The 144,179-nt window shown below is 44.3% G+C and overlaps 1 protein-coding gene across 2 annotated transcripts; it reads right to left on the bottom strand.

Moving 5' to 3' along the window:
* Positions 1 to 66,595: 66,595 nt before the first annotated feature.
* FGF8 (fibroblast growth factor 8) lies at positions 66,596 to 115,533 on the bottom strand. Of its 2 annotated transcripts, none has more exons than XM_029608016.1 (5): positions 115,502 to 115,533; positions 115,344 to 115,380; positions 113,313 to 113,493; positions 108,115 to 108,221; positions 66,596 to 66,898 (listed from the first exon to the last, which is right to left on the bottom strand). In XM_029608016.1, exons 1-5 carry the CDS (start codon positions 115,531 to 115,533, stop codon positions 66,620 to 66,622), a joined length of 636 nt encoding a protein of 211 aa, XP_029463876.1. In that variant the 3' UTR covers positions 66,596 to 66,619. The 2 variants fall into 2 exon arrangements, with proteins under 2 accessions (XP_029463876.1, XP_029463877.1); XM_029608017.1 differs by having other exon boundaries at positions 113,313 to 113,460.
* Positions 115,534 to 144,179: the final 28,646 nt, after the last annotated feature.

Below are 144,179 nucleotides of genomic sequence, written 5' to 3'. Positions count from 1 at the left end.
AAGTGAGGCTAACCGGTCTGTAGTTACCAGCCTCTTCTCTGTTCCCACTCTTGTGAAGCGGGACCACCACCGCTCTCCTCCAATCATTCGGCACCACTCCCGTTTCTAGGGATCTATTGAATAGGTCACACAGCGGACCTGCCAGCACATCTCTGAGCTCCCTCAGTATTCTGGGATGAACTTCATCAGGCCCCATGGCTTTGTCCACTTTCAGTTTCACCAGCTCTTCCCATACATTTTCTACTGTGAATGGAGTTACATCTACTCCATTCCCCTCCAGTTTCTTGTTAACTAGTGTCGGTCCTTCTCCAGGGTCCTCTTTAGTGAACACAGAACTGAAGTATTCATTTAATATTTCTGCCATTTCTTCGTCTCTCTCCACACATTGATCCTTTCCACCTTTCAATTTCACTATACCACTTTGAACTTTTCTCTTTTCACTGATGTATCTGAAAAATGTTTTGTTACCACTCTTTACCTCTTTGGCAATCCTCTCTTCCGCTTGACTTTTTGCCATCTTGATTAATTTCTTCGTCTCCCTCAGTTCTACCAGATATTCTTCTTTGTGTTCCTCCTTTTGGGATCTTTTATATTTCTTGAACGCTGTTCTTTTAGCCTTTATTTTGTCAGCCACCTCCTTTGAGAACCAGATAGGTTTCATTTTTCTTTTGCTTTTCTTTACTTTTCTAACATATAGATTAGTTGCCTTGGTGATTGCTCCTTTTAGATTGGTCCACTGTTGATCCACATCTCTCTCGTTTTCCCAGCCTTTTAGTTCTTCCTCCAGGTACTTCCCCATTTCATCAAAGTCTGTGTTTTTGAACATCAAAACTTGGGTTTTTGTGCTTCTTTTCCGTGTCCTTTTTGTGATATTAAACCATACCGTTTGATGATCACTGGTGCTGAGGTGGGCACCCACCTGGACGTCTGAGACATTATCTCCATTAGTGAGCACTAAGTCGAGTATAGCTCCTTCTCTCGTGGGTTCCATTACCATTTGTTTGAACAAAGCTAATTGCAGGGCATCTACTATTTCTCTACTATTATTAGATTCTGCAGATGGGATTCTCCAGTCTACATCTGGCATATTAAAGTCTCCAACGATCACCACTTCTCCTTTCTTTGCTATCCTGTGGATGTCTTCAATCAGATCTCTGTCCAGCTCTTCCTTTTGGTTTGGAGGCCTGTAAACCACTCCAATAAAAATGGATGCCCCATCTTTTTTTAAGTCGGCCCATAGTGCTTCTTCTTTGCCCCATGTTCCTTGCAGCTCAGATGCTTGGATATTGTTTCTGACATATAGAGCCACTCCTCCCCCTTTCCTATCCTCTCTGTCCTTCCTTAACAAGTTATAGCCTGGTATTGCCGTATCCCAGTCATGATATTCTGTAAACCATGTTTCCGTGACAGCAACAACGTCCAAGTCTGCCTCCACCATTAGGGCTTGCAGCTCTGGGATTTTATTACCCAAACTACGAGCATTTGTGCTCATAGCTTTCCAGTTTTCTTTGCTCAGGTTACTGCTGTTCCTGGACTCCTTTTGTGACCTATTTAGTTGAGTTTTGTTATCCACTTTTCTCTTTGCATTTGTGCAAGGGAAGATATTAATGCCTCTGATGACAGAGTCATCCATCACTGTGAGCTTTTTCCTTTGGTTTCTGATTTGGAATTTCTGTATGCATTGGGTTTTTTCTCTCTTTTCCGATAACATTTCAATCTTTTTCTCAAGGACTTCTTCAGAATTTAATACAGAGAAGGCATTTTGAACTTGTTGCACTTGATACAGTGTGTGTCTACGGAACACAGGTCTTATTCTTCCAGAGCCCACTGTAATACTTTTTAAGTTCCTTAATGGCCTGTGTGAGTGGTGGGATAGAGTTGTGGGTTGCACAGCTTTCAATAATGGGTGTCTGTGGGTTACAGGTCTTATCCTACCTGAGCCCACGGTGAATCTCTTTTTTCTTGAGTTTTGGTTATTCAGTGGTAAGTGGAAATTATTTCCTGAATAATGTACCGTGGCTGAGACTCTCTTTATTGAAGCTAATTCAGCTTTAAAGTCATCCAGCTCCTTTTCCAAGGTAGAGAGTTTTGAACAAAAGGGGCAAGCCTTAAGTTTCCATATGATTACCCTCAATATAAAGGCTCCACAGCAGTTGCATTGAATAGTACTCATTTAGGTAAGTTATTTGATTGGTGCACCTAAGGAATAATCAATTTACTAATTTATCTGGTTGCCTATTATGAAGTTAGGATGACTACATTAGAAATACAAACCTAGGGGTGGGTGGGCAGAGGGGTAGGGTGGGAGGGAGTTAAACAGTTTATACCTAGGTCAAGCTGGGTAGGGCAAGACACTTTCTTGTCCTTTAGCTAGTAAAAGATCCCACAGCACTTATATCCCAATTTGGAACAGATTATATGACAGCTATACAATAAGAGGGATACTGGGAATTTTTTTTCTTTTTTTTGGCTTTTTTGAATCTTACAACAATCTAATATCAAGAAACCAAACAGATTAGTATACAATATAATCAAGAAACCAAACTGATTAGTATACAACACTGGAATAGAAAGGGATTTGAAATCACAGAGCAGTTTTCTATACAGAATCAAACCAATATCAAGGAACCACAGATTATAATACTAGAATAAAAAGGGATTATGAAACACAGAGCAGTATTTCCAAAAACTAGTATCTTATCTGCACTGGAACAGTTGGCTCCTCTCCTGGGCTTGTTCTGTTATTCCAGTAGGTGACTAGGGCCTGGTGTAGTATTTGCATTGCTGCTTTTCCATAAGGTTGCTGTTATTTGAATCCTGAGAGTCCGTGCTGTGACTGTATGATATGGCAAGGTTCTAGAAGTCTTTCTTTGTGGGAGTTTGTGTTACTTCACAAAATAGAAGTGGAGGGATAATTTTTGCTGAGGTGGCACCAGAATTTGAATTTTGTTTTTCATGTTAGTTGTAATGTGAATTGTCCTAGCTCTGCTCTGCCCCTGTTCTGAATGATTAATTATATTTTATTGTAGTTATGATGATTTCTGGCTTTCTGAAAAGAGGATTCATGAAAGAATACATTCATTTTTGTTTTATTACATGATTGGATCTGATTGTTTTCTTTGCTTTTTACACGATATACTTGCACATTTATAACCTGCAATAAATATAAAATACATTTAGATTAATAAGGAATTTTTAATGCTGGTAAGTGCTTGAAATAATTGAGGTAAACTATTTTAAAGTTTCATGCATGATGCATAATGGCTGTTGCAAACTACTTTAGAAAGCTACTGCAGGGTGCAGTATATAGCATTATTTATCAATAAGAATAAACTAGTAGGTCTCAGACCTGCATTTCTACAGTCCACCCATGTTAACCTTGTGCCCACCCAAAAAATCAATTCTGGTTATGCCACTGCTCCATTGTTGCACTGCATAATAGTCTGGCCGGTTGCAGTTAACAGTTCAGTTTTTGTCTGCACGTTTTTATGAATACTTTATGGTTATTTTATTCTTCTTTTTTGTGAGGATCTGTTTGTATTTTGCATGTGTGACTGAGTTGATGTAAACTGCTAGTGTGTGGGTTCTGTGTAGGAATCTATAACAGTTTGGCTTTTTCTGTTTTTCTTAATAGTAGGTGTATTGGTGTATTGCCTTTTCATAAGTAGGGTTGTTAGTGTTTGAAAGCTGGCAGTTATTGGAGTTTTGATACGGGAGATTTACTATATTGAAATTGTAATTCAGTTTACTTGTGGCTTTCTGAGAGCTAAGCCCATACCCAACACGTTACAAGAGAGCTAATACCAATTCCAAGGGTCTTTTTTACTTTTTTGCAAGGTTTTACAGCACCGCAGATCAATATAATAATTATGTTATCAGTAATATTTTTGCCTCAGAAGACTGTAATTAAATGTTCTTGTTCATGTAAAATCTATTTTTATAAACGCATAATTTTTTACTGTGTGTGGCGAGGTTATGTCTGGGGGGGAGGTGGCAGGCCATAGGTTTCGCCTATGGTGCCTAATATCCTTGCACCTTCCCTGGTGAGGAGCTAACTAAACTTAAGTAGATAAGGAAATGGGGCCAGAAGGGATACATCTGAGGAAACTAAGGTAACTTAGAGATGTCCTGCCAGCTCCGCTGGCTGACTTTTTCAATGCATCCTTAGAGTCAGAAGTAATTCTGGAGGATTGGAGACGGGTAGGTGTTGTTCATATTCATATAAGTAGAGGAAGCGGAGAACTATAGCTGGATACTCTGACCTCTGTGGTAAGCAAATTAATGGAATCAGTACTAAAACATAGGATAGTATAGTTTCTGAAATCTAATGGATTGCAAGATCTAAAGCAGCTTGGTTTTACCAGAGGTAGATCTTGTCAGATGAATCTGATGAATTTCTTTTATTGAGTGACCAGAGATTTGGATCAAGGGAGAGTGATAGGCATAGTGGACTTGGATTTCAGTAAGGCCTTCAAGATGGTTCCGCATAGGGTATTTGTAAATGAATTGAGCGCCCTTGGTTATGGGACCTCGAGTGACTGACTGGATTAGAAACTGGTTGAGTGGGAGGCGACAAAGGATTGTAGTAAATGGAGTTCTCTCAGAGGAGAGGGGGCACTACTGGTGGTGTGTCTCAGGGATCAGTCCTAAGCCTAGTTCTTTTCAATATTTTCATGAGCGACATTGTGGAAGGATTATTGGAAAAAGTTTGTCTTTTTGCCGATGAACCCAAAATCTGCCTCAGTGTAGACAGCCAGATAGGTGTGCAAAACATGAGGATGGATCTAGTGAAGCTTGAGGAATGGTCTAGGGTCTGAAAGTTAAGACAATGCTAGAAAAGATAAAAATTATGCATGTAGCCTCAAAAACCCAAGAGAAAGGTACAGTATTGGGGGTGACATTCTAAGCACGAAAGAAGAGCAGGATCTTTGAGTGATTGCATCTGAGGATTTTAAGATGGCCAAACAGGTGGATAAAGCAACAGCAAAAGCCAGAAAGATTATTGGCTACAGAGGAAGAGGAATGGTCAGCAGGAAAAAAGAGATGATATTGCCCCTGATGAAATCTCATTCAGAATGCTCTTGCTCTGTACAATTCTGGAGACCACACCTTCAAAAGGATATTAACTGGATGGAATCGGTCCAGAGGGAGGCTACTAAAATGGGCAGTGGGGACAGACTTAAAGATCTAAACATGTACACCCTAGAGGAAAGGCGAGCTAGGGGGGATATGAAAAAGGACTTTTCGCGTGCAATACCTAGATCGGGGTGGAGTCAGCACCGGAAGAGGAGAAGTCGGGGCGGTGTCGGGGCAGACGCCGCGGAAAATTCGCTGAAGGCGAAAAAGTAAGGTCCCTTATCGCCGCTAGTAGCGCGCCCAATAGCACCACCTTATACGATGGCACTATTGGGTATGAAGGCCGGCAGCGATCGCACCTAAGTGGTGCGATCGCTGCCGGCTTTCGCAGACCCGCCTCCCGCTTCGCCCCCCCCCCCCCGCCCCCCGTTAGCGCCGGGATTCAGGAAGCCGCTGTAGTTTAGAAAACCAGGCCCTAATTTTGGGGCTTAGCTGGACAAATGCCAAGGTTTAAAAATCCCACTGGTCTGACCATCCCTGACATAGCCAGATAACTTATTATCGGGTAAAAACTTATCTGGCTATGTCAGGACGATCCAGGGGTGTTTCAGGGCGGAGTGCCGTAATTCCATTAAGGGGGTCATTTACTAAGCATTTTTCCCATAGACACAAAATGGGAGAAAACATTTATTTATTTATTTATTTATTTATTTATACGTTTCCAAGTAAAGATCACAACGGTTTACAATAATGACATTCACAGGCGAATAATGACGGGATACATAGGAAGTAATCATAAACAGGCATTAACATCTATTAATTGAATTGTTCAAATACATATTAATTAAAGATCAAGGACATAAGACGTGAAGTACAAAAATAAAATAAAATAAAATAACAAACCACATATTATTCATGAATGACCCCCTAAATTAGCCGCATAACCCTGGTTTTCAGCATTATCTGGCTAAGAAAGTCGGATAACTTTAGAACAGCTGAAGAGCAGTCCTAAAGATAGTTGGATACACATATTTAGCTAAGTTTAAGATAGGTACATTCCAGTGGCATGCCTGAATATTCCAGCTAAGTCAGACAAATAAGATTATCCAGCTAACTTTCCTAGCCAGCCAGTGGCTGAATAAGGGCCTCTCAGTGTTTGGTAGAATGTACTTTAAAAACCATACTATTAACATTACTGGCAGTGTACTGCATTGATCTGTCAGCAATGCTAGTAGTAAGGTTTGATATTAACGTTGCTGTCAGGTACGACTCTTTGACAACAATGTTAGTAACATACATTACTAATGTCACTGACACTGCAATACGGGACTCTACTGGGAATGCAGTTAGACTCCGCCACCTTCCAGCTTGTCCTTGGGATTTTAGGGGGTTCTGGGTGGGCTTGGAGGGGGGATGGTAGGAATTGCCAGTGTGTAGGGAGGGTGGTGGGGTTTGACCAAGATGAGGCACAAAGCCAGGATTTTAAATGTTGCTATCTTGGGGGTGGGGGCTTTTTATAATTATTTTGTGTGTGGTGTGGGTTGCAGAATTGGATGCTATGCCCATATATTTTTACAGTTTGGGGTGGGAGGTGGGTTGATGGATCTGGACCTTGCTATCCTCCGAGTTGTAGTTTGTTTGTGTGGGGTTTTTTTTTTACAGCTAACCGGCTATCTGCTTAACATAGCTGAGTACGTGTAAAGTCATCCGGATACCCAAATCACTTTAGACCTGTTCTTCACCATGAGCAGACTAAGCTGAGCTGGGGAGTGCTGAGAGTCACTGCTACCTGATTAAGTTTAATTCTTGCCCCCACCTCATCTCTTTCTTTAAGAGTCTAAGTTTTAGCCTGCTAATGATTTATTTAGCTAAAACTTAGCCCGTCAGCGGGGGGAATAAATCCTTCTGAATATGGGTTTAGATTCTTCTCCAAGTTTTCAATTTGAAATTTGTTAGAGATAAATACCATTCGGTAGATTTTACTTTGTCACGTCGGATTTCCATCGGAGGAATTAAAGCAAGAGAGACTCAGACAGGAAAAAGGAGGAGAGCAAGTAGGAATGAATTGTTTGAGTTTGATCATAATGAATGGAGTTGTTTATATGAGAACTGTTGGATGAAAATGAGGGTACACAAGGACAAATGGCTGATAATAGAAATATAAACCCATTCAAAGTAAAACCCTGATTTTGGCCAGTCTAGGGTATAAACCATATAATGGAGAGATAATCAAGGAAGAAGGAGTATATATATGGTCTATATGAGAAAGTTGGGTAATTTATACTATGATTTAAATGAATTAAGATCATCTACGGATGTGGTAATTGGCAATGTGGTTATTTAGGATCACAAAGAAGACTCCAGGGAAATTAAAGGCCAATTGTCAGATGTGCTCTGCTTTTGTAGAATGAGACAAGACACTTTTAGGGCGATTCAGTAAAGTCGCGTGGAAGACGATCGCTTAGTGTTGAGTGCCCAGTTTCCTAACGCGCACCCAGCCACCTCTCCTGGGCACACGATACAATATTTAAATGAGGGGTCTTGCTAAAAGGAGGCGCTAGGGACAATTGCGCGCCCTTAGTGCCTCCTTGGCAGTCCAGGAGAGGTGGCTGTCAGCGGGTTAGGAAAACGGATGCTCAATTATACGAGCGTTCGTTTTCCTAACCTGTGCACAGCCACGAGTTAGGAAAATGGACGCTCGTTAATGGAGCGTCTCTTTCCCTAACCTGACCGCCGGCATACTTTTTTTTTTTTTTTTTTAAACAATTTGGTTCCCCCTACTTAATATCGCCACAATATTAAGTCAGAGGATGTACAGAAAAGCAGTATTTTCTGCTTTTCTGTACACTTTTTTGGGCCGCTCAGAAATTAATGCCTGTTCTGGGCTGGCGTTAATTTCTGAGCGTACAAATGTGTGGGTCGGGCAAACTTTTTTTTTTGTATTTGGTGCAAATAGCTAATAGCATCATCAACATGCATTTGCATGTAATGAGCACTATTAGTTTCGGGGGGGGGGGGGGTTGGACGAGCATTTTGGACACGCTAAATCCCTTATGGTATAAGAGGTTGTGGACGCGCTTCCAAAACGCGCGTCCATCCGCGTGTTAAACAGTGCACTCAGCTGAGCGCGCTTTACTTCATTAGCCTATATGTGTGAGCATGATAGGCCGAGGGTACTAACCTGCAGTATTTTCCATGGGTTAGAGGCCTATTTGGGCAAAATTTTGCTACAGAATTGCGTAAGACATGTCTCGTGCATTGTCTTGGTCAGGAACTTCAAGCGTTCCCGGCCATGGCAATAGGTAAAGCTGGCCCAGGATCTGTGCTGCAGCAAGCACAGTTAAAAAGCCTTGCGGCCTTGTGAAGTCCCCTCTGAGGTGCCTTTTTAAAAAGACGGCGTCGATCATCCCGGAGCCTAAAGTGTGCTCCAGGCACCACTAGACCCCAGGAATGCCCACTAGAGACTATCAGGAATATTGTGAGGTATTTGAGGTATTGTGAGTCAGGAGAGTTGGGGTAGGGAGGGGTGGAGGGTCACGAGACTACCAGGGTTTTTTTTCTAAGAAGGAGAAGGGCTGGAAGATGGGGAGACGGGCAGAGGTAAGATGGCTTCTATGGGTGGGGTAACCTGGGGGGGGGGGGTTGTATCCTGGGGGTGGTGAGTTGTATTTGAAAGGGGAAGGGTGTGTTTAGGAGGTGAGGCGTTGCTGCACAATTGATTTTTTAAAATTTTTAAATTTTAAAACTGCCTCTACAGACATTGAGGGTGGGTGGGGTCTATTCAGACCCCCAGGGGTATTTCACATGATTTGGGGGGGGGGGGGAGAGGGTTGGGCCACTGCCAGCCCTTTAAGAGGATGGTGGCTCAGGGCATAGCGGTCCGCCATTGCGTGCTCTTCATGCTTGCCCTCAATATTTTTCTCACATTTTTTCCTTGAGAAAAAATATCACAGAGAGGAATGCTCCTTCCTGGGATCAAATATCATGGCTTAGTAAATTACCTCCTAGTCTTGAACCTGAGAGAATGCAGGGTAAAGTGATTAACCCAAGTTCACAAGGAGCAGCAGCGGGATCTGATCCTTGGCTTCCCTTGTTTGTTAGCCCCTGCTCTACTCTTGTCGCCTCCTCCACTTGTGAAGATTTTCTGTCATTTGGAGAGATGAAAGGTAAAAGAGGAGTTGATTTGTACAGTGTACCCTCTACCTAGCTTGATTGCAGCTAGGTAGAGAGTGCATCAAGCTAGGTAGGTTTTAATATCACGTGTTGCGGAAATTACCAATGCAGGAGTAGGAAAATTAGCCTAACCATGCCCCCTTTTTTTTTTTATCACGGGTGCTATTTCCACTACATTTATAGCATTTTGATGAACCTAGGCTTTAGGAAGTCATTTTCAAAGAGTCAAGCAGGGGTGGTGTGTATAAAATTAGCCTGTATGCATATATCTCCTATTTTATAAACCTTGAAAATCCGTGTGTACTTGCAGCATTGTTCATAAATATGAAGGAGGAAAAAAAGGAGCGTTCCAGAGTGGGGATTGGAATTATCACGCATAAGTTACTATTTTGTAGGTGGTATACATACATACATACGTTACTGGACTTGTCCACACTCTTTTTCATTAGAGATCACATTTGCCTTTTCTCTGTAGTTTTGAGTGGGAGGTCTGGATGAACTGGTGAGGGTTCAGGGCGAAGTGTTGGAGTGTCCAGGAGAACTGGTGGAGGTATTGGAGAACGCATGCAAATATTTTTGGAAGTGGAGTACGAACATATTTTAAAATATACCTTACCTGTGTGTTTAATTATGGCTCATTATGCATGCATTGTTATAATTATTACATGCATCAAATACATATGGCAATTTTATAAAATGGGTAGAAAAAGTACGTGTGTTCTTGCATAGCCCTTTGGGGCTATTTTATAGAACATATGGCTCCTGTCACACAGTTCATAAAATAACAGTGCAAATCTCTACGGGCCCCACTTATGCAAGCAGTTTGGAAAGTTGGACTCCCTGATTGTGAGCCCTTTGGGGCAGGGAAATACCTTGAGCATTGGTTTGAAAAGGTGAGTAACTGAATCCAAATCTAGTCAAGACCCCTAGTTTCATGGATAGATTCAGTGACCAGGATTAGAAGATTCGGTGAAGATTCTTTGGCACTCTTGCAAACGTTTGCAAACCTCCGTGCGGGCGTTAATGAACATTTTTTTCGCTGATAAACGCAGGTGGTTTCTCTTTGACAGTCTGCGAGAAAGAGACAGGTTAATAGCTTGCAACTAAGGGCCTCATTTTCAAAGCACTTTACCGCGTGCGATAAATTCGCGAATCGCGTTAACAGCTGTTAACGCGATTGCAAATTAGTCATTTGGTATTCAGGGGGCGGAGCATATGTAAAGCGGGAACCTGTGTATCGTGTGCGCTACGGGCCAGAAAAGGATTATCGCCATCTGCAGGAGAGAGAGAGAGAGAGAGAGAGAGAGAGAGAGAGAGAGAGAGAGAGAGAGAGAGAGAGAGAGAGAGAGAGAGAGAGAGAGACTTACTATAGTGCCTATGCCCTACATAGGTATTTGAATCCCTATGGGAGGGCTACCTACTAACTCGGGGTGGGGATTAGGTATGAGCGTCGGGGGTTGGGGGCCACTTTTGCATTCCACATGAGACCTACGGACAGAACAGTGGTCTCTAGTGCAGATTTGCTGGCCGTCGGAGTGAGGACGCTCACACCAAGAAGTGGTTTGGGCAACGTTCTCTCCACCTAGCTTGATGGACACTCTACCTGGGCAACAACATGCTAGGTGGAGAAAATGTTGGCCAAATCTCCGCTTGGAGTGAGCGTCCTCACTCCGACGGCCAGCAAATCTGCACTAGAGACCACTGTTCTGTCCGTAGGTCTCATGTGGAATGCAAAAGTGGCCCCCAACCCCCGACGCTCATATCTAATCCCCACCCCGAGTTAGTAGGTAGCCCTCCCATAGGGATTCAAATACCTATGTAGGGCATAGGCACTATAGTAAGTCTCTCTCTCTCTCTCTCTCTCTCTCTCTCTCTCTCTCTCTCTCTCTCTCTCTCTCTCTCTCTCTCTCTCTCTCTCTCTCTCTCTCTCTCCAAATATCGTGCACTTTAAGCTAAATTGCTCCTCCAACCTGTAGGATGACACCAGCTGAAATATTGCTACAAAACATTTGTGAACTGCTATGAATCTGGAGGTGTACAATTCTTCACAGCCTGTAAGGACTTTATCCCATATGGGGTAATTAAAAAAGCGATTCCCAAATGGGCTTTTGTAAAATTGCCGGCCCTATATGCGTTTACGTTTCACAGGAATGCGAAGAGGAGTTCCCAAGGGCAGGAAAGGGTTTGCACCTACATGCAATCCCTTTTTATGTGTGGGTATTTCTCGGAAAACCTTACCTGCACAAATTAGCGGGGGTGAACGAATGGGGGGTAGTTTTTCTGGGATAATTTTCAAAGTGAAAGTACACACGTACTTTCCCCGTTGAAAACTAGTCTGACGTCCGTGGGTACCTGGCTTCGAATCCATGCAGGCACTTACAGACTTACCCCATTAATGTCTACCGTGGATAGACTGGTTTGTTCCATGGCTTTTACAAATGTCTCCTGCACAGCAAGGGCTTGAACTGGTTTGGCAATTTACTGCTTTGTGACTCAGTGGCCGCACTGCACACTTTCATCCAGAAAGTCCCTGGTCCGATCCGCGAGTCGGGTCTTCAGCTGCCCAGGTCATCCAAAGCTCGGGATGCTGCGAAGGCTATGTTCACAGCCCTGAGTGATGAGAAGCATGGGCATTGCTTAAGGGTGAGTCCTAGAGCCTGGATTCAGGGTTTCAGAAGACGTCCTGGTGCATGGCCTCTGGCTCAGGACCATCACTAAAATGACCAGAGCAGGTATATTTGGGGTTGGAGGTGGGGGTGGGAATATAAAATAGGGGAAAAATCCCAGGGTCATGGTACCGGATCCTAGCCCTGGTTCTGACTGAACTAGAAGCACAAAGGTGCAGGAGGAACCTGCCCAGTCCATTAACAAAAAAAAAAAGAAGATGCTTCCCAAAAATGCCAAATCGATTCTGGACTGCAATGAATTTGGAAGTGGATATTTTTAAATATTGAAAATGAACAAACTTTTGTTCCTGAAACCCACCTTTTGTGTTGAAAATTATGGAGGAAATAGTAGCTTCTCAGCTGACAGATTTCTCTGAGAAGGATAATGCACTTCAACCTGGACAATCAGGGTTGAGGAATAACCATAGTATTGAGACAAATGAAGTCAGGCTGAATTGAAGTAAAGGAAGAAAGTCTGTTATGATATCTATTGATATGAGTGCAGACTTTGATACTCTAGATCATGGTCTTTTGCTGCAAAGGTTACATTAATGTACCTTTAGTGGGAATTATAAAAGTTCTAGGTATTAAGCTTAATAATACTTCCTCACTGTCGAATAACTTAGCAAAGTCAGTGTTTTTCTTCCTTCGTTTGATTCATAGGCTGAAACTGTTCTTGGGAAAGTCAAATCTAATAACTACTACCTATGTTCTTATACTCTCTCGTCTTGATTACTGTAATTCCCTATATATTACAGCAGTTGCTTTGAGCGATTGCAATTACTTCCAAATACTGCTGCTAGAGTAATATTTGGGGTTTTGAAAAATGAGCATATTACTGTGCTTCTTAAAGAACATCCCTGGCTCCCAGGACGAGCCAGAGCAGTTTTTTAACTTCTCCATCTTACATATAGGGCAGTGTTAAGAGGAGTACCAGTTTACTTAAACAATTAACTAGTCCTCTATCAACTAAACATATCCCTATGATCATCTCAATTAGAGACAGCCCTCAACATGAGAAACTCGGTTAGAACATACAAGGATGACGGCCTTTCAATATCAGGCCCCTTTACTGTGGAATTCACTTCCATTAGATTTGCGTTTGGAAAAAAATGACTTTAAATTTAAGAAACTTATCAAGGCCTGGTGATCTGCTAAGACGTCTGAGGATTAATATGTCATTTTAGAGGTTTTGGTTCAATACTTTGGTTTTCCATTTTACAAGATTTTACTATACATTTTTAACTTTTATATATGAGCTTTGGGTTTTTTTAATTTTATCTTTATGCATTTTTCAAAAAAATACAAGATAACCACCTTGGAGGAAAAACAGAGAATAAATCCAATGCCATTGTCATTACATAGAATTTCAAAGAAATGACACATCTTTTTCTCTGAATAAAGTCCACAAGCCTGGGGGTGGGGGGGGGGGAATGAGAAAACACAACTTAAAGAAATATTTTAACACAAAGAAATCCACAGTAGTTACAGAGAACTAATTACTTTAATAGGAATTTAAGACACCCAAACTGGTTCCTGTGGATGACTCGGGAGTTTTTCCTATTAGAAATTGTGTCAGTTAGGGTGGGTCAAAGAAAATATACGTATTATTCACATATTTCACCATACATTTACATGGGAATTTGAGAAAAAAGGCCCCCCCAACCTGCAATACTTGTGGTCTCATAAGAAGGAAAGCTTTCCTTCTCTTTTGAGTTTCACGTGAGACGTCTGGGAAGACTCTCATTTTACAGCCTAGAAATACAGCATTTCTGTGTCTAAGACACAATCTAAGCAGCCACACTTTGTCTGGCTCAAGAGCACAAATCACTATTAACGTTGCAGGTACTGCTAATTCTGTGTCCGAGGTTTCCAATGTCGCTGAAATATTTCAAGATTGTTCACCAACAGGAATTAAAGATGCTATACTTTCACTTTGTTCTGCAGATCTTCTTGTTCTTGGAAGATAAAAGATTTTTGAAACACTTTCCTCAATTTGTAATATTTCCAGGAGATATTTTTTAAACATCTCTCTGGGAGAGTTTAGGGGAACTTGTGGAAAGTTTATAAATCTTAAATTTCTACTTTTTATCATGATTTCCATGTTCTCCATTTTCATTGCCATGTTCTTCCTTTCTTTTATCATTGTAGTTTGAACCTGTTGCAGTCCATTTATTCGCTCTCTATTTGATAATACTTCTTGTTCCAAATTGGCATTAGTATTTTAAAATTTGTTGCGATATAGATATTTTCATCTCAACAATTGTCTCCCAGATAGTTTCTAGTGAAAAGACTGTGGGTCTTACCACTGTCGTTAAGCTGACTTCAGGGAAAACTCCAATGGTGCTCGCCACCTCTTCCAGTACTGTGACTCTCTCAACGCCGGTCTGCCCTGTTAGTTCTCCTGGGCTCGCTGCTGCAGTTGCACCTCCATCGGACCCTGCCAGGGTCCGTCTCACAATTCCTTGGTCCGGTGACGTCCCTGCCAACTCGGGGGTGCCTCTCCCTACAGCCGGATTGATCGGCAGCGTTCCTTCTGCGGGGCTGAAAGGAGACAATGAGCCAGGCAGAGAGGGGAGCTCCACTTCCCCTCCTCGACTCTCCAACGGCTGCAGTCCCGCTGTGAGATCTCCGCGCACAATGTATGCATCCATGGGGCCGGTAAGAGGCGTCGTCAGGGGGGGGGGGGTAGCAGGGTATGGTTCCCCCCTTGGTTTTCGCTTTCTCCCCATCCGGAAATATTTCAGTAAGAAAAAGAATTTTTGAAATGCCCGACGGAGCTCTAACGCCGAGCTATACTACTGTGCGGCCTTCTTGGATCTGCCCCCGGAGATGACAGATTTTTGATGAGCTTTGGGTTTTAATATATATAATATAATGTTATTTTGTTTTTATTTGTATTTCTATTGTATTATAATAGTATTTCGTTAATGTATTATTTATCGATTTAATGTACACTGTTTTGATTTTATAGAAAATCGGTATTTTAAATACAGATACCATTACCATTTACTAAGCTGTAGTTTTGAATATTTCACAACTGGAATACCATTAAAGAAGGAGAAGAAAGCAAATCATAGAGCACTGCAAAAATATTTATTGTAACAGTGAATGAAAAAATGGAAACAGAAAATCTACTATAGACCCATAGTCACTGGTGTATGTGCAAGTATTGTACATGTCCTAGAGATGTACAGACTCAACATTTTCATTTCAATTTGTTTTCCGCTCTGGGGCTCTGTTTATTTAATGTTTTCTTCATTTTGGTTCATTTAGTGAACCAAAAAAAAAAAGTAAAACCCTTTGAAAAAAAATCAAAACAAACAAAAAAAAAAAGAACTAAAACAGGCTTCCACTGCCCTCTTTGACCCCCCCCCCCCCAAAAGAAGACAATGGGCCTGGGCCTTCCTGGCTCAGCTTAGCTGAGCCCAGCCCTGGCTACCCCCTTAGCACCCCGAAGTCCCTCCACCCACTCACTCACCATGTTGATCAAATGTCAGGGCAGGAACAAATCCCAATTACTCCTGTCCAGGCTGGGGTGGCTTTAAAAATAGCACCTGCCTCAGGTGTGGCTGGCACCATTATGTGGCGCATTTATGGACGTTTTCGCTGGTGTCGTAGAGACTGTAGGTTGCTTATTGAACTGTTGTATGGTTGTACAATATAACGGTGCCAACCACACCTGGGACAGGCACCAAAGTGACAAAATGGGCCGAGGAGATCACTGTTCGTTTTTTGGGGGGGCAGGAGGTGCTTCAGAGAAGGCCAAGGAGGCCATTATTTTTAACAAATATTAAATTACCCCAAAATACAAAAATACTTAAAAATGGCCTCATTTGTTGTTGTTTTTTTATTCATTTTTAACGAATGCACATCCCTGTGCTCTATATTTCCTTGCATGAATATATACAGCTGGACAGAATAAAGTGCTTTTATTTGCATGTACTAGTCATTACTGTATTGCAAGTCACTGAAGCAGAAATACATTTTTGGAGGTTCCCTGTAATAAAAGCATAATCCTTTATTTAATTGTCTTAATAGCCAGAATTAAAAGGAACTCTAGCACTTCTCGACAGCATTTCATATACTCCTGTTCTTTATGGCAGGGTCAGTACCTGACAGGAGGTTCCTGATAGAAGTAAAAGTAAATTTATTGGTATATACATTCAGTTTAACAACCTATAAAAGGTGTGCACCTATACACTTGGACAATGCTTTCACACTTAAATAAGCAACCTACAGCATCTACTACACCAGTAAAACCTCCATAAGTGCACTCAGTGGAAATGAACAAAAAATCAATATATGGGATGTGTATGTGCAGTCTCTAAGGTTTGTCACCAGATACTCTCTTTTCTAGATAACCACCCACTGCACTCATTCTCCAGGGTTGCCACCAGCCACTCTCTCTACCAGGCTCTCACTTTGCAGACCCTCTCTGGTCCTCTCATCAATCATTGTCATGCATTTTCAAGAGGCACATTCGCGCTCTCATTTGCTCTCTCAGGTATAGTGGGGTCAATATTCAAATTGTTTGTCCGGCTATGTATGGGACTTAGCTAGACATATGAATGGGCTTTTAAAATCCCTGTATTCTGACTGCCTCCAAGTCATCCAGCTAAGTAGTCATCCAAATAAAACTTATCCAGATAACTTGGAAGCAATCCGGGGGCTTTCTAAGTTATCCAGCTAACTCCAATGTTCAGAGTTGACCAGATAACTTATCTGGCTAAGTCTGGTCATGCCGGAGAGCAGTCCTAAAGTTAGCCAGATAAGTTTATCCATCTAACTAAACATAGAAACATAGAAATGACGGCAGAAGAAGACCAAACGGCCCATCCACTCTGCCCAGCAAGCTTTCACACTTTTTTTTCTCATACTTATCTGTTACTCTTGGCCCTTAGTAACCTTTTGGTTCTATTTCCCTTCCACCCCGGCCATTAATGTAAAAAGCAGTGTTGGAACTGCATCTAAGTGAAGTATCAGGCTTAATTGATTCGGGGTAGTAACCACAGTAACAAGCAAGCAACACCCATGCTTATTTGTTTACCCATACTAAGTAATTCAGTCCTTGTTGTGTTGTCTGAATATAAATAATCTTTTCTTCATTCCCCCCTGCCATTGAAGCAGAGAGCTATGCTGGATATGGATTGAAAGTGAAGTATCAGGCTTATTTGGTTTGGGGTAGTAACTGCCGTAACAAGCAAGCTACTCCCTGCTTTTTTGTGAATGCAAATCCTTTTTTCCACATTTCCTCTTGCCATTAAAGCATAGAGCAATGTTGGAGTCGCATTAACCGTGTGTATGTTTATTGAATAAGGGTATTATCTCCAGGTAGTAGCCATCATTTCCACAAGCCACCCTCTCTTCATTCACATCCTCTAAACTTTATGGATCCACAGTGTTTATCCCACGCCCCTTTGAAGTCCTTCACAGTTTTGGTCTTTACCACTTCCTCCAGAAGGGCGTTCCAGGCATCCACCACCCTCTCCATGAAGAAATACTTCCTGACATTGGTTCTGAGTCTTCCTCCCTGGAGCTTCAAATCGTGACCCCTGGTTCTGCTGATTTTTTTCCAACGGAAAAGGATTGTCGTTGTCTTTGAATCATTAAAACCTTTCAAGAATCTGAAAGTCTGTATCATATCACCTCTGCTCCTCCTTTCCTCCAGGGTGTACATATTTAGATTCTTCAATCTCTCCTCATAAGTCATTCAATGAAGACCATCTACCTTTTTGGTCGCCCTTCTCTGGACTGCCTCCATCCTGTCTCTGTCCCTTCGGAGCTGGAATTACCATGGCTACTGGAACCAGACTTGCCCTCCAATGGATCCTCGTTAAAGGATTTAACTAGGACTTTATCTGGCTGTATTCAGTACAGCTCCTAATAGTGCTCCATTGAATATCCCAGACAAGTTACTTGTCCATTCCCTGCATTGCTGAATATTAGGCTCACTATGTTCGTTCATTCATTCATTCATTCATTCATTCTTGTGTACTCTCAGCAGGCACTTGCACCAACTTAGTCTGTTCTTGCAGGCAAAATCTTACCATATGTTCCCTCTCCTTGCTCGCTCTCTTTCTCTCAAGTACATGGTCATCATGTATTCTCTCTCACCACACACCCTCTCCTCCTTCATTCTTGATCTCAGGCCACTCTCACTAATTATTCTCTCTTTCTCTCTCTATCATAAGGCATGCTTTCTCTAGACACCTTCTTACCAACTACCTTCACTGACAGTGGGATTTTCACAAGCACTGTTTTGCAGCCCAGTACTCAGGCATCAATGTGGCAATGGTGACCATGTTAGGGCCATTTTTTGGGGCTCAAAGTAGCAACAGCAGTGGCGAGAGGGACTTCCTGGAGTCAGTTTGGAACATGGCACCAAGGGATCAATTTAATATCAACAATTCAGCCATGAGTGGTTCCATGTGAGTGGTACACAATATAGGCTGTATGATTCAATGGATCTGCACGTAGACCTTAAAAAGAGTTCAGTGAGGTATACTATGGTTTATACAGGCTGTTGTACTGTTAAAGTCTGTTGTTATTATTGGTATATCTTCTTATGACACTTGCCATGTCATTATATCCCTGTTTATTATTGTCTATGTTCTTTGACATTGATTTGGCATGGACAGTGTTTCTTTGGTTGTATGCTTAACTGACCTAGTTTCAATAAAAATTAATGAAAAAAAAAAAAAAAAAAAAAAGAGTTCAGTAATGGTCATTTAAAAATACGGCAAGGTCAATTGTGCCACCTGACAATTGCATTATCACTATTACAAAATTAATTTAAGAAAACAGTTGTCTTTTTACTTGTTTTAAACTACTGCACTAGCTGCACAATTAGGTGGGCTTCTAATACTGCTAGTTAATGCTCACTGAGGGGGGTACTTTTGCAACAGCCTGCATGAGAAAGTTGGCAAATATGTGCATAAGTTACATCTATTTTCAAAGCAAATTTATGTTTGTATGTTTGCTTTGAAAATATTGTACCAAAATTATCTGCACACAATTACACCTGCTAATTTATATGCAGGAAATGTTTGGTAAAATTTACACTCATAGTGGTCGATTTTTGAAGGAACATCTGTGCCAAAACTGGGAGATATGAGCGTGACTCGGACTCGCGCATGCTGCGCAGATTTTAAAAGGCCACGGCCATGCGCGTTTCTCATGGTACATGCATAAAAAAGTTTTCTGCAAAAGGGGCGGGGAGAGACTGCATCATAAAGTCAGAACGTAAGTAGTTTCACACAGAAGCGCGCTTCGGGGTCCCCTACCTCGTGAGTTTACTTCTACTATGGACGGTGTGTAAGTCGAGCAACAAAAAAAAAAAAAACGAGGCTAGCCAGTGGGGTTTTAAAGCTCGGGGCTAATAGGTAGGGATGTGAATCGTTTTTTGACGATTTAAAATATCGTCCGATATATTTTAAATCGTCAAAAATCGTTAGGGCCACGATACAATACCAATTCCCCCGATTTATCGTCAAAAAATCGTAAATCGGGGGAAGGGGGAGGGCAGGAAAACTGGCACACTAAAACCCCCTAAAACCCACCCCCGACCCTTTAAATTAAATCCCCCACCCTCCCGAACCCCCCCCCCCAAATGCATTAAATTACCTGGGAGTCCTCCGTAGCGGCGGTCCGTGGCTAAATTGGGGGAAGGGGGAGAGCACGAAAACCGGCACACTAGATCGTGAGGTCTTCAGCCGGCGCCATTTTTCAAAATGGCCGCCGCAAAATGGCGGCGGCCATAGACGAAAACGATTCGACGCAAGAGGTCGTTCCGGACCCCCGCTGGACTTTTGGCAAGTCTTGTGGGGGTCAGGAGGCCCCCCCAAGCTGGCCAAAAGTTCCTGGGGGTCCAGCGGGGGTCAAGGAGCGATTTCCTGCCGCGAATCGTTTTCCGTACGGACAATGGCGCCGGCAGGAGATCGACTGCAGGAGGTCGTTCAGCGAGGTCCGGAAATCTCGCGAGGGTTCCGGACCTCGCTGAATGACCTCCTGCAGTCGATCTCCTGCCGGCGCCATTTTCCGTACGGACAATGGCGCCGGCCATACGCGTATGGCCGGCGCCATTGTCCGTACGGAAAATGATTCGCGGCAGGAAATCGCTCTTGACCCCCGCTGGACCCCCAGGAACTTTTGGCCAGCTTGGGGGGGCCTCCTGACCCCCACAAGACTTGCCAAAAGTCCAGCGGGGGTCCAGAACGACCTCTTGCATCGAATCGTTTTCGTCTATGGCCGCCGCCATTTTGTGGCGGCCATTTTGAAAAATGGCGCCGGCTGAAGACCTCACGATCTAGTGTGCCGGTTTTCGTGCTCTCCCCCTTCCCCCGATTTAGCCACGGACCGCTGCTACGGAGGACTCCCAGGTAATTTAATGCATTTGGGGGGGGGGTTCGGGAGGGTGGGGGATTTAATTTAAAGGGTCGGGGGTGGGTTTTAGGGGGTTTTAGTGTGCCGCTGGACCACCAGGTAATTTAAGGCATTTGGGGGGGGTTCGGGAGGGGGGGGGATTTAATTTAAAGGGTCGGGGGTGGGTTTTAGGGGGTTTTAGTGTGCCGGCTCACGATTTTAACGATTATGACGATACTTTACACACACAAACGGCAACAATACGATTCCCTCCCCCTCCCAGCCGAAATCGATCGTTAAAACGATCGAGGACACGATTCACATCTCTACTAATAGGGTAAAAGGGAGGCAAGTTAGCTGGGGGGTTTAGGAAGTCCTCTCCTTTACTGGGCAAACTGGGAGCGAAGTGGGACAAAGGCCTATTGCGTCGTCACGTGTACCACTAAAATTCCCCCCACTTACATGCTCGAGACGGCATTCGTGCACACGTGTGTGCCAATATAAAAACGTGCACATGTACGCACTGATAGCCACATTTATAACACTCGTCCATATACATGCGTGTATGTTATAAAACTGGCGTGTCCATGAGCACGGGCACGCACGCCGGTCTTAAACTTGACTTCATACTTGAAAATCCAAACTAGGGTTGCCACCTGGCTGCATGTCATACAGAAGTAGAGTGGTATAGCATGATAGGAGCTATGGGGGTCATTCATCAAATCATGATAACGCCCTAATGCATGTGATAATTATCGCATCGCGACCTAAACATATAAATTAGGGAAAGGGGAGAGGTTAGGGCGGGGTTCAAAAAATGTTGATTTCGGTAGTGCTGCGGGCGATACGTTTTTGACATTATCGCCGGCAGCAGCACTGGAAATAACGCCACCTTTTCTAGTGGTGCTATGGGGGGCAATAGTACGAAAACGCACCACCGCAATGCGGCCAGCTGGGCACTATCACGCCCCGGCCCCCTCTTTTTTTTTGCAACTCATCATTCCGCTATAATTATTATTAATTATACAATTATAGCGGAAGGTTGAATCCCAGGATATATGTGGTAGAGGACTCCAGCACTACAGGTTGACCGAACAAGCTGTCAGGGGAAGACCAGTGAGCTCCCCGTGATTGGATGGATGCACCCATGATATGAGCAGGATTGGTAATTGAGGATGACGCAGGATCTTCAGATAACGTTTGTGCTTTTGCTTGCAGGTTATGCTGCTGAACCAGCTTTGAGGACACACTATCATTTTCCTTTGTGGCAGACCAGAATTTGAAACATGATCTATGTCAGGATTTATAACGACAGGATAATGAGAAATTCTGTTTTAATTTGCACAGAGAAAATGTTAAACAAAAAAGATGACAATTGGGATCAATGATTTTACTTTCCCATATAGTTCTTTTATGAAAGACTTTGATATTTAGATTCATCACTATGCTGATGAGTTTTACAAGAAAAGTTTGTGATATTATTTGGGATGAATTATAAACTGAGAAATTTGTTGCAAAGTTCATCCGACTGACAACTGGTTAGTCTGGTAGTATCCATGTGTTAAGGAATAGGCTAATCCAGTCCCGGTTTTACCCTATTGCAAACTGGGACTTGTAGTTCTGATTTTCTTAGGTAAATAAATGGGACAATCAGAACAACAAGTCCTTGCATGCAATGGGGTAAAGCCAGGACTGGATTAGCCTGTTTCTTATGACATAGAGCCAGGTGGCAATCCTAGTCTAAACCCCAACCCACCTCTGCTCCCAGGAATCCCTCTACTCAGTCCAGGTAAGCATGCTTGCATACAGAACATGTGTGTGAACGTTTATTCACCTATCATGTGAGGAAATTTTATAACAAGTAATTTCTGCTAGGGATATGCAGCATTGTAAAATCTGATACGTTTGGTGAGTGTCTCCATTTGTTTCATTAGTTTTGGAATGAATACAAAAAATTAGAGCATTCATCCAATTCATTTTTTGTTTTTCATTGATGTCAATGAGGTAAGGCACCATTGACTTAAATGTAAAAGAAAAATCGCCACAGCCCAGACCCACTGCCAGGACCCGGCCTGAGCCCCAGACCAGTACAACAAAATGGCACTATCCATTCTGGAGAAGGAATCCGCAAAATTTCACTGAGGTGCGACCTACAGGCGGAAGATGTTGTTTTAAGTCAATGGATCAAACAAGAAGAGGAACCAAGGCTTACTCCTGGGCCCCCAGGCCTAGGCCTTGGACCTGGGCTGGGGTGACCATGACCCAGCCTTGGCTGAGCCTTAGTGTTGGGCCCTGGCCTAGGCATTAAGCACTGGGCCTAGGCAACCAGGCCTTGATGACCAGGACCCAGCCTTAGCCAAGCCTTGGTGTTGGGCCTAAGTCTAGGCCTAGGCTCTGGGCCAAGGCCTGAGCTTCGGTGATTGGGACTTGGCCTTGGCCAGGCCTCAGTATCAGGCCTGGGCCAAGGCAAACGGAACCCGGCCTGAGGCCAGACCCCGGTCTCAACATCAGTCCTAGGCCTAGGCTCAGACCCGGGCCTTGGCAACTGGAATCCAGCTTCACATATATTCGTTCAAAGTCTATTTTTAGTTTGTACCATTCATGTAAACTGAAAAGAGCCTCATTTATTAAGTTTTGCACTTTCATGCAAAACGAATGCATATCCCTAATTTTTGCAGATAAAGCACCATTTTACAAAATGCCTTTGAAAACTACTCTTCCAACTATAATACTGACTGGCCAGCACTAACTAACAATCGATTTTCCAATATCTTGTAGAAAGATAATTCCATCTTAACTGTAAAACTTTGCTCATAGTGGATAGGTTCTTACCTTGATTGCATTGTGTAGCATTTGATCGATGCTGCAATGTGGCTGGAACCCTGGGCTGTGTAGCCTGGTTTATATTCCAATAGACACAAGATGGGAGAAAGTCCTCTGCAATTGAGGTTACTTGTGTTTTATCTCTTGAATAGCTACTGTACTTGTTTCAGAGGGCCCTGGAAAACCTGATTTTACAGTCCATTCATATTCTGGTTTCTGCAGCCTAAAATCAGAGGAGTCAGTCAGCATCTTAGTTAACATTTTGTTAGTCAACAGCCTGACCAAAAGTAATTCATGACTAACGGGAATAAGGACTGGTTTTAAAGGATAATTGTTACAAAAAAAAACATTAGTCAAATTTGTTGCTGTTGTGCCCTACCAAAACAGAATATGAAAATGACTGATATGCAGAATCAGCCAATATTAATAGCTACATTTATTCATGAAGCAAACAAAACAGGCATGCTTCCTAATGGGTTTATTTTGGTGTAAATATTTGAAATAGTGCAGCCGGGGCCAGTTTGATATTCTGGCTGCATATACTCTGCTACGATAAGTGAAATCGCACTGCCTTTAGAATGGTAATGTAACCAGATTTAAAATAATGAAATCTTGAAAACGTAAAAAAAATCTCAAAAAAATTACCACTGAGAAACCGATGATTAAACATCTAGTGACGGTCCGAATACTTACCTGTGACTGCACAATTATATTAGTGGCAATTAGGGCTATTGGAGTAAAGCCCGCCATTTTTTATGAGGTTTCTCTGTTCCCGCATATTAGACTACATGGTATCAGCTATTGATATTTCTACTAAATATGATGCCGTTTTGTATTATGCGCTAAGGCACATTAGGATCCTGTTTTGATGAAAGGAGCTGTATAAATTCAAATTATTATTATTATTATAACTGGTGCAGCAGTTCTACAGCTGCTAAAATGTAGAATTAGCATACCATTTGATTAACAGGAGGGGTTTCAAATTTTGGTCTTGACTCACACACTTTAGGCTGGTAAATGATGAAAGTGTGCGGAGTAGGCACTCATGTCCAAGAGCAGATAATCTGCTGTACTGATGGTAGATCTAAAGTTGAAGATGGAATAGCAACCCAGAATGTGGGAGTGGGTGAAAATACTAATGTAATGTCATTCATGGATCATTGTCTTGGAGAGGGAGTAAACTAAATGCTCCCTTGACAAATAGCTTCCAGAGAGCAGCACATGGAACAGGAGGAGCTCATTGGACCTTAGGTTAACAATAAAACTTAAAAAGGAATGGCCGCTAAGTCAGCTTTTTATAAACTTTTCTGCTTAGGTACCTGAAGCATTTAATTCCTGCATCTGATTTTAGAGATGCTGTCTAGGCTTTCATTTAAAGTATATTAGATTATTGTAACTCACTGAATCTTGGTGCAGGTACAAGGTTGTTTTCAGGAACTAAGAAGTATGACAGAATTACTTCCATATTAAAGCAGTTGCATTGGCTATCAGTCCGGCAACAGGTCCTGCTCAAAATATATACTTAGATTCATACACTATACTTTTGAGATGCGACACATTGTTTTGCACATTTACTAACAACTTATGAACCTAGGTCACTGCATTCTGGCTGCGAGCAACCTTCTAGTTATCCCTGCTTTTCAGGGAAATTGGATTGCAAGAGACCTGTCTTAAAAGCATTTTCAGTGGCAGCACCAATTTATGGAAGACATTGCCACAAAATCTACATGATTAGTCTGATTACCTTGTTTTCAGAAAAAGATAAAAGATATGTTGTTTAATCAGTCCTTTGGATAATTAGGTTTGATATGTTAGCATAGCAGTCTTGCAGTTTGCTTGCTGTTTTTTTGTACTCTGGTTATTTTGTTTTAGATTGTTTTTTGTCAAGTTTTATTGTTGTTTTGTTTATTCATATTATGAATGTTTTATTGGCATCCGCAGTGATTTTACTAAAGGTAAGCACAGACTGTTGTGACATTTGGCAGTACTCTTATTGTTATATAACCACAGGTACCTCTTGATCAGCAGATAATAAAGATATAACAACACTTTACAGCATCAAATATATGTAATGAACTGGTATCATAAAGTGGTGTAAACTGCCTATCTATATAAAGGCAGTGTCACCAGAGGTTTAATCATATACCAGGCTATGTCTCACTTTCATGATATTTTTCTTTTGCCTTTTTTATGCAATTAAAATATAGAACAGTTCAAACCTTGTGAGAATCTTTTTTTTAAATGCACTTCAGCGCTATTAAGACAATAAATACCAATAAACTCTCTCAGCAAGCCATGCTATCCACCAATAAAACTGACAACTCTGCTGTATTATGCATTTCAAAAAAATTGAAAAAACATAATCAAAGAGAACTAAGCTTTCCAAACTCTTTAGTCTAAGGCGCTGAAATCACTTTCATTACAACGAAGTTGTCAATTTTATTGGTGGATAGCATGGCTTGCTAAGAGAGTTTATTGGCATTTATTGTCTTAATAGCACTGAGGTGCAATTTTAAAAAAAAATGTTTTTTTCAAACAAGATTTGAACTGTTCTGTATTTTAATTGCATAAAAAAGCAAAAGAAGAAAGAAAAATATCCTGAAAGTGAGACATAGCCTGGTATATAATTAAACCTCTGGTGACACTGTGTTTATCTAGATAGGCTGTTTACACCACTTTATGATACCAGATCATTACACATATTTTGGTCCTGTAAAGTGTTGTTATATCTGTAGTACTCTTCTTGTGACAATGAATTTGTGCATGCTGCAAGAGTGTGATATTTCATTCCTCTTTGAATTTCTCTCCGTGACACCTCAACGAGTTGATTCACCACCAAAGACAACCAAGAGGTGGATAACCCTGCATAGCATATGCAGAAAGTCTATGGAAGCAAAGTTATCTACTATATTGCATTCAATTTAATGGATATCAGCATGTTTTCTGGCGGAGGGGAGAGTCAAAAAAACTATTAAAGAATAAGAAAGAACATGTAATGGGATTGATTAGGGCCAGTAAATAGATGTTAGAAACAAGTAGACACCTTGAAACATTCTATGTGCATTTCACAGTCCCCTGAAATGAATTGCTCTCAAACAAATTAAAAAGTTTGTAATTAATGGCTAAGGAGGGGGGAGGGAAGGCTGGACATGCGATAGATGAAAGCATTTCCTGGACGTGTTCCTTCATTTGCATGGCATCAGAAGCTGTTCAAAAGGTGTGACTTTTCCCACAGTGAGCCCTGGGTTTCATGTGCCATAAACTCGGCACTTCTTAACTAGAATTAATTAAAGAAGGGTCGGGAGGAGGCTAAAAGGAAGATGTTTATAGCTGTCTAAATCACTAGCGAGACCCAAGCCTTCAGCAATATACAAATCCGACCCAGTCTGCCCAAGACTATCTCCCAGAAGCAACCCAAATGAGCACTATCCTGCATCACAGGAAAATCATCTAATAACTAACTTTACTAATAAAAAAAAAAAAAAGTGCTTTATGGGAATTTAATTTAGTTTAACAGCTTTCCCCTGATTTGAGTTTAAAACGTGATTACATGCACCTTCAAATAAAGAATATATCCAAGAATTTAAAGAAATGTTGATTATTTGGGTGGGGGGGGGGAACGTTTAATAACATAATAGAAAAATTAGAAATTAATTTTTTTTTAACTATTTTGTAAGGGGAGATGTTCCCAAAATAAACTTGTAACTTTGCCACTCAGTGATTATAGAATCACCTAGCCTCGAATAATCTGTAGACAAAAATGAGTGTTCCTTCTCTCTTTTTCTGTTTCTCTATGTACATGGGAGCGAAAGCTCACCCAAGTATTTATTTAAAGGTTTGAATTCTGAACTGGCTTCTTGGTGTAGGTGGTATCACTGTGATGTAGGTCAGGGGTGGACAAACTATGGTCCGGGGGACAAATCCAACCCTTCACCATCGTTCTCCCAGCCCCAGCATATCCCTTCATAACCGCCGAACTGTGCCACATCGGGCCTCGCCTGATGTCCTGCGCCTACTCAGGCAGGTCACAGCATCAGCGCTATTTAATGCCGCGCTGGTGGGGGTTGACCTCCCCTGCCAGCAAGAAGAGGCCCTGCGGCGCGGTACAGTGACGCGTGGTGAGGTTCCCAGCCCCGGCCACCAAGAAGAGGCTCTGTGCCTGATGGGCCCGAAGTTGACCTGCTGCTGGGCTTCGAACATCTCGCTGGCAGGTCAAAGACAACGATGATCTGGGCCAAAAGCTGACCTGCCAGTGGGTTTCCAATGATGATCTGGGGATGGAGAAATGAGTCATATGGTGGGTTGGGAAGGGAAGGAAATGAAAGGGAAGGGCGAAGATGGTGAGTGACTAAGAGGGAAGAGAAGAGAGTGAGTGAGGGGAAGGAGAGGGTAAGTGACTGAGAGAGGAAGGAAGGGAGTGAGGGGTAAGAGAGAGTGACTGAGAGGGAAGGGAAAAGAGTGAGGAGGGGGAAAGAGAGTAAGTAACTAAGGAAGGAAGGGAGTGAGTGGGGGGAGGGAGATTGAAAGAAGCGAGAGAGTGGGGAAAGGGAGAGTGACTGAGGAAAAGGAGTGAGTGGGAGGGAGGGAGAGTGACTGAGGGGAGAAAGGGAGGGGAAGTGACAGACAGAAAGGAGTGAGTAGGTGGGTGAGGGATTGGCTGAGATGGAAAGGAGTGAGTGATTGGGTTGGTGGGAGGGGGAGTGACAGACAGAAAGGAGTGAGTAGGAGGGAAGGGGAGTGACTGAGAAGGAAGGGAGGGAGTGGTGGGAGGGAAAGGAATGACAGACATAAAGGAGTGAGTGGGAGCTGAGGCATACCTGTAGTATTTGGCACCTGAGATAGATAGTGATACCTCTTTGACACCCCCTGCCAAATATATAATTTTACAATTTCCTAAACATCAATAAAATAATTCAAAACAGCAGACACATCAAATAACACCCAATAGATTAAAACTAATAAGTATTTTAAAAATCTCTCACTCTCCATATCTGCCTTCATAAGATTGTTGCATGCACACACACACACATGCACACACACACACACTTTCTCTGTCTCTCTCACACACACTTCCTCTGTGACTCTCTCACACAGACATGCTTCTTCCATCTCTCTCTTTCACACACACACCCACACAATTCCTCTGTGTCTCTGTCATATACTAACACACACATGCACACATACAGAAAAAAAACTGAACTGGAAACCACAAGCCAGATTCTCTATGCAGTGCACAATAGAAAAGCAGAAAATCACTATTCCTCAAACTAATACAATCAAGAAATATAAATCAATCAGATTAGTAAAACCCATGCTAAAAATATACATTTCAAACAGCTGATGAATAGAATAATATTCAATAATTAGAAGCTCCTGTACAAATTTTTAAACATTTCCTAAACATTGATAAAATATTTCACAACAAACATCAAATAACATCCAGTAATTAAAACTAATAAGGATTTTAAAAATCCCCCACTCTCCATACCTGTCACCCTGAGATTGTCGTGAACTGGGGGTACACATACACACAGAGACACAAACAAAATATGCTCCCTCTGTCTCTCACACACATACACGCTTGGTGAGAGACAGAGGGAGCTTGAGTGTGTCTGTGAAAGAGACAGATACACACGTGTCCTCTGTCTCTCTCTCTCTCCTCTGCATCTCTCACACATGATTCCTGTCTCACCCATGCGCACACACACACACACACACACACATGCTTCCTCTCTCTTACCCCCACCCTCGCACACAGGCACCCTCTCACACATAGACACCCACAGGCACCCTCTCATATATATACACAGGCACACACACACTCACTCTTCTATGCACTCACCGTCACATACTCTCATACATACACACAAACACACCCTCTCATACATATACATACCCAGACGCTCATACACACACACACACACACACATACACCACTACCCTCTCATACACTCACACTCACCCACCCTCTCATACACACACACACACCCACCCACACACACACACACACACTGGCTCTCTCTCTGTCAGGCATTCAGACATGCTGGCTCCCACTCACTCCTGCACACACATAGACACACACACTGGCTCCCTCTCTGTCAAGCACACATATACACATTTCCTCTCTCTCAGCACAGATACTTACACATACACATTCTTCCTCTCTCTCAGCACACATGCTTACACACACATATACTCTCTTTAGCAGGCATACAGGAGTGATCCCTGCCAACACGAGGCCTCCTTTATTTGGGCTGCTGAGCAGGACGCAATCCCCCGGAAGCCGTGGTGCATCCTGGCTGGGAACGTTTCTTCTTCTCTTCGGCCGGCAGGACTTGGGCATTCCACTCTTTGTCATCACCCGAGGCGGACCGCCCTCCTCACCCCCCTTAGCACGCCTCTGAGTGGGAGGGGAGGGGAGGTGACTGAGATGGAAAGGAGGGAGTAGGACTGACTGGTAGGGAAAGGAGTGTTGGGAGTGAGGGGAAGGAAAGGAGTGCGTGGGGGGAAGGAGGGTAAGGGAGTGACTGAGAGGGAAAGGAAATAAGAGTAATTGAGAGGGAAAGGAGTGAGTAGGAAGGAGGGGGTGAGTGACTGAGAGGGAAGGGGTAGTAATGAGAGAAGGGAAGGGAATTGAGTGGAAGGGGGAGTGACAGGGGGGAGGAAAGGGAATGAATGGGAGGGAGGAGTGAAAGATGGAAGGGAAGAGGATGAGTGGGAGTGAGAGGGAGAGGGAGAATGACAAATGGAAGTGAAGGGGATTGACTGGAAGAGTGAGTGATTGACAGAGTGGAGAGAAGGGGTGAGTGTAAGGGAGAGGGCGATTGACTGAAAGGTGAGTGAGAGGGAAGGGAAGGGGAGGGAGGAAGTGGAAGAGGAGAATGAGACGAGAGGGTAGAAGGGTTTGTGTGTGTATATGAAAGAGAGGAGAAAGTTTGTGTGTTCCTCCAATCTCCCCTCCACTAATCCACAACAATCTCAGGGTGACTGAAAATCAAAAGTTCATCGGTGTGGAGGTGGGAAATTTTTATTCTTATTCGTTTTAATTATTGGGTGTTTGATATATCTGTGTTTTGAAATATTTGATGTTTGGCAAATGTTTAATTTTTTTATCCTTATTCTTATTAATTATTGTATGTTCTATTCATCATGTTTTGAAATATTATTTTTATTAGTATGGTTTACTTTTACTATCATTGATTTTTTATTTCTTGATTTTTGTTTTATGAGGCATGGTGATATTTCTGTTTTTTCATTATTACACTGCATATAAATTTGACTTTTAGGGGTTTCCAGTTCAGTTTTTCATCTGCACTTTTCTATTCATTCTTGATGGTATTTTTTAGTCTCATTTGGTGAAGGTCTGTCTCTGTTCTGCATTTGTGACTGAGGTGAGTTATTCTGCTAGCTGGGAAAATTCTTTGTCGGTTTTGTTGATTTTGGTAGAGGCTGGGGATCCATGATTGAAGGGGCTCCTCGGGTGCTAACAATGATGGCGCTTAAGCCTGCTGGATACTGAAATGCCTGCAGCAAGTGATGGGGATTTGATCGCGGTGTCAGGGAACTTACAAGGAGTCCCGCCCCAGCCCTCCTCTGGCCCTCATTGCACTTGATAACTTGTAATGTGGCCCCAGCACAAAAATGTTTGCCCATCTCTAATGTAGATGGCTCATAGGCAAGTGCCCTCTCTGGTAGGGCTCTGACATGTGGCAGTGGTGAGGATTTGAGCCCTGGGTGGGAGGGGCAGCTGTTGCTGCTGCTATGAGTGTCAATCCCTGCTAGCAGAAGAGTGGCACTAAGCTGAAAATCATGACCATCAAGACAGGGAGAGGAGAAGGGGTGTTAAAAGTGAAGGAAACCTCGGGGGGAGGAAGAAAGTGTCACACCAGTGAGGGATTTTCGTGAAATTTTAAACCATGACATTGCTGATTGATTAGCTGTTTGCATGTATTTATATTTTTAGGAGGCCAGGATGAAAACCCACCCTTATTATATCCAAGTCAATGCAAATGGTAGAAAATAACGGAACTCTGAGGAGGAGGTTTGGCTGCATAGGAGGAGGAATGGTCAGCAGAAAAAGGGAGGTGATATTGCCCCTGTATAGGTGCCTGCTGAATACCGTATACATTTGGTATACCGTATACAATTCTGGAGACCGCACCTTCAAAAAGATATAAACAGAGGGTGGCCACTAAAATGGTCAGTGGTCTTCATTCTAAAGCATAGGGGAATAGGCTCAAAGATCTAACCATATATACCCTAGAGGAAAGGCAAGGCAGAGGAGATATGATAGAGACATCTAAATATCCAGGGCCGGAGGAACCACTAGGCGAGCTAGGCCTGTGCCTAGGGTGCTGAGACTTAGGGGGCGCCGCGGCAGGCAGCAGAATTTTGAAAGGGCAAAAAGTGCCCTTTCAAAATTCTTCCAGCCCCCAACTCCCCTGCCTCCCCCCCCCAAGTGCCACCCTCCCGACGCCCCCCCTGGTGGTCCAGCAGAGGGCCCGGGAGCGATCTGCCACTCCCAGGGCCTGGGCTGCCAGTAAGCAAAATGGCGCCGGTGACTTTTAGCCCCTACCATGTGACAGGGGCCAACCAATGGCACCGGTGGCCTTCAGCCCCTACCATGTGACAGGGGCTACCGGTGCCATTGGTTGGCCCCTGTCACATGGTAGGGGCTAAAGGTCACCGGTGCCATTTTGGTTAGTGGCAGCCGAGGCCCCGGGAGTGGCAGATCGCTCCCAGGCCCTCTGCTGGACCACTAGGGGGGCGTCGGGAGGGTGGCACTAGGGGGGGGGCAGGGCAAGTCGGGGACTGGCTGCCTTCCGCGGCGTTCCCTAAGTCTTGGCATCTGGTCTCTGGCTGCGCCGATCTTCCTTTCTTCGGCCATGTGATCAGCTAGACCGGCTGCGCCGATCTTCTTTCTGTGTGTGTGTGTGTGTGTGTGTGTGCTGTGTATGTGAGAAAGGAATGGAGCTTCTGTGTGTATGTGATGTATATGTGAGAAAGGAATGGTGCTTCTGTGTGTGTGTATGCGATATGTATATGAGAAAGGAATCTGCCAGTTTAAAAAAAAATGAAATGTGATAATACATATACCTCAACTTTTGTGCTGGTAGCGCAACTTTTGAAAAGTTGGAATGAAAAATGAAATTACTGAATTTTAAGCATCCCTCTTCTGGAAAATAACATTTAACAAAGTGGGTAAAGACAAATACTAAAGCAAAAAAAAAATTAAAGTATTTAAAATGTTCATCTCAGCAAAATCACAAATTTAAGATACTGATGCCAGGTGGGGTTTGTTTGTTTTTTATTTGAAGCATAATTTAGGCATGAAGACTAGAATAGTTCCAATCTGAAACGGTTTTGCTTTCTTTTTTTTTAAGCCTTTAGAAAATGTATATTTTTAAATGATTAACACTGGAATCTTCCCATTTAAAAGGGAAGTTGACTAAGGATGTCTTTCTGTTCCATATCTCCCACATGAATAATCATATGACTGATAGTTTGAAGAAAGACACTTGCTTTATTGCCTGAAAGCATAAAGAAAGAGAAGCTGTATGGTGTGGGTGGCTGTCCCTTGGGAGGACAGAACCTGAAGGAAGGGTGTCATTTCGCCTTCCCTTATTTAACGGTTGGGAGCATCACTTTCACTTTTAGTAAAAGTGAAAAATGTTGCAAGTCTGAAAGCAAGGTGTTTCTGTGAGAGTGTAATGTGTATGTGAGACAGGGAGGCTGCTTTGTGTATGTGAGACAGGGAGGGTGCTTCTGTATGTGTGTGATGTGTGTGTGAGACAGGGAGGGTGCTTCTGTATGTGTGTGGTGTATATGTGAGTCAGGGAGGGTGCTTGTGTGTGTCAATGTGTGTGTGCGAGAGAGATGGAGCATGTTTTTGGCTGGCCTCTGGCTGTGAGAGAGGGCATGTGTGTGATTGAGCCTGTTTGTAAGTGAGATAGAACATGTGTGTGATTGAGAGCTTGTGTGTACGTCAAATAGAGAGAGCATGTGTGTGATTGAAAGCCTGTGTGTAAGTAAGAGAGAGCGAGAGCATTGTGTGATTGAGAGAGACTCTCCAGAGAGGTGACATGTGTATGTGTGAGAGAGACTGATCAGGAAGATGACTGGTATGTGTGTGCTTGTGTGTGTGAGAGAGAGAGAGAGAGACTGGTTGGGGAGATGATTGGTGTGTGAGAGACAGAAACTGGTCCTGAGGGTGTGACTGGTGTGTGTGTGTGTGTGTGTGTGTCTGTGTGTCTGTGTGTCTGTGTGAGAGAGAGAGAAGAGACTGGTTGTGGTCCCTAAGGAAGAGGACTGTGAGGACAGCTTCAGCAGCTACTGCTGCTTCTGGTGTGGCCTGCAAGGGAAAGGAGTAGGAAAACTGCTGGAGAGGGTAAGTAAAGGTGGCTTTTTAAGTTCATTTTTCTTGATTGACTACCATTTTAATTATTGGGTAGTATGTGATGTGTCTGCTGTTTGAAATATTTTATTGGTGTTTGGTAAAGCTTTCAAAATTTGCATGAGTCTTTAATTATTGGATATTCTATTCATCAGCTGTTTTGAAATTATTTTATTTGTATGATTTTATAATTATGATTAATGATTTATATATCTTGATTTTATTGATTTGTTTCATGAGGAATGGTGAAATTTTTGTTTTTCCATTGTTACACTGTATAGAGTCTGGCGTGATGCATTTTACAGTTCAGTTTTTGTCTGCACATTTCTATTTATACTTTATGTGGCTTTATTCTATATTTGGTGAGGGTCTGTCTCTGCTCTGTGTGTGTGACTGTTGCGTTCGTGCCTGTTCTCGCCCTCGCACCACCCTATCTACCTTTGTGGCAACTCCCTTCGGGTCTGACGGACAGATGCTGCCACGGCTTCTCCTCGCCGTACTTCCTGGAATCCCCGGGCTGACCTGATGCTGCAGATCCGCCATGTTCCTGATGATGTAAGGGTGCACTCGTGCACTCCAGAGTTTGTACCGGCAAGGGCGCGAACCTCGGGGGCGTCCCCCCGTAGTGACATCATCTGCTTCCACCTTAAAAAGTCTTTGCTTGCTACTTCGAATCGAGTTAGCAAGGGGAATTCTTTCTCCGCTGCTCTGCCTCCACCACCTTACCCAGGGGTACCCGCTCCTCGGGGGCCCCGCTCTCTCTTCTTAATTTCAGATTGCTAAGTCGGGATCCAGTACTCGCTCCACGAGGGTCTACGTCCCTGAATGCTCAGAAGACTCCTTACTACCTGGAAGCGATCGCAGACGTGAACACAGTGAGTTCTATTACAGATAGGAACGGGTACTCGCTCCATGAGGGCCTATGTTGCTAATCTCCAAAAACTCCCTTCTGTCTAAGACATTATTGCAGGTACGGAGATCGTGAGTCATTATTATTAGATTGCAGATAGGAACCGGTACTCGCTCCACGAGGGCCTATGTTCCTAAAACCCTCCAAAGACTCTCTTCTATTCTACAAGCCATCTCATACACAGATATTGTGAGTTCTCATTTCAGACTGCATATAGGAACCAGCACTCGCCTACAGCTCCTGTTCCTGAATATACTGAAGACTCTGTTGCATAGAAGCCATTACAAATATCTACTACTGGTTATGTATCCAGCATACCCTGTCTACTCACTACTTATAGTCTCTCTCTATAGCTCAGCAACCCAGAGACCGCAATTCCAGTATCGAAGGGACTTCAGCCCTGCCGGGCACATCAGCTCACTATTGCCACCTCTGGTGGTTCTACTTCCTGTCTAATAAAGAACTATCTGTGTTTGTCTCCATACTCAGCCTAGCCGGAGGTCCCTCTCAGGATATCCTCCTGAGGGCGCTGTCATCTGCCATCAGCCCAGGGATTCACAATTCATCTCAGTGTCATCCCTTACACTTCAAGAGCGGTATTAATCAACTGCCACTCTGTGGGAAGCTAATCCACCACAGATCATTAACTCCGCCTACGGAGTATTACAATTGTTAGCTCTTCCTCTTGGCAGGGTGATCCTTAACAGATTGCTAACCCTCTGGCGGACTTATAGCAGATTGCCACTCTTAGTAGCAGGGATTGATAACAGATTGTTATCTCCTCCCTCTCCAGGAGGAGATCCATAACAGACTGCTACTCCTCCCCCTACTGGAAGAGCTCGATAACAGATTGCTAACTCCGAGCAGCAGAATTATAACAGATTGCCAACTCCTCCCCTCTGGAGGAGCAGATCTACATCAGATTGCTAACTCCTCCCCTCTGGGGAGCAGATCTTCAACAGTGACCATGATGAGAGATTCTGCTAGCATATAGTGTCTGTATAGGGATCTTTAGCAATTGGGTTTGTTTTGTTTCCTCAGTAGGTGGTGTATTGGTATTCTAGGACCCAGTTAATATTTACCCTTGCTTTTTCACAGGTAGGGTTATTGTTGTTTGAGTCCTTGGTGTTATTACTGTTATGTTACGATGGGATTGCAGTATAGATTTTGAGTGTCTTTTTTGCGGGGTTTTGTGTTAGTTCACAATGTGCCTGGCAGTGGAAGGTGTTTGTGCTGCTGTTACTGTGGAGTGACACCAGAATTTGAAAATATCTTTTAGAATGATGAGCTGTAAGGGAAACATCCAAGCTCCATTGTTTGGGGGAATTTCAGTTGATGCACAGAGTTACAGAACTGGAGGTGCAGGATTTGTATTGACATTCTGTCCTTTCCTATATATTCCAGACTTCACTCTCATAGCCATATAGAATTAGTTGAATGAGGCCATCAAATAATTTTTAGTGTGAAATTGGCCAGCTTTTTAAAATTACGCAGAAGACCCTTTGGACTTTTTTATTAACACTTTTTTTTAATAACCAATTTTAAAGCAGGATCCATGCTATAGAGGTGGGTGTGATGAAGAAATGTCATTTTGGCTCCCCCCTCCTCAACAATTCTTCTGTCTAGAGACGCCACTGATTTTCTGTGACCTTAAGCATTAGTACAAGAAGGATTAAGGGGGGGATGCTGGAGAGACACACAAATGCATTGACCCCCGGGCACCGGAGCCCCTTGGTGCACCACTGGGTGCGAGTCATATGGGGCCGCAAGCGATGGCAAAGAGGAGTGGAGATTTGGCGGGCCGCAAGCAGTGCCCAACCTGCTCATGACCCAGAAAACCACACAGTCAACGGGCGTGATTGAGAATGAGGTAGGAGTCGGGGCCGAGACCGGGGGGTGGCGGCGCGACCCGGGGGGGGGGGGGGGGCGCAAGGGAGAAGGCTCGCCTAGGGCGCCAAATCCCCTTGCACTGGCCCTGTAAATATCTCAATGGTTTCCATGCACAGGAGGTGAGCCTTTTTCAATGGGAAGGAGGCTCTAGAACAAGGGGTCATGAGATGAGGTTGAAAGGGGATAGACTCAGGAGTAACCTTAGGAAATATTTCTTTACAGAGAGAGTGGTGCATGTGTGGAATGGCGTCCCAGTGGAGCTGGTGGAGACAGAAATGGCATCTGAATTCAAGAGAGCAAGGGATAAATGCAGGGGATCTCTAGGGAAGTGATGCTAAATTAGTTGGATGGATGGATGGGCAGACTGGATGGGCCATACGGTCTTTTTCTGTCGTCATGTTTCTATGTAAGAGGGTAGGGGGAAAGAGAGATCGCAGCAGTAGCAGCAGAGGAGGGGGCGGTGCTTCTGTGCAGGCAGAAACCCCTTCCACTGCTCCCTAAAAACGGAAAGGACCAAGCATCAGCAAGAAGAGGACAGAATGGGGGGGGGGTGAGGAAAAAACAGGTAGATTCTTGTCCTAGACGAGCACCTCACTGGCACAAAAGAAAAAATAGGAGGTACAACCTGTATAGGGTTGATCAGGCACCAACACCGGGCTGGTCGCGAGTATTTATTTGTACTCTAGTGACCCAGGCCCCTGATAGTTAGGGGGAGGGTCTGGGCAGACAGCAGTGATCCAAAAATGAACGTTTACTCTGCCTATGCTAGTGTTGGTCTGGGGACCACCGTGAACATGTGAAGCAGAGGCAGGGAGTATGGGACAGCTATTTCTGCTTTCCCTCAGGGGCATCATTCATTCACAGAACGGGATACTGCTGGGCAATGGCCTCATTCGATGAGCGTTAGATAGTTAGAGAGTTCAAGTTTCATTCACCCCTCCAACCTCTCTTTTCTTCCATTGGGATAGTTACATAAGTGTGCTGTGCGTGCTTAGGGGGCAATTTTCAGAAGCCATTCACTCAGCTAAATCCTGATTGACCCGGGCGAACTGCCCATCTGTAAGTCACCCACTCTTAACCCGACTGAAAAGTATGTGTGGGGATCAACAATGGGTACGCTTTTAGCCTGATAAAAAAAATAGTGGGGCTGGCGGGGAGCATGGTTAAGTCAGGGGAGGGAAATAACACACGTAGATGACATCTTCAAAGTATATACGTGCGTAAAAGTAGTAGGATATAGGGTAGCAATTTTCAGAAGCCCATTTACCCGCTTAAAGTTCATAACGGTGGTTTAGAAGGGAATAGATGTATCTTTATTCCTTACCTGAGGAAGTTAGCGTAATCTATAGCAATCAGTGTAACAGGTCTACTCTTTGTCCCTCTTGTTAGGAGGCTCAGAGAAGCCCTGGTTTTAGTCTCTGTACTCAGCAGGTGATCCAGGCAACAAATGCTTCCATGCACAGGAAACAGCTCATATTCTCTCTGCTTCCTCTACGCCTAGTGCTGGTTGCTGTATAGGCCTAATTGGGCTCAGCTGAGGCCTAGGTGTGCTCCTGCTTTCAAGAATCTCGCCCCAGGATATCCTCTGCTTTCTCATGTATTTTCTTTCATTAATATGCCTGCATGCTTTTTCTTCGCCCCTGGGGATAAGTAGGTGCTCTTTTATAGAACCAACCAGCAATTCTACTCTGGTGACATAGACTCGGTCAGAGTATTCACCATACCATAACGTAATGCTGCCAAAATCAATAAGCATCTTTTAGAAACATAGAAGAAGTTGACAGAAAAGGACTACATGGTTCATGCAATCTGCCCATTAGTTCCTGTCTACTGTGATGTCCTAGGGTCTGCTTGCTCTGTAGTACACACTACACATCTTTGTGCAACCACTAAGATCCCACTGTGTCCGTCCCAAGGAGGCTTGAATTCTGTCACTATTTTTGGCTTCTCCACTAGAAACCCGTTCCAAGTGTTCACCACCCTCTCAGTGAAGAAGTATTTTTCCCAGTTCTTTCTACTTCATGTGAGGAAATCTTGCCCTTGAGTTTTTCATTCAAAAGACAATGCTGTTTTCTAGTATGTTGTGGGACTCCCCCAGTTGGCTTGCTGACTGAAATTGGGGAGCTATAGAGCCAAGGTCCATTCAGTAGGAGGAGTAAGCTTAACCTCCTGAGCCCTTGGTGTGGCCATGGATGCAGTTGTCCTAATTAAGACTCACTCCGCTGATTCCCATCACTGCTGGGCAGGGGAGTCCTCCAGAGGGAATTAAAAAAACAAAAACCCATGCTCTCCACTGAACATCCTAGTATCCAATGGGAAAAATCACAGAGGCAAGTAATGGTGATCAAGACAAAATTTTACTTGAGGTTTGAAAATCAAAAAAATCTAAGTCAGAAAAACCATTGTCTTTATCCATGACACTCCTGGATGTTCTTCTTACCCTCACACCAGCACCCACTTCCATGATCCTTTCCTCTTGGAGGGGTAGGGCAGTCTCTTTGTAATTCCAGCATGAGCAAGGGCTGGAAGAAGGTGACAAAAACCCTTTGTTTCAAAAAATCTAGTGTAGAGATTCCTTGGGTCTCCACTAGATGGCCCTAGATCTCTGCCCGTGATTTGTCAGCTAGGAGGAAGATACCATCCCACCTCCACCCTGAGGATGGCTGAGGTGGCAGAATCCCTATCCAGAAGGTGGTGGTGGGGGGGGGGGGGGGGTGTTAGCCTCAGGTAGTGTGTGGCAGTGGAGGTTTGATTTTGGATGAGAAAGGAGTGGTTTTGTGGTCTCACAGTTTTAGGCCCCCCAGCCTAGAGCAGGAAGGGGAGAAACTCTGCATTGTCAGCTCCTGGTAGGGGACTGATGAAGGAAAGATTTTGCTGTTCTCCTTGGGTTTTTGATCATTTTGACCTGGCCTTTCTGGAAAGTTGTTTCCCCTGCTCAGGAGGGAGCTGCATCCCATTGTGCCCCAAGCAAGAAGAGGTTGCAGTGACCATCTATTTTCCTGTTATTTTTCCATCTGAAAGCAAAGGAAGATTTTTTTTTTCTGCCACCCATTCTTTTCCCAAAGCTGGAAGCTTTAAGAATTGTTTCTAGCTAAAGGCCTTCCCTCCTGGAAGGTCTGCCTGCAGCTTAGAAGAGAAAGCCAAGGGAGAGGAGAGGAGAGAAAAAGATCTAGAGACGACCCCCCCCCCCCCCAAAATGAGTTTCTACCTAGGGGACACAGCCAGGTTGGAGAGCAGGAGTATGCGTGGACCTCAGGTACTGAGGGGAACAGGGATTGTTACACCTAGGACACCCCAGCCACTGTGGGACACTTATCAATCCACCCCCTGGAGGATAAGAAAGCCTCAAGGCCCTGCAGTGAGGGACAGCCCCAAAGAGGAAAAGAAACCAAAAAGCTGTTCTCTCAGGCATCAGCAAAGCTTCAATATAACTGGACACTTTATCAGTTAGTCACCGTAATTCTTTTCCAACGAATCGTGGGAAACTTTTATTTGAATACCCTATCCAGTGAGTCAAGCCTGGTTTACTGATGCCCCTACCTAGAAAAGTCATAGAAGCACACACACGAATGATTGCACCCCTGCCCTGGGCCTTGAAGGCTATCCTTCACCACAACAAAAAGAACCCACTCCTTGGGATAAGAAAAGGGGAAGAGTGACAGTGAATGTAGCCCCAAAACATAAATATTTTTATGGCCCTTTGGGATCCAGCGAACAGATAGATCCCAAAGGGCCTTAAAAATATATATCCTTTTCCCTCCTTTCTTGTAGAGAGCACCTCTTAGCTCCTTAGGCCGCTCCTTGTAAATTCAATTGGTTTCTGATTTATTTTTCACCCCTTCTCACCATGTTTTATCATGTTTATTTTGTTATATGATTGTTGTTGTGACACATCTTGAACAGTTTTAGCAATAAGAATAGATTATTATTTTGCTTCGTTAGTAATGAGGGATTTTTTTTTTGTTTCCACTATTTTTTATCTTTACATTATTGGTTGCCCTTAGTGGCTTTCCTAGTCCACAAATCCTTCTGTAATCTTTGTCCACAGAACCTTTTTATTTCCATACAAAGGAACTTTTGATTTACAGTCACCCTGGGATTAACATTGATTAGCAGGGGGTGGGAGAAGCCAGGTTGGGTAATATGCGCACAAGCTTTCTCTTCTTTCATATGCTCTAACACACTCGCATGTTCACTCTACACTCTCTCACACACACATACATGTTCATTTTCACAAACATGCTCATTCACATTCCTCTCATTCTCCCCCCCACACACACACACATGCCCCCTCCCTCCCTACATACACACACACACACACACACACACAAGCCCCCACACATAGCAGAGTTGCTTACCTGTAACAGGTGTTCTCCAAGGACAGCAGGATATTAGTCCTCTCACATGGGTGGACATCATTGGATGGAGCACGGCACAGAACTATGATCTCAAAGAATATAGAACTTTCAAACATACCCTACTGAGCATGTGCAGCTGTAGTCGTCACCCTGCCCCCTAGGCAGAGTCCCTCAGTCCATAATATAGCTAATACATGGAGAAACCAACTCCCAAAGGAGGCAGGTGCGTTTCGTAAGGACTAACATCCTGCAGTCCTCGGAGAACACCTGTTACAGATAAGCAACTCTGATTTCTCTGAGGACAAGCAGGATGGTAGTCCTCACACATAGGTGAATCCCAAACCATAGGCTGTCTGAGCAGGACAAAGCAAGGAACCGCACTGTGCTGAAAGCACCACCTCTCTCCCTTTTGCCTGTGAGACAGCCGACACACAAAGGGGTCTAGGCTGGAAAAGAGTTGGGTTCTGTAAAGACAAAATCATAGAAAAGACTGAGGGATTCTGCCTAGGGGGCAGGGTGATATCGACAGTTGCACATGCTCAGTAGGGCATGTTTGAGAGTTCTAGAATCTTTGAGATCAAAGTTCTGTGCTGGACTTCATAAAACGTGTCACCCATGTGTGAGGACTACCATCCTGCTTGTCCTCCGAGAAACACTCCTTCCTTCCCTATGCACACATACTCACTTACATATATACCACACACACACACGCACATCCACAACCCCCCCCCACACACACACACATGTACCCCCTCTCATATATTTTCCTTGCTCCACATTCACTATCTCTCCCCACCCTGAACCCACAAGTGACAGCAACTTCCTCCTTAGGGCCCCCATAGCTGATGGGACTTCTCCTTCTTACAGTCATGCCATCTTCATCTTCTGTAGGCTGAAGGGCCGAAGGGACTCCCAACTTCTTCCTGCCCCCCACGGACCAATCAGCGGCCTCTTCCTTCTTTCTGCCAGGAGGGGCCAATCCTCCTTCCTACTGCCGGCAAGTAGGAGAAAGGAAAAAGGCCTCTGACTGGCCTGTGGGAGGTAGCAGAAAGAGGAGGCCTCCGAGTGGCCCATGGGAGCAAAAGAAAGGGAGGAGGCCTCCGAGTGGCCCATGCAGGCTACAGAGACTTCTTCACTAGGAGCAGCAGCAACCCAGCACCCGGGGATTTTAGATTATGGTTTGTGAAATTCCATTAGAATGCTCAAGTTTCTGGGTCAAAATCAGAGAATTCCCAGGTATATTTATTTCTATAACCCAGTACTCTAATGTTTTCAAATGTCTGCCCATGTGAATTTATCCTGTCAAGAGAGAAGGGAATATTTATTATAGTAGTGAATAAAAGTAATGGAAACAGAATACCTATTGTACACATTTAATCACAAGTGTGTGTGTGTGTGTTGGTATTGCACATACTCTGTACTTACTAATATGTATATTGAATATGTTGTTTTTTGTTACTTGCTTTGAATGTTATTTTGTTTTATTGCTTTCTTGCCTTTATAATTTTATTTTTAACTTTGTTTATTGAATTTCAATTTTACTGTTGAGAGTATTGCACTGCGCCTTAGATATTTATCTGGGAAGACACATTATAAACAAAATTGCTATTTCTATATAGAATACGCCAGAATACAGTGGAATATTTTTCATGTCTGCATGACAGATCACTGAAGCAGAAATATATATTTTTGGAGGGTTCCCTATAATAAAAACACAAACCTGTATTCAACCACCTTAACAGCCAGAGTAACAAAGGAACTCTAGTACTCCCCAATAGTGTTTTGCACATGTTGTGGGCATGGACCCTTAGGGTGAGGTGGAATAGGCGCAACCTGCAGGGAGAAGCCCTGCAGGTCCTCACTATTGACCGGCAGAGCAGGCTGGAGCAAAGGCCCAATTGGAGCTTCACCAACACTGTCCCTCGGTCCCCATAGGTTGAGCCCTCGGGTGCCAGGGCTGGCTGGACTTAAGTCAGACCTCTGTGGAGGTGGAGATCCATCAAGTAGAAGATCTTGCAGGCCAGCACCACAGCGAGGAGCGAAGTCAGGGCAGTCAGGGCAGTGAGCAAGGTCAGGTTTGGGCTGTGATCAGAGGCAGGCGGAGTTTACTCAGTGTCTTGGTTTGGATAGTGGTTGGAGGCAGGCGGAGTTCAGTCAGTAGCAGTAAACAAGTAGTGGTCAGAAGCAGGAGGAGGTCAAGCAGTGTCAAGGTCTAAGATGAGGTCAAAACCAGAAGTCCAATTCAAAGGGACAAGGAACGAAGTGGAAGATGGAGGGGGAACCACACAAGCAGGAAGAAGACATTGAATATAGATGAAAAGGAAGACTGACCACAAAGAAGACAGGAACTCAACACAGACCAGACTGCCACAAGGAACCAGGCACGGGACACAGAACTGAGGAACACAAAGCAAGAATCAGGAACAACGCGGAGGCAAAGCTCTACTCCGAAGAGTTGACTTATTGCTGGGGCGTTGGCTGCAGGAGAGAGGCGTCCTTAAGTAATGAGAGAAGGCTGATGTTTGAAGGTGCACCATGGGGGATTCCCCGCCGTGGGCCCTTCAAATTTTGGCAAACTGGGTGGGCGCGTGCCTAGGGAATCCCCCTGCTGACGTTGGCGATGGTGGGGTGGCGACTTTACACAGCTGTGGTAGACGGGTGCGTCTTCTCTGGGGAGGCCGGCTGCGACGTCGGAAGCCAGACAGAAAGGGCCTGAGCTGGAGCTAGGAGCGGCGATCCATGGTGCCGAGTGCATGCAACAGCACAGTCCTTTATAAAGGGGGTCAGTGCCTTGCAGGAGGGTCCTGACAAACATAAGATTTGATTTAAATGTATATACATTCAATTTAACAGCATATTTAAAGGTGTGTGCCTATATAATTGTTTAATACATTCATACTTGCAAAGTGATACAAAAACATTGATTAAAATATAAAAGTAAATCTTTCATTCATTTACCACATGCATGCTGCAGTGATAAAAAGAGCTGGGCATGCTGGCACTGTGGTTTTTAAGAACCGCATTAGGAGAGCTGAATATCAGAAGAGAAAGGAGGCTTGAGGAAGATATTTTTGCTTTAAAAATTTGAATTATGAAATATGAATGCATATGAAAGCTGCGTAAATGAACAGTATGCTGCACTGGAGGTGGACCCTTGGCCTGGTGCAGGATTGGTACGGCCTTCCGGTCGGTCCCGTAGAGCGCCTGCCACCAGGAGGCGGAGCACAGAGGAGACAGAGGTTAGCTGGAGCTTCGCCAATAGCAACCCGGGATTCCCTCAGGTTGAGCCCTTGGTTACCCGGGCTGCCTGGTCTTAGGTGGGCCTCGCAGGGTCTCCTAGAGAGGAAGCGCAGGGGAGTGCCCACCACAAACAAGGGTGTGCAGTCGAAGTCAAAGTAAGAATGTCCAGAGGTCGCAGGAGGCCAGAAGAGAGTGTCCGAGTGGATAGTGAAGATCAAGGCCAGGGTAACAGTTCAGAATGGTCAGCTGAAGCTGGGGTCCATACTTGTAGTCAATCCGGAAGTAGTCAGGTCAGGCAGAGGTCAGGTTCCAGGCAGCGATCACGAGTAGTCGGTGAACAGGCAGAGGTAAGGTCCGGGCAGCAATCAGTAGTCGCCAGTGAACAGGCAAAGGTCAGTACTGTGAGATCAGTCCGAATGGTACTACCAGGGATGGAGAGACGAAGGAACAGAAGAAGCTGGAACAGGAGACACAGGAGATGCTGGAACAGGAGACGCTGGCACAGGAAACACTGGAACAGGAGACACTGGAACGAGAGGCTCAGGAACAGGCAAACTAGAGACACCGGAGTGTATGACCCGTTTGCCAAGGCACCGTTCAGGGGAATGGGCCTTGCCTTATATACCTGGGGTGCATGATGTCATCAGGGAGTGCCGGGTTCGGGTTTCCCGCGCTTTCCCTTTAAATAGGGCGATGTCGGCCATGCATGCACCTAGGGGCGGGGCCGAGGAGCAGGAAGACGCGGAGCCCCTACAGGAGCTCTGCTGTGAGGCTGGCATCGGAGACGGTGAGCAGGGGACGCCGCGAGCTAACTGTGGTTGCGGCAGAGGAAAGCCCGGAGCTAGTAGACAGCCGGGAAGCGCAACACAGTAGCTAGGATGGAAACCTTGGCGATTGCTGCCACTACTCATAAATTTCAGACATGCTAATTCGGCTCCTTTGTGAGTATGGTTTCATGTGTCCAATCAATGCACATGTGTTTTCTAGGATGTTACTGAATAAATTAGGAGAGAGTAACAACTTCTTAAATACTTATGCTAAATACAGAATATTTAGGCATTACCAACTATTAATGATATAATAAGAAAACAGAAAAAAACGCAGTAAATGATAGTTCATTAAGCTGTTGCTAATTTTTTTTTTATATATTCCACTTTCCTTAATATGGGAAGTGCTTGTTTTAAACAGGTGTTCTCAATTCCATTCCCAAAAGACCGATGAACAGGGCTAGTTTTCGGGATGCCCACAATGAATATTCATCAGATCTATTTGCATATACTTGGCTTAAAAACCAAATCAATTTGCATAGGCTGTGTACTCTGAAAACCAGATCTATTTCTGGTCCTTAGGGTCCAGAGCTAAAAACCTTTTGTTCCAGAAGTGTTTGCTTATGGTCTTATTCTTATTAATTATTAATATCAGAATATTACTTATTCTGTTTTCATTCTGTTTTTTATATTACGGTATATTGTGTTTGATTTGAATTTTATATTATGTATGTGGCTGTATGTGAACCGTTTTGACCAATTTTATTTTGTAAAAGTAGTATACAAACATTTTAAAATAAATAAATAAAATAAACAGCTATTCTAGTCTATTTCTGGCCCTTAGGGACCAGAGCTAAGAACCTTTTGTTCCAGAAGTGTTTGCTTATGGTCTTGGGAGAGAAACAGCTGTACCTCTTTAGGACTCCTATTTCCTTCCACACGTAGGTTCCTGTTTCAGATAGGCATCTGGGCACTCAGATACTTCACTAAGCTGTCTCTCCCACATTTCACATCTATGTTAACCGACAATATTTTTGCCTTGTGTCCTTTTGTTCATTGAAACTGGATATTAATTTTAATTAATTACTTTTTTTTTTTAGTTATATTTTATGTTTGCTTTATTTTTGTTACTTATTCTGTTTTCATTCTGTTTTTTATATTACGGTATATTGTGTTTGATTTGAATTTTATATTATGTATGTGGCTGTATGTGAACCGTTTTGACCAATTTTATTTTGTAAAAGCAGTATACAAACATTTTAAAATAAAATAAATAAATAAAATAAACAGCTATTCTAGTCCACAGAGTAGGAAAGCTGGGTATCCAAAACAGATATTCCAAGATTTCAGGACCCATCTTGGTATCTAGAACAATACTCAAATAATGCTCATCTTCTCCAAAATGCCCATTCTAGGTCCCCAGTCTCCAGTTCTAGGTACTGGAATGGAGATCAAGATACCTAGAACAGGTGTTCCTGTTCCAGATCATATTCATATATGCTTGGTTTTCATCCAGCTGTCCCTATCTTTAAATGTATATGTGCCTGTTTTGTTTATTTTGTGATGCTGTTGTTTTGTTGTGTTCACTGCCTTGAGTTAAATTCAGGTAATGTTTCAGAATCTCACCCCACTCTGCGAGATTTTGAAAATTGATCACAAAATTGAGAGAAAAACAAAAGTTAGCCACAAAAAGGATTGAAAACATACTCATTTATTTTCTAGCATTTCAGGATCAGCTACACAGTTATAAATTACTGTAATGCAAAACTATACATGTTGAAAGTGACAACTGTCACTGAAGTAATGTAACACGTATGGATAGGTGGATTAAAACAGGTTCCTTAGAGAGGAAAACCAGTGAAAATGAACCAAATGACAGTGAAATGTCAAGTGCAACAGAAACAAGGCAAACGAAAAATGTGAAAGTACAGTGACACATACTTAGAATTGGAATTTACTTGGCTAAGTAGCGAAGCAGAGCCAGGACCACTAAGTGTCTTGTGTTACAAGGTTCTGTCAAATGAAAGCTTGAAGCCGGCTACCTTTGTTGTCACAGTGGGCCTAAGTGGCTGCTACTGAATATCCGACTATCGGCTCGATACAGTAAGGCCGCGGTAAAAACAGTGCGGCAGTGTCAGGCGCACCCTTCCTCCCCGCACGCACAGTTCTCCTGACCTAACGCCTGATTCTCTCTTCTAATCGCATGCAAATGCATGCCGCGGCTGTGAAGCATTAGGGAAGGGTTATGCCCGCGCTGTAACAGCGCCTATACAGTAACCTGGGTGCGCTGGTACCTGTCATTTCAAATGACATTTGAAATGACAGGCACCAGGAAGTGTAAAAAAGTGTAAAAAAGTGTAAAAAGTGTAAAAAGTGTAAAAAACAAAAAACCTGTGTGTTATATAAAAAAATAAAAAATGTTAAATACCTGTCGGAGGGCCGTGGGTCCAGGCGGCCGGTGGGCGGTGGGCAGCCATCAGCGGCATCCGGTAGTCCCTTCTCCCGATTTCGCACGGGCATTCATCCAGGCAGAGGGAGCCGACGGCGAACGACCTCCGGCTCCCCCTGCCTGGATGAGCGCCAAAATCGCACGGGCGGGTCGGCAGTGGGGGGGTGGCAGCAGGATCCGGGAGCGGCGGGTAGGCAGCAGCGGGGTCCGGAGGGCAGCGGCAGCAGGATCCAGGGGCGGCAGTGGCAGCGAGATCCGGGGGGCGAGTAGCGGCAGCGTGTTCGATCGGGCAGGTAGGTGGGAAAAAAAGATGGCCGCCTGCACAGGGGAAAGCTGCAATTGGCCGCTGAAGACGTGACGTCACACCCCGTGACGCCAAACGTCGTGACGTCACGTCTTCAGCGGCCAATTGCACGCTTTTCCCGTGCAGGCGGCCATCTTTTTTTGCCACCTACCTGCCTGCCCGATCGAACACGCTGCCGCTACTCGCCCCCCGGATCTCGCTGCCACTGCCGCCCCTGGATCCTGCTGCCGCTGCCCCCCGGACCCCGCTGCTGCCTACCCGCCGCTCCCGGCTCCTGCTGCCGCCCCCCCGCTGCCGACCCGCCCGTGCGATTTTGGCGCTCATCCAGGCAGGGGGAGCCGGAGGTCGTTCGCCGTCGGCTCCCTCTGCCTGGATAAATGCCCGTGCGAAATCGGGAGGAAGGGAGAAGGGACTACCGGATGCCGCTGATGGCTGCCCGCCGCCCACCGGCCGCCTGGACCCACGGCCCTCCGACAGGTATTTAAAATTGTTTTATTTTTTATATAACACACAGGTTTTTTGTTTTTTACACTTTTTACACTTTTTACACTTACCGTAGCAGGCCCGAGCCTTGCTACTTTTTCGTTTGTTTTTTTTTTGCTTCGGGAGGAGGGGACCGGACGGGGCTGCAGGAGACCGGACGGGACCAGGGCGGGTAAGCAATGTTTTTACACTACACTACACTAACTCCTACTAGGGGGAGGCGGTAAACTAGCAGGTTAAGGCCGCGGCAGAACAGCGGGTTACGGAGGAGATAATATCAGCGCCCGTTACAGTATCGCAGGGGAATAGCTAATTCCTTCATTATACAGCTTTTTCGTTCATTTACATGCTGGGTGCGGAAAGGGTTTAGGAAAGGGTTTAGGAAGCGCTAAGGACGCGTGAAACTGGAGACTGTATCGCTGGATGGCCTTACTCGTCTGTATTGTGCGCTCCCAGCACGTTACAGACGGGGAATCTTTAACTCAACGTTACTGTATCGACGTGTATACCATTTATGGATCGATACTGTAAAACCGCGGGAGAGCGGACGAACGCCCGCTCTCCTGGCGCATGCACCGGCCCTTTGCCGGTGCGAGCGATCCAGTATTCAAATGAGGTGACGCGGTGCAAATGAGGGAAAGGAGGCGCTAGGGACACTAGCGCGTCCCTAGCGCCTCCTTTTGGCCTGGAGCGGCGGCTGTCAGCGGGTTTGACAGCCGACGCTCAATTTTGCCGGCGTCGGTTCTCGAGCCCGCTGACAGCCACGGGCTCGGAAACCGGACGCTGGCAAAATTGAGCGTCCGGTTTTCGGCCCGACAGCCACGGGCCGAATTCAAATTTATTTATTTATTTTTTTTACTTTTTTTTACTTTTGGGGACCTCCGACTTAATATCGCTATGATATTAAGTCGGAGGGTGCACAGAAAAGCAGTTTTTACTGCTTTTCTGTGCACTTTCCTGGCGCCGGAAGAAATTAGCGCCGACCTTTGGGTCGGTGCTAATTTCTTAGAGTAAAATGTGCGGCTTGGCTGCACATTTTACTTACTGGATCCCGCGCGCATACCTAACAGGGCCATCAACATGCATTTGCATGTTGATGGCCCTGTTAGGTGCCGCGGGTGGGCTGCGTGTTTTCCTCCCCTTACTGAATAAGGGGTAAGGGAAAACACGCGTCCAGAGCAGGCTGACAGTGCGCTCCGACGGAGCACACTTTACTGTATCGACCTGTTAGCTAGATAAGTGACTTATCCAGCTAAATAGTTAGCAGTATAGTCAGTGGGCGGGCAGTGAGTGTAACTGGGCGGTGCTACCTATCTGGTTAACTTAGCTGGATAAGTAGCAATATCAGGCCTTATCTGGTTAACCAGATAAGTTAGACATGGCCCACAGAAGGTCAAAAGTTAACCAGATAAGCTTATCTGGCTAACTTTAATACTTATCCAGATTATTCAATGGCATTACCATAAGTCTTAATTTTATATTGGCCCCAGTGAGTTTGAGGACAAGTCAATTCAGTTTTTCAAAAACAATGAAAGCAAGAAAATAATGTTGTGTACAGCCACAGGCACTGACAGTGACAGCGCAAAAGCTGGGGAAGCATCTTATCGGGTGTGTTTACTGATTGCAAAGAAAGGGAAACCTCACACGGTTGGCAAAGAGTTAATATTACCAGATTGAAAGGAATTGTTAGGAGAGAAGCCTGCAAGCTAATAAATGTGATATCACTATCAGATGACACAGTTCAACACAGAATATGGGGCGGCTTAAGGCAATCTGCTGCCTGAGGCGAAGGGTGAAAAGGCGTCTGCACTAGGGGGCACCGGAGAAATGTTTAATGGGGCAGGGCGGCCTTTGGCTGCCCCACCTCCTGGGTCTAGAAATAGGACTCCTGCCTCCCACCCTTCTCCAGGATCTGCCCCCTGGGGGTGTGAGAGGTTGGTGAATGGTGTGTGACACACTCTCTCTTAGGGCTGATACAAGGATATTAGATGCCCTAGACATATCTTACAGCCTTTCATTCCCCCTTCCCTCCCCTCCCCACATAATTAATACTTATGCATTCTTTTCCTTTTTAAAATTTATTAACTTCCCCAACCTAAAAAGGCAGATTGCATAAGGAAAATAGACATTCAAAGTACAATCTTCTGAAGTAAAAATATCACTTACAGCAACATATACATATTACATAGGCATACACTGCAAAAAAACACACTTTCAATATTAATAGTTTAATAGACAGATTTTTTAAAATGCGCGAGCGCGGTTCCCAGCGCGCACACGTGGAGGCGGCTATTTTATAACATGTGTGCGTCGGCGTGCGCATGTTATAAAATACCGGTCTCGCACGTACATGTGCGCCAGATTTTCATCTCTGCGCATGCATGTGCGGGCGGCACATCTGCTCCGTGCGCAGGGGCGGAATTTTAGAAAAATACGTGCAATTGAGCAATGCAATTGAGCCTCCCAAAGTTCCTTAATTGGAGCGGCCTGGGAGAGAACTTTCTTATCCCTAACCCTACCCTTCCTACCTAGTCCCTCTCCTCCCCGACCCCTGAACTTACCCTAACTAATCTATTTTTTTTATTTTTGACTTATCTGCTTCTTTGTGCAGTAGTAAGTTCCAGGCTGGTGCGCGGTTCCCCAGGAAAGCGCCTAATGATGCTGTCCCAGCCCACCCCTTATACAGGGCCCGGCACTTCTGTGCATAATGGGGGTTACGCGCGTGGCCGGGCCCATTCTAAGATGAGTGCGGCGTGCGCAAGGCCAGGCCATGTGCATAACCCTTTAAAAATTGGGCCATTAATAAACTACCTTTTTCATAGTAATCAAGGCGGTTTATTGGATCCCATATGGTATTAGGCTGAGTGTGGACTTGACCCTCATAAAGCCAGGAATAAACTGAACTACAATGCCAATATAGTATACCTTCCGTATCATAATTGCCAGCACTCAAGCTATGAAAAAGCCATACTGCAAATATTACATCAGGCCCTAAACACCAATACACCTCCTAGAAGGAAAACAGATTAAAGCCAGGTTGTTGTAAATCCCTACACAGAAACTACATGCTAGCAGAATAACTAAAGCCCCAGTCACACAAGCAGAACACAGATAGACTCTCAAATAATACAGAATAAAGAGATCATAAAATATAAATTGAAACGTGCAGGCAAAAACTGAACTGGAAATCACAAGAAGCCAAACTCTGTAAGCAATGCAAACACAATCAAGAAATATAAAACATTAAACAAACCAATAAAAAGAATGTCAAATCTGCTGATAAATCCAGCCAATTAAAAAACATGCATAAAAATGTTTAAAATATTACCAAACCCTAATAAAATATTTCAAAACACCAGATACATCACATCCAATAATTAAAACTAACAAGGATAAAAAAAAACAATCTCCCACTCTCCATACCTGGGAACTTTAGATTTCCAGTCCGCCTGAGATTGTCGTAAATTGGAGGAGGGTGCACAAACTTTAACCTCTCTCACACACTTATATACAGGTACTCTCACACACATGTGTGCAGGCCCTCTCCCTTATAGATACACTCATACACACCTAAAAACCCTCTCATATATACACACACACATGCACACACCACCCACTCATACACAAACACCTACCCACCCTCACCCACCCATACATACACACAACCTTACCCACCCACCCTCTCATATACACACACACATACATACACACACCCACCCCTTTCATTCATACATAAACCCACTCATACACCCACACACCCTCTCATATAGACACTCCTACCCTCCCTCTCATACATACACACGCCCTCTCATAGACACTCCCACCCTTCTTCTCATATAGACACAAACCCTCTCATAAATACATCCATCCACACCCACCCTCCCTCTCATACACACACCCAATCTTTCATATATACACACACATACACACCCCCACCTTCTCATATGCATACACACACTCTCTTATACACACTCACAAAGTCTCTCTCACACACAGGAACTCACTCTCACAGGGCAAGTCTCTTTCACACACTTTTTGGACCTTTTTTCTGGCTGCATAGCGAAGCCTCTTCCGCCACCAACTACATGGAAAATGCTGATGGTACCTCAGATCCTTTCCTGCTGCAGGCTGGGGGGGAAACACTGGCGGCACCGCAGTGACTCTTCTTTGGCCATTGGATCATCCTTTTGCTGCCAGCACATCGCAGTTCCACACCGCTGGGACCTTCCTTTTGCTGGCAAGGAGTGGGAACCCTGCCAGCACGTCACAATTCTGTGCCTCTAGGACCTTCATTTCACTGTCAGGGAGTGGGAACCCTGCCAGCATGTTACAGTTCCGCGCTGTCGTGGCACCTTTCTTTTCCTAGAAGGCATTAGAAACCCCGCCAGCATGTCACTGCTCCATGCCACCAGCACTGCAGGTTTTCCTGCCGGCAGAGTTGTTTGCCTGAATGAAGAGTGAGGCAACTGTGGCAGGAAGGTTTCAGTGGGCAATTTTGCCGCCTCAAAATCTTGCTGCCTGAAGCGGCCGCCTCACCCTGCCTCATTATAGAACCGCCCCTGACAGGATAGGAAAAATGGCTGACCAGGTGAAGAAGCACTTGATGTCAAGAATATGCAAAAGTCATTACTATGCCCTGAAAATGGAAGACTTCATCAACATTGCAAATTTTTCAGATCTTATCACATCTAGGGGTGTGCAGGGATAAAAAATGTGTTTTTGTTTTTAGTTCGTTTTTGGGAGATTTTTTGCCCTAAGAATTTTGGTTCGTGGAATGTTTAATCTATTTCATTCATGTAAAAAACCTGAATCAAACATTTAAAAAATCCCAAAAACAAAAACGACCCAGAAAAAGAAAACGGGGCCTTCCAGGGCCTCCCTTCCCATCTCCACCACCCATCCCTCCCACCTGGAAAAATGCCAGGGTCAGGATCCTTTCAGCCCCTACTTACCTGGTCCGGTGGGGATCCACTGGCGAGGCCTAGGCCCAGGCCAAAGCCTCGGCCTTGCATAAGCTGAGGCAGGTTCCTGCAATCTCAGCCTCGGCCTAGGCTGGAGACCGGGCCCAGCCCTGATGCTGCGGCCTAGCCCGGAGGCAGGGTCCCAATGCTGAAGCTGGGGTCAGGACCCAGACCCAACACCAGGGCCTGGAGGCCAGGTCTTGACACCTGGGCCGCAGCCCAGGGTCAGGATGAGGCCTGGAACCCAGGCCTCTAGCTCCACTGATGCCATCCTCTTCTTTCTTCTTTAAACTGACACCATGTGCTGGGATCACGCTGGAGTTAATTAACTCCGGTACATTCACCCCGGCGGACAGCGACATTTTGATGTACAGCAATGCTGTACAATGCCATAGATCTGCTGGTGTGAATGCACCAGAGTTAACTAAATCTAGTGTGAACCCAGCACATGATATCAGTTTAAAGAAGAAAGAAGAGGACGGCATCAATGGAGCTGTAAGGCCTGGCCTCCGGGGTCAGGCTTGGGTCCGAGCTTAGGGTCCGGTGTCAGGACCTGGTCTCTGGTCCAGGTCCCGTCCTAGGCCGAGGCTCCAGTATCGAGGGTCCAGGCCGAGACTGCAGCATCGAGACGCAACCTTTGGGCTGGGCACAGCATTAGGCCTGGGCCTGGGCCAAGACCCAGGCATCAGGACCCGAACTGGCCCTTAAATACCTAATGGATCAGGTAAGTGACTAATCAGAGGGCTCGGGTTTCTTCCGAGGCCCTAAGCTGAGGCACCGGTGTCGCACTTGGCCATAGGCCTAGGCCCGATGCATTAATTTAAAATGAATGAAATTAATAAGGTTCGTTTCTTTCAGGGGGGCCCTCAATTTGTTTCAGTCGCATTTTTGAAATTTGTTTAAAATGAATCCACATCCCTATCAATTCATCAGGTATGAATTCAGTGGAGAGATGCATAAGGACTTTCTGTTTTGCAAGTCAGTGTCTACGCGTGCAACAACAGAGGTTATTTTTGAGTTCTGAATAATTTCATACAGGAGAATGACATTGATTGGTCAAAATGTGTTGAAATTAGCACAGAAGGGGTTCATGCTGTGACAGAAGAACACAATGGAGTTGTTGCTGTTTGACTCCTTCAGCCAAATCAACACACTGTAGCATCAACAGGGAGGTACTAGCTACAAAAAAAGTGCTGCTGACCAGTAGACTGTTTTGGAGGAACCTGCGAAACCAGTTAATTGCATCAAGGTGTGGGACTGAGTGGTGATCCCCTAGCACAAATCTGAACTGACTCTAGCCTTTCTTAAAACACTTTATCTTTATTTGCCATTGTAACACATACACATTAGTAGACTGCCTTTACCTTCAGAATAGTGTACTCCAATTACTCACTATTCAGTACCCCTTCCCTTAGTACTCATATAGCTTTGTTACAACTCAGTGATTGGACAGCAATATCCTACAGGAACTGCCTTCCTCCTGGAGACCTAAGCCTGGTCTGACATAACCCCACTGGGTACCAGCTTTTATTCTTCCTTGCTGGGCCCCGCCCACAGAGTTCTCTTTCACAAGGGGAATTAAAGGAGACTAGGCACATGACTGGTGCCATACTAGTTTAAGAGGGAAAATTGGGGCACTGCTTCACATACTCCCGCCCCCCCCCCCCCCTCCCACAGCTTGGATCCGTCAGTCCGAGCATCTTTACTCCTCCTGGATCTCATCCAGGGGATCGCCTCACTTCCCCAGCCCGTCTTCTGGCCACCCACCAGTTAGGCTTGGGATCAGAGCTCTAGGGTTGTGCACACCTCCATATCCCAGGATAACCCTAGATCGCCCTACCATCACCCAATGCACCACCTGCACCCCCAGTCCTTTAACCAAGTCTCTTGCTGGTTCTGAATTCAAATTCCACCCCAGCAGAACTTCTTGAACTGGCTTTGGTGCCACCATTGGTGATTCCTCTGATATCCCCTCATTGCTGTCTGGCCACTTGCCCACGCCGGTAGCTGGCTCTTCCACAGCCTCACTCGCTGGGATCCCAGCAACATCCCCTTCTGGGCTCTCAGCAGTTCCTTCCTCTGGGTTCTCCTATGCAGCCTCCTTTACTGGAGTCTCCACAGCACCACCCTCTGGGCTCTTTGCGCTTCCTTCCTCTGGATTCTCCTCCACAGCCTCACTCGCTGGGGTCTCTGCAGCACCACTTTCTGGGCTCACCATGCCGTCTTTTGCTTGTCTTTCCATGTCCTCTGTCTCCTGACCCCTGGTAGTGTTTGGTCACCATACAGGGTCTTCCTCGGGACTTCTTGTAGCGCCAACTTCCAACTTCCCAATACTGTCTCATTCTGGGCAGTATATAACGCTCTCCTCAGGGCTCTCTGTGACCCCTTTCTCAGGGTTCTTCACAGCCCCCTTCTCTGGGCTTCTTATAAGAGCAGTCTCTGGACTCCCGGTAGTGTTTGGGCACTCTACAGGGTCTTCCTCAGGACCACCTGTAGCGCCAGTCTCAAACTGTTGCCACAACTCAGTCACCTCTCTGGATAGCTCTGCCAGCCACTCATCCAGTTCCTCCATGAGCTGTTGGTACTCCTTGTCCAGCCAGTCAAAGGCATTCACTCTCTTGTCTGGCCTGGACTCTTGGCATGTTTTAAAATCTGCTTACCTGTGTGTGTTAAAGCTCAAGTAACCACTTATAATTAGGAGCACCCATATGCGCAATTGCCCACATAATTTAAAATTCTTGTGCATGAGCGCGTGCTTGTTTTAAAGTTACCATCCCTTGAGTGAATTTTAAAAGAATTGCTCATGATAAAAGACCCATGTGCACGAGTATCTGGACCACTCATTAGCAATGCATATTTTAAAAGCTGGACATTATGCATATATATGTGCATTTACAAGTTAAAATAAAAAAGGCAGAATTGGGGCATGTCAGAAGTGTTCCAGGTTGGGACCAAAATGTACGCCTGTAAATCTGAATTTTAAATCCGGTGGCCGCAGTGTGCGGTGGGCTGTTAGCTGCTCATGTTTACTTCTGATCTTGATGAGATGTAAGTCTGCATAAATACCTGTTCAGACCTACAGTGACTGGGTGAGGGGTCTGGGTCAACTGAGGAGTGCAGGTTAAAGAACCAGAGGGGTCGAGAGAGACTGGGCAAACTGGTGGAGTAACTGATAAAACTGGGAATGTCCTTCACACGAGCATGTTTTAAAATCTGCCTACCTGCTTGCGTTAAAGACGACAAAGTCCTAAGGAAGATAAGTGAATTACATTTGCTCGAGTTAACTGCTTAAAATTTGGAGCACACATGTGCGTGGTAGGCGAATCTTAAATCATACGCGCACAATTGCACGTACGATTTATAATTACTGCGTTAAGTGCGCTCGTGCACCCATGTACACATGTTCATCCAACAGGTGGAAGACCAAACCCAACACGGGAAATCCCAGTAACAAGAAGGATGGTCAATCCTTTATAAAGTCCACTTGTTTTTAATTGTGAAACAAGTAGGATTTATTGAAGACTTTTGTTACTGGGATTTCCCGCATTTTAAAGTCCTCTCAGCCTCACTTTTTATGAGGGAAAAGCAGTGCTTTATGCCATCTTCTAAAACTGTCTGCCCAATACGTGGGCGAGAGATACAGGCGCACACCTCGTACACATTTTTTCTCTGCATGTCTGTATCTATAGCCTGCTGTACTAATTTGTAATATGCTTTGAACTCTCCTGTTGGAAAGTTGACTTGAGGACCCACAGTTGTACATTTCAGCTAGGACAGCTTTTCCAGTGGTTCTCAACCCAGTCCTCAGGACACTCCCAGCCAGTCAGGTTTTCAGGATAGCCACAATGAATATGTCTGAGATATATTTGCTCAGAATGGAGGAATTGTCTGCAAATCTATCTCATGTATAACCATTGTGGTGATCCTGAAAACCTGTCAGACTGGGTGTTGAGAACCACGATTTATACTGAAATGCTGCTTATAAGACTCTTGTCCAGAGATGCTTTCACATTTATGGGAGGGCACTGTGCCAGCCTTTGGGTCACTGGGGAACTTCTGCAGGGGAAGCTTAAGGGGATGAACTCAAAATCATGATTTTATAGTATATTTTATGCCCCAGACTTACCTAGGACCGGTGAACCCTAGGCAAAACTTCATCCTTAGGTGCTGCCTCCCTCCCCTCCTTCCCACATCAATCAATTTTAACAAAAAAAGAGAAAGCCATAAAATCTAATAAATAAAACACAAAAACAAAGCCATGCTAAAAAGCAGTATATATTGTGACTGTGTACTTGTGAACACGAAAAATGTGAAGTCAGGGAGGTTAACGTTCAAATAAATGCGCGCTGTGGCATATACGTGTGTACATGGCTGTGAGAAGTAAGTATTTTCTAACCCGTGCGAATGATATACCTGTATTTTAGAAGGCCGCATATCTCTACCCCTCAACATACACACATATATAGGTTTAAGCACAAATACATGCAATGCATATATCAATGCAATGAACACGCATGCTTTTCCTACCTATTTTAAAAAATATACGTGTCTTTTTTACATGCAGAAATAAAGTAGGACTTACATGCGTTATGTTGGTGCATTTTAAAACGTGAGCACATCAACAAAATTGCCAGTTTTATCAATTAGCCCACCAGTTTTCCCAGTCCTTCTTCTGGTCACCGAGACCCTTCTGGTTCTTCAGCCTGAACGTCCCGTCCCCCCCGCCCACGATAGCCACGTTTAATGTCACTTACGCCAGATAATTAGCAGGTGTAAAATTTGGCAAGTACGCTGGCAAATCTACCTGCGTGTTTTTTAAGATAGCAACTTAAGGTGAATAAAGGTTAGCCACGCCCTGTAAGCCTCGAGACCGCCCCTTTTCTATGTGCATATATGTGTGCTCGAAAGTGAAAATACTTATGGATTTTTCTTTAGAAAATACGGAATACACAAGTAGAAGCTTACACGTTTATTGTTAATTTTTATGCGTGTAACGTTTTGATAACTCACGCCGTAATGATTAAAAGCACTGACGGCTCTGTGAGTTTGTGTAGCTGGAAGAACCTATTGTTTTGCTGTGCTGGTCTTTACCGCTCCCCAGAAGCTGGCGCCCTAGCCAATTGCCCAGTCTACCAAATGGTTAAGTCAGCCCTGGAGCTATCTGAGTGGAGCAAATTGAAAATAAAAATGCATGGAAAAGCTTACTGCTTGAGTAAGATTTCTACCTGGATTGAACAATAAGAAGTTCCATCATATAGATGAAAGAGTGAGCTTGTCATTCAACAGGGCTAAAATCTTTATTTTTTCCTCACCAGAAATAAATGAAATTATATTTTTGTACTATGGCTAGCATATTCCACAAGCCCATGTCAATATTTTTCAAAGGATTGCATAACAACACATTAGCACACTGCATGCTGTTCTTGCTAACAGTTGCCAGTTCATCCCAAGTCAACCAAACAGGATCATCTACGTTTAGCAGAAGGCATGGAAATTAACCAATAAGCCTTGATGCTTTTAATGCAACCACAACATTGCTCCTCGTTTCGATGGCGGGAGGAGGGGGAGGGAAAGGGGAAGTGGATTTAGACGACAACCAAGACAGCCCCGACTTCCACAGTCTGGGGTACTGTAAAAGCACAGGACTGCTTCTACAGCCATGTCCATAAGCAAAGCATGTCAAGCCTAACTGTTAGCTCATCACCCTGTAAAAAATGTTGCTAGCTGCAATTTTTATGGGTTATCATAAGGCTTGGGGATAACTGCACAGAGTGGCAGTTACTGCCCTTAGGAGAAACATGGGAGTGGCCTGCACAGAGTGGCAATTACTGCCCTTAAGAGAAACAATGGAGTGGCCGGCACAGAGTGGCAGGAGAAACATGGGAGTGGCCTGCACGGAGTGGCAGTTACTGCCCTTAAGAAGCTTGCTGGGCAGACTCCTTTTCTGCCATCATTACTATGTTATTATGTTAATTTGGTCCCACTCTATACAGGGAATATTTTAGGGAAACTGATGCGGAAAAACAGAACTACAAGCCATGCATGCAATGAGGTTAAACCAGGACTGTCAGCCTGTTCGGTTGACCTGAGATGTGTTGATAAAAACCCTACAACAGCACAAATTTCCATTAATGAAGAGAAAACATAGCAATCTTAATGAACCATCATATTAAGCATTACTGGTACTATGTTTTCTCTTCATTAATGGACGTTTGCACTCTGGTGCTGTTACATATATACAATCTATTTTGACTCCATTGTGTTGATAATAACCCTGTCACAGCTATTTACTTGACAATTCTCTGTAGCCTTTGAATTCTGAAGAGCTGCTTTTTTTGAGACGTGGATCTGTTGTCCCTATTAGAGGTCACTGAAGAAATTAAAAATAAAGACCAACCGACTCTAACTACGGTTGCTGCCTCACCAGGTCAATCTAAAGAAACTGGATCCCATCATGTCATTTGTCCCATTATATGAATAGAGTTGTAGTTCTTATTTCCTTAAGAAATAAAGGCTACATCTCTAGGCATGCAATAGGACAAGGGTGGCCTTGAGAGCCACAGACAGGTCAGGTTCTGAGGATATCAGCAAGGAGTTTCAAATCGTGCGTATAGGGAAAAATAACCCATGCTATAGTTACACAATGTTGGATTCCATATTAGGAGCTACCACCCAAGAAAGATATCTGGGCATCGTAGTGGATAACACATTGAAATCATCGGTTCAGTGTGCTGCGGCAGTCAAGAAAGCAAACAGAATGTTGGGAATTATTAGAAAGGGAATAGTGAATAAAATGGAAAATGTCATAATGCCTCTGTATCGCTCCATGGTGAGACCGCACCTCAAATACTGTGTACAATTCTGATCGCTGCATCTCAAAAAAGATATAGTTGCGATGGGGAAGGTACAGAGAAGGGCGACCAAAATGATAAAGGGAATGGAACAGCTCCCCTATGAGGAAAGTTAAAGAGGTTAGGACTTTTCAGCTTGGAGAAGAGACTACTGAGGGGAGATATGATAGAGATGTTTAAAATCATGAGAGGTCTAGAACGGGTAAATGTGAAACAGTTATTTACTCTTTCGGATAATAGAAAGACTAGGGAGCACTCCATGAAGTTAGCATGTGGCACATTTAAAACTAATCGGAGAAAGTTCTTTTTCATTCAACGAACAATTAAAACTCTGGAATTTGTTGCCAGAGGATGTGGTTAGTGCAGTTGGTGTAGCTGTGTTTAAAAAAGGATTGGATAAGTTCTTGGAGAAGTCTATTATCTGCTATTAATTAAGTTGACTTAGAAAATAGCCACTGCTATTACTAGCAACAGTAGCTTGGAATAGACTTAGTGTTTGGGTACTTGCCAGGTTCTTATGGCCTGGATTGGCCACTGTTGGAAACAGGATGCTGGGCTTGATGGACCCTTAGTCTGACCCAGTATAGCATGTTCTTATGTTCTTATGAAGACTTAGAACCAATGTCAGGAAATATTTCTTCACTGAGAGGGTGGTGGATGCCTGGAATGCCCTTCCGGAGGAAGTGGTGAAGACCAAAACTGTGAAGGATTTCAAAGGGGCATGGGATAAACACTGTGGATCCCTAAAAGGCTAGAGGATGGGAATAAATAAAAAAGCTTAACCGGCACAGAGCGGCAGTTAGTACCCTTAAGGGAAACATGGGGGTAACGTGCACGGAGCAGCAGTTACTATCCTTAAGAGAAACATGGGTGTAACCGGCACGGAGCAACAGTTACTACCCTTAAGAAAAACATAGGGGTAACCTGCACAGAGCAGCAGTTACTATCTTGGGAAGCTTGCTGGGCAGACTAGATGGACCATTTTGGTCTTTTTCTGCCGTCATTACGAGGTTACTATGAAATCAGACACATTAAACTCACTGACACCTGAGTGGAATCAAATAGGCCACAGCTTTATTACAATGTACAACCAAGAGCCCAAGCCAGCAGCACACCAAAGATAACTAACCCACAGTGATCATCTGCCACCAACCAATCAGCCTTTCAATATCGCCACACCAACGACCCCCACCTCAGCCTAGCAAGGAGCCGTGCAAGGAGACCCCTGCCTTGATCCAGCAAGGAACCACACATGGGACAACTGCACCCAGTTGTTCCATCCCAGAAATCCAGACATGACCACCATCAAGTCAGCAAAACATTCAGCATACCACTGAACCCCAAACCGGCTTGGTCAACCCACCACAGGCACAGGTAGAAAACTAACCTGGGACCCCCAAAAATGTGGCTATAATTCCTAACTCAGCAGATCCTCCAAGGCCTCCTGAAATGATTTCAGGAACAAATTTAAACTAATAAAGGGCAAATGGACCCCGTCAGCTCGGAATAGCCCACAGTCCAGATCCCATGACCACTCATGCTTGATGTGATGCCACCCCCCCCCCCCCCCCCAACAAACCCAGCCAAGAACCTTTCTGCTGATTGGCCTTAGCCTGACTACGGCGCCAAATCATCTAATCCATCTCAGAAGGCCTTGCAATAATATATGACCAGCAAATCACAGCAGCAGGCAACAGCACGGAAATTGACATTAAATCCTTCCTGACCATGCTGATGAATTTGCGCCCAGACATCTTACCCCAGTCATTACCATACAAATGAATCAACACCCTCAGCTGACCAAACCGCTCCAATTCATGCCGCCAACACGGAATCAAATCATCCCACAACATCCCCCTTCGCCCCAACCAGAGAACAGTCACATCATGCTGATAAGGCCGCTCACATGCATGTCTATAGGCCCACACAATGTACAAATGTCCAATAATCCATGCAAATCACCCACAGCATGCAGAATCTGCAAAGAAAAAACAATTAGCAACTAGGAACAACTAGCAAACTAGGAACACATCTTCTGGATCACGCCACTAGGCAAACCTGACTGAGCCGCTGATGTTGCCGCTCCAGTCCAGAAGAAATGAGTTCCAAACTGACTCATGTCCAAGCCAAGGGCAGGCAAACTCAACCGCAAAACCATTTCAAACTTTTTTCTGACACACTCAACACCACCTTTCTTCTTTTTATCCTTCATCCGCCCTCTATGTCCCTCCAACAATTGAAATATATCGATTATATTTACGACACCGAATCTTCTTCCTCAATGACCTAGGTACATCCTCCCACAATGCCGAGAAAGTCACCAATGCCAGAGCCCCCTTATCGGCCCCTTTTTCCCCAGATAGTATGCCTGCCAGGGACGAAGCACACGAGGAGTCAGTTGAGAAAAAAGAGGAGGTAGAAGACGATGAATCAGAAGAACTGGATCTATCATGCTTTTTCCTACGCTTAGACTTGTCTCGCCTCTTGATCCCAAGAGAATCACCAGAGGCATCTTCTTTTGAATTCACTGCGGCAGGAACAACAGCAGGCTGAACTACTACTTCCCCCATCCCACAAGAACTAATAGCCACCAACTGACCATGCTTTACCGAAACCAGTTCACCTTTCTAGCAGGTTGGGTTGAAGGACATGAGGTATTAGCCACTGCAAACACTGGGTCATTCCACCATCCTTTCTGGCGTTAGGGACATGGGCCATCCACTGACTCCTGCTAAACAGGTGCTTGTGGAGGAACAAGAGCAGCCAAAACAGCAGAACCGTCAAGCCCTGCCATCCCAAATCCCCCATCCATCCCAGCCCCTTGGCTGGAGGCGTCGAGCAATCCTCGACGCCTCCAGCCAAGGCCCCCAACCCAAAACATACCTGGTTACCAGCCACCAAGACTCTTGGCCTAAGTTACCTGATGGAAACCCCCCCCCCTCCCTACAAGTCCATACCTGCCGACCAGCAATAAGGAAAATTACCTCAACTACCCCCAACCGGAATGGGAACCTCTCCTAGAAGCATGCCCCTAGCCAAGGAGCTGAGGAACCCTTACCCCCTGCAGGGAAATAATAACCAAAGTTCTCCCAAGAAGCCCAGAAATTTGCAAGCTGACCTCCAACCCCCATCCCCCAATCCGCAGGAAATCCAGCATAAGGCAGAAAGGAGTCCCTGCCATTGCCAGCCACACTCATTGAACTGGATCGTGGAACCCACGCAGGGTAAGCCCAGTCCAGACGCAAGTTGCCAGGCCCCGCTAAACCCATATCAAATGCGTGCTCGAACAAATACCTAGAAGCTCGCCCCTCCAGCGCACCTGGAAACAACCTGCTTGAGCCGTCAGCAACGGCCTGCTTTATCACACTAGAAGCAGAAGCAGGAATGGCGGGCAGATGCACTGCAGCCACAGTGCCAATCAACCCAGCTTCAAGCAGCCCCGAAAAACGTCATGGAGCCACAATAGGCCCAATCCCCCACCCAACGGGAGGGAAGCAGGAGCACTGTGTCCTTGCGCATGCGGATGTGCGCCTCGGACTCCCGGTACGCCCATGGAACCTGCGCTCTCAACTGGAAGGCAAGAAGGAGCAGCTTCCCCTTTGCCACCGGCAGCAGATACAAGCCTGCCACCACCATCAACACTCTCCAGGGAAGCTCCTGACCAAATGGCTGGTCTCAATAAACTGCTTGAACTGGCACTAGTCACCACCACGGCAGAAGACTGATCCACTCCGCTCTCCTCTGCTCAGATGTCCTCACCCGCCAAAGCCATCTCCTCTGATTCCATGGCAACGAAAAAACACTGCCGACCGAAAAAACAACCAGGCTCCGATGCGTACAACGCTCACTATGCAAAACCCGATGAGCACCGGCAAAAACGGCAGGCAAGTGAACGAGCTCTGCCTACGTGCCCCTAATTCCCTGAACTCCACCCCAATTCCCTATAAACCTAGCGCCCCAGGAGCCAATCAGTTCCCAGCCCAGCCACAGTTTGAATACAAACCATTCAAATTACCCTCACACTGACTGGAAATAGCAGCCGTTAGCCAACCTTCCCCACCCCTGCTCCAGCTACCGAAGTGAGCTTGGCACCCCTATTATCCCGGGCGGCCAGGTACGAGACCCGTCTGCCCTTTCAAAATGTTGCTTAAGGAAGCTGTTCCATTATAAACCCGCTTCTAGCTCAGCGTCATTCAGTTTATCAAAGGAAAAGTGTCAGTAGCGTTATCATCTAATTTAAGGTCACCACATTGACCTGAATGACGCTGAGCAAGCAGCGCTCAGGCTGTTAACAATGAAGCAACACAGCATGCCTGTACAGTGTTTATGACAGCACACACCCCCCCTCCCCCCCCGAGGAAGCCAGCATTGGCGAAACATCTGAAGGCCTGTTAGTCGGGGTACGTTCAGTGGTGAACTTCCAGTGCACGTGTGAACACTCTGTATTCTCTTTAATACGACAACCTACGCAGTGAACAGTTGGTTTCACACAGATTTATAATGGAACGGCTTCCTTAAGCAACATTTGTGCTGCGTGTATTTTCAAACATCAGTTTCTCCTACAATTTGGAGCAGATCCCCTGCCCCCACAGGATTTATAAAAACTTTGCATCACCAACAAAGGCACTTTTACCCTTTTCAATATCTGGTGCTAGCCAGTCGTTCTGTGTATTGTATTATATTATTTTATATAATTGTGAAAAATTAATAAATAGATGTTTTGCTCTTTTTGTGCCAGTCCCTAAGGTGTTCCTATTCTTCTATATTTACTGTATGTACATACATCAGGAACCCTAGTAAATATATTCGCTGCCCTATTTTTCTGTACTACATATACATACATTTGTTTTGTGCTCTGAAATTACTAGTTATTCAGGGCCTCATTTTCCATAGGGATCGCACGCGATAAGGGATGTTTCGCACGCAAAAAGTTCCTTATTGCATGCGATACCAAAATGGGGGCGGAGTCGGCCCCGGAAGAGGAGGAGTTGGGGCGTCACTGGGGCCGACTCCGCGCAGACGCCGCGGACTACGAAAAGATAAGGCCCTTTTCGCGTCCGAGTTTGCGTCCAATAGCTACACCTTCTATGGTGGCGCTATTGGGTGCGAAACAGGCAGCGATCGCACCGCGACGGTGCGATCGCTGCTGGCTAGCGCAGGCCCTCCCCCTGTTTCAGCCCCCCGCCCCTCATTCCCTACAGTATCGCAGGCCTGCGATACTTTAGAAAATGAGGCCCTCAGTTTGATAATTAAAAGATTTCCTTTTCCTACTCAGACCTGCATGAAATGTAGTTTAAGAAAACATGACTTTTCCCGTTCTGTTACAGCATATCCAGTGATATCTGTAGAAGAGAAGCAGGGGGCTCAGAGCTTCCAGTCTGAATTCTGCTTCCTTGCTAAACCTAATGGCCTGATTCATAATTTACAGCAACCTCTTAAGAAGGGCACATTTTGACCTTTCTTGGCCAATGTAAACCCTCATCGCTTTTCTCTTATCACGCTCTCTCTCTCGCCGTTTTCGATTTTTTTTCAACCATCTTCCTCTTCCTTTCTAGTAAGAGTATGGGGATTTTCCGTAAATATATTCCAAGATAGCATAAAACCGGGGTTCATTTCCAGAATTGTTCTGAGGAAGGAACCATAGTGGCCCCAGGAGCTTCCATTGTAAAATGTCTTTCCCTAAAAAGAAAAAAAGGTAACATCGCTCTGCTCAGCTATGTTGTTTTTCCTTCAATTTTACTTATAGCAGGTTAACAGGGACACTCCAGGGAAGGATTCTCCATTGTTGAAATGAAGCTTCTTCTTTCAGATAACAACAACTTCTGTAAGACTGAAAATAACACACTGATCGTGGGGTTTTTGAAAAGTTTGAATTCACTGTAGTTTTGGAAGCACTGCGAAACTGAAAGTTACATCTGAATTCTCTGGTTCTTTATTTTATTTTATTTTTCCTAGCAGCGGGTAATAGCCACTGAATCTCTGATGACACATTTTAGCTTTCAATGGCAAACTCCCCTCCCCCCAACAAGGTCCCTAGAATTAAAAGAAACAGAAAGTTTCATAATACTAATACAAATTTTAATACAAGTTAAATAAATATTCCAATCATTAATATTAATTTGTACGCGTCTCCTGCAAAAAAAATGTTTGAGTAAGAAATCTCGCCAGATTCCTGACGTTTGTACAGTGTTTAATATTATTATTATTACTTTTCAAACTATCCATTACAGAGAGCACTAACTGTCGATGTGTTTTGTATCTTCTGTCCTCAAGAGCAGCTTCTGAAGTTCCTTTTCGTTGATAGGTTTCCAAGGTCAGAAGAGCCACATTCTTAAGTCGCCCATGAAAAGCCTGTAAACCAGGAAACCCCAATGTTTCCAGTTAGTGAGGGAAACGATAGCTTTTGGAATGGATCAAAAGCATGACTTAAAAAACAAACAAACAATAAAAAAAAAAAAACAAACCCTCCAATCTGCCAATGGATTTATATACAAAAACAAAAGAAAGGAACTGTGATGGAGTTCTTTACCTGCTTTTCAGCACCTTGTCTTTTTGCTTTTCTTCTTCTTCTTCTTCTTTTTTTTTTGGTTAAGTGTTCTATTTTTTTTTTTTATTATTTTTAAGTAGCACTTTTGGTCCCAAGTTTTGTTTTTCATTCTTTTGTCTCCTACAAAGGAAATCTCTAATTTCTAAATGAAGAGTGTTCTTCGAGTCTATATACATTTCGTTTAAAAAAAAAAAAAAAAAAAGTCTCACTGGAATACAAAAATAGAGCATCTTTTTGTAAAAAAAAAATTATAAACACCAAGTTCATGATTTTTTTTCTTCTTCTAATTTTTTTAATAATATTTTATAGAAAAATCTCTGCTAGAAGTCCACAGGAAGGAAAACCAGGTAACAGGATCCAGTTCCTACCGCTGGCTTGAGTATCGAGTTCTTTTACTTCTCCTATTAAAGGGGTAGTTAATAAACTCAAAGCGTCTGTGAGGCTCAGTGGTCTGGTGACCCTTAGGCAATCTCTTCATGAAATGGACTTCCCTCTGGTGTTGCCTGGTCTTGGAGCCTTTTCTGGGACGACCTTTCCTGGTGAAGGCCATGTACCACCCTTCGTACTTGGCATTCTGCAATGCGGTATAGTTGTTCTCCAGAACTATCTCTGTAAAGACACAGTCTTTGCCTCTTCCGTTGCTCTGTCAAAAGGAACAGAAGGAACAAATGTTGCTATAAATTGTGATTATAATCATAGAAACCAATACACTATAAATACGGTGTGGGTGGGGGGGACAATTTTCAAACAGTAGTTGCAGGTACATTACACAGACTTTCAGAAGGAAACTACTTGCATCATTTCTTTTTCAAACAGCATAAGTATGCATGCTAATATTAATCACGCAGTTTGCACTTGCTTTTTTATGTGGGTGGCAGACAGGGGTAATAAAGTAGTACCATGTACTAGCAAAAATGTCATGTACAGTGCTATTCCCCCCCTGGCATTGCCACCACTGGCTGGCTAAACATAGGTATGCTATGGGAGACCACATTACTTTTAGCTGGCCTAAGGAGAGCCGTGTTTCCATTTTCTCCAGGTAAATTGCTATTTACTCGGGTAAATGACTTTGAAAATCGGTCTGAAAAATTGGCCTGGCCAAACCTTACTGTTTCAGACAGGGGTGGCCTGGGCCTTCTCATATATTTCTTCCTGCTTGTGTCCAAACGTTCTTAGTGTGGGTTGAGAATCGCCCTTCTTCAGAGCAGACCTTCAAAATTAATCCAAGGCTAGTGTTTCATCCTGATCTACACAAAAGCTCTTTGAAAGGAGAACAAGGCACAAGGTGCCAGATAAGGCTCCCCACAAAGACAGTGCAACAGATGGGAAGTGGAGATTCGGGGGAGACCGATTCCATACAGTCTTATCATTCATATTACTTTTCTCTAGGGATGTGCCTTGGTTTGAAGTGAAATGGGTAATTTTGTTTTGTTTTTATTTCATTTTCAAACTATGGCAGTCTCTTCCTCTCACCCCTTCCACTTCCCCATCTGCAGGTCTAAGGGGTAGCAGGAATCCCAGTTGCTCCTGCCCTGCTGGGACTCAGTTTCAAAATGGTGCCAGCTAGTCCTAAGGCCGGCACCATTTTGTTGTATGGAAATAGGGAGATACAACAAAATGGCACTGGCCTTAGGGCTGGCTGGCGCCATTTTGAGACAGACACCCGGTGGGACAGGAGCGACTTGGGATGGCTCCCGCCCCTTAGACCTGCAGACGGGGGGTAATTGATTGAGGATGATCCAGGCGCTGTTTGCGGCATCAGCGGAGAATCAGGGGACAGAACCAGGCCTGACATTTTTTCTTTTTGTTTTTCAGGCTGGAGTTGTTTTTATTTGTTTGTTATAGACAAAACAAAAAGAAATAAGCAACAAGCAAAATGAAAAAACAACAAAATGAATAATAAGATGAACTGAAAAAAAAAAATTGTTCAGTGCACACCCCTAGTCTGCTCCTCCTTTCACGCCTCGATCCCCCCAAACATATATTTGGATTAGAGAGATACTAAACAGAGAGAGTTATTTATTTTCATTTTTTTAAAATAATTGACCAGTTTTGTTGTTGCTTCCTTTTCCTCACCAAAAAAAGTTATAATTTGATAACTAATATAGTTGAGTTCAGCAGATTTAGTTTAGGACTATAAATGATAGAACCCTTGTTGTCTTGTTGATGTTGCATAGAGTACGGGGACACATTTTGTGCTTTCCAACATACAGAACATTGGAAGGAATTATATAAAAGGCATCGGTGTCCATCTATCTGTTGTTTGACAGACAGCCATGAACAAGCTTTTTTTGTCTCTTTGCTTTTTTCAAGCTCAGATTTTGTCTCTCTGTCTCTCCATAGGCACAATAACACTTGAGAAAGAGGATGGAGATTCTCAAATTTGGCCTGCAGAAAGAAAATGTGACTTTCTCGGACAGGTTGAAAATCCAGAAACAACAGGCCGATATTGTCGGAAAACCTAGCCTCCAAAAAGAAGCCACATTGCTTTTATGGGAAATGGTCAGAGCCAGTGCAAGGATATTTGGCATCCTAGGCGAACCTTACAGCTTTTTGCCCCTCCCAGTCCCCACAATTAAAAATTATGTATTTTCGGCAACAGCGTATGTTCTTGCTATATGTGGCATATCAAATTCATTAAATAATAATTCTAAAATGTTTTACATTTTCCAAACACCAATTAAATATTTAAAAGCAGCAAACACAATTAAAACTACTAAAGATTAAAAAATATCCCCTGCTCTCCGTACTTGGAAACTTTTAATTTCCAGCTGCCCCGGGAGTGTGGATTAGCAAGCGGTGGGGATGACTGTTGTGCGCACAGACCTTTTCCTCTCTCTCACTCACACACACTCTCAGTCACACACACACACGCTCCCTCTTTCTCACAAACATGCTCGCATATACACACTTACTCTCACACACTCACACAAGCTCTCATGTTCACAAACACATGCGCTTACATACTCACACACGCACGTTCACTTTGACAAACGCGCTATCCCACGCAATCTCTCCCTCACACACACACACACACACACATAAACATGCTCTCACTCACTTTCTCTTTATCTGAAAGCATAAGCTGCAGCAGCAGCAGTCTTTTCCTCTTTCTTTGAGTTTGGGCTACTCCTGTTGTACTCTTCAAGCCTGCCACTGCTTGGTGTCCTGCTCCTCCTTCTTTCTTGGCCCCATGGGCCCCTGCTGTGGAAGTTCATGCTGTGCCTCCTTTCATCCACCCCCGTGAACCCGCCACTGCTAGAGCTCCTGCTCCTTCACTTTTCTTTGCTCCCATGGGCCTGCCCTCCTACTCCTCATTTCTTAGGCCCTGCAGGCCGGAAGCTGCTCCTACAGCAACGAAGGCATCTCTTTCCCACTGGCAGAAGCCCCTATTACTCCACTTCTGGCCGAGCCGGCAAGAAGGACATGCCATCACTCTGCCACCCTGGGACGGTGGTGCTCTAGGCAGCTGCCCAGTCCACCTAGTGCTTCCTCTGGCCCTGAAAATGGTTGGAAACTGCAAAATAAGAACATAAGTAGTGCCAGGCTGGGTCATACCGAGGGTCCATCAAGCCCATCATCCTGTCTCCGACAGTGGCCAAGCCAGGTCACAAGTACCCGGCAGATGCCATAAAGTAGATCTAATTCCTGTTACTCACTCCCAGGGACAGCAATAGCTTTCTTTAGTCTACCTGACTAATAATGTATTATGGACTTTTCCTCCAGGAACTTGTCCAAACCTCTTTTAAACCTCATTCTGCCGGTCGCTTTGACCACGTCCTCTGGCAACAGATTCCACAGCTCGATTGTGCTCTGAGTGGAAAAGTGCTTTCTACGATTTATATTGAATCTGTTAGTTCCTTGAGTGTCCCCTTGTTTTAGTATTATTTTAAAAGGTAGCTAACCATCCTTTATTTACCCCTTCCACCCCACTCGTGATTTTATAAACTTCTATCCTTTTCCCTTTTCCAAGCAGAAGAGCCCTCGCCTGCTCAGCCTCTCATCATAGGGGAGCCACCCCATCCCCTTTATCATTTCTATCGCCCTCTTCTTCGGTCTTGAGAAGGGCACCCAGAACAGCATCCAATACTCAAGGTGCAGTTGCATCATCACTCGAAACAGAGGCAATATGATATTTTCTGTTTTATTCTCCATTTCTTTTTGGATCATTTCTAATATTCTATTTGGTTTTTTTTCACTACTGCTGCACACTGAGACAAGGATTTCAGCAAATTTTAGACAAGGACACTAAGGTCCTTTTCCTAGGTAGTAACTCCTAATACAGAACTTGGCATCGTGTATCTATAGCTGGGATTATTTTCCCCTATGTGCATCACTTTGCTCTTTTCCATATTAAATGTCATCTGCCATTCAATTGACCAGTCTCCTAGCCTCACAAGGTCCTTCTGCAGTTCCTTGCAATCCGTTGCTGCTTTAACACATTTGAATAATTTTGTGTCATCTGCAAATCTGATCACCTCACTCATCATTCCCTTTTCCATATCATTTATGAGTATCTTAAAACAGCACAGATCCCAGTATCGATCACTGTGCTCCCTTCCAAAAGGCCCCCCGCCCTTTCAGCATTTTGGCACAGAGCAACACAGGCAGACAGAGACAGAAACAGGAAAAAATAGCTGAAGCAGCTGGCAAAGAATGGCACCAATAGGATCATTTAAAGTCACCTTCCCATTACTACAAAGTACACGCAAACACACCACATCTCTGCCCCGCACACCCTCTGCCCACACACCACACTGACATACAGCTTCATCCCCCACACACATCAAACACACAATCACCTTCCCCTTAGCAAATTCACATACATCCAAGCTATTTAGAGATAAAGACAGGGAAATTAACTGATAGAGCTGATGAAGGATGGTACTGAAAGGTGCCTTCCAAGCCACTTACCCACACTTTTCAGTTCACCCATACTCACAGAGCTATCAGAACTAATCCTTACAACCTTACCACAGTAGGAATAGCCTAGTAACTTTGTGACTTAGGGCAAGTATTTCATTTTCTTCTGCCTCAGATAAAAACTTAAGCCTAAATTCATCAAATTGCTATAAATATAGCAGAAATTAGGGTTGTGAATTTCTTTTTAAACGAAATAGACAATGGCAACAAAATTGTCTATCTCGTCGTGTTTCAGGAGCACCCCAAAACAAAAAAAAAATGATGACATTTCATGGAATTTCGTATTTTGCGTTAGTGCGCAGTAACCTCATGTTAGTGCGGATTAAGTATCGTTAGTGCGCACTACCTAGTTTTCTAATTTCAGAGATAGTGTGCCCTAATAGGACTTAGGGAGCACTAACTGGTTGTTAGTGCGCAATAATTAACCAGTTTTCTCATTTCGGAGTTAGTGCGCACTACCTAGTTTTCTAATTTTGGAGTTAATGCGACCTAATAGGACTTAGGGCGCACTAACTGGTTGTTAGCATGCACTAACTAAAGTTAGTGCGCACTAACAAAAAATGTTACCAGTAAGTTAAAAAGTGTCAATTAGGGAGTAGTTCATTAGCTAGAGGTATGGTTCTGCATTCCCATTAACTGTCTCCTTACTGTCTCTTTAGAAGTAGACAGCCAATGGGAATGCAGAATGCCCTCTTAGTATGCAGTAACTCCGAAATGAGGGGAACACGAAATAATTACCTCCCGAACAATTATAAAAATGAAATTTGACAGTAAACGACACGAAAAAAATATCAGTGCGCATTCCTAGCAGAAATAGCACCCGTGATTAAAAAAACCAAAAAGGATATGGTTAAGGTAATTTGCTTTTGAGCTGCTGGCAAGAGAGAGAGGGGGAGAGCCTCTGTAGAGGCTCACAAAAAAGTTAACTATTTATATCACTGTAAGAGGGGCATTATGAACTCGGGGTGAGGTTTGTGGGGTGGGGTGAAGTTTTGGGGGTAGTTTTACATGCGCATGCAACATTAATAAGCCCTCATTTTCAGTTACCCCTCCCACTTGAATAACATGTTTTAATTTGCATACGCATTTCGCAATGCAGTGTTTATCGCGTGCGTTACGGCGTTATCGCAGGCATTAGGGCATCCCCTGTTGTGGGGGGATGTTTATTCATGTGGTGTTTCCCGCCCCCCGCCCACATTCCACACTTGCAACCTGTAGAATTGGCTTAAAAGTAAAAAAAAATATAAAATATCAATGTTTACAATCACACGGTGATGCCCCACCCCCTAGTCAAACCTCTCCCTATTCAAATAAAACTCACTTCCCCAGAATCCACCCCCCATTGGCTAACCTCCTCCCCTCAGGAGCCATCCTATCCCCATGCCCCCAGCCCCCCTTTCTTAGAAGATGTCCCTGGTAATCTAGGTGCCCCCCAGCCTCCAGCCCCCACTTTCCTTAGCAGTCCGAGATAGTCTAGTGTCCCCTACCCCCACTACCGGACCCCTCTCATACCTTAAACAACATCCCTAGTAGTCTAGTGGGGGTCATGTGATGGGGCAAAGGCCAGCCGGCTCCATTTTGAAGATAACATTGAGCAGTCTAGAGCCTAGGGGGCAGTCTGGGCTCCACTTGACTCCAGGGATGCTCACTAGACTACTAGAGATGTCTAAGGTATGGGGGAGTTCAGGGGTGGGGGCCCACTAGGATACCAGGGGCTTCTTCTAGGGAAGGGGGGGGGGCTGGAGGGTAGGAGGGATTCAATTGAGGAGGGACTTGGATCCCAGGGCAGGTGAGTTGTATTTGAAAAGGGAGGGGTTTAGTTAGGGGCAGGGTATCGCCTGATGTAAACCTTGATTTTTAAATTGTCTTTTTTTACTTTTAAGCTGTTTCTACAGTTGGTGGGGGATGAGTGGGAGGGTCTACTCAGACGTCCTGGGGGTATTTCACACAGCTGGGGGGAATGTTTTGGGCCATCGTGGCCCTTTAAATTTCATGCAGGAGCACTGGTCCTGTACTCTGGAATACCAGGCCACTCGAAATAAGACTTCAGACAAATCTGAAATTATTCAAAACTAATCTGAAAACCTGGCTTTTTAAACAAGCATTTTATAAAGATAAAGAAAAGGAGAAAAATAGTTGAGCGATAAGGATGCACCAAGCTAGAAGTTTTTAGTAACCTACATAAGCATATTAATGTTAAAATCAAACTGCCTAATTTGTTCCTAACAATCAGGTTTAATTTACACACCTAGTTTATTATTTTACATTGTTACCGTACTATGATGGCACACGAGTAATTTGTAATCTATACCACCCATATTTCTCTTTATCGTGCCCTTCTGTAAACCGTTGTGATGGTATTTAACTTAACGACGGTATAGAAAATGTTTTTTAAATAAATAAATAAATAAAACATTAACATCCTGATGCTCCCGTTTAAAAGTTATCTAAACTCCTGCACTGTAGCTAACTTTTCAGCAAATAACGCAGCTTGTGTTATTTTTTGTAAGCTGCATTATTGTATGTGCATGAAATTTGCTATATATGAGCTGCTTTGCAATCATTTGTAAATTGTATGCATGCAAAGCAGCTCATTACAATAGGGACAGGTTTTTTGGGAAAATATCCTGCAATATCGCTGATATATGGATATCGTGCATTAACTGCTGGTTTTCGCACGTTATCCCCTTATTGCAGCTGAGTAAATATGTCCCTAAAATTGTCAGCCCCCTGGGGAAAGGGACATACCTACGTCCCTGAATGCAACTTGCCTTGAGTTACCAATAAAACAGCATGTGCTATATTAAATACATGAAAAAAAAAACCCCCATACATGCAGACATGTCCACAAAAAACACACTCACAATCTCCCTTACACACACCACCCTGCCACATGCAATCCCCTCCCCGCAATCTCCTTGCCCCACCACACACCCATATCTCAGCCACAACTGTTACCTACGCAGGCATACCCCACAAAGTAATGCAACCCACAACTCCCTGCGGATATAATCCTCACTCGCACAACTCCCATCCACCCAGACAGACACGTTCTCCAACACAGACCCACCCATTCCCCAACCATCCCTATACACACACTCCCTCCTACAACCCCACATGCACACATAGCTGCACAGCCCCCTACATTCAGCCCCCACCAAAAGCACACACACCATTCCTTCCAAACACCCTCTCAACACCAACACCCCCACCTTCTATAAATCTGTGATGGAAAGCATCCCTGAATCCATGCATCTGCATGCTTTCCCTACCTGTTAGAGTTCTTCTGTAGTACAGGCAATTTTCATTTTTCATTACACAGGCATTTTATATTTATATTTTATATTGGGTTTATTAATCTAATGCAACCTTTGCTGCACTTAAAGGTATGGGAGTCCCATAACTCACTGTGGGTTTTCCTCACCTTTACAGGTCTTAAGCTGGCCTGATAGAAGCTTTCTATACATTTAAACAGAAATAAATAACACTGCATAACCTACTAAGACTCCTTGCCATTGGGGTCTTTAGCTGAGAAGCAACAAACACCGCATGAGATTTTAACCTATCAGGCTTCGTATTAAAATGCATGAAAAATTAGCCTGAAAGGGGTTTTAAAACTGAAACAACTGGGCATGTTAAACAGGCAAGAAGAAGAAGGGAAGGGTGTTGTAAGGCTGGCAGTCACTGAGCTCTGAGTTAAATTCGGTATGCATTATTGCGGAACATAGTTTTGAGCAAGTACTGGAAGTATTTGCAAATGAAATTCTGTTTTTATTTGATCCCCTGTACTTATACTAACTAGCTCCACAGCGGAGTGCACCAGAACGCAGCAGAGCAGGAATTGCGGAGGAGGTAGTGGATGAAGCAAAAGAAAACTTGTAGTGCTCAGAAAATGTTTGTTTTTCTACAAACACACAGTGCAACTGTAAAATATGTAATAAAGGAATTCCCTAAAGTTTTTCTTTTGACCTAATTTGTTTGACTCTAACTGTCAGATTGCCATTGTGATATTACCAGTTATTGTGAATGTGGCATAGACATTTTATTTAATGAATGCATAACAATTGTTCTCATGTGGCAGTCATGAGGCAGTGGAAAAAAGCAGGTGTTTTAACTTCATGGTGTACTGCCACTTCCCTTGCACTACACATATGTAAGGTGTGCAGAGATATGGAGGCAGAACCTGAAAACACAGAAAAGATGTGTGGCCCCTGTGCCACGTGGTATGACTCAGAGAGTGTAAACCCCTGCATTTTGGTCTCGAATGGGAGGGAGAGCATGAGACTGAATTTGGAGTTTGGTGTGTGAAACTGTGTGTGTGTATGCACGCATGTGTATGCAGTGCAGTGCAGTAAGGGCTGCTGAGAGACAGACAATGTGAAGAAGGCATGGCTGGAGAGAGAATTCCAAGCTCCTGGTGAAGCCCTGCACTCCTGACAGGTGTATGTAACTCTACTGGTGACAGTGAGGCCACTAGAACAGAGTATCCAGGGGATCCTCCTAATACACTTTAAGAGAAAATAAGATATGCCATACTGGGTCAGACCAAGGGTTCATCAAGCCCTGTATCCTATCTCCAACAGTGGCCAGTCCAAGTCACAAGTACCTGGCAAGTACCTAAACATTAATAGATCCCATGCTACTCATACCGGCAATAAGCAGAGGCTATTCTTTAATAGCAGTTTATGGACTTCTTGTCCAGGAACTTATCCAAACCTTTTTTAAACCCAGCTTCACTAACTGCCTTAACAACATCCTATGGCAACAAATTCCAGAACTTAAAAATGCTTTCAGTGAAAAAGAATTTTTTCCAATTTGTTTTAAATGTGCTACTTGCTAACTTTATGGAGTGTCCCCTAGTCCTTGAATTATCCAAAAGAGAAAATAACAGATTCACATTTACCTGTTCAAATCTTTTCATGATTTTGTAGACCTCTATCTTATTCCCCCCTCAGCCATCTCTCATTCAAGCTGAACATCCCTAACCTCTTTAGCATTTCCTTATACGGGAGCCGTTCCATGCCCTTTACATTTTGGTCGCCCTTCTCTGTACCTTCTCCATCACAACTATATATTTTTTGAGATACAGCGACCAGAATTGTATACAGTATTCAAGGTGCGGTCTCACCATGGAGCGATACAAAGGCATTATGACATCCATCGTTTTATTTGCCATTCCCTTCCTAATAATTCCTAACATTCAGGCCTATCCAGTACCGAGCGGTAGGAAGAGCTGCGTTAGTGCCTACGGCACCCGCGGTTACCGCCCGCACAGTGCAGCTCACCTACCGCTCGATCCTGAACTTTAATTTCATGCAAATGCATGCCGCGGCTAATAAGTGCCCGTGAAGCGTTAGGCCCGCGCAACCCATTTTACTGGATAGAGCGCCTATACAGTATCCTGGGTGCGCGGGCCTAAGGCTTCACGCCATGCTGGTATCTGTCATTTCAAATGTCATTTGAAATGACAGATACCAGGAAGTTGCTTCGCCGATGTCAGTGTCTGTTCTCCCCTCCTCCCGGAGCAGGGCGCGAAAAGCAGCCTTGCTCCGGGAGGAGGATAGAATAGTCACTGAGATCGGCGAAGCAAAAAAAAAAAAAAAAACGAAAAAAGCCCCGGTTGCGATCATGGGTGCCGGTCTCCGTGGCAGCCCCAGTCCTCTCCCCTGCTCCCGAAGCCAAAAAAAAAAAGCAGAAAAAAGCGAAAAAAACGTTGCAGCCCCCCTCCGATGTCCGGACTGGGGCTGCCACGGAGCTACAACGGCGAAGCACAACGGGGAAGCAAAAAAAACCCAAAAGCAATTTTGGTTTTTTTTTCCAAAAGCGACAATTTTGTTTTTTTTCCAAAAATGACTTACTTTTGGGATCTGTCAAGATCCCAAAAGTAAGTCGCTTTTGGACGCCTGCATAACTTACTTTTCTGAAGCCATCAGCAAGAACACGATCTTAGCTCCTCTTAGCTCCTCAAGACAAAGATGGCTGCCTGCACGGGGGAAGCGTACAATTGGCCGCTCAAGACGTGGCGTCACATCCCGTGACGCCAAACGTCGTGACGTCACGTCTTCAGCGGCCAATTGTACGCTTCCCCCCGTGCAGGCGGCCATCTTTGTCTTCGTCGGGAGGAGCTAAGAGGAGCTAAGATCGTGTTCCTGCTGATGGCTTCAGAAAAGTAAGTTGTGCAGGCGTCCAAAAGCGACTTACTTTTGGGATCTTGACAGATCCCAAAAGTAAGTCGCTTTTGGAAAAAAAACAAAATTGTCGCTTTTGGAAAAAAAACCCAAAATTGCTTTTGTTTTTTTTTTGCTTCCCCGTTGTGCTTCGCCGTTGTAGCTCCGTGGCAGCCCCAGTCCGGACATCGGAGGGGGGCTGCAACGTTTTTTTCGCTTTTTTCCGCTTTTTTTTTTTGGCTTCGGGAGCAGGGGAGAGGACTGGGGCTGCCACGGAGACCGGCACCCATGGACGCGGCCAGGGCAGGAGAGCGGGGGCTGGGGGAAAGCTTTCCACCTACCCTTACCCATGCCTCTACCGCCTGGGTCAGGGTAGGCGGTAAGTTTGCAGGTTAAAAGCGCGACAAAACGGCGCGGAAAGATAGCGATAGTCGGGGCGCGGGTTACGGGATGCTAGGGAATAGCTAATTCGCTCGTTTGCATGCAATATCGAGCTAATTCGCTCGTTTGCATGCAATATACATGCCGCGGGTGGAAGGGGTTGCCCGGGGAATTTAGGACGCGGTAGGAGTAGGTTAAAGGGGATTCGGGATCGCAGGAAGGGCTAACGCGGCCGGAAACGGAGTAAAAAGCGGCTTAGGAGCAGGGTAAACGCGGCCGCACTTTACAGGATAGACCTGATTGTGTTTACTTCTTTGACCACTACTGCACTCTGAGCTGACGATTTCAATGTAGTATTAACCACTATGATGCCTAGATCTTTTTCCTGGGTGGTAGCTCCTAATATGGAACCTAACATTGTGTAACTACAGCAAGGGTTATTTTTTCCTATGTACATCACCTTGCACCTGTCCACATTAAATTTCATCTGCCATTTGAAAGCCCAATCTTCCAGTCTCACAAGGTTCTCCTGTAATTTACCACAATCCACTTGAGATTTAACTGCTCTGCATAATTTTGTATCATCTACAACACCTCACTGGTCGTCCCCCTTTCCAGATCATTTATAAATATATTCAAAAGAAAATTTCAGTCCTACTATAAAATTGCCTAGGAGAGGTAGGAACCCTAAGGGGAAGAAGTGAAAAGCCATCTAGGCAGCATGGCCTTCAACTCTTTGTTATTTGAGAGAGGACACTTCGAGAACTGTTAAGAAAAACACCCACAGACTGTTCACTGGCACTTGTGAACCTCATGCCCAAATGCTAAGCAAAGCTATCTGAGACCTGTGTATGCTTAAATATTCCTTGGTAGCAGCTTGTAAACACTTTTCTTCTGCAAATAAGTGTCAGGACAGTTTTGGAATCACAGCTTCTGAGGGTGTCTGCCAGCTGTTAAATGCAGAGACAGAGTTGCTACAGAAAGGATCTGGTCACCCTTGGAGTGTTTCTTTCATCCTCAGTCCCCTACCCCGACTGATCGACCATGTATAAGAGGAACCCTTGGACAGTTCACAACATTACCCCTAGGTGCCAGTTGCATATACACAATATATATATATTTTTTTTACTACCGACAGAAACTATTATACATTTTTAAAGTACATTCTTTGAAAAATCTATACTATGGGGCGGATTTTTAAAGGGTTACGTGCGTAAATCCTCAGGATTTACGCACGTAACCGCTCCTGCGCGCGCCGAGCCTATTTTGCATAGGCCCGGCAACGCGCGCAAAGCCCTGGGACGCACGTATGTTCCGGAGCTTTGTGAAAGGGGCGGGGTAGGAGCAGGACCGAGGCCTCCGGCACAGCGGCCTTGCCGGGGGATCACGCGCTGGCAGCCGGCTGGTGCGCGCAAGTTACACCTGCCAGAGATAGGCATAATTTACAAAATAAAGGTACAGGAGATTTAGGTAGGGCTGGTGGGTAGGTTAGATAGGGGAAGGGAGGGGAAGGTGGGGGGCCGAAGGAAAGTTCCCTCCGAGGCCGCTCCGATTTCGGCCTCGGAGGGAACGGGGATCGGGGAAAGCCATCGGGGCTCCCCTAGGGCTCAGCGTGCACAAGGTGCACTAGTGTGCACCCCCTTGTGCGCGCCGACCCCGGATTTTATAACATGCGCGTGGCTGCGCATGCATGTTATAAAATCAGGCATAGATTTGTGCACGCTGGGTAGCGCGCACAAATGTACCCCATGTACGTATGTTTAAAAACCCGGCCCCTTATATCCATGGGAGAAAAAGTACATTAATTTATGTAACAGAAATTATATTGTGCATATATGAATCTTGCCTGACTTCCAGGAGTTTTTCTGCTAGATGTCAATGTAACACACTAGATTATGGTAAATTATATAAATAAATTAACTTAATTCTTTATCTTTAAATAATTCCCCAAAATATAATTAGATCTAAATAACCTTTAGATAATTGCCAAATTATTAGCAGGGTGATTCAGTAAAGTCCGCGGGAGAGCGGACGAACGCCCGCTCTCCCAGCGAGCGTGATTCTGTATTTAAATTAGGTGACGCGGTAAAAACGGGGAAAAGGAGGCGCTAGGAACACTAGCGCGTCCCTAGCGCCTCCTTTTTGACAGGAGCGGCGGCTGTCAGCGGGTTTGACAGCTGACGCTCAATTTTGCCGGCGTCGGTTCTCGAGCCCGTTGACAGCCACGGGCTCGGAAACCGGACGCCGGCAAAATTGAGCATCCGGTTTTCAACCCGACAGCTGTGGGCCGAATTCAAATTTTTTTTTTTTTACTTTTTTTATTTTTCGGGACTTCTGACTTAATATCGCTATGATATTAAGTCGGAGGGTGCACAGAAAAGCAGTTTTTACTGCTTTTCTGTGCACTTTCCCGGCGCCGGAAGAAATTAGCGCCGACCTTTGGGTCGGCGCTAATTTCTGAAAGTAAAAGTGCGGCTTGGCTGCACATTTTACTTTCTGTATCCCGCACGCATACCTAATAGGCTCATCAAAATGTTGAGGGCGCTATTAGGTGCCGCGGGTTGGATGCGCGTTTTCCTCCCCTTACTGAATAAGGGGTAAGGGAAAACGCGCGTCCAAGAGCAGGCTAACAGTGCACTCCATCAGAGCACACTGTACTGTATCGGCCTGCATGTTTTTATATTGAAAGCGACAGTAAAACTGCATCACCAAGCCCATGTGACTAAATAGGGAACAAACAGGCCCCATACTGCTGACATCAATATTTGTTTAATTTGCATAAAAATAAACAATGGTGTTTATCAGCTCTGAAGTGGTGTCAATGCGACACTGTATTCTACACTACACTATAAATGAACTCCCGCTAGTGCCAGAGAGATCCTCATGTGTTGGGTGACAATATGGCCCCCATGTCCAGGGAACATGATGTAGTTCTCATTTCCCTGTTGAGGTTTTTTATGAACATGTGCGAGTATTCCCATGCAGCCTACTCACAAGCCTCAATCCTTGCAGCAAGCTAACTTTCAACTCTCTCATTTCCCTGTTGAGTGCTGTACGAAAAGCAGGACTACATCTCCCTGCATGCATTGGACTGGCTCAGTCTGTGACCCTGGACACAGAGCTATATGGTCACTCACCCTAGTACTCACCCGGCTCTCAAGCCTCAGCAGAGTAGCACTGACAAAACATAGGAAGTATGCGGGACAGATCAATTTCACAAGACGGCTTCTTATGCAACTGCTGCTGGGGCTAATAATACCAGCCAGTAACAATAATTTTAAATCGGTGCTGTCTTAAGTTTTTGAACATTTTTAAACCGTTGTTCCTAAGAAGTAAGTTCTAATGTTGAGGTTCAACACAGCTGTTGTACGGTAACTTATTTTAGCCTCAGTTCAGGCACAGCGCAACTTAATCATGCCATCACTCAGGGTGAAAGCCATTTTTGCTCCCTTCAGCTATGCAAAGCCTTAAGCAGATCCATACATGACAAGGGGTTTTAAGGCTTGAACATAATCAGTTTTGTTTCTGCATTTTAGCACGGGGCTTTGAAGGGCTTAATTTTTTTTTTCAATTAATCATAAAGGAAAAAAAAACCCCATTTCAGTCTTTTCACCTTTAGAGAGGTTTTGTTTGCATTCTAGCACAGGAGTGACTAATTTGAGCTGAACGGTTGCAAGCTTCAAACTCTTCCTGAGTGATCGTCCTGTCTTGACCTTCTCCAGGGCTACTTGAAACAACTACATCTGAGATGCATCATCCGGTTAAGATGTTTGCAACGGGCCCCCAAAAAATGTCAATTTAAAAATAAGAATCTTTTAAATAAACACGGGGGGGGGGGGAGTCTGTAAGAGTGGCGGAAAAGTACGTGTCTTGGATTTCTGCCTCTGCAGCAGATATTTTTGTCTATTTTCTTTTCTTTGAAAAATAAATGGCTGCATAGGTGCCCTCCCCAAATAACCTTGTGGAGTATTTTTATCCTGGAATACCCAGGCTTCTGCCGCTGCTTAGGTATGCAAAGAATCCTTGCCTCCTCCTCCTCTCGCTGTATCTTGGAGCACACTTACTGAAGGCTCCTGCCTTGAATTTTTTGCTCCATTATAACTAGAGGCACTTGACAAGTGCAGGTGCAAACTGAGCAACAAATTAAAACACTTTTCATACTTCTTTAGATTGTTTTTTTTCATGACTTGATTTTTTTTTTGTCATGAATCTCTTTAATAGTTTGCAGCTATATTCTTTCTCTGATAAGCTTTTAGCTTTAAGTATTTGAACGGGCTCCAGCCTATCTATTCCTCCTGAATGCAAGCTGTGCGTACTGGTTTAAAAAAAAAAAAAAAGGTTTGTATACTGCTTCAGCAAACCTACAACAATTTTGCATTGCATTTTATGAAAAGGCTTGCATGGATTCACATAATAAATATAAGAAAGCCTAATGCGGTTAAGGTGAATCAGCAGAGCTGCACTGAGGTTTGAGCAGGGTCACTAATTCACAGATTCAAGATAGTTTCCCATAAACAGAAAAATAGCTGCCTTCCTGTCTGGTATCGTACATGTGCTTGATAAATCCTACAGCCCTGATGATATAGTGCCAAACATAACTATCTACCAAGACCAGGTCTATGGCCCTGATAAGAACGTATCGTAAGCTTCTATCTCCTATTTCTGTATTTTTTCTTCTGCACGTAAAGGGGCAGATGCAATAAAGTGCGTCCATCCTAGTGCACAGGTTTATGCACGGTCGGACGTGCATTTTGGACGCGCTTGACTAGCACCTGATGCAATAAAGAGATTAACGTATCCAAAACGCGCACGCCCAAACAACTGCGTAGCCGATAGCCCTCATCACATGTAAATTCCATGTAGATGATGCTAAATTCCATGTAGATGATGCTATTATCTCTACAGTCGGGAGAATTGCTGGACCAGAGGCAGCATGGATTCATCAGGAGAAGATCTTGTCAGACAAATCTGATTGACGTTTTTGACTGGGTAACCAAGGAATTGGATCGAGGAAGAGCGCTCGATGTCATCTACTTGGATTTCAGCAAAGCTTATGATACAGTCCCGTATAGGAGACTGGTGAATAAAATGAGAAGCTTAGGAGTGAGTGCCGAGGTGGTGGCCTGGATTGCAAACTGGTTGACGGACAGAAGACAATGTGTGATGGTAAATGGAACTCTCTCTGAAAAGAGAGAGGTTTTAAGCGGTGTACCGCAAGGATCGATGTTGGGACCGGTCCTGTTCAATATCTTTGTGAGCGACATTGTGGACGGGATAGAAGGTAAGGTTTGTCTTTTTGCGGACGACACTAAGATCTGCAACAGAGTGGACACACCGGAAGGAGTGGAGAGAATGAGACGTGATTTAAGGAAGCTGGAAGAGTGGTCGAAGATATGGCAGCTGAGATTCAATGCCAAGAAATGCAGAGTCATGCATATGGGGAGTGGAAATCTGAATGAACTGTATTCGATGGGGGGAGAAAGGCTGATGTGCACGGAGCAGGAGAGAGACCTTGGGGTGATGGTGTCTAATGATCTGAAGTCGGCGAAACAATGTGACAAGGCGATAGCTAAAGCCAGAAGAATGCTGGGCTGCATAGAGAGAGGAATATCGAGTAAGAAAAGGGAAGTGATTATCCCCTTGTACAGGTCCTTGGTGAGGCCTCACCTGGAGTACTGTGTTCAGTTCTGGAGACCGTATCTCCAAAGAGACAGAGACAAGATGGAGGCGGTCCAGAGAAGAGCGACCAAAAAGGTGGAGGGTCTTCATTGAATGACTTATGAGGAGAGATTGAAGAATCTAAATATGTACACCCTGGAGGAAAGGAGGAGCAGAGGTGATATGATACAGACTTTCAGATACTTGAAAGGTTTTAATGATCCAAAGACAACGACAAACCTTTTCCGCCCGAAAAAAATCAACAGAACCAGGGGTCACGATTTGAAGATCCAGGGAGGAAGATTCAGAACCAATGTCAGGAAGTATTTCTTCACGGAGAGGGTGGTGGATGCCTGGAATGCCCTTCCGGAGGAAGTGGTGAAGACCAGAACTGTGAAGGACTTCAAAGGGGCATGGAATAAACACTGTGGATCCATAAAGTCGAGAGGACGTGAATGAAGAGTGGGTGGCTCGCGGGAATGACAGTTACTACCTGGAGATAATACCCTTATTCAATAATCACACGCACGGTTAATGTGACTCCAACATTGCTCTAAGCTTCAACAGCAAGAGGAAATGTGGAAAAAAGGATTTGCATTCACAAAAAAGCGGGGAGTAGCTTGCTTGTTACGGCAGTTACTACCCCAAACCAAATAAGTCTGATACTTCATTTTCAATGCATATCCAGCATAGCTCTCTGCTTCAACGGCAAGGGAGAAAGACCGATACTTCACGCATATCCAGCATAGCTCTCTGCTTCAACGGCAGGGGGAATGAAGGAAAGTGGATCTATATACAGACAACAACCAACAAGGACTGAATAACATAGTCTGGGTAAACAAATAAGCATGGGTGTAGCTTGCTTATTACGGTGGTTACTACCCCTAACTAATTAAGTTAGATATTTCACTTAGATGCAGTTCCAACACTGCTCTCTACATTAATGGTGGGGGTGGAAGGGAAATAGAACCAAAAGGTTAATAAGAGCCAAGAGAAATAGATAAGTATGAGAAAAAAAAGTGCGAACCTTGCCGGGCAGACTGGATGGGCCGTTTGGTCTTCTTCTGCCGTCATTTCTATGTTTCTATGTTTCTAAGCTATTAGCTATTACCCCAGATGCAGAAAATCGCCAGGTACCCAACACACAATTTTAATGCGGCATAATTAACTCCAGCCACGGAGCTGGCATTAAGTCAATCCGTTCATGATAAATTAAAAATTACTGTCCTCTGTGGTTCCTCCTACTTAGTATCATTGCGACAGTATCTTTGGTGTTTAAAAATAAAGGTATAATGTAATAGATTGATGTAAAAAAAAAAAATTCTGGATGCACACTTTACACCCACAGTATACATGCTGTGCTTGGAGGTGGACCCTTGTCCTGGAGCCGTGTAGAACGGCTCCCTGGTAGGGACCAGGAAGCACCTGCCCCCAGGGGGCGGAACACTGGAGGAGACAGAGGCTAGGATGAACTTCACCACTGGAAGCCCTTGGTCCCCCCGGGTGGAGCCCGTAGGGACCCGGGCCGCTTGGACTTAGGTAAGCCTCGCAGGGTCTCCTGGAGAGGTAGTAGAGAGGCGTGCCCACGAGCAGCAAGGGAGCGCGGTCGGTCACTAGGCTGTAGGTCTGGAGAACCAAGGAAGGCAAGAACAGCGTAGGCAATGACAAGACAAGGGGCGAAGCCAGAATCAGGAGATATGGTCAATGGCAGCCAGGGTCAGAGTCCAAGGATCAGTCCGAGGAGTAATCAATGAAGCAAGGGTCAGGTTGCAGAGGTCAGACGAGGTCACATAAGAACATAAGAAAATGCCATACTGGGTCAGACCATGGGTCCATCAAGCCCAGCATCCTGTTTCCAACAGTGGCCAATCCAGGCCACAAGAACCTGGCAAGTACCCAAAAACTAAGTCTAGTCCATGTTAACATTGTTAATGGCAGTGGCTATTCTCTAAGGGGCGGATTTTAAAAGGCCCACGCTCGCCAGCGCGCCTATTTTGCATAGGCTGCCGGCGCGTAAAGCCCCGGGACGCGCGTAAGTCCCGGGGCTTTCGAAAAGGGGAGGGAGGGGGCGTGTCCTGGGGCGTTCCCAAAACGACGCGGCGTTTCAGGGGCGTGGTGCTGGCCCGGGGGCGTGGTCAAGGCCTCCGGACCAGCCCCCGGGACCAGAGGACGGAGCGGGGCTGCCGGCTGACGCTCGCAAAGTTAAGCCTGCTTAACTTTGCCGACAAAGGTAGGGGAAGGGAGGAGAAGGTGGGGGGAGGGCGAAGAAAAGTTCCCTCCGAGGCCGCTCCGAAATCGGAGCGGCCTCGGAGGGAACAGGCAGGCTGCGCTGGGCTCGGCGCGCGCAGGTTGCACAAATGTGCACCCCCTTGCGCGCCGACCCCGCATATCTTGCGATCACGCAAGTATTTAAAATCTGCCCCACAGTGAACTTCATAGCAGGTAATGGACTTCTCCTCCAAGAACTTATCCAATCCTTTTTTAAACACAGCTATACTAACTGCACTAACCACATAATCTGGCAACAAATTCCAGAGTTTAATTGTGCATTGAGTAAAAAAGAACTTTCTCCGATTAGTTTTAAATGTGCCCCATGCTAACTTCATGGAGTGCCCCCTAGTCTTTCTACTATCTGAAAGAGTAAATAACCGATTCACATCTACTGTTGGATTCGTGGACCCTTGGGCCGATCGGGACCAGAGGAGAAGTTGCTGTAGATGGTGACAGCAGTGGCCCCGACCGGGAGGCGGCACAGACGGGCTCGGAACTGGCCGAAGCAGGAACTCTGGAAGCCCTATGCGACCAAGGGCTTTGGCGAGAAGGATGGAGACGACGGAGCTGGTCCAGTAGTGAGAAGATCTTCGCCCTGGAAGCCGATCCTCCCCCGAGAGGAGCTCGTAGGAGTTCGGCCGCTGGGTCTTAGGAGATTCACCCTGGAAGCCGAAGTCCCCCCAGGAGGAGCCTGTAGGAACCCGGCCGCTGGGACTTAGGAGGACCCGCGGGGGCCGAGTTGGATGAAGTCCGAGTTTGATTGCCGAAGGGTCGTCGCTCGCCAGTCCAGAGTCAGGAACCAATGGATCACCGTAAGCCAGTCCGAGGTCAGGAGCCAAAGAGTCAACGTAAGCCGGTCCGGGGTCAGAAGCCAGAGGGTCACCGCAAGCCAGTCCGGGGTCAGAAGCCAAGAAGAAGCCGAAGGATACAGGAATGCAGCAACTGGAGACAGGGAAAACCTGGGAACCTCGTTGCAAGGCAAAGGCTTAGTCAGACTGCAGGGTTTAAATACCCTGCAGCGTCTGATGTCATCAGAGGGCGTCCCCCATGTTCCTCCTGCGCTGGCCCCTTAAAATCTGGCCAGAGCCGCGCGCGCGCGTCTAGGGGGCGGGGCCTACCGCCGAGGCACGCCGGCTGCTCCGGCACGGCGTGGAAGCAGAGGCAGAGGTAGCTGCAGGCCCGGGCGAGATGGGAGGACGCCGGGCCCGCGGCGGCAGAGGTGCCTGGAGGCCCGGGGAGAGCGGAACCCGGCCAGGACCCCGGCGGGGTAGGTGGCTATTCCGGGGCCGACCCGGAGTCGCAACATCTACCCGTTCTAGACCTCTCATAATTTTAAACATCTCTATCATATCCCCCCTCAGCCATCTCTTCTCCAAGCTGAGAAGTCCTAACCTCTTTAGTCTTTCCTCATAGGGGAGCTGTTCCATTCCCCTTATCATTTTGGTAGCCCTTCTCTGTACCTTCTCCATCGCAATTATATCTTTTTTGAGATGCGGCGACCAGAATTGTACACAGTATTCAAGGTGCGGTCTCACCATGGAGCGATTATAGAGGCATTATGACATTTTCCGTTTTATTCACCATTCCCTTCCTAATAATTCCTAACATTCTGTCTGCTTTTTTTATCGCCACAGCACACTGAGCCGACTATTTCAATGTTTTATCCACTATGACACCTAGATCTCTTTCTTGGGTTGTAGCACCTAATATGGAATCCAACATTGTGTAATTATAGCATGGGTTATTTTTCCCTATATGCATCACCTTGCACTTATCCACAAGGCAGGCAGAGGTCAGGATCCAGGCAGCGAGCAGAATGGTCAAGGAACAGGTCGAGGTCAGTACCAGAGAGACTGTCCGAGGTTACTACCTGGGAAGACAGGACAGACAGATGCTGGAACAGACAGACACTGGAACAGATGGATGCTGGACAAGACTGGAACAAGACTGTGAATGTGGAGGCAAACTAGTACACTTACAGTGCCGACCCGATTGCCAAGGCAAGGAAGTGCAGGCAGGAACTTCCTTATATCGTACGTTCAATCAGGGCGCGCCGAGGAGCTAGGACCCGCCCCTGGCCCTATAAGAGGCCGGGAGGTCTGCGTGCGCACGTGTAGGGGTGTGGCCAACGCCACTGAGGACGCCGAACTCCGGCGTGAGGCCTGGTGCACAGTGGAAGGCCCAGCGACCGCCGGCGGGGGACACCGAGGCCTGGAGGTGCTCGCGGCTGCCGCTGGGGAGGCCAACCGTGACCTGCAGAGGAGTTAGCGAGGTGAGCAGGCCCAAGCGCGGGCCGGGTGCAGACGGGGCGCGCAACAATACATTCACAATATACATGCACAACATACATGGACAATAGAAAGGGACGAAATCGGCCCTGAAGCAGGATAGGATGGACACGCCCGTTGCAATTCTGGATGCCTGATGCATTTGAGCACTAGGGATGCACAATTTTTCCTTCGCACGTCCCTAATTTAAATACTGCATCGGGCACTCAGGGGATGTGGATGTGCGCGCATTAGGAAAATGGATGCTCAATATGAGCGCCTGTTTTAACGCACATCTTATCGCATCAGCCTGAAAATATCTTTAGCCTCCAAGATGTCAGAAAGCAAAGAAACTGCAATGCAGTCATCAGGCATCCAAAACATATCTATAGATTTAGCTTTCTTTTTGCTTGTTCAAGTCAAAATGCACAATTCCAGGTCTAATGAGAGCTGAAATCTTGATGGAAAGTCAGTACCTGGATAAGCCATAGTAATAGATATTCAGAATAAAATGGCTGGAAAAGTGGAATAAAGAAATAAGTTTTATATATATTTATCTGGCTAACTTACATGGGATATTCAGCATCATGACTATTCTAATTATCCCTGTATTTGGCACTACTTAGCCTGTTAAGTTATTCTCTCTCTCTCTGTCTCACTTTCCTAAAAATATTTTTGCCATATCACATAGTTATTTCCGATGTTAAATCGTGCATTGCTGTTTGGCATCGAATACTAATGACCCTTATTTCCATACACATCCTTGTGGAATACGCATTTGCGTTGCATTATTTAATGTGTGCATTAACGCCCTATTGCGACATGATAAATGACCCTGTAAGTCAGATCCAAAAACAGAGATCATTATCCTCTCATCTTTTCCTCATGAAAACACCCTATTTCACTCATTTTTCAGGAATACTCCATCTATCCCTACTAAAGTTCGCCATTTAGGTGTTGTCATTGACTCCGCCCTTTCAATGAAACCTCACATGAAAACAATAGCACGATCTTGATTTGCTAAACTCCACATGCTACATCACCTTTTCCTTCATTCCACCCAAATGATTTTCACACTATTCTGCAGTCCCTTACTGTATATTCACTGGTCTAGACTACTGTAACGTCCTATACATCAGTCTTCCTCAAACCACCATACGACCCCTGAAATTGATCCAGAATGCGGCTGCTCGTATCCTCACAGGAGCAAAATTATGTGACCGTATGACACTTGTCCTCCACTCATTGCACTAGCTACCTGTCCAATTACGAATTCTTTCTAAACTTGCAGTTACAACTGATACCCTTCTCAATATTGTCAATAATTCCTGGATCACTGCTACCTTAAAATTCCATACCCCAGTGCGTACCCTCCGGTCATCCAACCAGAACTTGTTAGATGTCCCCTAACCATGGTTGGCTCACTTATCTGAGATACAGGAGAAAGCATTTTCAATGGTGGGACTGATTTCACTGATTCCACTGATGGTGGAATTCATTACCGCATGAATCAGGAAATATGGCAGATTCAGTGTCATTTAAGAAAGCGCTCAAAATGGTTTCTTTTTAAGAAAGGATTGAGTATTCCCCTTCCTTCCACTTAATGATGTAGCGTGGCCCTGCTTTCTATAGCCTGAAAGCTGTATATATTGATGCTTTTTGATGTAGTTGAGTTTTTGTCATTAAATTACTGATTTTACTGTGTATTATTGTTCGCTGCTCCGAACTATTTGGAGGATGCAAATTACAAATTCTTTTTAATAAATAAGTAGTGCTGCCTCAATATGCCCACTGCCCACCCACTAGATAAATGGCTAACAACTTATCCTACTAAGTAGCAACTGCTCAACTTAGCTGGCTATTCAGCAGCTACCCCTTAGCCGAATAAGTCACTACTTATCCAAATAAGTAGCGCCGAATGTTGAATCCCCTATGTACAGTATAACCCGACACAGCAGTGTTTCGGCCTGCTTCAGGGGCTAAAGGGTATATTTTAAAAGGGCCACCTGCGCGCCCATAAACGCATGAACGTGGCTGTTTTTGCACGCGCAAAGCTTTAAAAATCTACCTTTAAGATTTTAACCATTATTATACGTATCTTTTGTTTTGTTTTCAAGGCTTTTTTTTAGATTGAACAACACGCAACAGGATGACGTACTAAAGCTCACAGAAACCTTCATGAAAAGCAACCTTAATACACAACAACAACAGCAGCAAGTCACTGCCTAAGTGCTAGATTCAACTGCCCCTCTCTCCAGGACCGTGACGGGGCTAAATCTTGCCTGTCCCTTCTGACAGCCCTTCGTCTCTCCCTGCTATCCCCTCTTGAAGATCACTGACCCCTGAAAAAGGACAAGTTTCCTGAACTATGTGAGGAAACTGGGCTCTCCCTAATAAAATGTAAGACTGTCCCTTCCACCAAATTGGTGTATAATCCGTTTCTCATTCTTTGTACCACTGTAAGTATGTCTTTCCCTGGAGAATATGTATTGAAACAAATGCTCAACAGATAGCCACAATGGGGAGCACCAGCAAAATGTCATTGTTAGCAGGTGTGGCATAGGGAAAACTATGTTAGAGATACTATCACTGCTACTTAATATTTTAATATTGCTATTAGAAGTACACAGTGCGGTGCAGAGGCAAAAAAGAGACCGTTCCTTGCTCGCTGGAGCTCAATGGTGGCTTAAGACCCTCTGGGGTTGCTGGGCACCAGTGGGCACCAAGACTGTTATATATGGAGCTGTGGGTGGGGGGACCCTAACTTTGGAGAGCTCCAGGAACTGTGCCTATTGGATAAGCTAGAACTGATGAAGTTCACAATCTAGTTGAGGCACACAAACAACACTAATATTTTTCTACCAATGACTTAACTATTACAGTAAAACATGTTTAACATGAGAAGGCCAAGATTAAATGGACAATTTTCTCAGTGGAAGGGAGTGGACAGTGGAGTGCCTCGGGGATCTGTATTGGGACCCTTACTTTTCAATATATTTAATAATGGTCTGGAAAGAAATACGATGAGTGAGGTAATCAAATTTGCAGATGATACAAAATTGTTCAGAGTAGTTAAATCACAAGCAGATTGTGATAAATTGCAGGAAGACTTGTGAGACTGGAAAATTGGGCATTGAAATGGCAGATGAAATTTAATGTGGATAAGTGCAAGGTGATGCACATAGGGAAAAATAACCCATGCTATAATTACACAATGCTGGGTTTCATATTAGGTGCTACAACCCAAGAAAGAGATCTAGGTGTCATAGTGGATAACACATTGAAATCGTCGGTTCAGTGTGCTGCGGCAGTCAAAAAAGCAAACAGAATGTTGGGAATTATTAGAAAGGGAATGGTGAGACCGCACCTTGAATACTGTGTACAATTCTGGTCACCGCATCTGAAAAAAGATATAATTGCGATGGAGAAGGTACAGAGAAGGGCGACCAAAATGATAAGGGGAATGAAACAGCTCCCCTATGAGGAAAGACTTTAAAGCTTGGAGAAGAGACGGCTGAGGGGGGATATGATAGAGGTGTTTAAAATCATGAGAGGTCTAGAACAGGTAGATGTGAATCGGTTATTTACTCTTTCAGATAATAGAAAGACTAGGGGGCACTCCATGAAGTTAGCATGTGGCACATTTAAAACTAATCGGAGAAAGTTCTTTTTCACTCAACGCACAATTAAACTCTGGAATTTGTTGCCAGAGGATGTGGTTAGTACAGTTAGTGTAGCTATGTTTAAAAAGGATTGGATAAGTTCTTGGAGGAGAAGTCCATTACCTGCTATTAATTAAGTTGACTTAGATAATAACCACCGCTATTACTAGCAATGGTAACAAGGAATAGACTTAGTTTTTGGGTACTTGCCAGGTTCTTGTGGCCTGGTTTGGCCTCTGTTGGAAACAGGATGCTGGGCTTGATGGACCCTTGGTCTGACCCAGCATGGCAATTTCTTATGTTCTTATCAGGAAGAGTCTGGTTTTGGAATTTAAAAACAATCTCAAAGAGGTGGTTTTTTTAGGAAGAACTTGAATACGGTAAGAGAAGGAGCAAGACACATCAGTTTAAGAAGGCCATTCCAGACCATAGTCCTGCAAGACTAAAAGCGCGGAGCTTGACATTAGCAATGGAGGCAAAGGGTACAGATAAGAGCAACTTGCCCAATGAACTGAGGTTATGAGGAGAGATATAGGGGTACATAGGACAAGTAGCAGGGTGCTGCAGAGTGAATAGACTTGTAGGCAAAAAGAAGAAGTTTGAATTGCACGAGAAAGCAAATGGAGATCTAATGTATTTACAGTATATGCCCTAGAAACAGGCAATGCTCCTTAGTTTAAACACCTCCTTCCCTAAGTCCACTGCTTGGCTGTTTGCGTTTTATTCAAGCTTTATGTCTATCAGTATGATGATGCCTGTCTAAGGTTCTGCTGAAGGTTAGCATCACACCGGTATACTGGATTATTTTGATTTATACAATACTCTACTACTGTACTGTATTATAATGTGGCAGTAATGTAATATAGTTGCTTTCTTTCCTTCTCTTTTAAAGTTAACTCTATTCCTCACTAAACTCTGCTTCTCTTCTTCGACATCCCGTTCCTTTTGAATTTCCCTTGTTAGATGTAACTATTATTTTCCTCCTACTGATGTTAATTGTTACTCCTGTTATTATGTAAACCGATGTGATATCCATTTGAACGTCGGTATATAAAAGTTTTAAATAAATTTATAATGGTGGGAGTAACTAATATGAAGAGTTTTCATAAATAACATAACGGAAATGAAATACAAATCAGTAAAAAAATGTGTGTGGGGTTGGGGTGAGGAGTGGCGTGTCCTGGTCTTAGGATGATTGCCCTCAGTCTTTTGTGGGCTCTAGAGGGCAAATATTTCTAGATATTTGGGTTTTACTGAAAAGCATCTTTCAAAAAAGGGTCTATTCAGGAAATATTTGGGGTAGACCAAATAATATTCAATGTAAAAGATGCTTTTGTATTTTCCACCGTTCAGTCATTTCAAAGCAGAATACATTCAGATACTCTATTTTCCTGTCCCCGGAGGGCTCACAATCTAAGGAGCCTATTTACTAAAGGCTTGCTTCCATTGTGTCTTCATGGGAAAGTTACTTAGTAAACACAGCCCTAAGTTTGTACCTGAGGCAATGGATGGTGAAATGACTTGCCCAAAGTTAAGAGGCAATAGTGGGATTTGAGCCCTGGCTTCTCTAGTTTATAGCCCATAGTTTTAACCACTAGGCTTCTCCTCCATACAACAATATAGGTTACCATAGATGGTCTATTAACACACTTTGCTCTACCTACATACTCAATGTCAGATTTTCCACTAGTCCATGTAGGCTACGGTTGATGGCTTTATCCCACTGCATACATGAACTTGTAGTCCTGCTTTTCTTAAGGAATACAATAGTCATAACTGCAAGTCTCTGTATCCAGTGGAGTAAAACCAGGATCAAATCAATCTGAAAATCTGAAGCCAGTAGGCAACAGTAGTAACGGTACATGCCTACGGGATCATGTCTTGAGGGGTTGCTGAATGCAGAGCCTTCATCTGATGGTGGTAAGTTGGACTTGCTAGGAAAGAACATTTAAATCTTAAAAAAAAAGTTATTAAAGAGTTAGCTATTAAGGCTAGCACTTGTTTGCAAGAGTTAAGAACTGTATGTGTTTAGGGATAATAGACTTTGGATTCATTTTGTGAGCTAGTATTTGTTTGCAAATGTTAAGAATTGTATGTGTTTAAGGATAACAGATTTTGGATTAATTCTGTGAGCTAGTATAGGTTAGTATTCATTTGCAAGTGTAAAGAAAGTTGTTTGTTTAAGGAAAATAGACTTTAGATTAATTTTGTGAGTTAGTAAAGGTTAGTATTTGTAAGTATTAGAATCATGAATTTTCAAAGGCCTCTCAGTTGGTCTGAAGAGAATACTGGTTCCTGGAATTCTAGTCACTAGTTTGATTCCAACTCCCCTCCCCATCTGCCAGCCACCCCAGTCCTTTTTTTTTGTTATATAGATTACCTCACCCCCCAACTTAGGAGGAAAATCTTCAAAATAAGAGTCAATTAGTGATTTAGAATAATATACAATTAAACCTGATTTTATTGATTGAATAATTTTAGTCTTGTTTGTGGTCATTCACATACTAACATAAGTCACCTAGTTATCAATTTAAAAACCTTAGATTTAAAAGACACCAAATAAAGGCACCTCCCCACCCCAAATATAGTCCAGTTTAAAAAACCTTAACTTGAGAGACATACCAGTTTCTTAATCAGCTTTTAATACTTTAGCAACTCAATAAAATTAAGATGCAGACAGAAGTCCAGCAGCAACTTGGGGGCTATCCAGTCTTATGCACAGAGTGCCCATGTATGATTATCTACCTGTTGATAAGAGATTGAATGTTTGCACCCAATGCAAAGAGCTCCTGGCTCTCAGATTGAGTCTGATCTCTGGAGGTCAGAGTGGTAGACTAGAGGAGCTGAGGCATACAGAGGTATAGAGAAAACATTCATGGACACTGTAGAGCAGTCCCAATTACAGTCAAGCAGCCCTCGTGCTACTTTGGAGAAGTAAGGCCACCTGTAGGAAACCATCACCTTGGTGTGCAGAAAGTAATCCTATAGCTAGGACCTGCCCTCCAGGAGATGCGTTATCCACTCACACCGAGGATATGTATCTAGGGCACATATCCAGGAGGGAAGTGTTAGGATGGCCGTTGTAATGGGTGATTTGATTATTAGGAATGTAGATAGCTGGATGGCTAGGTGGATGAGAGGTTCGTGTGGTCACTTGCCTACCTGGTGCAAAGGTAGTGAATCTACACATCACCTAGATAAGATTTTAGAAGAGTACTGGGGAGGAGCCAACTGTCAGGTTATATGTGGGTAACAGTGACATAGGAAGGAGCAGGCGGGCGATTCTGGAGGTTCAATTTAATTTCTGGAGGTAGGAAACAAAAATTCAGTGTTTACTGATGAGGTTTTGGGGAGATACCCATTCTGGAGACAATTTTCAAGGGTGGTGATTCAGATGAACTGAACCAAACCACAGTGAACCTGGAAGATGATGTAGACCAGATTGACAAACTGAAGAGTAGCAAATCACCTGGACCAGATGGTATATACCCCAGGATTCTAAAAGACCTATTACAAGTAATTTGTAACCTATCAGTAAAATCATCAATTGTATCTGAAGACTGGAGGGTGGACAATATAACCCCGATATTTAAAAAGGGCTCCAGAGGTGATCTGGGAAACTATAGACCGGTGAGCATGACTTCAGTGCCAGGAAAAATCATGGAAAGTATTATAATGAATAAAAACAAAGAACATATAGACAGACATGGTTTAGTGGGACACAGCCAGCATGGATTTACACAAAGGAAGTATTGCTTCACAAATCTACTACATTTTTGAAGGTGTGAATAAACATGTGGATAAAGGTGAACTGGTAGATGTGGTGCATTTGGATTTTCAGAAGGTGTTTGACAAAGTCCCACATGAGAGGCTTCTAAGAAAACTAAAAAGTCATGGGGTAGGAAGCGATATCCTTTTGAAGATTGCAAACTGGTTAAAAGACAGGAAACAGAGAGTAGAATTAAATAGTCAGTTCTCACAGTGGAAAAAAGTAAACAATGAAGTGCCTCAGGGATATGTACTTGGACCGGTGCTTTTTAATATATTTATAAATAAACTGAAAAGGGGTACGATGAGTGAGGAGATCAAATTTGCAGATGACACAAAATTATTCAGAGTAGTTAAATCACAAGCAGATTGCGATAAAATTTAGAAGGACCTTACGAGACTGGAAGATTGGGCATCCATATGGCAAATTAAATTTAATGTGGACAAGTGCAAGGTGATGCATATAGGGAAAAATAACCCATGCTGTAGTTACACAATGTTAGGTTTCAGATTAGGAGTTACCAACCAGGAAAAAGAGCTATGTGTCATAGTTGATATTACATTGAAATCATCGGCTCAGTGTGCTGTGGTGATCAGAAAAGAAAACAGAATGTTGAGAATTATTAGGAAAGGAATGGCAAATAAAATGGAGGATGTCATAATGCCTCTATATTGCTCCTTGGCGAGACTACAACTTGAATACCGTGAGCAATACTGGTCGCCGCATATCAAAAAAGATATAGTTGCACTGGAGAAAGTAAAGAGAAAGGCTACCAAAATGATAAAGGGCATGGAAAGGCTCCCCTATGAGGAAAGGCTAAAGAGGTTAGGGCTGTTCAGCTTGGAGAAGAGAATGGATAAGGGGAGATATGATAGATGTCTACAAAATCATCAAAGGACTTGAAAGGGTAAATGTGAATCAGTTATTTACTCTTTTGGATAATGAAAGGACTAAGGGGCACTCCATGAAGAAAGCAAGTAGCACATTTAAAACAAATCAGAGAAAATTATTTTTCACTCCATGTACAATTATACTCTGGAATTCATTTCTAGAGGATGTAGTTAAGGCAATTAGTGTAGTAGGTTTACAAAAGATTTGGATAAGTTCCTGGAGGTGAAGTCCATAAACTGATATTAATGAATAGGGAATAGCTACTGCTTGTTGCTGGCATTAGTAGCAAGGGATCTATTTCATGTTTGGGTACTTGCCAAGTACTTGTGACTTAGATTGCCACTGTTAGAAACAGTGGGCTTGATGGACTCTTGGTCTGACCCAGTATGGCATATCTTATGTTCTTATGTTCAAGGTTACATTCTCAGAAATGCTTCTTGCCCTACAAGGAGGACCCCATAAACAGACAAAGTTCCAGAGTCTCAATGCATGGGTGAGACGATGATGCAGGGAAGAGGATGTTAGATTTGTAAGGTACTAGGGAACATTCTGAGGAAATAGCCTCTTCTGACAGGATGTAAGCCTGGTTCCACCAGAGTGAAACCAGGCTGCTGGGGCTAACATTTAGAAAGGAGACAGAGCAGCTTTTAAACTAGACCATGGGGGAAAGGCAACATTTGCTCAGAAGTGCTTGGTTCGGAGGGATGTACCTTCCAAAGATACTTGCAAAACAAAGTAGTTAGAATATCCCAGTAGAAAGATTTATTTTATTTATTTACTTTTAAGAATTTATGTCCCACATGATCCAAAGTACTCAATGAATTACAAATTTCAACGTACATAATAAAATTTACAAAAACAAATATATATCAAAAATCAACATGAAAAGGCTGTGATTAAGGTTGAAGTAATCCAGAGGGATGTAGACAAAGCACACCTAGATGTGAATGACTCTAAATTGCCAGGAGCATTTGCTAATAGGCACATTGTGAATACAAAGAGAAATGAAAGTACAAATAAAAATCATACTTTAAAATATCTGCATGTGAATGCCAGAAGTTTGAATAGTAAGATTGGTGAGTTAGAATGTATGGTATTGTTGCGAGCCCTGTCCGCGCCCGGCCCGCACACGGGCCTGCTCACCTCGCTAGCTCTTCTGCAAGTCACGGGTCGGCCTCCCCAGAAGCAGCCAATCTCCTCCAGGCCTCAGCATCCTGCAGCGGCGGTCGCCGGGTCTTCCACTGCGCACCAGGCCTCACGCCGGAGTTCGGCGTCCCCAGTGGCGTTGGCCATGCCCCTACACGCGCGTGGACCGCCCAGCCTCTTGTAGGGCCAGGGGCGGGTCCTAGCTCCTCGGCGCGCCCTGATTGAACGTACGATATAAGGAAGTCCCTGCCTGCACTTCCTTGCCTTGGCAATCGGGTCGGCACTGTAAGTGAAGCTAGTTTGCCTCCACATTCACAGTCTTGTTCCAGTCTTGTTCCAGCCTTGTTCCAGCATCCTACTGTTCCAGCGTCCTTCTGTTCCAGCCTTGTCCAGCGACCTTCTGTTCCAGCGTCTGTCTGTCCTGTCTCCCCAGGTAGTACCCTCGGACTGTCTCTCTCTAGTACTGACCTAGGCCTGCTCCTTGACCATTCTGTTCGCTGCCTGGATCCTGACCTCTGCCTGCCTTGTGACCTCGTCTGACCTCTGGAACCTGACCCCTGCTTCGTTGACTACTCCTCGGACTGATCCTTGGATTCTGACCCCGGTTGCCATTGACCTCGTCTCCTGATTCTGTTTCTGTCCCTTGCCTTGCCATCGCCTATGCTGTTCTGGCCTTCCTTGCTCCTCCAGACCTATAGCCTAGTGTCCGACTTGCTGTTCGTGGGCACGACTCTCTACTACCTCTCTGGGAGACCCTGCGAGACCCACCTAAGTCCAAGCAACCCGGGTCCCTACAGGCTCCACCCAGCGGGACCGCGGGCTTCCAGTGGTGAAGCTCATCCTGTGCTCCACCCCCTGGGGGCAGGTGCTTCCTGGTCCCTACCAGGGAGCCGCTCTCCACTGCTCCAGGACAAGGGTCCACCCCCAAGCGCAACAGGCGGCATCTCTTGCCTCCAGGGCCCTACCAGGTTTGGCCGCCACAGTCCAAAAACATCGCAGGGCTTTGGGATCACTAGCCTCTTCAGTGGAAGAGCTTCGTTCCTAGCTGCGAGATACAGCCCTAGCCAATCCCGTGGGCCTATCGGCCTCCATGCTACCCAAAGCTTCGTTGGCACTCCCTGCACCTCCTCGATACAACGGGGACCCACGCTCCTGTCGTGGCTTCCTCAATCAGTGCTTCATGCAATTTGCACTGCAACCCTCCTTGTTCCTGAAGGAAACCACTAAAGCGACCTTCATCCTTTCCCGCCTAGAAGGGAAGGCTCTTGCATGGGCCTCTCCATTATGGGAACGCTCTGATCCCATGCTTTCCAAGCTTTCCGAGTTTGCTGCTCTCTTCAAGCAGACCTTCGGAGACCCAGGCCACTAAGCTGTAGCCAGCCATAATCTACTCCACCTCCGTCAAGGGTCACGGACCCTCTCTGAGTATACGGTGGAATTCAGGACCCTGGCTACTGAGCTCGGGCAAGAAGATTGTCTGCAAGCCATCTTCCTAGATGGACTCTCCAACGCTCTCAAAGATGAACTCTCCGTCTGTAAGCCTCCCACGTCTCTAGAGGACCTGGTTTCCCTCACCGGGAAGATCGACCATCCTCTCCAGTAAAGGCGCCTAGAAGTAAAGGCTTCCCGTTCTCCTACACCTCGTCCTACGCATGCCCAGAGTCCTCCAGTCAAGATTCCATCACCACTATCTCCTCTAGTGGTGGAACCCATGGAGATGAACCGTGGGCGACTGTGTCCGACCGAATGTCTCCGTCGGAGTAAGGAGGGTCTTTGCCTTTACTGTGGTGCTTCCGGACATCTGCGCACCAGGCCTCACGCCGGAGTTCGGCATCCCCCATGGCGTTGGCCATGCCCCTACGCATGCGCAGACCGCCCGGCCTCTTGTAGGGCCAGGGGTGGGTCCTAGTTCTGCGGTGCGCCCTGATTGAACGTACGGTATAAGGAAGTCCTGCCTGCACTTCCTTGCCTTGGCAATCGGGTTGGCACTGTAAGTGTACTAGTTTGCCTCTGCGTTCACAGTCTTGTTCCAGTCTTGTTCCAGCCTTGTCCAGCGTCCTTCTGTTCCAGCGTCTGTCTGTCCTAGCTCCCCAGATAGTACCCTCGGACTGTCTCTCTGGTACTGACCTCGACCTGCTCCTTGACCATTCTGTTTGCTGCCTGGATCCTGACCTCTGCCTGCCTTGTGATCTCGTCTGACCTCTGGAACCTGACCCCTGCTTCGTTAACTACTCCTCGGACTGATCCTCGGATTCTGACCCCGGCTGCCATTGACCTCATCTCCTGTTTCTGGCTCTGTCCCTTGCCTTGTCATCGCCTACGCTGTTCTGGCCTTCCTTGCTTCTCCAGACCTACAGCCTAGTGTCCGACTGTGCTCCCTTGCTGTTCGTGGGCAGCCTCTCTATTACCTCTCTGGGAGACCCTGCGAGGCCCACCTAAGTCCAAGCGGCCCGAGTCCCTACGGGCTCCTCCCAGGGGGACTGCAGGCTTCCAGTGGTGAAGCTCATCCTAGTCTCTGTCTCCTCCTGTGCTCCGCCCCCTGGGGGCATTTGCTTCCTGGTCTCTATCAGGGAGCCGTTTTCCATTGCTCCAGGACAAGGTTCCACCTCCAAGCGCAACAGGTATTATATGAGAATGTAAACATTACAGGCATTTCATGATGGAAGGAGGATAGCCAATGGGACTCTGTGATACTAGGGTATAAATTATGTGGTGGTTGGGGTTGGTTATTATATGTAAAGATGGCATAGAATTAAGCATGATAAAAATTGTGCAAGAAACAAAATGCAGTATAGAATAGAAAATTCATGTGTGACGGGTAAGAACAGGTGTATGCTATCGACCACCTGGCCAAAATGAAGAAACAGACTTTGAAATGCTAAATGAGATTTAAAAAACAAATAAACTTGGCAACACAATAATAATGAGAGATTGCAATAACCCCAATATTGACTGGATCAGTGTTTCATCAGGATATGCTAGAAAGGTTAAGTATCTAGATGCCATAAATGACTGCTTTATGGAATGGCAGCTCCTAGAAAAATGAGAGGGGTAGCTACTTTAGATCTAATCCTCAGTGGGTTACTCTTGTGAGGCTGGTAAGCAATAGTGATCATAATACAATCAAATTTGACATAACCACCAGAAGGAGGACACTAAGTAAAACTACTACAGTAGCATATAACTTAAAAAGGGAGACTATAAAAGAATGAGGAAATTAGTTATGAAAACTAAAGGAGCGGTTGCAAGGGTTAAAAGTTTGCATGAGGCATGGACATTGTTTAAAAATGCCATTTTGGAAGCCCAGGTAAAATGTATTTCATGCTTTAAAAAAGGCTGAAGGAAGACCAAACTGCCAACATGGTTTAATGATGAAGAAAAGAATGCAGTTAAAGGTAAAGGGGCATCATTCAAAAAATGGAAAGCAGACCGAAATGATGTAAATAGGCAAGAGCATAAGCACTGGCAAGTTACACGTAACTGTAGTTAGACAGGCCAAAAGAGACTTTAAGAAAAAGTTTGCTAGTGAGGCAAAAACTATTAATAAAAACTTTCTCAAGTGCATTTGAAGCAAAAAGCCTGTGCGGAAGTCATTTGGGCTGCTAGATGATCAAGGGGCAAAAGAGGTACTCACAGAGGATATGGAAATAGCAGAAAAATTAAATGAATTATTTGCCTTGGTCTTAATGGAATATACCCACAGCTGAAACATTCTTTAATGGTGGAGATTCTGAGCAACTAAAACAAATATCTGTGATAATGGAGGATGTAATAGATCAGATTGACAAACTAAAGAGCAACAAATCACTGGGACTGGATGGCATCTACCATAGAGTTCTAAAAGAAATAAAACATGAAATTGCTAAACTATTACTAGTAATCTGTAACCTATCATTTAAAACAGCCATGATTCCTGAAGACATGAATGTGGCCAAAGTGACACCGATTTTTTAAAAGGACTCCAGAGGTGATCCGGGAAACTACAGACCAGTGAACCTGATATCAATGTTGGGCAAAGAGGTAGAAGCCATTCTTGAAAACAGAATCACTGGTCATCTAGATAGACATGGCTTAATGGGGAAGAGTTCATAGTTTAACAAAGGTAAACCTGGAGTTCTGATTGCCACATTTCAAAAAAGATATAGTTGCATTGAACAAGGGTAATAAGGGGGATAGATCGGTTCCCCAATGAGTGAAGGCTAAAGAGGTAGGACTGTTCAGCTTGGAGAAAAGATGGCTGAGGCAGGATAAGATAAAGGTTTATAAAATCATGAGTGGAATGGAATAGGCAAATGTAAATCGGTTATTTACTCTTTCAAAAATACAAAGACTAGGGGACATTCCATGAAGTTAGTAAATAGCACATTCAAAACAAATCGGAGAAAATGATTTTCACTCAATGTACAATTAAGCTCTGGAATTCATTACCGGAGGATATGGTTAAGGCAGTTAGTGTAGCTGTGTTTAAAATAGGTTTAGACAAGTTACTAGAGGAAAAGTCCATAAACTGTTTATTAACCAAACAAACTTGGGGGTACATTTTCAAAGGGCATGTAAGATACGCGCATAACCCTTTAAACACCCCCCCCCCCCCCCCGTGCGCGCTGAGCCTACTTTGCATAGGCTCGGCGGCCCGTGCAAGCCCCGGGACGCGCATATGTCCTGGGGCTTTGAAAAGGGGGCGGGCCAGGGGAGGGGCCGGGGCAGGGCGACGGTCCGGGGGATGGTCCCGAGTCCTCTGGCACAGCGGCCGTGCTGGAGGTGCGCACGCCAGCAGCTGGCCGGTGCGTGCAAGTTACGCCTGCCAGAGGCAGAGGCAGGCGTAACTCCATGGAATAAGGTAGGGGGGGATTTAGGTAGGGCTGGGGGGTGGGTTAGATAGGGGAAGGGAGGGAGGGAAAGGTGGGGGGGGGAGCGAAAAAAAAGTTCCCTCCAAGGCCGCTTTGATTTCGGAGCGGCCTTGGAGGGAACGGGGAAAGCCATCGGGGCTTCCCTTGGGCTCGACGCACGCAAGGTGCACAAGTGTGCACCCTCTTGCGCGTGCTAACCCCAGATTTTATAACATGCGCGCGGCAGTGCGCGCGTTTTATAAAATCAGGTGTACATTTGTGCACGCCAGTACCCCGCGCTCGTAGGATTTAAAATCGGTCCCTTGGGGAATAGCCACTACTTATTACTGCATGATAACAGCATGGGATCTATTTATTGTCTGGAATCTTGTCAGGTGCTTGTGAGCTAGATTGGCCACTGTTGGAAACAGGATACTGGGCTTGATGGACCCTTAGTATGATTCTTTTGTTCTTTAGGGTAGTCTTGTCTTGACAATCTTTTAGAATAAATTGGCAGCGTAGATAAAAATGAGTCATTAATATAGTGTATTTGGATTTTCAGAAAGCATTTGACAAAGAGCTCCATGAGAAACTCTTCAGGAAATTACAAAGTCATGGAATCAAAGGCAGTGTTCTATTGTGGCATGGTAACTGGTTTAAAGGCTGGAAACAGAGGGTAGGACTAAATGGTTAGTTTTTCAAATGGAAAAAGGTTGTTAATGGAGTTCTACAGGGATTGGTACTGGGAGCTGTGCTGTTTACCATATTCATAAATGATACGGAAAAGGGACCGATGAGTGGAGTGATCATATTTGCAGATGACACAAAATTATTCTCAGCAGCGGATTATGAGGAACTGCAGAAAGACCTTGTGAGACTAGGAGACTGGGCAACTGAATGGAAGATGAAATTGAATGTGGAAAAGTGGGAAGTGATGCACATACGGAAAAATAATCCCAACTACAGGAACATGATGCTGGGTTTTGTATTTGGAGTCACTAATCAGAAGGACTTTGGGGTTCTTGTGGACAATACGTTGAAATCCTCAGCTCAATATACAGCAGCAGTAAAAATAAAAAGCAAATAGAATGATCTGAAACGGAAGTGAGAATACAACGGAAAATATCATATTGTCTCTGTAGCAAGCTGGGGTGTAACCGCATCTTGACTATTGGCGCATTAAACACAAAATGGCCGTCATTATTCATAGCGTGCTATATGTCTCTTTCCCTTGGATTGCTGCTACTTTGAAAATGTATATCTCCTCGCGCAATCTCCGATCATCTGGTCAGCATTTGCTTCAGGTTCCATCTGTTAAAATGCTTTCTCACCAGCAGGCTCAATGGTATGGAACTCACTACCCCTCACTACCTCCAGCCATCAGAGAGCCCAAGGCATTCAAGAAGGCTTTAAAAACTCATTTTCTTAAAGAGGACTTTGCAGCCTATCAGTAGAGCTCCTGGATTAATGAGACAGATGTTATTGGTCTAACATTAGCCACCTTTACTGTTTTTATTTATTATGATTGTTTATGTTTGTTATTTTATCTTATGTATGTATAAATTGGAACCTGCCCTGAACTTTGAAGGGCATGGGCTATAAAAATGTTATATTGTGTGCCTTTCTGGTCGCCCCCATCTCAAGAAAGACAAAGCAGACTAGAAAAGGTGCAGAGGAAGGTGACAAAAATGATAAAGGGGATGGATCATCTCTCCTATGATGAGAAGCTACTCAGGCTAGGGCTCTTCAGCTTGGTAAAGAGATGGCAGAGAGGTGACAAGATAGAAGTTTATAAAATCATGAGGGGTAAAACAGGTATATAAAGGACAGTTAAATGCTTGTTGTCAATCTGCTGGTTGTTAGTTTCACGACATTCATGGCAGATTCACAACAAATCACAGAAAGTACTTTTTCATTCAGCGCACAATCAAACTGTGGAATTCGTTGCTAGAGGATGTGATCAAGGCTATTAGAGAGCGGGTTGAGTTCCTGGAGGAAAAGTCCATTACACATTTTTAGCCAGGTAGGATAAAGAAAGCTATTGCCGGGAGTAACAGGAATTAGATTTACTTTAGGGATCGCCCAGAGTCGGAGACAGGATGCTGGGCTCAGTAGACCTTGGTCTGAACCAGCATGGCAATTCTTGTGGTCTTACGTGAAGCCCTTGACATTTGCAGCACATCCTCCCAGTCCTTTCCCAGAGTAAGTAACCAGATACACTAAAATGAGACTCCGAGGCAGGCTCCTGCTGCTCAGCCGCCAGCGTGTGCATGTGTTGCTTTGCAGTGTTTGTCACCCCTCCCCCCCAACCTGAAACCCACACTGAGAGGCAGGCAGCAGCAGAGGGTTAGGAGAAGGCCCAAGCACCGATGTAAAAAGTGGAAGAATCATGCAGTAAGCGGGCCACTGGGTAAGTGCTGGAAACCAGTGGGCGAGCACTTGAATGGTGGTTGATAGAGGTGTTCCAGATTGTTTAGCCTTTGACGGTGTGCTTGCAAGGGATAATGGCTACCGCCTATTCCATCATTCCTCCTCTGCTTCTGAAGGGCTTTACAACAGTGCTCTTCGCTCCACCAAGGCCGTTACAGAGTGCACCTTCGGGCTGCTGGGTTTGCACACCAGACCACACAGGCTGCTGCCTTTCCCTTAATCCTGCCAAAGTCAGCAAGGGTTATGTTGTGTGCTGCACAACACTTGTGCCTGGCAGTGTGTTCCCTGGTGGAGGAAGAAGAAAAGATTAAAAGCTGGAAGCTGAGGATGGTCCCAGAGCAGCATCTGAGAGAGCTCAACCAGTGCGCCAGTGTTCCAACTAAGAGTCCGCTGGTAGGCATGAAGGCGTTGGTTGTGTAAGTTGTGCCATGACATAGTGAACGAGGCTGATAGCTGGCCTGATGTGGTGGTGTTTTCTTTTCCTCTTTTCAGGGGCTGTTTTATTAAAGGTTCCTCATGGCATGGCAGGTGCAGGCAGACAAGAGTACCTTTCCATAATATACCTGCTTTTCTGATGCTACGTTAATTTGATTTAATGTTATCGGAGCTGTTCCTAGCATTGGAAACGATGCGTACTGCTTCTTCAGAGTGACAGTAACGTGTGCTTTGCTGTCCAAGGAGTAAGAATTACACCTTTCTGTCCAATTACACCATCAATTAAGGAGAAGATAAAATGTAAACAAATTAAATGTTCTCTTTTGGGGGGTGGTGGAGGTAGGTAGGCACTGAATGGTGAATTTTAAAAGCCCAGTCCATACAAAAACCAGGAGTTACACGAATATGTTGGAGCAGGGCGCCCAGAGCGAATTTTAAAAGGCGTCGCGTGTACTTGCCGCTATGCACACAAATGAAAAGTTCCGAAAAAGAGGCGGGGAGTAGGCGTGGTCTGCGCAAGGCATGGGCATTCTGGATTTCACCTTGAAATTTGCGCATAAATACTTATGCCACAGGCTCATGTCAGGGTCCCTTAATTGCATAACTTTACTTCTGCTATGGATGGCGTGTAAATAGTAAAACAAAAAGATTTAGGCAGATTAGTGGGGGTATAAAGATAGGGGCTAACAAGGGAGGAGTGAGGCTGTTAAACTAGGGGGGGTCTGGAAGTCCTATCGCTTACCTGGGTGACCTGGGAATGAATTGGGAAAACTGGAAATGGCATCGGCATGCATAATCTTCTAAAATCTCCCCACTTAGGCGGTAGAAGCGACGTTTGTATGCATAGGCATGCGTCCACTTAAAAGTGTGCGTACATGTGCGCGCATTCAGCCTATTTTATAACGTGCACATATACGCACGTATGTTATATAAAATGGCTGTGTCCCTGGGTGAGCGCCGACGAATGTTCGTACATATATGCTTGCGCACCTGTTTAAAGGCTCCTGTCCCTCTGTATTTTCCTTCAAAGGCTACAGTTCTTCATACTTTGTATCTTTCTAAACTAGTCCTGATTTTGTAATGCCGTAATTAGTGTCTTTTCGCCGTGTGTCTTATGTCTGTTTTTTTCTCACTGTCTCCTATGGCACTGAGAGCATATTTAAGTGAAACCAAGCGGTGGTTATAGTATAGGCAGATGATTTGGATTTCTTACCCATAGATCTCGCTAACGTCACGCTGTGACCATGCTGCATGCACGTTTCTACTCAATTTCAGCTGTTGCTAATCCCAGAAGAGCATGCCTACATGTCTAAAAAGCAGAGTGTAATACAGCTGATAATGTACATGTTGGACAGCAGGATCCGGCCTAAAACCCTGATTAAAAGGTTCATTCTGTTTTGTTTTGTTTTCTCACTGCACTGGGGCTCTCTACAGCCTTTTGGAAAGGTAGGATATGATAGTTCTTATTTATCCCCTGCTAGCAAATACATTTTTTCCCTGAAATGTTTCCAAAGACCCTCATGGGGGGGGGGGAGGGTAAATCGATTCCCCCTCCCCTTAACTTAATGAGTTTGTTTTACAGACCAGCACTTGGATATTGAATGCCATGCGTGCTCGGGTGCGATCTCACCCGAGTGCCATTCCACTTCCGTGACAGACCCTCTAGGATCTGTCTGACTGATCTCTTATGAATCAAAGCTCCTGCCTGAGTGGGTGGCTTCCCCGCACTAAGTCTCTGGTGGGTCTAAGGCATGTTGTAAACTCTGTTTTACCCTCACCTCCAGCCATGGCTTACTGCTTGCTTAGCCACGACCTTGGTCACAGAAACAATTCGGCTAGTACCACCGCTTTATGACGTAACCCGAGCAACCTGAAGAAAGAAGATTATTTTTGGGGGGGGGGGGGGTGGTTTGTTGCTTTTGTTTTTCTGCGAGAGGTCTTAAATCCTCCAGCCTTTGCCATGGTCCCTGAAGGGATTGGGTGGCGGAGCGGTAAACCCCAGTATCGGTCGGGCTCTCCGTCCCATCCTAAAGGCCGAGAAGAGACCCTTGTGGAGCTCACGGCTCCAACTACAGTTGATCTTAAGACAATAAAAAAAAAGAGACCGAGAAGTCACCTGAACAAAGAAGTGCTATCGCGTAGGCCTGAAAGCAAACCAAAGCCGCCCAAGACAGGGAAAAAAAAAACCACAAGGAGAGATGGCAAAGGAAAGCAATGGCCAGGAGGCAAAAGAGCATTGACTTATTAGAAAACATTGAGGGCACTAAGCCTCCTACGACTGTAACTGCTGGAGTCATGATAGCCGGCTATTGAAGTGGATGGGGGGGGGGGGGGGGGCGGAGTGAGGTGTGGGGGGGGGGGGGCGGGAAGGGGGTGTTTAAAATTAAAAAAGAAAATAAATTCTAAAGCAGGTATGTGCAGGCAGAGGGCATTAACTTTGATCACCCTGGGACCCTCACCCCACCCAACACAATGAACAGAAGGAATGAAAATTCCCCACTGAAGCACACGTCTTTAGAATTAATAATGGGTTGAAAGTGAAGTTTAGAAGGCAAAAAAAAAAAGAGGCCTTGGAGAACCGGCTGGGTGTTTGAGAGTAAGCATGGCTAATGTGATAATTTCAGGGCTTAGTGATGAGGCAGGCTGGACTCTCTGTCTTAACATTCCAAATGCTTGTACCGTGCAATCGGACATAATAGCAAAGCAATTTGGCTATTTGTTAAAAAAAGATATATGGAATTCGAAACACCCCCTTCTTCCTTTCAGCTTTTCTTTTCCTTTTATCTCCTCTTTGTTACTATTTTTCTGTCCCCACTTCGCACGGGGCCTTTTGATCCCACACCCCCCCCCCCCCCCAACACTTTTCCACTGCTGCAGCTTGCGGGGGTTATTTCTTTTTCAGTCGCTGCAACCCTCCCTCTCTCCTCCCCCCCCCCCCCCCCCCCCACCAACCCGGCTTTTGTCCCTGTCTTCTTTGCTCGCCAAGAGGACCGTGATCCGTCGCTCCCCGGATATTTCGTTACCCCTTACCTTCCCGATCAGCTTTCCTTTCTTGTTCATGCAGATGTAGAAACCGGTCTCGGCACCTTTGATGCGCACCCGGCTCCCAAACGTGTCCGTTTCCACAATTAATTTCGCTGGTGAGCAAACAGAAGCAGACACTGCCTGTTACAAAATATGGTTTTAGTGATTCATTACAGCAATTAGGCAGCCCTCCCCCCCCCCCCCCCCGCTCAGGCCCAACTATTAGGTAATAATGCAACCAACACCTTCATTGGATGATAAAACCTCCCTTTTCCAGCTGGCAGAGGGGCAATGCTGTCTGAGATCTGCAGGTGACCGCTCGTGCACTCCGTGCCCTGCACTGCGATGCCTTTCTCTTACTGACTGAGCGCTCCGGCTCTTGCCACCTTTTCTAAGAAGGCTGAAGCTATGCAGGATCTGATCTGAAGGGAAGGGACAGAGGAACCAAGAAAGGTTCACTCAGGCATACAGCTGATTTGAATTTCCCTAGTACGCCTGGTACCTCTTCCATCACAGTTTTGCGCTGGGGCAGGGCGGCCATGCAGAGGTAGAAAACGTACTTCAATTTTTCTGATGTGGTTTCCGTTCATTCGAGCAAACACTGAGAGCAAATGCACCGTTGTGGTGCCAATGTGCTCTCTTGCTTTTTTTCTCTTGAGTTTGGGGGTGGAGGTGGGGTTTAGGTTTTTTGCTAGGACACTTTTTTTTTTATTTGGAAAGTTAAACTACAGCATAACTGCATGGGGCGAGGACCTTCATTTTTCTCTCTCTTGTCATGCCTCTTCTTCATCATTCTTATTCGGCCTTGTTTAATGGGAGCTGTGCTGGTGTTTGAAGAGCTAAGTATTTCTTTTTTCCATCTTTACAGACTTTCAGGTCTATCAAAGACAGTCCATCTGTGCCCTTCCCTTAAACCAGTCCTTCCAAAGCAGAGGAGCACCTCATGCGATACCAGCAAAACGACAGATCTGACGGTTTAGTCGGCAGTTAAGCAAACAAAACCTGTTCATTTTGCATCTTTTTTTTTTTTTTTTATCTCAGTCCTGAGGCAATAATAGCGGTTAGAGTTGTGGAAGCTCCTCCTTCTCGGCTGCTCTCATGACTGCGCATCTTAAGCAAATGAAGGCACTGCGGTGTCGACCGTCCACAAAAAAAAAAAAAAAAAAAAAAAGGCCTACGCCAACACCTCACCGATACCCGTGCAATGCAACGACTACAGCAACTGGGGAATGATCCGAGGGGCGGGTTAAAAAAAAACGTATAACGTATAAGACAGTGTAAGGACAAAAGATGATCTAGGACTGAGATGGAAAGTGGGTGGATGCCTTAAAACAAATACATAGGTAAGTTGGTTATTCTGAGGGACCAGACTAGCACTGCTGCTTTAAACAGGTACTTAGGGCATCTTAAAAAGAAAAAGGTCAGATTTACGATTCCTTCCCCTGTCCTGTTTAAACATCACAACTCTTGTTTACTCTCCTGACTCCATTTCCAGGTAGGGGGAAATCAACGTAGGAGCGCGCGAGGAGCCGTGGTCTCTGGGCTTGTTCTAGCAGCGTGGAGACCTTGCGAGAGAGCCAGGAGAAACAAAGGCTACCAAAGCCCTTTTAATGCGTTTCACCTTTGTGCGAGTCGAGAGGACGTATTGATTTAGTCTCAGTTTTTAATGGAGACATTGATTGAGTTTTTCAAACAAGCTATGCAAATTTCCGGGTCAATGCGGTTTTAAAAATAGACCACCCCCCCTCCCCCGCCGCCCTCCCCCACTTTTACCTTTCCCAAATCCAAAGCCGAAATGACCCTGCTGCCTTCTGCACAAACAGTCACATGGCATTTTATCAGTAAATGATTTAGGCTCCCGCACTTCTGGCTTCCCGTTTATCTCACTATATCGCAGTGCCTACAGGTGTTTACACGTTGGCTGCATGACCAAGCTATGTCAGTTTCACGCATACAGGTAAACAGATGCGGTGTTCATACGTCAATCCCGTGACTTGATTTGGGTTTCTAGGTTCAGAGTAGGCACACAGAAAAGATTCAGAAGCAAGATATTTTAAAAAAACAAACAAACCGGTCCCCCTAAAGGTCATCTTTGTTTCAGCTCTCTAGGACAGCAGTTTAAGATGTGATTTAAATATGCCGTCCGAGACGTTAAGTTTAAAGTGACAGGCTCTACTAAATTCATCCACCGTGCTATGTTTCATGATTTCGGTACACATCGAAAGGCAGGGAGCTGTCATACCCGATTGCTTCTCTTCGGCCTTGTTGACCTTCGATGGCAACCGAAAGATACCCATGTTTTAGCTTGCGAGGGAAATGTGTTGTTGCTTTTTAATTAGCTTCCAAAATATTAGCATATTTACTGCACTCTCAGTGGAGCAGCTTGACCTGAAGCCACCTTTAATTGAATGAAAAAGGGCTCCCCTCATACACAGTTTTTGGGACAAGGGAAAAAAAAAATCAATCGGAAACCCGGTAAAAGGTTTAAAGAGTATTGATTTCGTTTTAACTGACAGACAGAAAATTAAGGCAGGGGTGGTGACGAGGGGGGGGGAGATCAGCCTGATGAAATAAAGGAAAGTAACAATCTTAAAAAGGAGAAATCTCTGGCTTCTTAAAGGCCTGTTGGTTTGCCCGCTTGTTCTTTTTTTTATATGCCACGGGTTTGCCTGTGGTGTGTGCTACTTTTTTCACCAACTATACTCATCAAGGGAGCGTCGCTCTTCAGATTTACTGTGAGCAGTCCATATGCCTGGCCTCTGAGAAGAAGTCCTGCAGGAACAATAGGGGTGCGAGATAGGAGAGCCGCCCTATTCTGTCACCAAGGCGTACAAATGGCCCGCACATGCTCCCCTAATGATAATACATTGCCAAAGCATGTTGGGGTCAGAGGAGAACACTCCAGCCAATCCTAGGAAGCACCGGCCCTTTCTGAATTAATGGCAGGGGTAGCGGGCAGAACTTTGCTAGCCTACGTAAGGTTCTTGGCAAAGTGTGTTAACGCCTCATGTTTACAGCTTGTTTCCTCGTTTGGAAGGCTTTCTGTTAGAAAAGCCTTTTAGCTCGAGATTAAGACGCAGCGGGAGATTAGATATGGATTCATCTGATCGTTATAAATCAAGTTAAAAATGTTTTTAATAAGATACTTTGGGCTTCATGCAATGCAATTTTGTTTCCCCCCCCCCCCCCCCCCGTAGACACAATACAGGGGACGGGAGGGGGCAAATCCCTTTTTTCAGCAGAATGGGGTCTGTTTCAGGCTTGCACTGTAAAAAGTCATATAAATAACACACGAATGTAATGCAGAGTAAGCGCATTTCCGCATTCTCATGCGCTATGCATATAATTATGCCAATACAGAATCTAAAAAGTGATCAGGGTTATTTTAGCTTTTTATTGTTGGAAAGCTTAACATTTTCAGCTCCAGTCTTTCAGGTTAGTGACAACTTTATCCCAGTAAAATTATGCTTCGTGCTGTAACTCTGAGGGCAAAGGAGCTACGTAGCTGCAGAAAAAATGCAGCGAGACACATCTGATCCCAAAACTGGACTGGGAAGTCGAGAAACTATTCAGGAAATGTTAAAAAAGGTGAACGTAAGGAGAGCTCTAATGGCTCTTCCAGACATTGGGGTCTCTCTGGAGATTCACAGAGAACAATCTTGAACCTCTTTTTTTTTTTTTCCTAACATTTACAGACTGCAACTCTCTTAAAACCTTCTGCGTCTGAAAAACGGCTCGCTCGCTTTCTGTTTTATATCTGTCCTCATCCTGCCGCCCAGCTGAGGAAGAAAATGAACCCCCTTGTTCTCCTTTCTTGTGTCTTCTTGTTTCCCCCTCCTCCTTTCTGGTTTTGCTACTTGACTTTTTATTATTTTTTTTTTTCAATTATTACGCTTTATTATAATGCCAATACTTTTTCTGCTGCCTGCCAGAGTTTGTTCGCTTTGCCGGGCCGGGAACTGAACATTTTCTGTGCACTGCTAAAACATTTGTGCAGAGATGGCTCCTGGGTCCTCTCCCTTCTTGTGTAGTATTCGAGTAACACATATATATATATATATAGCATAACATATATATATATATATTTGGAACCCTACTTGGATCAACTGGTGAAAAGTTTCATTTGCTTTCAGTAAAATGTAAAAGTAACACAAACCAAACAGCAATAAAACATTGGGGAGATTCGGTCGCCAAAGGGAATTGTCCAAGAGGACAAACGCAAAATAACAAACAAATCCTTGAACGGTGCCCTAATATCTTGCACCCATTACCAATGACCCCTTTAAGTATTTATTCACTCCGATGTGTGATTACTGCTCATGGCCAGAAGTCTTTAAGGCATGACGCTTATCTTTGGCTACCTTGTGCCACTCACTTCCCTTTAAGAGAACCTTACAGCAAGGTGGCTGTCTCTCTCTTTTTCCTCTCTTGCCCTGACACAGGCCAGTATAAGAGGCTTGCTTCTCTCACCCAATTGAATACATCAGTCATTTGCTGAGGTGAAGATCCTTTCTCTACCCACCCCTGCAATCCCTTTCATTCCACATTCTCCGCTTTGTCTGTTTGGACAGGGCTGCGGTCCTTGCCAACCTCACTCCACCTGCAGTTCAGGATCTATTGCATTTGAATTCAGGGACGAGTATGTGCTGCTGTTTCCTGCACAATGGCTAGTCTCCAAATTATAAAAAAAATATAAATAAAACAGGTTGTATGAAACCTGTTAAGTCAGTTACTGCTAATATACTTCTAATGACTTAATGGTGTCCTCTGCGAATCATGCAACCAATATATGTGTGTATGTATGTGTGTATATATATATATATATATATGATAAGAGTCGCCTGTCGATGACGACCTATGAGTTTTCAGCAACTCCCCTAATATATATAAAAACGTGAGTCTTAATCAGCAATGGGAATAATTTTGTGAAGGATTTCCATGCCTAATACTGGGTTCTACATGTGTAAAAGCACTTTGAGCATGTAAACAGGCTTTGGAAAATTGCTACGATGTATGCCACTTTTTACACACGTTAACTCCTTTTCAAAACTTACCCGTCAAGTGTTTTCTCCTATTCCGTGCCAATAAAAATTCTAGTTAAACAATATGACTCTTTATTGCTAATAGTTCTCTCTGTTTGTATCTCTACCCCTTCCTCCTCCCTTCCCCCACTGAAATTAAAAAAAAAAAAAAGGTTTCCTTACCATGCGCATCCCCATCTTCTGCCATGGCATTGATTTTCTTGTTGTCCAGGACTTGCACATGCTTTCCACTGGTCCGGCTGTACAGCTGGTAGGTGCGGATGAGCCGTCGGCTAAGCTGATCTGTCACCAGGCTCTGCTCCCTCACATGCTGTGTAAAATTAGGTGGGGACTGAACAGTTACCTTTAGGAAATTAAAAATATACAACACACTATTATAATTGTACTTTTTAGTGTAACTAAGTTAAGGTACTTTCTACTCCAGAAATGACCCACCAGATTCTTTTTTTTTTTTTTTTTTAAGATGACTAATTTATGTAGCATCAAACCAAGGTCATCTATTAAATTTAACTGGTGGGAAGAATGACTGGTTTGATATTTTATTTTAAGATAAATTTGGGGTTATTTATACAGATATTTAATGACCTTATATTTCTTCTATTAATTTAGTAACTCCATCTAGCAACAATCTTTTTTTTTTTTTATTGGAACTCTAAATAAACTAGTTACAATAATTCAGGTTGATAACGTGAGAGGCTGTGCATTTATCCTTTAATTAGCAGGTACAGGAGTAATCAGTTAACATGGTGAAAGGAAATCTGCATCTCTTAATTTTCTTTTTTTTTCTTTTCTTTTGCTTTTTGAGCAAAGTGCAATCACCGAGGAAAAGATAGTAATATAAAGATAAAATAGTGGGTAACAGACAGAAAGCATATTGCCTTATAATCACAGCTATCCGATATGCATGCATTACCCTCATTCACTTATAAAATATATATTTAGCAGTAAATCAGTGATGTGATTATTCTAGGTCAAAATGTTTTATGGTCATAGCTGCTGGCACAAGGACTCCAGCAAATCTGGTTTATTGTTTAAGTCGGGAGGTACAGATTTATCCCCCCTCCTTGTTTTGGAAGACACTCTTTAAAGTCAGAAGATTTACCCCCATCCCCTGACATTTATAAAGATGTATTCTGAACAAATGTTAACGATGATGCTCCTTTCACCTCACAGGGTGGGCATGTGAGCTCACGCTGCAATCCCCATGTCAAATCTGAGGATTTGCTTCTGGGTTACAAAAAAAAAAAAAGAAGCCACTGGCACCTTAAAAATATCTTCAGTTTATATAGATATTTCTCCCACGATAATGCAATCTTTCTCTCCCCCTCTGTCTCCCTGCGTCTTTGTATATACTTCCCCTTTAGATGGCTTTTGGACAATATGGTAAGATTTTGGTGCCAGCTCTGATGAGGGTAGCATGTGGAGATAAGACTGTTTGCCATAAGGCTGCATGGTCTCCCATCTGATTCTTCAAAATACTGAAACTGTGTTTTGCACAGCCCTCTTTTTTTCTCTTTAATTAATTTTTTTTTTCTAATATGTATTTTGCCAGACTAATTTATAGCATATTCATTTGTAAAATCTGCACCTGTGCTGTTTTCTTTATTCAATTTAGGTGAGATCAATTTAGCAGTACATTTTCCTTTACATTTATAATTTCAAAAGAAAATTATTGTTCTGAATGCTACATTCAAAATATAATACCCATTTCAATAGGACTGATATTGTATATCTATATGTTTATTATCACACACACACACATTTTTCACATATGTATTTTCTCTGTCTCCTTTACTGAGCTTTTTTTTTTTCAGTTTAATATCTTTTTAAGGGTCTGATTTGTTACGATTTTTTTCCCACAGACACAGAGCAAGGGAAATAAATTCTTAGTAAATCAAGCCCTAAATTAGACGTTTGGCTAACATGATCCTTGGAAAGTGTGGAGGGGGGAGGGAGGTTGAATTTAAACTGAATTCTTGTATTTTTTTTTCTCCCTAGTCCTACCTGATTTGCATTTATTCCCATACCATTTCATCCATTTTGATAAGGCTCAGCAAACACTGACAAACTTACATGAGTCCTTAAAAATAGCAATTTTTTTTTTTTTGTTTTACAAACTAAACCTAAGCACAAGACAAAATAAAGAAACTAGAATAAAAAAAAATATATATATATATAAAACAAGTTACTTACCTGAGCTTGCAAGCACAGGACAAACAAGTGCATAAACCTAGAAATGAAACAAATGATAAAAAAAAAAAAAAAAAGAGATGAAAATCAAAAGTGCACAAAATTGATGAATGGAAAATCATTGCTCTGCTGGCTTTTGCAATCAATCTTCAGTCACTTACAGATAGCTAAGTACTGATGTGGTACAGCTCATGATGGTCCTTTCAGCTTTCCCTGGGACCGTGGCTGCTGAGTGGGCTTTTCCCTTGCCGGCTCCCTGAGATGATACGAGAGGCTTCCGCGGATCTCCTCCTCCTCCTCCTCCTGGCCTTAGGAGCGGGCGAGTCTTCAGCCAGCTGGCCGCCGGCAGAGGATGCAATGCCTGGTGCTAGTCCAGGGAGCCCCCGCTGATCCCTGCGCCCATCCCCCGGCCCAGGCTGCGACTCGGAGACTGGGCGAGAGGGGGTCATAAAACAAGGGAGGGGAGGGGGGGAGAGCTGGTGCGGAAGGGCTGCTATCCACAACCGTGGCCGGCAAATCTTTGCAAAGTTCCCACCCCCACCCACACACACACACACACAAAAGCTAAAAGTTAAGCTAGAGTTTCTCGTTAAATATGCGGTGCAAAGCAGCTCTCTCCAAGTCTTTGGGAGCCTGGTTACGGACCAGTCCTTTAGCTTTGGAAGTGCTGCTGCTGCTGCTGCTCACTGAAGTCAGGGAAAAAAAAAAAACCCACCCATATATTTTCCACCCCCTCTCCCCTCTCTTCTTTCTTTCTGGATTCCTTTTAAGAGCAGCAATTTGATGGTAGCTTTGAGTTGTTGTTTTTTTTTGCTCAGGACCGTAGCAAAAAAAAAAAAAAAATTCCTCTTGCTTTTCAAATCCTGAACTTTGCCTTTGCAAGGGATGAAAGCAGATTATTGCAAAAGAGGGGAAGGAGGCACTCGCTGACCAAGAAGAGGTCTTGCAGGTTTCATCTGAAAAATGCCAGCCAGGGTGGGGAAAAAAAACGTGCAACGTCTCGGTAAAATCCTGAAGCCTGAGATGTCAGCTTCTGCGGTGTCTGCATTAAACGGGGAAGCCCGGAGCAGGCTGAAGGCGAAGTACAATGTAAAGAAGAAAGAAAGAGAGAGAGAGAGAGAAAAAGACTCTTCTAGACCTGCCAGGATCGGGCTCCCTGCCCCTGGTAGCTGGCTCGCTTGTTTTGTGATTAGTATTTAATAAATGTGCTGTGCAGATCTCCTTGCAGGTCAAAGAGTTGTGCGGGAGAGATCCTCTTGATGGCCCTGTGTGTCCGCATGTGTTGGCCGGTATCTTTCTGAGTGGAGCGAGCCAGTGATCAGCCCATGTCCCCTCCTCTTGCCTTGATCTCTCCAATGTCAAGCCCCCTTTCTCATCTGTCCTGGGTTAAATATGGGAGGGTGAGCCTGGAAAACCGGCCCCTTGTACTCCTGGCCTGTAGAGTGGGCCCCCATTTCTTTAGCTGGTTATTGAGGGTCCTGGATTCCCGGGCAAAGACATGGATAAGCCATTGACTTTACGATAACCTCCAAATGTGGGAAATGTTAAAAGGTGGAGGGTCGGTAGGGCCTCCAGAGGCGCCACTACGTCATATATATGCGCCTGCCCCAAACCACTGCCCAATCTGGCATATGAGAACAAAATAACATTTTTGCAAAAGAAAAATAAAGATATATACCTACAGTACCTGAATGTAAACCGATGTGATATCTCAGATCGAATGTCGGTATATAAAAAATAATAATAATAATGATGATAATAATAATAATAATAAAAGAAACTGGAATAAAGGTTGACGAAACAATAAAAAGATTAACAAAAAATGTAGCAAAGAAGGTCTGGAAGCAAATTCACCAGCTTGATAAAATACTACATAAAGATCATTAAATTGAAAATTGTGAGAGAAGGGGAGCAACAAAATGCTAAGTCAAGAGTAACGAGCAAGGAGAGTAACACATGCTTAGAGATTTAAAGAAGAAAAGTTCTATATAATAGGCAAGACAGCAAGAGAGAGGATTTACCTAGACTGAAGCAAAACATAAAGAAACATAAGAAAATACAGGAGACCTTCATGTGCCACTTTTTAAAGTACCTAAAGGTCACCTCTGTTCAGACGTGCATTATAATATATACTGTATCTACTAAATGCACGATTCGTTATTTGTATGGCAATCACTTAACATCCAAAACAGCAACAACATTTCTATCTTGACCAAAAAAAAAAAAAAAAGTCTTAACATCATATTAATTTGTATTGATGGACTGCTGATCAAGAGTAAATATAAATGTTTAAAAACACAGATACACAAGAGGAAAGGTGGGTTTTTTTCTAATGAAAGGTACTCAAACTATTCTCTCCTTTTGTGTATTGGAAGAGTCAACTGCTACTTTGCTCCTTAAACGTGTGAGACATATTAAAAGGATTACAATGGAAAACAAGAGTTTTGAGTTTGAAAAACAACAATATAAACAACCCCATGAATAAAGCCATTACCACCAAGAGCAAATGTTCTCACCCAACCAGCCTTTCCCTCCCATCTTCCCAGCCTAGGCCAGAATTCCAAAATGACTTTTACCCTTTCACAAACTCCAGAGGGAGAATTAGGTGTGTGTGTGTGTGTGTGTGTGTGTGTGTGTGTGTGTGTGCGCCACGAAATAATAAGAAAGTGCTCTGAGTCTGCACCGAAGCACCCTATGTATCCTTTCTATATAGAAATTCCAGATGCAACAAGCAGTGAGCGCTTCACGGCCTCCCGCTGCTGAAACCACACCTTGATTTCTGGGGTAATTCTATCCCAGCTCTACTGATAAGGGAAGAAGCTCCAACCTTTCAAATTAACAAACCAGAGAGATACTCACCTTCACACACAGCTTTTTTTTTTTTAAAGTTGGGTGGCGTGTTCGGGGTTGGAGGGGAGAGGAGAGAGGGAGCAAAACGAGGAGGAAGGGTGACACTTTATTGTAACGACCCTTGACTCTCATATATGTCAGTTTAGGGTGAATACAGATCATTTATGACTTTAGGACTCCACGGTTTAAAAAAAAAAAAAAAAATCCCTACAAGGTTAGATTCTTAGTCTTTTGAAGTGAATTCTCCACTATCACAAAGCTGTGCCTCACGGCTTCAATGCATTCGGCATTTTAGGTGACCCCCAGACTGTTTTTGTTTTTTTAATTTTGTTTAAGGAAGGGGAGAATGGCTGAAGCAGTCCAATATCCTTCGATTTGAAACCGTTTAACATTTTGCCAGCTTGTTACCCCTGCAATAAAATATATTGATCTTGTATTTGTGGGGCACCTAAGCCACCCTGCCACATCAATAAAAAGAAAACGCAATAAAATCTTGTGGAGGTGTTTTAGTAGCTGCTGCCTTTAAATCCTATAAGGGTTCATCTTTTCGGCTAAGGCCCTTGTGCTGAACAGGGAGGGATTCATTTTTCTATTTCACTGCAAATGGCACACGGCATAATAAACTTAAGAGGAAATTGCCGAAGGATGCTGGTGCGCTCCTTACATTGTTCATGTCACTGCTTGTCTCATCACTGCAGTCTACACCCTTCAGCTCTGAGAGGGAGATCAGAGAAGAGAAACTTTAAGGGAGAAGTAGAGGGAGACTGAGATTAATCTGTTTTATTCGGTCTAATATGAAGCAAAGCTATACTTACTCCAGTGCTAAGCCAACAAGTTCTCATACACAAATGTACATTAGGGTACCAGACAAAAACATTAACTGCCACCCCCCCCCCCCCCCAAGGCAAAATATACAAGCAGCTTCAGTGCTCGCCTAAGAACTGGGAACAGAGTCTCTTTCAACTTCCGCCTCCCACCCCTAGCCCCCTTTCCCCTTATAGACATCCCACAATTACCAGCACAGGAACAGGCCCTGATGGCTACAGCAATAGGGCCCTTTGCACATGGCCAGGAACAACTGAAGCTACTGCAGGTCCAAAGGTTCTGGTACTTCAAACGTTGGTGGACTAAAAAATACTTTAGGTCATATAAAATAAATTTGTGATACAAGATGTCTTCTGAAGTTTTTCCAATTCGTTCTATATATGTCCCAATAGCAAACGAAAATATTCCATTAGATGGTAGTTTATGTTTCTTGTGATCAAGAGCAAGTGATTTCTTTCCACTTTTCTCTGGATGTCAATAATCCAGAGGGGAACATTATAGGACTGGAACATGAGGCTTGGCTGCAATCAGTAGGAGCTACAGGTATTATAGAGAAATGTTTTCATAGATAACAATCTGGTACATTTGAAGCTGAGATGCACAAATTCCTTAATCTATTTTTTTTTCTTTTCCTTTTCAATAAGACATTTGTGCGGAGTGGGAAGTTCATTTCTGTTTGGTTGCTTATCTTTTCTGATCGCAGATTCCAGACCGCCAAAGAAAATACACAGGGACTAAAAGACATAGTAGCCACATACTAAGCCTGGAAATGGGAACAGAATGAACGCCCGGGAAAGCTGTCCTTGTGGAGAGTCAAGCATAAAATGTTCAGTGAAAAAAAACCCCCAAAACAAAGGGCAAAACAAGTACGGGCACATCCAAACTCACACACAGTCATCGCTGTTTGCCATCACAGAGTCACTATTGGGCACTTCACACTTCTCCAGCCCCAGAAGAAGAAGGAACAGGTCTCCCATTAATAAGAAACAGATGTGATGATCATTTTCTATTGAAAAGCAACTGCAGCAGTACTGCAGACCATCTTTAATTGTATTAAGTTCCAATACATGGTGTAAAAAAAAAACAACAACAACAACAACAGATAAACTGCTTTTGTTTAAATGTGTTTACCAAAACAATTATAGCTCCCTTAGCTGAGCCCCACCTGATTGGCAGCTGCTAATGTTCTGCAAATTGGCACCAGTTGTCTCTGCCTCTTTTTATCTTCTCTCTTTCTCTCTCCATCCAGCTCTCTGTTTTCTCTCTTTTTTTTTTTTTCTCTTTCTCCTTTATCTAATCAAAGCCCATAATTACAATTGGCATTTTGTTTCCTCGAATGGGCAATCACTGCTATCTTCTGCCGATAGAAACCTAGCTGCCTGTCAACCTGATGCCTGAGTGACAGCTTAAAGGCCAGAGCCCTCGCCAGCCCTGCAAAGGTGTGAGTGAATTCTCCGGCCCTTTAGCAAAATAAACTTCACACTCAGATGCAAGTTCCAAAAAAGAGAAGACACGTGACTTATTTCCCATGTAGTTCCTTTAGAAAGGGGGAAAAAAATTACTTTCCAGCGTCACCCTTTGTATTAGTTTTGCTTTAAAGCATCTTTAAAGGTTGGGGCTTATAAAGTCAAAGTCAGATTATGTCCAGATAACAGGCTGCCTCAGTACCTTGAAGCCCCCGAGGAAGGTCATACGCCTTCGCAGACCTTGGGGTTGCTATTTCATTTTTAAAACCCTTTTGCATTAAACTTAACAGTAATGCTGGAGCACTAGTTAGAACGGATGCCTATGGATTTTCATTAAATATTATTCCTCGTGGCACCTGGGTGCGTCCATTAAAAGGTGCATCGATTGCAGTAAGCTGGGTTTAGCAGTGTGGTTGCCATGTTAGTCCATTTGAATGCACAGGAATAAAAAAAAAATAGAAACAACCAAAAAAAACCCATATATAAGGTGATACCTTTTTATGAGACTAAATACATTTCTTAACTAGCGTTGGATAGCGAGTGCTCTCTTCCTTAGGTCAGAATTCTGAGGATGAGCGTACAAAGTCTCCAAAGCTATCAAGAAATGTATTAAATTAGTCCAATGAAAAGGTATCGTCTTCTATCTCTGTGGTTTTTATTTGTTAATCGTCCCTTCTATGGAATCTGGGTCACGCCTGGAACAAGGCTTGACAATCTATAAGCAGTGCAGTGCAATTTTAGATTCCTTCTCTTTTTCGTACAGAAATATCAGTCACTGACCACCGCCAGTACTCGGCTGACCGCTTGAACACGACTTGCTGAGAAGAGAGTTGGAAAAGCTGGGTGTTCTTTAAAAAAATTTAAAAAATCTGTCAAAAAAAAAAAAGGGGGAAGCCTGTTCTTAAAAAAAAAAAGTTTCTGCTATTTGTAACTTTTTTTTCTTCCTCTCTGAAGGAAAAAAAAAAACTTTGAGAAAAAAGCAAAGGTAAAAGCACTGCTGAGAAATGCTGTCTGTGGCCCTGGCCGTTCTCCCATCCACACTGTTCTCTGGCCCTTAGAGCAGAGCAAAGCAGAAAAAAAAAACCTCACACCTCCCAAATCAAGCTTGGAAGAAGCTGCATTTGAAGCAGATTGAGTTTGGCAAAACGCACGACTTCCCCCCAAATTCACTGGAAATTCATGTCACATCCCCTCCCCCACCATCATCGCAGCAAAATCTGAGGACATACCAAGTGGGGAGAGGGGAGAATCCAAAGTGGATTTTGAGAGGATCTATGGCAGATTTTGCCAACAACTTGTCTACCTCTTTAAAAGAAACACATAAATTCATCAAATTAGTTTGTAAACTTACTTTGAAGAGTTCACTCAGCCATACTGGAGGAGAAAAACCTGAGATTGTGGTGTGTGCCAGATTATTTCTGATAGCTGTTTTATACACTTGCTTTTAAAACCATTTGCCATCACTGGTCTGTAAGGTTGTGCTCCCCCACAAACTCAATTTGAGATTATTTCGAAAGAGGCTGGGATTTGTTGAATGTCTACTTTAAAATACATAATGTCTTTGAACCAATAACTTTCCAGTGTTTACAGCTCTTTAAGCACACTTCTTTTTTCACCATGTTCATCAAGCGTGGCTGGGGCAGCGGTTAGAATAATAGATTAGGAGCTGAAAGACCCGCGTTCCGATCCTACTTCTGCGACTGACACACATTGTGACCTTCAGCGGATCACTCTATTTCCTTAAGCTCTCAGGGGCTGGGACTTGCTGCACCTGTATGTAATTCGCTGGAAAGCACTCTGGTAAGGAAAGGCACAACAGCCCTCCAATTCACCTCCATCTCTACAAGTGGGCAAACAGGATAAGCACTCTCGAATGTTTTGGACATGAATTTCTCCTCAGAAAAAAAAAAGCAAAAAGGGCATATTGATGTCTCTGCATAGATTCTCTCCTGGACTAGTTATTCAAAAGCATTTTTAATAGTGCTGTTGCTTTAACAGTTGAATTCAGCCCACCTTTTACTCGCCCTTTTCAAGTCCTTTGCCTTGTACCCTCCAAGTGCCACATACCCCGGCTATGCATGAATTCCCCATGTGGTGGAATGAGACCCTTAAACTTATGTGGCACACATTGGCCGTGGGTAGGAGTGGAACCCTTGAAGCGCCATCCTATGTGGTCTTAGCTCTGTTCTCTGGTATCCTCATGTAAGGCCACGTGCCACGGCCCCCTTCGGCAGCTGACAGACCTACAGTCAGCTGCCTCTCTGTCCCCCAATGCCACTCAACCCGGTCAGCAAGTTTTTTTTTCCATCCAATCAGCCTCAGCTGTCGTCCCCCCCACATCTCGGCCCTCACGGCAGCATCCTTTTCCCTTTGATGATGTACATTGCTTTTTTTCTGACCGATTTCATCCCTCTAACGGTTTTCGTTTCCCCCTTATCATCGTCTCACACATGCTTGCGCAAGGGAGGGCAGATGCAGGGATCTCTGTAGTACATGATTGAAGTCTATCCGGTCCCTTCATGCTGTTACCCAGCTCGAGGGGCCAGCAAATGGGTCAAATCACTCAACATTCCCATGGCAGCAGTCAACAGTCCAATAACAAGTCAAGTAACTGTGGTGGTGGTGGTGGTGGAACGCTCTGGTATAGCTGTGGTGCCCAACACTACTAAAGCAAGCCTTCTGGCTAGCAGGCTGCCTCATGTGGAAGGTCCCCAGCTTGGTCTCCCAGCCAAGGTCTTCTGCTCCATGGGTTGGCAGAGTCCGGGGAGGCTGCAGAGGCAGCGTTCACAGTCGCCGAGGGGAGGAAGTCATGGCCATTGAACAGACCAGGTCTGTATGGGGAGGGGGAAGAGAAAGGGATTCAAAAACAAGAGTAAAGGCCTTGGCTTAGTTGAAAATGAAGGGATCATGGTGCCAGACCCTATCTCTAGTTTCGATTGAGTTGGAAGTAAAAAAAGAACAGGTGGTAACTGCTAGATTAAAAAAAAAAAAAAAAAGCCTGCTACAATGTCTAGAGCCATACAGTATATAAACTGTAATCATCTCTCTCTGTTTTCACTCGGGCAATATATTATGATTAAAAGGTGGAGCGTTAGCACGCTTTGAAGCTTGCTGGTATGGTTTCAACGCAGGCAGACACCTGCAGGAAACACGTGCGGCACCTTGTACTATGTTATAAACCCTGACCAACATAAAATAAAATGGGAAAACTCAAAACAAGGACGTTTGGGGGATTTTAAACAGGGAGGCTGGGATGCCACAATCAAGATGCCCTTATATTGGTATTGGAGGCTGGGGACACACTGGTCTGTATATGGTTTTAATGGGTATTGTTAGGTTTTCATATGTTACCAACGACTGGATCATTGCGCGTCCTCAATAAAAATTTCAGATTGCAAAATAGAGGCATGTGGGGGTCAGTCTGTCAAAGTGCGTGAGCGCTAAGAAGGGTCAAATTTAGGTATAGGCAATATAGGCAAAAGAGCCTTGGGGACCGTCCACAAATGACGTCACACTGTTTTGGCAGGAAATTAAACCCCCACCCCACACCCCTCTCGTCACACCTCTTCACAAATGTCACAAACTTAGAACGCCCCCTTCAATTTAGCTGCAATGCTAAACTGCCAACAATTATGAGTCCGTGTTTTACTCGAGCAAAACAGCATTAGTACCGTACACAGTGTGGGCATGCATCACGCACTGCAGTCAGTTTGCATTATAATTAAAGCTGTTCAATGTTGTAAAATCAAATAACTAAGACACTGAACTGCCAGGGCGACAAAAAGTGATCTGCCATTGTGCAAACAAAGTCCACGTAGATCTAGACTGTCTTCATCTTGCCTCTCCACACTGTCTGCATGTGCAATGATCACCATCAGCTCACGTTGACGGGCAGCCACTCTCAGTGGTCTGACAATTTTGGTTGGAGCTGCCTGATGTTTGTGCCTTGCTGTGTGGCTTTGCAGCATCACCACAGAAGCAAAATATTGCTAGCATATAGTTTCCGTACAGGGATCCATAACAGCTTGGCTTGTTCTGTTTTCTTCATAGGAGGTAATTTAGCCCGGATTTTAAACGCCGTGCTCACGTAAAATTCCGGGCTTTACGCGCATAAAGCCTTGTATTCGCACAAGTGCCGGGCTTCTTCGAAGGGGCGGGCCGGGGGCGTGTTCTGGGCGGGCCGAGACAGCGCCACTGTTCGCTGTCACGAAGACTCGGCTGCTGTCGCGCGCGCAACTTCAGCTCGGGAGCTGAGGTAAGTTGTGAAACAAAGAAAAAAAAAAAGAAAAAGGTAGGGTTTACGGGGTGGGGAGGAGAGGAGAGGAGAGGGGGATGGGAGTTTAGGTAGGGGGGTAGAGAAGTTCCCTCTTAGTCCGCTCCTTAATTGGAACGAACTGGGAGGGAACTGGGGAAGGCCGGAATGCGTTGCTGCGCGGAAACTGCAGAAGTCCTCTCCCTCTTGCACGCGCCGCCCACACGTGTGTGTGCCGGGAAGCACACGGACACACACACATACTTTATAAAATCTATCCCTTTGTGTTTTAGGGCCTGGTGTGATGTTTGCAGTTTTGCCTTTTCATAGATAGGGTTGTCACTGTTTAGGTGCCTGCAGTTAGTGCGGTTTTGGTCTGGGAGGTTTACTGTATTGTAATGGTAATTCCATTCATTCATGGCTTTCTGAGGGTCAGGCCCACACCCAACACAAATTACAATTCGCCTAAGGCGATATGGGTTCCAAGTGTCTTTTCTGAGCTAGAATAGGGGTGACTAAACTTTTTGAGCTGCGGCCCCTCTTCTATTCGTGCAATTGGTTGGAGGTCCCCCAAAATTGGTGGAGGGGAGGAAGGGTGGTGCACAAATGCATTGGCCCCTGGGCACCAGAGTTCCTCGCTACGCCACTGCTGCCGAGATAGCAAAGTAATCTTAAGGATTTGACTTTGTGATGTCAGAATATGTTCAATCCCCCCTACCCACTCATCACAAAAATGGTAAAACCCTCCCCCATCAGAGCAATTTGTGGATCAAATTCTGAAGGTGCCCACAAACTGGGACTACCCTTGCTGCTCTTTGCTTTCTAGGAGGAGGGAAAGTGGGAATCACTTGCCCTAAGTCGTCTGTCTATGGGTGCCATCATCTTAAATTCAGTCTTGGCACTAATGCAAGCAATAACAAGCTACAAACATCCCTAATGGACGTCACAGCGATGTTAATATATTTTTCTTCTCATTAATATAGTTTAATGAGTTACCTATTTAAATGAATGGATAAAATGCAAAAATATATTAAAAGGTTAATTTAAATCTAGTGCAGTTTGCGTTAGCATTACTTTTAGCGCACAATTTGGTAAAGATTTTACACTCAATGGTGAATCATGCATTGGCCGCTCTAACATGCATGTTCAAATCATGTAGTAACACACTTCTTTTAATGCGCTTTGATAGACCCCCTTGGTTGGAGACAGTACAAAAAATAAAAAATAGGAAGTGAAAGTTTGGATTAAAAAAGAGGGCGTCTCCCTCCTAAAGGGGAAAGTTGAGAAGTCTGACTTTAGCTTTTGAAAGCACTACTATTTTGTGCAAGAAGTTCTGAAATGGCATGACACATACTGAGCATTGCATAACCTTTGCCTCCCCTACTGCAGCAACAACCAAATCTGATAGAAACGTGCAATATACCATTTTAATCAGCGTTCAAAATGGAATTGAACAACATAAAAATTAATAGTTGGTGTGCCCACCATTAGCTTGCAAAACCATTAGCTTGTGCCCACCATTAGCTTTCAAAACAGCTTTTGAAATAAATTAGTATTATTTTCCAAACTTAATAAGACCAATTCCAAATTTCAACGCAAAGTTTTGATGTAATAATGTCCCTGACCACTTTCCTTCAATATTAAACTCTCCACCTGTATTTTCAGCAGTGTTCAGGTCTGGAGAATTCCCTGGCCCGATGTCGTTACCCCCAAAATCAATGCCATTTTCTTTAAGCAGCTGTTGCATGGCATTGGCTCGCATGCAAGACACCTTATCATGCATGCGAGCCAATGCCATGCGACAGCTGCTTAAAGTAGCCAATGCCTACTACCAAAACGTTTTCTGGATCACTCAAAAAATGGGATAACATTTTTGGCTAAAAGCATATTCTGAAAATAGGTGCTGTTAGTTTTGTCACCCGCGGGAATGTCCTGTTAGTGGCTTCACTCATCCTAATCCTGCTACTGCAATCCTCGCAGCAGGAAATGCCCCCAGTGCTCAGCCTCACCACTCCTGCCAGCATGTCTCTATGTGTGCATGTGTCTGGGCTGCACTTAAAGGTCCCGCCACAGGAAAGGCGCGGTGCCCTCAGCTGACGTCATCCCCAGCTGCCCTTCGCAAGGTCTTCGCAAGGTCTCTTGTTTGGCAGTTCCTGGTCTTCTGTGGTCCTTGTTCTGTTCCAGGTCTCCTGTGGTCTTGTTTATCCTGGGTCTGTCTTTGCTGGATTAAGTCTTCGGTGTCTTCTTGGTTTTAGAGTCTTGTTCTAAGCTCCAGAGTCGCTGAGTTCCTTGTTCTAGAGTCCTGTTCCTGGTCTTGGGAGAGCTTCTTCGAGCCTGCGGTCCATCCTGGTCTTCAGTGTCCACCTGGTCCTTGTCTTCAGTCTTCGTCTGGCTCCTTGTTCTTGTCTGGATCCCTTTCTTCAGTCTTTGCCTGATTCCTTGCGTCTTCACCTAGACCTCCAGGCTGCTATGGTCTTCAGCCTTGATCCTGGTCCCACATCTCCAGCTCGGCTCCATTTCAGTCTTCAGTACCAGCTTGGTGCAACTGCAGTCTTGGTTCCGGTCTTCAGTGGATCCTTGTCATCACCTAGCCCATACCTGAATATGCTTACCCACCAGTGATGTGGACTACGGCCAGCCCCAGGTTGGGTAGGTTGCGTCAATGCACAGGGGCTCACACATAACTGTGATTCGAATGGGCCTTCGGAGTAGTTGGAGGGCAACTCCCAGAGACCAGCCCTGGCTGTTGGTTCTCTGACAGGTGCCATCCCTAGATTCTCCATGTTCTTTGATTATCCACAATATTTTCTTCGCTGTGAACATGACAAAAAAACCAATGCAAGCAGGATTTCTGACAATTTGGTAATAATGTTCCTCAACACTAATTTCATTCAAAGTTTTTGACCAAACTCGATCATTTTGAAAATTTGGTTTTCGGATCGACCAAATGAAAAATTTGTCAGAAGGTGCTAAATGAAGGAAATCTTCTTTATCTCAATTTCATAACCAATTCGCCAGCCAGAGCCTGTCTTGGATATGGGCTTCGGTTTTCAATGGTTATGAAATAACATGAAATGCCTGGATACCCGTCCTGACTCAATAATGATAAACTGTTCCTCTATCAACTTTTTTCCTCCTCTCATCCAAAATCATTTGTGCCACCTGGTAACAGCTTTTTTTTCTACTTACTGCTGGAATTTTCAATAATCTTTCAGCTTTCTTGAGACAATTTTAGCAGTTGACCAACCCCAAATTCTGTAAAACACTCTTCAGCTGTCTTGCCCTATGTTCTCTGAACCCAGCTTTCGGGTCAATCTAATTTTTTGGCAAGCCGCTTTTTCATAATAAAAGTTGCTCCAGCATCATGCGCTTCATGAAATGCAGTACACTTTATGCACACTGAACAAAATATCTTAGATTTAAAAGATCGTAAACTAATCTGTCTTAAACAAGGTAGGTTATTGTTTGCGGGGAGCATCCGTTTTGTGGTGGCAGCAGCAGTGCAGCCAGAGATGCCGCACGGCTTCGTACTGAATGGGGAAGGCCATCATTGCTGTGCCGCTCCTCTCATAAAAATGGATATACCCAGCGGCAGTAGAAAGCCTTCCCCCAGGCAAGCTAGCTCAATACTACTGATCGTTCGGCCAGGCGACTATCTTCACCTGGCTGGAAAAGCTTGATTTTTGAGTATGGAGTTCCTCTTTACGAGAGTCATTTTCAAAGAAATGTAAATACATAAAACCCAGGATGTGTCATACAGGAAGAACTGACACACATAAGCAGTGTTTAGGTCGTGTGTAGAGGAGGAGAGAGAGGCATCAAATTTAACCCCAAGGTTACGGGCTGAGAAAACTGGGAAGATGAGACTGCCATCCATAGAGACGGAAAAAGAAGAAATAGGGGGAAGTGGGTTTTAGGGGGAAGACAAGGAGTTTCAACTTGACCATGCTAAGTTTAAGGTGGCAGCAAGACATCCAGGTGGCAATGTGAGACAAGCAGGTTGAAATGTGGGTCTGGATCTGTGGTGAAATACCTGGCATATTGCCTGATTCACTAAGTCTTTTCTCCCATTCTGTGTCTTTGGGAAAATACCTTGATGAATCAGAGCCATAGAGAGAGGTAAATCTGGGAGTTACCAGCATAAAAGTGATACTGAAAGCCATGGGAGGAGATCAGAGAGCCAATGGAAAAAGTGTAGATAGAAGAGAGAAGAGGGCCCAGGACAGAACCTCGAGGCACACCGACCAATAGCAGAATAGTAATGGAGGAGGAACCACAAAAGGATTCAGTAAAAGTACAACGGAGAGGTAAAAAAAAAAAACAGGATAGAGCAGAGTCCCAAAATCCAATCAAATAAACATGTCAAGGAGTAGGTGGTGATCAACGAGGTCAAAAGTAGGTGATAGATCAAGGAGGATGCGGATCAAGTTAAAGCCCTTGGACTTGGAGATTTTGGCACAAACAGTTTCAGTAGAATATAGAGGGCAAAAGCCAGACTGGAGGGGATTCAAAATGGCTTGAGATGAAAGAAAGTCAAGACAGTGGAGTTGAACAGCACATTTAAGCAATTTGAATGCAAAAGGGAGGAGGGAGATAGGATGATAATAGGCTGGGCAGGGAGAGTCCAGTAAGCTTTTTTTGAGAAGAAGCATGAACACAGCATGTTTGAAGGAAGGGGGATCAGTCACTGTGGCAAGTGATCGACTGACAATGTGTCAGATGGAAGGGATGACTGCAGGGAAGATAGAGCTGAAGAGTCGGGCGGGAATGGAGTCAGAGGAACAAGTAGTAAGTTTGGAAAAGGAGAGAAGATGGCTGGTTTTGTCCTCTGTGATTTCAGAAAAGAAGGAAAACGTTTCGGGGCCAAAGGAAGAGGAGGTGAATGACAATCACTACAAAGCGGCTTTCCAGGAGGTGAAGATGGAGCGGGTCATGATTTACATCCATACTGGTTCCACGTACACTGGTGAATTTTCAAAGTAAATTTTTGGCGCAGGTTTTAGCCTATGCGGGCTGTTTGAAAATTATCCTCTAAGTGACTGAGAAATGATAGATTAGTAATATCTTCATTCCTGCAGAATGTGGTTAATATTGCTTGCTGTTTGTGTGTGTAACCTCCCCTTCTTGGTTTAAGAGGGCCACACTCCCTGTCCTGGACTTATCATTCTTCTTACAACTTCTCTGCAGTAGTTGACACCTGGGAAAGCCGGGGTCCAACCGGCAGAAAGGAGAACTAGTCTCCGTAGCCATAGGCTCTTGGGGATTGGAACCCCTTCGCAGTGTCTCTCAGCTGCTCTTCGATTAGTACTCAATAAAATATTTAAAAAGCGCAGGCACATCAAATAAGACGCAATAATTAAACTAATGAGGATAAAAGAAATTCATCGCTTTCCGTACCTTGGAACTTTTGATTTCCAGTAATCCGGAGATTGTTGTGGATTAATGAGAGGAGGGGAGCCGCACACAAAAGTTTGTCCTCATTCTCTTATATATACACACACACTAACAAATGTGCATTCTCCTTCAAACTCAAACACACACACACACACATACACGCATTCTCTCACATGCTCCACATGCTCACACATTCACTTTTATTTATTTATTTTATTTATTTACAGGACTTTTTTATACCACAATCTTACCACACGTGCTGAAAGAGGTTTACAACATCTGTCATGCATACATAAATAACTGTCATAACATCTTAAAAAGCAGGATCATTAAAAACATCCTATAAAAACATTTCCTAACTTTTCCTAAAACACTTGCAGACTGTTATTAAAGGTATTTCTGAAGGAAGCTTATTCCATAAAACAGGAGCTATCTGTGAGCAGGCACAATTCAAAGTTACTTTAAGCCTTGTATCTTTTGCACCTGGAATCATTAACAGCTGTTGATTTCCTGAGCATAAACTTCATCGAGGGCAGTATTTTTGCGCTGCATCTAATAAATAGGATGTACCAGCGTCAAAATTTTAAATTGAACTTGGGATTCATCTGAGAGCCAATGAAGCTCTTTCAGCACTGGGGTTCTGCAGCGTTCATGACTAACTGTAGTGCTTGGGAAGGCCCACGTGCAGCCCGATCAAGGGTTCCTCCCTCTCTAACACCCAAGCTGCAGCAGCCTCCACCTCTCTCCCCATTTCCTTCCCTCTCACTTAATCCCCTTCTCTCTTCTTGCCTCCCCTAACCCCTCCTCCCTCACACACCTCCTCCTCCCCTTTTCCCCCTTGCTTTCTCTCCCCTCGCTTCCCTCATACCTCCTCCCTTCTCCCCCCTCAACCTCCTCCCTTTCCCTACTCTTCTTCCCTCTTCCCTCCCCCTCCCCCTCCCACACCTTCTCCCTTTTCCTCCCTTCCTTCTCCTCACACACATCCTCCCTTGCCCTCTCCTCCCTCACACCTCCTCCTTCCTTTCCCCCTTCTCCTCCCTCTCCTCTCCTCATTTACAGCTCCTCCCTCCCCTCTCTTCACTCATACCTCCTGTCTCCTCTACTCCTATCCTCACTCACACTTCCTGCCTCACCCGCTCCTCTCCTCACTCATACCTCCTCCCTTCCCCTTCCTTTCTCTCTCCTCTCTTCCCTCTCACTTCCAACTCAACTCCTTTCTCCTCCTGCTCACTCACCCCCTCCCTTCTCCTCCCTTCCCCTTCCCTTCTTAGTGAGGAGAGAAAGGAAGGGGAGCAGAGCCGTGTGAAGTGGAGGGGAGAGGAGGGTGGATGAGAACTTCCCTTTCAGTCAGCTCAGCCCCCCCCCCCTCTCCTTTCACTCACTTTCTATACCCAAAAGTGTGCCGCTGCCGCCTTTCTTCCCTTCTGCTCGAGGAGGGTGGGAACCCCACAGGCACGCACAATGCTGCCCCCGAGGCCCTTTATTTCCTGCCCGCGGGAGGCGGGAACCCCATGGGCCCGTCACTAAAACCGCACCGCCGCGTTTCTTCGTTTCCTGCCCCGGCGCTGCTCTTGTCTTTGCAGGCCCGGTGAGGTGGCCACGGCAGGGCTGTTTTGCAGGGGCACTTTTTGCCCCTCCAAACCTCTGCCGCCTCACTCTGCCTCTGTGAGTGGGGCTCAAACCAAAAATGTTTACGACAATGTAAAATACGGAATCCGTGCAAGAACGGCAAAACGCATCCTCAGAAAGAAAAGAATGATACCTCCCAGAATCCCAGTCTCTTTATCCATCTCCAAACTTGAGTGAATGCCCTTTTCCCAGTGGTTGAAAAAGGGAAAAATAGCACTTGGAAAGCTGAGGCAGGAAGGTGAAGGTCCAGAACAATTCCTCCCCTCAGAATTGGAAAAATGAACTCTCCCCTAACAACAATTCCCTTCTCTTCAGAGCACTGCCAGCTCCCTTGACTGGTAAACAGGCAGGCAGCCTCAATCCTACGCCTTCCAAGAAGGTTGGGCAGGTGAAGGAAAACAAACCCACTTTCGGTGAGACAAAAGAACCTCCCTTCTCTGCTTCTCACCTCGCAGGGGAAAACTCCTCTTGGTCCGTGAGGGCAAAAAAAGATAGGATCTCTCCCTGCTATCCCTTTTTGCAGCTGTGGGGCCTACTGGGATCTCCAGCTTCTACAACTCGAAGACTACAGCCAAACACAATTGGCACGTACTGGACGCTATTTATAAAGGAGGGTTTGATCGATCTAAAATGGGGGGAGAATCTAAAAATGCAGAAATCTCCCAGCAGATTAAAACAGGACAAATGTTAGGCACGGGAGCCAAGCAGCGTTACATGTGCTTTAAATGTGGCCTGCTGTACAGTCACTTCTATTCTCTCATTAAGAAATGGCCTACATACATATTGTTGATTTACAAAATATGGATTAATTCAGGCTAGAGGATGGGAATGAAAAAAATGGGGTAACCTATGTTAACTTTAACTGTAACACTTCTGCATGGGGGTAACCTGCACGGAGCAGCAGTCACTACCACTTTTAACAGAAGGCATGGGGATAACCTGCACGGAGCAGCAGTCACTACCCTTAACAGAAACTATGGGGGTAACTTGAATGGAATGGCAGTCAATACCCTTAACAGAAACTATGGGGGTAACCTGCATGGAGCGGCAGTCACTATCCTTAACAGAAGGCATGGGGGTAACCTGAATGGAGCAGCAGTCACTATCCTTAACAGAAGGCATGGGGGTAACCTGAATGGAGCAGCAATCACTACCCTTACCAATATTCATGGTTACCTGCATGGAGCAGCAGTCACTACCACCTTTAAGAAAAGGCACAGGGTTAACCTGCCCAGAGCGGTAGTTAGTACCCTTAACAGAAGGCACGGGGTAACCTGCATAGAACAGCATTTACCACCTTTATCAGAATGCATGGGGGTAACCTGCACAGAGCGGCAGTTACTAACCTTAACGGAAGACACAGGGTAATCTGCATGAAACAACATTTACTACCCTTAACAGAAGGCACGGGGTAACCTGCATAGAACAGCATTTACCACCTTTATCAGAATGCATGGGGGTAACCTGCACAGAGTGGCAGTTACTAACCTTAACAGAAGACACAGGGTAACCTGCATGAAACAATATTTACTACCCTTAACAGAAGGCACAGGGTAACCTGCATGAAACAATATTTACTACCCTTAACAAAAGGCATGGGGGTAACCTGCACAGAGCGGCAGTTACTAACCTTAACAGAAGGCATAGGGTAACCTGCACAGAGCAGCAGTCACTACTACTTTTAAGAGAAGGCATGAGAGTAACTTGAACAGAGCGGCAATCACTACCAAAAGCAACTTGCTGGGCAAACTGGATGGACCGTTTGGTGTTTATCTGCTGTCATTTACTGTGTTACTATGTATTAATGTGGAACCAGGCCAAATGTAAGTGAATTGTCTCCATGGTGAGAAATTAGTAAACTCCAGGTTTTCTACTTTTGAAATAGACTGAGTTAAAACGATAAAGTGGCTAAAATAAAAATGAATCCGTGTGCTATAACTTGCCTTATTAAATATCTGATGACTGCGCAAGCTGTAGGAAGCAATGCTTACTCGGAGACTGAGCCAACAGCAGACACTATTTGGAAATGATTAACCTATATCCATACCTTAGGTCTGTCACATATGTATTAATAAAGCACACTTGCCTGATGCTTTGCAATCGATATAGTATTACAGCATGCAAGCCCATACATATTATTTCCCCAGTACTCATCGATGGGCCAAAGTATGAAGCCAGTAACCCAAAACAAGGTTTGCGTGCTGTGACCAACACATGCATTGCCTGCTTGTTAGAATGTGTATTGGCTTATCTGCTGTTATATTTTTAGGACAGGTCACTGTTTGTACCTGTAGGGAAGGGGGGAGGGTTGGAAGAGTGGAAGGTGTGCCTCTCTAACACCTTTCAGTTATTGATTGACCATGGTACGCTCTAGGCATTCAACGACTGCAAGCGGTGAGGCAAAACAGCAAAAGGGGAGACGGGATAAGGAGCTAGCAATCACACAGTCCCCTTCTGCTTCCAGAGTTGCATTCATAATCAGGAATTGCTCTGCCCATGTTCCTTCCACTCATATAGTAGGATTAGTGCTATAGACGACAAATGCTGGGCTAACACTACTACTATGTCATCGTAATGCACGGCAGCTAATGTAATCCTGCACAAGGGACAGTGTGCACAGAAAATTAACTCTACAGGTAAAGCGAATATTTAACACGAGCCATGCAAGTATGCAAGGTATAAGGGAGATTTCTACACCAAAGAACTTAAACTATAGTTGGAAAATGTAGTGAAACGTGACAATAGGACAGTTTATGGAACTGTGCTGGGAAACAGAAAAGAGTCGGCGAGAGTGGGGGAGGGGGAGGGGAGAGAGAGAGGGCATGCATTGAGATGGGGATATATTTGTGTATGGATGGGATATGCAGCCTAGAAGAGGTGCCGGAAAACAACTGCTGCTTTTTGAGGCATATTTCTTAAGTACAAAGTGCCTGTTGTCGACAGTCCGTCTGTCCATGTGCATTATTAGAATGGGAGAGGTAATGAAATTCGCCATGCTGTAGGTCCTCTAAAAGTTTTCAGGGAATTCCAAGTTTGGTTCAAATTGGTTCAATTTAGAGTCCAAATAAATCCAAAGTGTCCCTAGATGTTACAGATTTATTTACAAAATGTGCAAGCCGACGGCTGCATACAGTCTCACATGCATGTACACACCTATGCCCATGACTTTACATATCTCTCGACAGGGCTGATTAAATGCGTGCACACACACACAAACGCAAAACCCCAAAGTGATGGAAGATCAAAAGGTGAGACTTTGCTCAGTAGTGCAGAACGCCTCCTAAAAGCTGAGCTTTAGGTGAGCTTTATTGTGAAGGCTTATCATTTGGAAATGCATGATCCCTCTGACAGAACTGATCGGTTGCCTGGGGCATGCACGGCTATTGTAAGGGAACAGCACAGAGACAATTCTGTCTGTACCCACGAGATGGCATCAGCAATACTAACCAGGTAAATTGCTATGCAATGTGAAGCTGCTCTACCAGCGGGTGGATAGTACAATATTCATTTATTTATTTATATACGTTGTCTGCTAATCCACAGATCTCAGCGGATGTTACTCTGATAAACATCTGCACCTGTACAACACTCTGATATGTATTTTGTGTGGTTCCAATCCCCTCAGCTACTTCCTGCTTTATGTGGGTAAAATATTACCCTAAAGATGTACAAACACACAATCTGCCTATATACTAAACATCTAATACCTCCCAATGCTATATTTTAATGAAAAAATATTTTGTCTTTTGCTTTTATTTTTTTATAACTTTAAAAACTTATTTTTCAGTATATGTTTTTCAATTTATTCTTCTAATTCTGTGTATCAAACTATTTTCACTTTTTTAATATACAGAAAAACATCAAAATGATAGTGCCCTAGCCTCTTTAGCTTTAACTAAAAGCAATGGAAAAGGGGGAAAAAAAAACCTCAGACAGTGCACCTCCAGATAATGTATGAATCATAATGTCTTGTGGTGCTCAGCTGCTTTTTAGCTGCCATCACGAGAAAAAAAAAAAAAACACCTTTATAAAACATACTGAAAAACAAATTTTAAAAAGCTTAAAAAAATAAAAGACAAAAAAAGAAGAAATATTTTTTCAATAAAATATAGTATTGAGAGGATTTAGGTGTTTCATATATAGGTAGGTTCTGTGTAAGCAGGACATGTTTTTCTGTAGAAGAGAAAAGTGGTGCGGTCTCTTCATAAGAGCATCCCTTTGGGAGGTGGCCAGAATGGATAGTGCCTGTAAGGGTTGATTGCCATGTCTCAAGTTTCTAGAAAGGAGATTTTCAGTGGGAGTGCTCTCAGTTCTCTTCCGAGAGGCCCACAAAGAGCACAGGAGTAGCGGCAGGCCAAAAGGCAGGGGCTTGTAGGATCGTTCCTTATTTTTGGATGAAGCACATACCCCTGCAATGTACAATGCTGCCAACACAGAGCACAGGACCCCATAATCACCCACATGGAAAAAACGTTCAACATAAGGGGATCTTACTCCTTTAATCTAGTATATATTATTCAATGCAGGGGTAACCCCCTGGGCTGATAGCCCCAGATAAAGCCCCAGGAACCACCCCTCAAACACGGTCTGATAAGAGTTTAATTTTCCCAAGATGTTAATGTACCCGAGTATCCAAGATTCTCAGAGCGGGAGCAACCATGATCTTCAAGGCCTTACGCATTGCTTCAAGTCAAATCCCAGTTTAAAGTTCATTGCAAACAGCATTGATGAGCGTTCAGTTGTAAAGTACAGCAGAAAGCGCGCTGGAAGCAGTTGTGGTTTCCAACATACCTTTTACTTTTACTGATAAATCATGCAACCGATGGCAAACTTCTTTCCAGCTTTTGTTGTTACAAATTTAGGGCCTGATTTACTAAGGCTTTTCTCCCATGGGAAAAATGCTTAGTAAATCATGCCCTGAATTCTTCAATAAATTTGTGACCATTCTTCTTTCAATTAGTTTATATTAATGGGTCAATTAACTTCCAACTTCTCTTCATTTTTAATCAATTTTAGGACAGTTTGTAAGTTCCCTCCCAATTTTTAGTCAATCTGGTCATAGTCCATAAAGAAAATCCCAGTTTCTCCTACCTCTCCTGTAGTTCTTCTCGTTTCCTCTCTTTCTTCCTGCTTTAGTGCTATCTGATAGGTACCTTATTTACTCTTCTTCTCTTCTCACCTCTGTGAGATGATAGTGAATCCAGATGGATCCACCCCACCCGTGCTCTCAGATTGAGAGACACTGCTCCTCAGGACAGCATACACTGAGCCCCGGGGAGAATATTTAGGCATGTTAGGAAAACAAAAATCTGAAAAAAGTGAAACCATAATATGAGATGAGGAGGGTGGAAAGACACCTATCCTGGGAAACACCAAAATTACCAGGGTTCCAGACATGGCCCTCAAGGTTTTAGACCCAGTCCTTCGAAAAGTGAAAGTTCTCTGTCTCCATGCTGAACCCAGGTCTCAGTCCAAAAGACTCCAGAAGCCTTTCTCCGTGAAGGGTCAACTCAACAGTCCACACAGGAAAGTGGTGACTAGGAGCACACCATTCTCAATCTCCCATAGGAGGGTGCCACGAGTCTCACTAGCTATTCTGTTCCTTCCCACTATGGGTTGGAACATTCCTTCTAACAGGGATATAATGGGATCTCTACACAGGAAAGGTGAAGAAGCAGGCTACATTTGTGAGACAGGCCAAACATTAAAGACAAGAGTCAATTCACACAGACATAAAATCAAACACCACAGGGAATACCAGGCCAACAGCTCCATGGGGTGGGGGAAGGGGGAGGGAGCTCTGCATCAATAACCTTATGAACAGAATAATCAAAAGAACCTTTATTTTTTTAAATCCTGGAATACAAGACTTTTCAAGTAAAAATGATCAGACACTTTGGAACTGACAAAAAAAAAAAAGGCTTTACAGAAACCTAGGTTTAATGTGCCATAAAATTATACTACTTGTCGCCTTCTGATCACCCAACAAACGCCCCTCCACCCTATCACTGGAATGCTTTTCATGATTCACTTATGACAGTCACACTACTTTATATTTCTTGGTGTTATCATCTTTTGCTAATTTGAATTCTGACCTGAAGAAGGAAGTATTAGCTCTAGAAAGCTAGTCAAGAAATCTATTGTTAGTCTAATAAAAAGGCATCACCTTATATATTTCTTTTTATTTGTTAATCTTTTATTCTATATTTTTGGAGAGCTAAGGAGGGTAAAGCAAGTGTGAAGCTTTCTAATAGGTTGTGAACAGGAGAAGGCGTGATCACAGTACAGTGGAAGATAGCTCCTGCTCATAGGAATTTTCTTAGGGAAGGAGAAATTCTTATGTTGGAACTCAAGTAAGATCTTTAGGGAGAAGTTTTCAGGCTGACCTTGTGTTTTGGTGCCAGAAAGGTGCTACACAATGTAGCAGGGGAGCAGAGTTTGTACCCATCCGGTACTCAACCCAAGGAGAGGAGACTGCCCTGCTAAGAAGCTGTTCAGCCATTGGAATTCAGGTGCCAATAGATATCCCAGAATGCACAGGAAATCCTACCACCTGACATTAGGAAATCCTGCAGAAGAGAGGCAAGGGTTACCTGAGAGAGTGTGGCTTGTGACTGTATAAATGGAAGAAGCATGCAAAAATGTGCTCTTTGCCCTTTTGTCACCATGGAAGACATTTTATTTGAATACAGTTTATTGTTGGAACACCCTCCAGTCTGAACGATGATTTGCCCATGTCCAATCAGGAAAGCCTCCAAGGGTCTAGAGATGCATCTTCTCCCTTGCTCGGCAATAGACCTGTACTTGCATTATCTGCGTTCACCACCTTTACAATGAAGACATAGGAGAGGGGCTACACAAGATTTCCTACAGTTGGGGTGACAAAAATGAGCCGCCAAGCCATCTACTTCAGAAGTGGCCGCATGTACATTTCCTGAAATTGTAAATTGTAAAACAGTTTTGTGATTCCCTTTGGACAAAAACCTGTTATTTAAAAACTGAACTGAATACAACTGAATAGTTGTAGTTTAAAGAGAATTCTCTTACCCATTCCACTGCTTTTGGAGATCATCAGTGAAGAGAACAGGACATTCTGAGTCCAGGAGTAATATATGTTATTTGACTTAAGGAACAGCTGAGCTCCACAGAACAATACTCTTCCATGTATTGCAGCACATTCATGGATCCAGTCCTATACCTCTTGCTTCTGGAATGAGGACTGACTGGTACCTTCGCGCTTCACTAGTTTCTTCCACACTGAAGTTCTAATTTACAGCAATTTAATCTGCTGGAGTGGAGTCACAATATGAAAGAAAGGACAGGAATTTGAAAGCTATTTCTCCAACCTCCTTATACTGTAAGCATGGAATATGCTATAAAAGACACTGGACCAGGTTTAATTAGCAGGCAAAAGTAAGATAAGGTGCTAAAAACCTGTAAGTCAGCACTCGCTGGCTTACTTTCAAAATAGTGCACCTTACTCCAAAGGGTTTCAAATGTACTATTATGATGTATTATGATTGGTATTTATTGTGTTGTAAGAAGCTTTGAGTATTTTTTTAAGAAAGGTGTATAATAAGTCTAAAGATTAGAACAGATTTGATTTCTCATAGCTTCAGTAAGGTGGAAAAAATACACAGAAAAAAAATCATGTAATACCTGCTGCAGACACCAAGGTAGCCACTGCAAGGGAACATAGAAACATAGAAGTGACGGCAGAAGAAGACCATACAGCCCATCCAGTCTGCCCAGCAAGCTTTCACAGTTATTTTTCTCATACTTATCTGATACTCTGACGGCTGAGGTCAGGGCCCTTATTGGTAACTTTTTGGTTCTAAGTTTCCTTCCACCCCTGCCATTGATGTAGAAAGCATTGCTGGAGCTGCATAAAAGTGAAGTATCAAGCCTAATTGGTTAGGGGTAGTAACCGCTGCCATAAGCAAGCTACTCCCACGCTTATTTGTTAACCCAGTCTGTGTAATTTAGTCCTTGTTGGTTGTCTTAATATAAATCCTCTTTTCTTCATTCCCCCATACAGTTGAAGCAGTGAGCTGCGCTGTATATGTATTCAAAGTGAAGTATTGGTTTGGGGTAGTAACCGCCGCAACAAGCAATCTACTCCCACACTTATTTGTTTTCCCAGACTATGCAATTCAATCCTAGTTGGTAGTTGTCTGAATGTAAATCCTGTTATCTTCATTCCCCCCTGCCGTTGAAGCAGTGAGTTGTGCCTTATATGTATTCAAAGCGAAGTATCAGGCTTAATTGGTTTGGGGTAGTAACCGCCGCAACAAGCAATCTACTCCCATGCTTATTTGTTTACCCAGACAATGCAATTCAATCCTAGTTGGTAGTTGTCTGACTGTAAATCCTCTTATCTTCATTCCCCCCTGCCATTGAAGCAGTGAGCTGCGCTGTATATATATTCAAAGTGAAGTATCAGGTTTAATTGGTTAGGGTAGTAACCGCCGCAACAAGCAAGCTACTCCCACGCTTATTTGTGAATGCAAATCCTTTGTCCCCCATTTCCTCTTGCCTTGAAGCATAGAGCAATGTTGGAGTCGCATTAACCGTGTGTATGTTTATTGAATAAGGGTATTAATCACCAGGAAGTAGCCATCATTCCTGCAAGCCACCCCCATGCCTCTTCTCTTCATTCACATCCTCGAGACTTTATCGATTCACAGTGTTTATCCCACGCCCCTTTGAAATCCTTCACAGTTTTAGTCTTCACCACTTCCTCCGGAAGGGCATTCCAGGCATCCACCACCCCCTCCATGAAGAAATACTTCCTGACATTGGTTCTGAGTCTTCCTCCCTGGAGTTTTAAATCGTGACCTCTGGTTCTGCTGATTTTTTTGTAATGGAAAAGGTTTGTCGTTGACTTTGGATCATTAAAACCTTTCCAGTATCTGAATGTCTGTATCATATCACCCCTGCTCCTCCTTTCCTCCAAGGTATACATATTTAGATTCTTCAATCTCTCCTCATAAGGCATTCGATGAAGACCATACACCTTTTTGGTCGCCCTTCTCTGGACCTCCTCCATCCTGTCTCTGTCCCTTTGGAGATACGGTCTCCAGCACTGAACACAGTACTCCAGGTGAGGTCTCACCAAGGCCCTGTACAAGGGGATCATCACTTCCTTTCTCTTACTAGATATTCCTCTCTCTATGCAGCCCAGCATTTTTCTGGTTTTGGCTATCGCCTTGTCACATTGTTGCGCTGACTTTAAATCGTTAGACACTATCACCCCAAGGTCTCTCTCCTGCTCCATGCACATCATCCCTTCACGCCTCATCAAATACAGTTCTTTCGGATTTCCACACCCCATATGCATGACTCTGCACTTCTTGGCATTGAATCTCAGCTGCCATATCTTTGACCACTCTTCCAGCTTCTTTAAATCCCATCTCATTCTCTCCACTCCTTTCGGCATGTCCACTCTGTTGCAGATCTTAGTATCATCCGCAAATAGACAAACCTTACCTTCTATCCCGTCCGCAATGTCGTTCACGAAGATATTGAACAGGACAGGTCCCAACACTGACCCTTGTGGCACTCCGCTCATCACCACTCTCTCTTCCGAGTAAGTTCCATTTACCATCACACATTGTCTTCTGCCCATTTGAGTTCCTACCTGAACTAAGTTGTTTTTCTCATTCTGCTGAGGCTCTTTTGTCCAGCATTGGTTAAAAGAAAGCACGTGTTCAGGGCATAACCCTCTGAACCGTCTCCACTTTTTTCCCAGCACCATAAACAGGTTCGTGATCTGAGCAGCTGCAACCCCAGGTAAATCCTTGGCTAAGGTAGCTTCCTATCTGCTTATCCTGGAGGTGTATTTAAGTCTCAGATTGCGGATTCCTCCTCCACTCCTGAGAGGAAAAGAATTAGTCACCTGTCCTTCCATACTAGAGGCAGTGCTGCCAGCCTGAACAGATGTGGATTCAAGAAGGCAAGCTCCATCAGCAACTCCTGGACAGTGGACTGCTGGACAGTGTGCTGATTGTACACTGCTCCTCAGCAAGAGTTTCTTGCATTTTGACTCCTGCCAGATTGGAGATTTCTACTACAGTTTTAGATGCCAAAGTCAAGTTTGGGCAGTGTTTCTGCCGTCGGCTTCAGTGAATCGCAAAGGGAGTCTTTTCCAGCTATAGGAGTGAGTCAAACTGAGCAGGCCAGTGGTCTGGTAAGGCCCAAAGTGATTATTTCAGAATTTCTCTAGATGGCTGTTGAGAACTGGAAAAGTGAAAACTCACACTGACACTATTATTTCCTCAAAATACATTTTAAATTAAAAGTCTATATATCAGATAGGCTTGTTAAAAGTTGCAACTTTTGAATCCCAAATTTCTGGGATAATCATGGCTAATGCCTCTATAATTTAGGGAATGTGGTCCTCAGAACTAAAATGGAAAGCTTGGAGGATAATAGTAAGTGACTTAATCTGTGAGTGCTAAATTTCCCCACATCACCTTTCAGATCTTCTATGGACATGCCTAAAAATACTTGGTGGAGTTGCCGGAGATTTCAACAAAAAACAACTGGCAACTGAAACACAGAAACATAGAAATGATGGCAGAAAAAGACCAAATGGTCCATCTAGTCTGCCCAGCAATCTTATGGTGGCACCAGCTGCGCCATACAGGTCTCCCCCATAATACAAGTTCCCCCCCATACTTAGTTTCCCAAACCATTAAAGTCAGAGCCCTTTTTGGTTCCAGTCTGAGTCCAATTCCCCATTAACTCTTGCTGTTTGCAGCAGAGAGCAATGTTGAGTTACATCACAAGTATAAGGCTTATTGGTTAAGAGTAGTAACAGTCACATCAACAAGTTACCCTGATGCTTATTTGTTTTCTGAGACCGTAGAATTAATTTCCTTGTTGGTTGCTGTCCGAAACTAATTCCCCTTTTCCTTTCTTCCCCCGCCGTTAAAGCAGACAGGGCATATGATCCCCCTCCCCAAGAAGATCCAGAGCAGGGGAAGATGATTCATGGGATGGCCATCTATCTATGGACAGCCTGGATGAAAGACACATTTTAAAGGTGTCTACAGAAGCTGAGATTACGTTAGCTACTCTAATTTTTTCCATTATTCTTAAGATTGATTACGACTGGATTCTCAAACTGTTTTCCTAACATCACAAGCAACTCTTTTTTGGTGAAAAGATTTAGATTTTCTTCCTTTTTTAAAAAATCACCTAGCATAAGTAGTTTTTGGTATTGCACGCAACAGCTTTGGCTACTGGCAAACAGTTTTTGTTTTCTGCTGTCCCCACAAGTGCCTTCTCAGATTTCAGGAGAAGAGGCATATTTTTCAGAATCCAGACCATCTGAAGACTTTTTTGCAAAATAAAGTTGACCCTCTACCTGACATGGACTCTCTTGATTACATTCCTGTTGGGAGGATTGGGGAGTGGAGGGTAGAGTATGGCCTTGCTTAGTTTGATTGTTGCTCCCTCGTCATTTGATTTTTTTGTCTTCATTTTTACTGGTATTAGTGTACTGTTACTGCATAATATATATATATTTTTTTCTTTTTCTTTCCTGCTGCACGCTTCCCTTAGTCTCCTATCATTTTTGAAGGTTCCCTTTATCTGCCATTTGGAAAATAAATACCCCCACCCATAAATTGGTTCACACACTTGACCTCATTTTCCTATGGGACTCTTGGTTATCATCAGCTGTCCCTCTAATTTCTGTATCAGTCTAGAAAGGTGAGGACGCAGGGAAGTACAACTGATTTTGAGTCAGCTCAAACGAAGGCTAAACAGTTCTTTCAACTAGTTGCCAATTTATTAAAGTAAACAAAGGTAGATGATAAGGACCAATGTGACCCCCCGATGCAGTCAGATTCTATCTATAGCTGTATGAGATATCTTGACAATATATCAGCAGAGATATGTCCTTCCCAATGCAGCACTAGTTGCGAAACACGTATGTGTCGGGGGATACATTTGTCCTTATAAATTACCTTTGTTTACGTTAATAAATTTGTAACTGGTTGAAAGAACAGTTTATATCTTCATTTGAGCTGACACCAAAAATCAGTTTTACTTCTCTGCGTCCTCTCCTTTCTTAACTGATATCGTCTATGATAGCCCTTTCTCCACTTTGGACATTGGATATTTTTCCCAAATTTCTATTACTGACGTGTCCTGGTCAAATCACTTCTTGATTAGTTGCACCATAGACCATGCTTCCATGGCCACACCATGCCCAAAATTATAGTTCGCAGACCTCCTATTGACATTGGGTCGCTGCGCATGCAATGGATCCTGGATCTTTCTTTATCTATAGATGATCTTGACTTGGCCACATTGCTTAATATCTGGTAGACTGCTACCCTCAGCTCTGGATGTGATTGCTCCTCTGAAATCCTTCTGAGTTAAGCATCATCACTGTGCCCCCATGGTTTTTTA

The sequence above is a fragment of the Rhinatrema bivittatum genome, chromosome 7 (assembly GCF_901001135.1).
Source record: "Rhinatrema bivittatum chromosome 7, aRhiBiv1.1, whole genome shotgun sequence".
Taxonomy (NCBI): Eukaryota; Metazoa; Chordata; class Amphibia; order Gymnophiona; family Rhinatrematidae; genus Rhinatrema; species Rhinatrema bivittatum.
Note: the sequence above shows the minus strand (reverse complement) of the source record. Positions and strands in the feature narration are given on the sequence as shown.

Excerpts from the sequence above, each read along its gene's own strand:
- FGF8 (XM_029608016.1), bottom strand. The coding sequence starts at position 115,533 with ATGAGCTGTACCACATCAGTACTTAGCTATCT. Across the intron at positions 115,381-115,501 it reads ACATCAGTACTTAGCTATCT|GTTTATGCACTTGTTTGTCC; the intron begins GTAAGTGACTGA and ends TTTCATTTCTAG. Across the intron at positions 108,222-113,312 it reads AGAAGATGGGGATGCGCATG|CGAAATTAATTGTGGAAACG; the intron begins GTAAGGAAACCT and ends TTTGCTCACCAG.